General features: G+C 38.1%; 3 protein-coding genes and 1 long non-coding RNA gene across 4 annotated transcripts; all 4 read right to left on the bottom strand.

Annotated features, from left to right (window-relative positions):
* Window positions 1-25,431: 25,431 nt before the first annotated feature.
* On the bottom strand, window positions 25,432-54,994 carry CLIC2 (chloride intracellular channel 2). The gene is made up of 6 exons (XM_045817379.1): window positions 54,710-54,994; window positions 43,449-43,558; window positions 43,197-43,322; window positions 27,891-27,997; window positions 26,743-26,924; window positions 25,432-25,986 (listed from the first exon to the last, which is right to left on the bottom strand). The coding sequence occupies exons 1-6, from the start codon at window positions 54,764-54,766 to the stop codon at window positions 25,831-25,833; spliced, it is 738 nt and encodes a 245-aa protein (XP_045673335.1). The 5' UTR covers window positions 54,767-54,994; the 3' UTR covers window positions 25,432-25,830.
* Window positions 54,995-63,198: 8,204 nt separating this feature from the next.
* LOC123804942 (40-kDa huntingtin-associated protein-like) lies at window positions 63,199-65,288 on the bottom strand. Its single transcript, XM_045817378.1, has one exon. The coding sequence runs from the start codon at window positions 65,245-65,247 to the stop codon at window positions 64,138-64,140; it is 1,110 nt and encodes a 369-aa protein (XP_045673334.1). The 5' UTR covers window positions 65,248-65,288; the 3' UTR covers window positions 63,199-64,137.
* Window positions 65,289-66,123: 835 nt separating this feature from the next.
* Window positions 66,124-66,477, bottom strand: LOC123804952 (histone H2A-Bbd type 2/3-like). The gene has a single exon (XM_045817389.1). The coding sequence runs from the start codon at window positions 66,475-66,477 to the stop codon at window positions 66,124-66,126; it is 354 nt and encodes a 117-aa protein (XP_045673345.1).
* A 2,694-nt stretch (window positions 66,478-69,171) lies between these two features.
* On the bottom strand, window positions 69,172-92,848 carry LOC123804950. Its single transcript, XR_006783257.1, has 3 exons — window positions 92,715-92,848; window positions 72,888-73,081; window positions 69,172-69,937 (listed from the first exon to the last, which is right to left on the bottom strand). It is a non-coding gene; the product is annotated as an uncharacterized LOC123804950 (long non-coding RNA).
* Window positions 92,849-142,612: the final 49,764 nt, after the last annotated feature.

Here is a 142,612-nt window from a genome sequence, read left to right as displayed (position 1 = left end):
TGGAATTGCCAGGCCAAAAGGTAATTCTATGTTTAACGTACTGAGGAACCGGCCAGCTGATTTCCACAGTGGCAGTGCCATTTTGCACTCCCAACAACAGTGTATGAAGGTCTCACTTTCTCCACATCCTCACCAAAACTTATTTTCCTGTTGCCTTGCTGATAATAGTCATCCTAGGGGGGGTGGAAAGTGGATCTCATGGTTTTGATTTGCATTTCCCTAATGGCTAATAATGTCGATCATCTTTTCACGTGTCTCTTGGCCATTTGTACATCTGCCTTGGAGGAAACAGATGTACTTGCAAGTCCTTAGCCCATGTCCTAAAAACTGGGTTGCGGGTTGCTTGCCTTTCTGTCATGAGAGTTCTTTATGCATGCTGGTAAATAGGCCATTATCAGATATATGATTTGCAAATGTTTCTCCCATCCTATAGGTTGTCCTTTCACTTCCTAGATAGAGTCCTTTGATGCACCAAAGTGCTTAATTGGGATGGCATACAATTTCTCTTTTTTTTTGCTCTGTCTTTTGTGGCCATGCTTTTGCTCTCATGTTTTGTAACTGTTGCCCACTGCAAGGTCATGGGGACTTGCATCTATGTTTTTATTCCAAGAGTTTTATAGTTTCTGTCTTTACCTTTTGGTCTGTGATCCATCCGAGTTCATATCTGTACATGGTGTGAGATTGGGGTCCATACTCATCCTTATGTGTGTGGATATCCAGTCATCCTAACAGTTTTTGTGGAAGAGATTTTTCATTCAGCCACTGAACGGTGTTGGCAACCATATTGCAAATCAACTATTTATTGATATATGGGACTTATTTCTGACTCCAAATTCTAAAACATTGGCCTATACTCATTATTCCAGTGCCACACTTTTTTAGGATAGCTTTGCAGTAAGCATTGAAATTGGGAAGTGAGAATCCTCCAACTTTGTTCTTCATTTTTGAGATTGTTTTGGCTGTCTGCATCCCTTGCATTTCCATGTGAATTTCAGGTTTTTACAAAGACGCCAGGTTAGATTGTAACAGGCATGGCACTGAATCTGTATGTTGCCTTGGGGACTATGGTCATCTTAGCCATATTAAATGTTCAATCTACTAACATGGGATGACTTCCCATTTATCTCAGTCCTTTTTAATTTCCCTCTGCAATGTTTTGCAGCTTTCAGGGTACACGTCTTACATGTCTTTTGTTAAATTTATTCCTCAGTATTTTATTCTTTTGGATGATACTGTAAAAGCAATTATTTTCTTAACCTCATTTTTTGGATTGTTCCATGCTAGTGTATACAAATACAACCGATGGTTGCACATTGATCTGGGATCCTGCAACTCTGCTGAATGCTTACTGCATACTTGAATAGGTTGCTGTGTTTCTGGTGTGTTCTTTAGTGTTGTATATGTGTATACACACACCCATTTATATACACAAATATGTCATCTACAAACAGGGATAGTTTTACTTGTTCCTTTCCAATTGGGATGCCTTTTTATTTATTTGCCCTGCCTCTTTGGCCTGACTGGAATGTCGATTACAATGTTGCATAGGGTGTCAAGAACAACACTCTTTTTCAAAAAAAATAATTTTATTTTAATTATTGTTCAAGTACAATTTTCTTTTACTCCCATCCCAGCCCACCCCCCCCAGCCCTCCCCATCTCCCTCCCATTTCCACCCGCCCCTAGTTTTTGTCCATGCATCCTTTATACTTGTTCCTGTAAAACCTTCCCCTTTCCCCCTGAAATTCCCCTGAAATTCCCTCCCCTCTCCCCTCTGAACACTGTCAGCCTGTTCTCTATTTCAGTGTCTTTGGTTATATTTTGCTTGTTTCTTTGTTTTGTTGATTAGGGTCCTGTTAAAGGTGAGATCATAAAGAACAACATTCTTGTCTTCTTCTTGATGCTAGGGGTAAAGCACCCAGTCTTTCACTGTTATGAATGGTATTATCTGTGGGTTTTTCATAGATGCCCTTTATCAGGTTGAAGAAGTTCCCTTCTATTCCTATTTTGTTGAGTTTGTTTTCATGAAATGGTGTTGGATTTTCTCAGAAGCTTCCCTTTCCCCTACATCTATGAGTTGATCATGAGGTCCCCCATCTCCCTGCACTCTATTAATATAGTGTATTACATTATTTGATTTAAATATGTTACACTCATGGTCACAGTGTACAGTGAGTGGTCCATAAATTTTTTGTTGAAAGCATAGGTTGGGTCAGGGAAGCTGCTTGAGGGTAAGTGTGTGAGTGTGTGTGTGAGAGTGTGTGTGTGTGTGTGTGTGTGTGTGTAGGGATCTGTAGTCTGATGAAAGGCTAAGGCGTTGGGGGGAACGTGCAATTATTTTACTGAGGCTGGAGAGCAGGGTGCCGATGGGGGACTGGTGGTTGACGTGGCTGGAGGAGGGGCTGGCAGGATCCAAGACTTTGAGGTTTTTGGAAGCTATGCTCAGGTTTTGGAATACCTTGTAGGCTATTGTGAGCCCACTAAGGTCATTAAGCTCTGGAGTGGGATGGCCTGATTTGTTTCCATTGAGATTGTTCTGGCAGCTGTGTGGAGATAGAATAGAGGATTGAGATTGGAGTTTGAAAGTTGCTGCAGTATTTCAGTCAAGAAATGATTATGTTAAACTTCTTGAGTAACTATCAAACTCTTCGCCTACTCCTAGGGTTTTGGCTTATTTACCCAAGTTAGCACAATACATTGGAAAATGCAAAGGATTGGAAGCCTTCCTACTGCTGGTGAAATATAACCATTGCAATTTGGGGTTTTTGCTCACAAAGGTATTTAGTTGATTTTTTTTCTACATATTCCATCAGTCCATGTTTTCAAGTTAAAGAATATTAAATTTCATTCACAAAATTTAACTTATTCTTATTTTCCACCCTCAGGATTGCTTCTGGGGTATGAGGGTGGAACACAAAGTATAGTAAACAAATCATTCCCTCACAGGAATCTTTTTTTAAAAATTCCTTTGAAGACAATTTCCTTCCTTTCTCCCTCCTTTCCTTCCTCCATTGCTCCCTTTCCCCTTTCCTTTTCTTTTCCTGTTGCCCTTTACCATTTTTTATTCATCTGTTAAGTATGATGGGGGAAGGGAGATTCTTTGCTCTTTCTTCACTACACCATGTTTTACAAAGAAATTTCTTTTGGTTTTGAATAGTTATTTTGTACTGGGATTCATTCTGGTTTACTTTTAGTTAATTAATTTTAGACAAATTTTGGATTTCTAGTCTTTCATATGTGGGACACTAATGGATTGGAGATTATCAGGTTCCTTAATATTTTTATCATTTCATCAAGTATAAAGTTAACCATCATCTCCAGTTTCATCCCAAATACAAAGACTATGCTAAAAGTCAGTGTTGTCCAGCATTTAGTTATAATTTTGTCAGTTATACTGTTTTAAACAGTTTATTCTTTTTAGACTCATAACCATGGCTTCTAATTTCTTTGTTCACCATTCCTCTGTCACATCTTACTTCTTTATTCTATGTTCAATTTGCCTAAATGGAAGAACTTCTTTAAAGGTGTTCTTTTAGTGAGGGTTTGCATGTAGTCGACCTTCTCAATTGTTGTTTATAAGAATATTTGTACTTCACCTTCATCTTTGATGGGTAGTTTTGTTAGGTTTGACATTCCTTGCTATTTTTTTTCTCCTAGATGCTTTAGTAATATGAATTTTATTTTATTATGGCTGGTGAGAAATCTTTTGTCAATTTATTATCAATTAAATCATAATTTAAGAAAAAGTTTCTTTTCTTTCAAGTTTGCTTTTAAGATCTTTCCCCTTTTCTTTGTTTGCCTGTAATTTCCTCATGTTTTGTTTTTATTGTTTCTGTGTGTGGCTTGTGCTTTCAAAACATGAGGAATCCTGTCTTTTATCATATTGGTAAAATTTCCAGCCAGTATCCCTTTGAATATTGGTTTATACCTTCTCCCTATTCTCCTATTTGTCATTCCAGTTAGCTATCTTTGGACCTTAGCATCCCCCACCCATATTTCTTAATCTTTTATACATTTGCTATCTCTCCTAGTTGAGTCCTGAATAATTTCTTTAGCTCTATCTTCTAGTTCACCAAAGCAGATAAGTCTGCTTTTAAACCCCTTTCCTGAGCTTTTGATATTATTGGATATGTTTTGAATTTCTAGAAGTTCCATTTGGCCCTTTTAAGAAAAAACCCAGCCTCTTATTTTTTTTTCTTTTTTAAAAATATTTTATTTTTATTGTTTTTTCCCATTACCCTTTATCCTCTTTATACACTCTTCCACCTCCACCCACCCTTTCCCCGCTGCAATCACCACACTGTTGTCCATGTCTATGAGTCTTTTTTTCCTTTTTGCTTTATCCCCCCATCCCCTACCTATCCCCAAGAACTGTCACCCTGCTCTCTATCTAAGAGTCTGTCTCTATTTTCCTTGTTATTTCAGTTTTTTTCACTAGATTCCATATACAAGTAAAATCATATGGTATTTGTCTTTCTCTTGTTTACTTCTCCATGTCCATTTATGCTGCTATAAAGGGTAATTTTTCCTTCTTTATAGCTGAATAGTATTCCATTGAGTCTTTTCTTTTTTCCCACAGAATCTTGTTCTTTTCTTATTTTTTTTCCTAAGTATCTTAAACAAACTTATTTTATACTCTCTGTTAGTTCTGTTATCTGAAGTTCTTGGTGGTCTAATCATGCTCATGATTGCTAACAATCACAGAAGGTATTTTCCTTATGTGTTTTACAATTTTGATTGTGATTTTAGGGATTTCTCAGCAGAGCTTCATCTGTGGGATATCTGTGAGGTCTGAACTGAGGATGTGTCTCCCCAGAGAGGTGTGTTTGCTTCTGCCAGGAGACCTGGGGTATCTTTACATAGTATTTTTTTTGCATTAGTTGTTTGCAATGAAATGTTTGTGGTTTCTTTGAGTAAACAAGAGGTATTAATTTCAATCCTCAAACTGCATGAGAATAGCCCTAGAATTACAAATTATCAGTGGGAGCCTTTATTATCTTCCACCAGAACTCATCAAGAGACCAAACTCCCTTTTAATCTCCCCATGGTGATGGGCAATTTTTTTTTAGTGCATCCTTTAATTGACTGTGTGGCCTTTGTCAAGTGCCAAGGCTTTTCTCCTTTCCCTAGTGGTCATTAAGTCCTACCTGCCTAATGTAAATTCAAATGCCCATTGATCTGCTGTTTAAGTTTTTCTTTGTTTTCTGACACCTGAGAGTTACCTTCCATGACAAACTCATCTTTTGCATCAAAGGAGATATTTATTAAAACTTATCGAGCCTTTTAAGGCACTTTGTAGCAGGAGGACTTTTAGGTACCTAGTATGCAAGATTTCCAGAAATGGAAATTATGTTCCTCTTTATAACTCACACAGCACTGAGAAGCTCCCACTAAATTTCTGGAAGAGGACTGTGATAATGGACAACATTTTTCATGAATAGGCTTGATGTATGTACAAAATAAAAGAGGCAGCTTGTTGAGGCAGAAAAAGCCCCAGAGTTAAATGATCTGGGTTACAGGACTGGCTCTGTCACTTGCTAAGTCTCAGTTTCTACTCTGTAGAATTGGGGCAGTGGTACCACTTCATATTAATATAAATAACTTCTGCTGCAAAAGACTGGTTTAGGTACTCTTGTTCTGAACTCCCACAGATCCCTTGTAACTACCTGGTATTACAATTGTCTGTTAATAAGTATGTCTCCCATGGTAAAATGTGATCTCCTTCAGGGCAGAAATTGTACTTGTCTCACCTTACTGTGTACAGCAGAGTAGTCAGTGAATGAAAAACACTGGAAACTTGCATATTTTTATCTGTTCTCTTAAGTTGTTACATTTCTAAAAGAATAATTTCTGTTTTACAATTGTTGGTAGGCTACCAGGACAGTACAAATCTATTTTTATTGTCTATAAATTTTATGTGTAGAAGTTCCCAATTGATAGGAGTTTGTTGATTCATTCACCATGTTACATAAGGACTAATCTTGGAAACTTGTTAGACCCTTATAGCAGAGTATTTCAGTAATTTTTTCTCCTGTTGTTATTCAGTTGATGACACATTCCTAAAACAAGTGTTTCCTCAATAATAAGCCTTTACTTGTGTGCATCACAACTTTAAATATTTGTTAAAAGATGTTTTCATGTGCACTGACTCATATGCTTCTCACAACAACCCCAGGAGATAGGCAGCGAAGGTATTGTTGCTACCAGTTGACAGATGGAGAAACCAGTGTTCAGAGTCATTGAGTCACCACACACCATACCAAAAGCAAGTTTGTGGCAGAACTGGACCTAGAATGACACCAGGTTCCTCATTTCCCAGTCTAGTGTGTTTTGTTTTTTCACACAATCCATTAGTTTAACCTGGTTGCATTTTGTGATTTTGCCTCAATGACACTTTTGTATCTCATCTTATTCCTGTTTTCCAGGTGTCCCTCCCACTACTTCCCTTGGAATATTTTGTGCTTGACCAGGGCCTGTCTCTTTCTTCCCTGAACATGTCCTCTAGCAATTTCCTGACTCTGGATCTTTGCATTTGTTTCCACCTCCTGGTGGGCATACACAATCTCCCAACACCACAAGATGAAGCCTGTGTGGATCAGCCATGCTAGATGAGATTTCTCTGTCCTTGAACCCACAGAGTAGTCTATGCATTATTCTATAGGCATTTTCATACTTTTAAAATTCACTTTACTCCAATTCCTTTGTTCTGTGCTCCCACAGCATCCTGTGCTCAGTTTTCACAGTGGTTATTGCCTTCTGTTGTAGGTCTGCTTTCACCCCATGACTGTGAGCTCTCCTAGAGGACTGGCATCTTGTCTGGTTAATCGTGTCTTGAACAGCCTGGAACACAGTAGTTGCTCCAAAAAATGTTGGGTGAATGAGTGGGTGGATGAATGAATGGTACCTAGCAGAATGCATTAGATATACCAGTTGCCAAATAATAATGGTTGGATTGAATCTTCATCCAAATCTTATTTCTTCTCATCCTGTCACAGTGGGGGCTAAAAGTGTTCTTCATTCTGCTTCAAGCTATCACTTCTATTTATGCTTTTGATTCTATCCCATCCTGCCTCCCCAGGTACCTCACTCCATCAATTACCTTCTCTTCCAGAATCTCTAGTCACCACCTCTTTTTTGACTGGCTCAATTCCCTGCAGTAACAAACATGCTCAGGTCTCCCTTCCCATTCTAAAAATAAATATCTTCAACTAGATTGGTCTCTTTCTCGTCCTCCACCTTGCAGTATCAAACTATGAACCTCATTGTAGAGTAATCTAGCTGGATTCTTTTGGAAAATGCTTGAGTGTCAATATCCTTAATTACTTTTCTCTTGAGTTGGTCAGACGGCCCACAGAGGACTCTTGAAGTTGTCAGAATTTTAGGGTCAGAGTTGGAGAAGACTGGGAGTTTATAGCTTTCAGGATATATACCTCCACTTAAACCCTGTTTTCAATATGATGTTCTAGCCCTCCACTGGGTTTGGGAACTCCCAGTTCAGAGTCCCTTTGCTTTACTCTCTCCAGGGAATGATACTCCAGTCTTCTGTTAGGTCAGGAAAAGGCCAGACCCTCAGACCCTCAGCAAGGGGATTTGGAAATGCTTATACTTTTTAAACAATTTTCAAACAACCCTCATTATTTTGGTGCCGATCCCCTCATCTCCATTTCCAGAGTTAACTTTTGCAGACTTTGAAGATTTTTCTGGAGGCGTAAGGGTGGTAATAAATGAGGATGATTTTTGGCTTTTCCTACTTAGGGCTTAGGATTCCTAGTCTGTGGCCTCCTTGGGTCTGCTAAGTCAATTACTACTCATCCATCTGTTTTTAAGCATTGAAAATGTAGTTATCTTTCCTGCTTTTTCAATCTTTTCAAATATCAGTTAATGGTACTTTCAGTGGGTGTTAGGAGGTGGTAAAGTTATATGCAGAAGTATGTGTTCCACCTTAACTATACATCATGGTGAGCATTGAGGTCTGCCTGCCTGCCTCATTCACCCTATGCATCTTTGTTACCAAGCCACTCATCCTAAAGTACCCTGAACTCAGATTGTCTCATCAGGCTCTCTGATTCATTGTGTCCCATAACTAAAAGATTGTGGGTTTGATTCCCAGGCAGGGCACATACATATGTAGGTTGCAGGTTTGTTCATGGTCCAGGCATGGGCACATGCAAACCTGGTCTGAATGTGTACGATCCCCAGGCAATGATCCCCAGTCTGGGCATGTAAGTAAGGGAGGCTACCAATGTTGCTTCTCTCTCACATCAATGGTTCTCTCTCTTTCATTCTCCCCCCACCCCCGCCCGCCCTCTCAGCAATGGAAAAAATAAATGCCCTTGGGTGAGGATAAAACATTTTTGTAAAGATGTAATAAAAAAGGTAGACAAATAAAAGAAAAAGAATAGGCAATTTCTGCAGAGAGATAGTAATTATAAAAAATAATCACCATGGGATAAGGAGATCCAAGATGGCAGAAGAGTAACTTCCACCCAGGACGAATCTGTAATTACAACTAAATTGTAGAGAGGTCATCCAGCATGAATAACTGAACAACAGCAGGAAAGAAGCCTTATAACCATGGAAAGACAAATGAAACAGCTTCACTGCAATGTGATGGGTATGGAGTGCAGAGGAGGCATGAGAGGGCTGATTGGCCTTCCAGGGGTGGCAGTTGAAGTGCTGGAGGAATATTTTAGCAGCCAGGGGGGTTCCCCTGAGAAGTGTGGGGTCTAAACCTCAAGCCAGGCTCCCCAGTCCACAGCACCGAGTCTGTAAAGAACCCAGATAACATCCAGCTGTGAAAAGTGGCAGGGTTTCTCTCTGCTAGAGACAGATGGCTGGAGTCATAGAGAGCCTTTTAAAGGGCCAATGACTAACATTTCTTTGCAGCCACTTACCCTGGGCTCTGGCAAAGGGGGAGGGGCAGAGTGGACTAGAGACACTTGAAGAGAGATTGGGGATGGTGGCTTTGTAGAGAGAACTGAGGGAGCAGTCATGAGGATCCATGTGCTGAGTCACCCCCATACTGCAGGAACCATCTTGCTCAGGCAAACCACTCCCCTCTAAGTGGCATCAGTATGAAGGGAAGCAATAGCCCCAACCCCAGGAAAGATTATGTCCTTCCCTGTGGTGCTTAAGCCTGACTACTGAGTGCAGAGTGACTAGATTAACAACTGAAGGAGTCAGCCATAGGCTGTGGGTCCCTGGTAGTCTCGAACAGGCTCCCTAAGGCTAGAGGGGGTCACCATCTAACATCACCAGAGGCATATCCAGAAAGAAAATACAGTGGTAAATACTAGATGCTACCGAGACAAATTCCCCCATGCTCTTCATGATTTGTGATGTTTTCTCTCTTGCATAGCTTTTTAACATTCATTTCTTGTCCTTCAAGTTTGTGCATGTGAAGTCACTACATTTTATATTATAGAGTACTTCAAATCTCATATTTTGCTTCTCCCTTCTCTTACCCCATTATACTTTCTTCTTTCCTGTTGTTATTTTCATTTAAAATTTTGTTTTCTCTCTTGCTATCACTTGTTTCCATTTTGCACTCTTACTATTTCTCCCCACTCCAGCCTCTCAAAACCATTTTCTTTGCCATTGGTTACCTCATATTCTTTTTATCACTCTTAAAATGCCCTTGTTCTCTCTCCACCTTTATCATTCTTTGCTCATTGGTCATGGATAGGGTATCATTGTTGCATTTCTGCAATTTTATCTCTTGATTTTCACTATTTTGGTATTTCAAATCTCAAATTTTACCATTCTCTCATCTACTCCAACTGCCTTCCTCCTGCCTTTTTTTTTTCATATCAAATTTTAACTTTTCTCTGTCTTAGTGTGGTTTTCATTCCTCACTCTTAGTATCCCTCTCCGTCATTTCAAAATCACTTCCTTTTCCTTTAGACATCTCTTAAGCTTTTCTTTCTTTTTTTCCTTTTCATTCCCATCCCACCTATATGAATCTTAGCTCACTTGTTGTTAATAGTGCTGTGGTAGATCTTTTTCTTCAATTTGGTTCCTTTATTTATTTATTTATTTATTTATGTTCTTTTTCTTTTCTGCTCTCACTATACTTTTTAAAAATTTTAAACTTTATGCTTCCCTTCTCTTGCTCCATTACACCTTCTTCATTTTGTTTTTTATTTATGATGTAAATTTTACTTCCTTTTTTTCTTTGTCTTGCCCAGATTTCCTACTCTTATTATTGCTCCTCCCTATACATTGTCAAAATCATAGTTCTTTCATTAGTCACCTCATATTCATTTGTCCTTTCTTATAATAGTCTTAATATCTTTAAATGATTATTAATACTGGCTCATTTGCTGTCAATAGTGTGATTATGGATGGGGGTTAATTTTACAGGTATGGGGTGTTTCCTGGGCTGTATAGTTTTTTTCTGGCATTACCTTCACAATGACATACAATACATGGTAGGCAAAGTGGCTTTCCATCAGCCAGCCAGAGGGAAGGGCCCACAAAAGAATGACCAACAGCACTCAAAACCCGATTACATCCAGAGAGTCAACATAAATGGCATGAGAGGCATCCCAAGAGCATCAAGTTCAGGAGATCAAGGATACTGCTTCACTGAATCACACAGGGCTCCTACCATAGAAGTTCACACCGCAAACTCAGGGAGTCAAACCAGGTCAATGTAAGAAGCAGAAACAAACAAGAAGAATCTCCCCTAAAATGGGGAGACAATGAAACACCCCACAATAAAAATGAAATAGTAATCCCCAGAAACAGTGTTAAATGAAATATCAGACATTGAGTTCAAAATAATGGTTATTAGGAACATCAATGATAGGGACTTCTGGCCAAGATGGAGGTGATACACAAAGTTTAGGCACATACACATTGCTTACTTGCAAAACCAAAAGAAGGACAACAAATTTAAAAACAAAAAGTAACCAGAACTGCCCAAAAATTGAACTGTAAGGAAGTCCAACAACCAAGAAGTTAAAAAAGAAGCATTAATTGAGACTGGTAGGAGGGATGGAGACAGAAAGCTGGGGTGGAGAGGACTTGTGGCAAGGTGGCAGCTGGAGGGCTGGGTGGGGTGGCAGCTGGCAGACCAGGCAGTCTCACATTTGTGAGCAGATAAACTGGGAGGAACAACTGGGGAGTGAGACAAACTGTGTACCCAGCATTCCAGTTCAGGGAAATAAAACCTCAAAACTTGTGACCAAGAGAACCTCTGGGAGTTGTGGCAGTGGGAAAAACTCTCAGTCTCACAGGACAGGTTCTTGGAGAGACCCACATGGTTCTACAATGCACACAAACCCATGCATGAAGGAATTAGCACCAAAAAAGCCCAATTTCCTTGTGGATAGCAAAGGAAGTGACTGAAAGCTGGCTGAGAGCCAAGCAAGCAGCATTGTTCCCTCTCAGACCCCTCCCCCACAAACAGTGCCACAACACAGCAACTTGGTTTGCCCTGCCCTGGCAAATATCTAAGGCTCCATCCCATACTATGTAACAGGCACGCTGAGACAAAAAATATATAGAAAGCTCAAAAGAAAGAACAGATCAAAGCTTCAGAAAAAATACAACTAAGTGATGCAGAGATAGACAACCTATCAGAGGCAGAGTTCAAAACACTGGTAATCAGGATGCTCACAGAAATGGTTGAGCATGGTTGAAAATACAGGAAATAGTGAAGTCTATGCAATGTTAAATAAATAAAAATGGACAGGGAACCAACAGTGATGGGAAGGAAACTAGGACTCAAATCAATGGTTTACAACAGAAAGAAGAAATAAATAGTGAACTAGAACAGAATGAAGAAACAAGAATTCAGAAAAATGAGGAGAGGCTTAGGAACCTCTGGGATAATTTTAAATGTCCCAACATCTGAATCACAAGGGTGCCAAAAGGAGAAGATGAAGACCAAGAAATCAAAAAGTTATTTGAAAAAAGAATGATGGAGAGCTTCCCTAATCTGGCAAAGGAAATAGACTTCCAGGAAGACCAGGTAGCTCAGAGGGTCCCAAAGAAGTTGGACCCAAGGAAGCACACACCAAGACACATCATCATTAAGTTACCCAAGATTAAAGATAAGGAGAGAATCTTTTAAAAAAGATTTTATTTATTTATTTTTAGAGAGGGAAGGGAGGGAGAAAGAGAGAGAGAGAAACATCAATGTGTGGTTGCTGGGGGTCGTGGCCTATAACCCAGGCATGTACCCTGACTGGGAATCAAACCTGCAACACTTTGGTTCACAGCCTGCGCTCAATCCACTGAGCTATGCCAGCCAGGGCAGGAGAGAATCTTAAATGCAGCAAGAGAAAAAGAGACAGTTACCTACAAAGGAGTTACTATAAGATTATCAGCCGATTTCTCATAAGAAACCTTGCAAGCAAGAAGGGGCTGGAGAGAAGTATTCAAAGTCATGAAAGGCAAGGACCTACATCCAAGATTACTCTACCCACCAAAGCTATCATTTAGAATGGAAGGACAGATAAAGTGATTCCCAGTTAAGGTCAAGTTAAAGGAGTTCATCATCACCAAGCCCTTATTATATGAAATGTTAAAGGGACTTAGAAAAAGAAGACCAAAACTATTAACAGTAAAATGACAACCAACTCACAATTATCAACAACTGAACCTAAAACAAAACCACACAAACTAAACAAACAACTAGAACAGGAACAGAATCACAGAAATGGAGATCACATTGAGGGTTATCCATGGGGAGGAAGAGGAAAGAGAATGAGGAGAAAGGTACAGGGCATAAGAAGCATAACTGCTAGGTATAAAATTGACAGGGGAAGGGTAAGAATAATATGGGAAATTGAGAAGCCAAGGAACTTATATGTATGACCCATGGACATGAACTAGTTTTGGGGGATGCTAGTGGATGGGGGGTATAGAGCAGATGGGAATAAAGGAGAAGAAAATAATGAGACAACTGTAATAGCATAATCAATAAAATATATACAAAATTAATTTTTAAAAAAGGAAGCTCAATGAGTTCAGTGAGAACTACAAAGAACTCCAGGGAAGCTTCAAGGAACTTACAGTAGCATGAACTACAGTAGCATGAAAGAGACATAGAAACTATCAATAAGAACCAGAAACAAATGAAGAATACAATATCTGAGATGAAGAACACAGAAAGAATTAAAAGCAGGCTGGATGAAGCAGAGAATTAAATCAGAGAGCTGGAAGACAAGGTAGAAAAAAATCCCATACAGAGCAACAAAATACAAAAATACTGAAAAGTAATGTATATAGAGTTTAAGGGACCTGTAGGACAACATGAAACATAATAATATCTGTATCATAGGAATACCAGAAAGAGAAGAAAAGGAGCGAGGAATAGAAAACCCGTTTGAAAAAAAATAATGATGGAAAAATTCCCTAACTTGATGAGAGAAAAAGTCATGCAAATCCAGGAAGCACAGAGGGTCCCAATCAAGATGAACCCAAAGAGATCAACTCTAAGGCACATCGTAATAAAAATGGCAAAATTTAAAGACAAAGCATCTTAAAGGCAGCATGGGAGAAATAGTAAATACAAGGGCACCATGATAAGGCTAGCAGCTGACTTCTCAACAGAAACACTAAAATCTAGAAGGGAATGGCAAGAAATATTCCAAGTAATGAAAAACAAAGGTCTGCAACCAAGACAACTCTACCCAGCAATATTCTCATTTAAAATGGAAGGCAAAATAGAGAGCTTCCCATACAAAAAGCTAAAGAACATGTGTTCGCCAAACCAGATTGCAAGTGATGCTAATGGGACTGCTTTAAGAAGATGAGGGAAAAGAGAGAGAAAGGAACACAAGAACAAAGAGAAAAATGGCAATTAATCAGTACCTATCAAAAATAACCTTAAATGTAAATGGATTAAATGCTCCAATCAAAATACATAGGGTAACTGAATGGATAAGAAAACATGAACCCGGATATATGCTGCCTACAAGAGACCTACCTCAGAACAAAAGGTTTACACAGACTGAAAGTGAAAGGATAGAAAAAAATTTGTAAGTACACAGACATGAGAAAAAGCTGGGGTAACAATACTTATATCAGACAAAATAGATTTCAAAACAAAAGCTCTAAAAAGAAAAAAAGGAGGACACTATAAAATCCTTAAGGGAACAATCCATCAAGAAGCTATAACCCTTGTAAACATATATACACCAAACATAGGAGATATAGATATAGATATATAGATATAGATAGAATGCTATATAATGTCTAACTTATTTTATAAATAATATATAATTTATTATATATAATTTTTATATATATATAAAATCTTGGAGGACATTAAGAAAGGTATTGACACTGATACACTCATAGTAGGGTATTTTTACACCCCACTTTCAAAAATGGATAGGTCTTCCAAACAAAGATTCAGCAAGGATATTGTGGCATTGAACAAAACTATGGATAAAATGGACTTAATTGATAATTACAGAACATTTCACTCCAAAGAAGCAAAATATACATTCTTTTCAAATGCTCATGGAACATTTTCAAATATAAACCACATGACAAATCACAAAACAAGCCTCAACAAACTCAAAAAAAATTGAAATCATATCAAGCATCTTCTGGGATCACAGTGGCTTGAAACTAGAAACTAACCTCAAGGAAAAAACCCAAAAATATTCAAATTCATGGAGACTGAATAACATGCTATTAAATAATGAATGGATTAACAATGAGATCAAGGAAGATATAAAAACGTCTGGAAACAAGTGAAAATGAACATACAACATCCCAAAAGGTATGGGACGCAGCGAGGGCAGTCTTGAGAGGGAAGTTCATAGCAATAGTGGCCTACCTGAGAAGAACAGAAAATTTTCAAATAAATGACCTGACCCTACATCTACAAGAACAAGAGGAACAACAACAAAGCCCAGAGAGAGTAGAAGGAAGGAAATAATCAAGATCAGAGCAGAAGTAAATGATATAGAGAAAACCTCAAAGAATTAATAAATCTAGGAGATTGTTCTTTGAAAAGATTAACAAAATTGACAAGTCTTTAACTGAACACATCAAGATAAAAAGAGAGGACCCCAATAAACAAAATCAGAAATGCAAGAGGAGAAATTACAACTGATACCACAGAAATACAAAAGATTGTAAGAAATTACTGCAAACAACTATGTGCCAAGAAATTTGAAAACCTGGTTGAAATTAACAATTTCTAGAAACATATAATCTTCCAAAACTGAATCAAGAAGAATCAGAAAGCCTGAACAGACTGATAACAGCTAGTGAAACTGAAGCAGTAATAATAATAATAATAAAAACTCCTGCCTAGACCAGATGGCTTTAAAGGTGAATTTTACCAAACATTTAGATAAGAGCTAACTCCTATCTTTCTTAAATTATCCCCCAAAAATTCAAGAACAAAGAAGACTCCCAAACTCTTTTTATGAGGCCAGCATTATTCTAATTCCAAAACCAAATAAAGACACAACTGAGAAAGAAGACTACAGGCCAATATTGCTAATGAAGATAGATGCTAAAATTCTCAGCATGATATTGGCAAATTGCATACAGCAATACATTAAAAAGATCATACACCATGATCAAGTGGGATATATCCCAGGAATTCAAGGCTGATATATTTGCAAATCAATACATGGAATATACCACATAAAAACAAATGAAAGACAAAAATCACATGATCATATCAATAGATTCTGAAAAAGCATTTGATAAAGTACAGTATCCATTTATGATAAAAGCACTCCACCAAGGGAGACTAGAGGGAACATACCTCAGCATAATAAAGGCACATGTGAGAAACCTATAGTCAACATCATACCCAATGGGCAAAAAATAAAGCTTTCCCATTAAGACCAGGAACAAGACAAGGGTGTTCACTTTCACCACTCCTATTCAGCATAGTATTGGAAGTCCTAGCCACAGCGATCAGCCAAGAAAAAGAAATAAAAGACATCCAAATTGGAAAGGAGGAAATAAAACTGTCACTCTTTGCAGATGACATGATAGTGTACATAGAAAACCCTATAGACTCCACCAAAATCCACTTGACCTAATAAATGAATTGGCAAAACACCAGGATACAAAGTCAATTTTCAGCAATTGAAGGTATTTTGGTATACAATGAAACATCAGAAATAGAAAATAGGGGGAAAATCCCATTTACTATAGCAACAAGAAAAATAAAATACTTAAGAATAAACTTAACCAAAGAGGTAAAAGACCTGTAGCAAGAAAACTACACAATGCTGAAGAAAGAAATTAAAGAAAACACAAATAAATGGAAGTATATACCATGTTCATGGATTGGAAGAATTAACATCATTAACATGTCCATACTACCCAAAGCAATCTGTAGATTCAACACAATCTCTATCAAAATACCAATGACATACTTCAGATACAGAAAAATATTTCAAAAATTTATATGGAACCATAAATAACCCTGAGTATCCTCATCAATTTTGAGAAAGAAGAACAAAGTAGGAGGGATCACAATATCTGTTATCAAAGTATATTACAAGGCCACTGTAATCAGAAGTGTCTGCTACTGGTATAAGAATAGACACATAGACCAATGGAACAGAATAGAGAGCCCAGAAATAAACCCATGTCAGTATGGTCAATTACTATATGAAAAACTGTGCTGGAGAATAACATGGAGTAAAAATAGCCTCTTCAATAAAAGGTGTTGGGAGATCTGGACAAGTACATGTGAAAAAAAATGAAACTATACCACCAACTTACACCATACACCAAAATAAACTCAAGATAGATAAAATACTTAAATATAATTCACAGCACCATAAAAGGCCTAGAGGAGAACATAGGCAAGCAAATGTCCGATATCCCATGCAGCAATTTCTTCACCAATATATCTCTTAGACCAAGGAATATAAGAGAATATATAAACAGATAGGACTACATCAAATTAAAAAGCTTTTGCACAGCTAAAGAAAACATCAACAAAATGAAAAGGGAAAAAAAAAACAACCCTATGGTAAAACATATTAGCCACTGACACCTTGGACAAGGGTTTGATATCCAAAATATATAAAGAACTCACATGAATCCACACCAGGAAGACAAACAATCCAAATAAAAAATGGGTAAAGCACCTGAACAGACTCTTCTCCAAGGAGGACATACAGAGGGCCTATAGACACATGAAAAAATGCTCAACATCAGTAACCATCAGAGTGATGCAAATTAAAACCACAATGAGATACCACTTCACATGGGTCAGAATGGCCATCATAAACAAATCAACAAACAACAAGTGCTGGTGAGGTTGTAGAGAAAAGGGAACCCTAGAATTCAGACTGGTGCAGCCACTCTGGAAAACAGTATAGAATTTCCTCAGAAAACTAAAAATGGAATGCCTTTTGATCCAGTGATCCCATTGCTGTGCTTATATCCTGAGAATCCTTAAACAGCCACTCAAAAGAACTATGCACCCTAATGTTCATAGCAGTGTTATTTACAATAGCCAAGTGCTGGAAACAGCCTAAGTGCCCATCTGTATGAGTGGATCAAAAATGGTGGTACATTTACACAATGGAATACTATGCAGCAGAAAGAAAAAAGGAGGTCTTGCCCTTTGCAACAACAGGATGGAACTGTATAGCATTATGCTAAGTGAAATAAGCCAGGAGGCAAAAGATAAATACCATATGATCTCACCTATAAGTGGAACCTAATGACCACAACAAACAAATGAGGAAAATAGAACCAGAGACATTGAAATAAAGAACAAACTGACAGTGTCCAGATGAGCATTGGGAGGGGGATAATGGGCAAAGAAGGGGAAGGAGCAAGTCAAGGAACATGAATAGAGGACTCATATGCATGAACAATGAAGGGGAATTATTGTGGGAGTAGGGGGGATGGGGCAGAGGAGAGCAAGCAGGGGAAAAGGCAGGACAACTGTAACTGAACAAGAACAACAAATTTTTTTAAAAAATTTAAAAAGTATCCATTTCAGTCATGGCTAGTCACAGCCCTTGACTTCTCCCAGCTCCAGACGCAGCCAAATTCCCATCCCCACTCTCTGGCATTGTGCTGGCTGGTGACTGCTGCCCTAGCTGAGGTGGGCCACCAGCTACGTGTGTGTGTGCAGCCTGTTTTTCCCGGCGACTCTGTTCATTCATGTCGCTCCTCACACGGGTGTATGCATTTTCTGCCATGGAAGGGGACGGAGGCCCAAGGCTGCTTTCCCTGACTGGGCTCTCCTCTGATATTGTCTCTGCCACAGGTGCCATTTTTGGCGACATGCCCATGGACTTTTTCCTTGCATCTATAAAACCACCTTACCATACATTTTGAAGAGTCCTCTGCACACTTTGGTTTCCAAACCTCATATCAGCTAAGATTCTGTTGACTGTTCACTTTTTTTTTTTTGGAAGATCAGCTAACTGTCCCAGTGGGTGCATGAGCAAGTAGGCTCAGCTCCCAGCTACTTCATCACCATCTTCCTCCTCCCTAATATATTTTTATACTTGTGATGGACTTCTTTCTTTCAGTGATTTTAGATCAACCTTACACCCATTACTAGCTTCCTTATTCCCTACATTTTTTTCCAGCCTGCCCTTGCTCATTACAAATGTTTGTGGAGTAGCATGAGTGTGAGAGGCTACTTGCTGGGATTTGGTATTTTTTTTTAACTTAGAGCTATATTGAGTTTTGGGGATTTTTCTGTCTTCAAGTTATGTTTACTGCGTGTTTTTTTACTTTTTTAAAAGGGGAAGGGTTTGCAGGAACAAGTATAAAGGACACATGGACAATAACAAGGGGGGATGGAAATGGGAGGCAGGTGAGGAGGGCTGGGGGGTGGGTTGGGATGGGGGTAAAAGGCAGAAAACTGTACTTGAACAACAATTAAAATAATAATAAAAATTAAAAAATGTGTTTTGTTATTCTGTGTTGTTTTTGCAGGAAATATTGGGAGACACAGACCAAGGCAGCCACCATTGTCTTCTGTCATCTAGAGGTCTTCTTAAATAGTCTTTTTGACATTTCCTAACTTATAAACACCAGATGCACCATTCTGTATTCTGTTGAGTTCACAAGGTATCCTTTCCTTTACATGAATATCTCAAGGCCTTTCCATCCCTGTTTTTTTTTATTGTTGTTCAAGTACAGTTGTTTCCATTTTCACCCCACCATGACTACCTGCCCCACCCAACACTGCCTCCCACCCTTGAACCTACCACCTTTGGCTTTGTCCATGTGTCCTTTATACATATTCCTTGATGGCCCTTACCCTATTATCCCTCTCCCCTCTCCTCTCTGATGACTGTCTGTTCTTTATTTCAATGTCTCTGGTTATATTTTGCTTGCTTGTTTGCTTTGTTGATTAGGTCTCACTTATGGGTGAGATCATATGGTATTTGTCTTTCACTGACTGGCTTATTTCACTTAGCACAATGCTCTCCATATCCATCCAAGCTGTCACAAAGGGTAGGAGCTCCTTCTTTTTTCCTGCATGGTATTTCATTGTGTAAATGTACCACATTTTTTTGATCCATTCATTTGCTGGTGGGCATTTAGGTTGCTTCCAGCACTTGGCTGTTGTAAATTGTTCTGCTATGAACACTGGGGTACATAGGTTCTTTTGAATTGGTGTTTCATGGTTCTTAGGGTATAATCCCAGCAGTGGAATTGCTGGTCAAAAGGTAGTTCCATTTTTAGTTTTCTGAGGAACAAAGCAGATTTTATAACCTGTATAAAAGAAAGCCTATCCAAAAATACTGACTGTTATACATTTACTTTCTTCTTTCATATAGATATCAGTTTTTTTTAAAGTTGTGATTCTGTGGTGTATTTTCTTCCTACCACAATTTGGTATAGTTGGCAGAATCTGGGATAAAATGAGCCCTAGGAACAATAGAGGTAATCTATAAGATGTGGGACATGTGCACATTGCAGGACACCCTGATGTTTAACTCCATGAACAGAATTGTGTGCCCCTACCCACACATTTATGTTAAACACTAACCTCCAATGTGACTTTTTCTGGAGGTGGGGCCTTTGGGAGATAGTTAAGGTTAGATGGGGTCATAAAGGTGTAGTTCCCATGATAGGATTAGTGCCTTTATAAGAGGAGAGAACAAAGAGCTCTTTTGTTTTCTCTTTCTCTTCACCATGTGAGTACATAGAAAGAAGGAAGCTGCCTGTAAGCCAGAAAGCGAGTTCTTGTCAGAATTTGACCATGCTGGCACTCTGATCTCAGACTCCTGGCCTCCAGAACTATGAGGAATAAATGTCTGTTGTTTAAGCCACCCAATTTATGGTATTTCATTATGGCAGCCTGAGCACCCTAAGACAGAATTTGGTACTGAGAAATGGGGTGCTGCCATAACAAATATCTAAACACGTGGAAGAAATTTTTTTTAAGTGAGTAATGGATAGAGGCTAGAATGGTTTTAAGGAACAGACTAGAAATATCGCTGTTAGAGGCAATTCTAGTGAAGTCTCAGAGAAGAAAAAAAGAAAAGCTATAGAGAAAACTTTCATCTTCTTAGAGAATACAGAAATCATCATGAACTGGATGGTCCTAGAAATGTGAATGTTAATGACTGTTCTGATGAGAACGCAGCTGGAAATGAGAAACATGTTATTGGAAATTGGAATAAGGGACATTCTTGTTATAAAGTGGCAAAGAACTTGGCTGAATTGTGTTGTAGTGTTTCACCATTAATTATAAATGCACCTTATCAGGTAATGTTTTCATACATTTATCTATCTATGTTTGCAGTATCTATTTCACTACTGTCCATTTTTGTACCAATGTGTAAAGCTTTCCTAATAAGAAAAAATTCTTTTCTTTTAAAAAAATGTGACCCCTATGAGTAAAAATTCCATTTCCCATGTTGGGTAATTTACATCAGTAAACAAAGAGGTTGCTGGTGCTAGGCTCTTCTAGGACCCAAACTTGGAGTCACGTGTCTGCCCTGGTTGGAAAAACACACAGGTTAGGCCTATATTTACCTGCTCATGAAAGCACATCTTAGAATTTCCAGAGGTTGTGCTATGCAAAGGCTATATGACCAAGAGGAATTTATTTGAGGTCAGGCTAAGGGAACACATAGGAATAGCTAAGTGCTGGAAGCAACCTAAGTGTCCACCAGTAAATGAATGGATCAAAAAACTATGGTACATTTACATAATGGAATACTATGCAGCAAAAAAAAAAGTAGGATCTCCTACCCTTTGTGACAGCTTGGATGGATATAGAGAGCATTGTGCTAAGTGAAATAAGCCAGGCAGTGAAAGACAAATACCATATGATGTCACCTATAAGTGGAACCTAATCAACAAAACAAACAAGCAAGCAAAATATAACCAGAGGCATTGAAATTAAGAACAATCTGACAGTAACCAGAGGGGAGGTGGGGGGGATGGGAGGGAGGGAGGAAGGGTTTTCAGGAACAACCAGAAAGGACACATGACAAAAACAAGGGGGGTGAAATCAGGGGAGGAAAGTGGGGATGGCTGGGGTGGGGGGGAGTGGTGTGGGGTAAATGCAGACAACTGTACTTGAACAACAATAAAATAATTTTAAAAAGGATGTACTTCTATTATATAACCTTGTACTTACTCTTTTCATAATACATATGCATTCTAATTGCATGTCTAAGTGCCTGTCTCCATTGTTGAACTATGTGTTTTGTGAAAACAAGGACTCTTCTTCTGGCATGAGGCTGAATTGTGTTTCCACACACTTCATACAGTTGTTGTCAGGATTAAAAAAACTAAATAATTAATAACAGTATGTAGTCAAGAGGTTACTGAACTAAATTGTATTGAGGTATCTAAGGAGATAATAATCCTTCTGTCTACAAGGGTAATTCTGAGCTGTATCAGTACCTATGGAGTTGGATAACATTTGTCACAGCTGCCCATCTTGCTGTCTGCTGGAGCTTTGTGGTGACATACACAAACTTTAAGTATAGTGTAATCTATAAAAACTTCTATTAATGAATTTCAGGGTAAGAAGTTTTTTAAGAAGCCTTGTTCATTAAAATCATATATCTTTCCACCCTGGCTGGCATAGCTCAGTGGATTGAGCGTGGGCTGTGAACCAAAGTGTCACAGGTTCGATTCCCAGTCAGGGTACATGCCTGGGTTGCAGGCCATGATCCCCAGCAACCGCACATTGATGTTTCTCTCTCTCTCTCTCTTTCTTCCTCTCTTCCCTCTCTAAAAATAAATAAATAAAATCTTTTAAAAAATAATATCTTTCCAATTTTTCAGGTAGATACCCAGAAGAGAGATTGCTGGGTCATATGGTAATTCTATTTTTTATTTTTTGAGGAACCACCAGGCTGTTTTCCATAGTGGCTGAACCAGGGTACATTCCCACCAGCAGTGAAAGAGGGTTTTTTTTTTCTCCACAACCTCTCCAACACTTGTTATCACTTGTCTTGTTGGTAATAGCCATTCTAACAGATGTGAGGTACTATCTCATTGTAGTTTTGATTTGCATTTCCCAAATACATAGTGAAATTGAGAATATTTTCATATATCTGTTGGCCATTTGTATGTCTTCTTGGGAGAAATGTCTGTTGAGGTCCTCTGCCCATTTTTTAAATTGAATTGTTTGTTTGGCATTGGGTTATATGAATTATTTTATTTACAAGATATGTGCACCCCTATGTTCATTGCAACATTATTCATACTGGCCAAGACATAGAAACAAGCAAAGTGTCTTTTGATAGATGACTGGATAAAGAAGATGTGGTGCATATATATTATGGAATACTACTCAGCCATAGGAAAAGATGAAATACTGCCATTTGCAACAACATGGATGGACTTTGAGAATATCATGCTGAGCAAAATATATCAGAAAAACCTAAGAGCCATATGATTTCATTCATATGTGGGATATAAAGCTGAAACTCATAGACACAGATAATAGTATAGTGGTTACCAGAGGGAGGGGGGATAGGGCATAGTAAAAGGTAAAGAGGGACCAATATATTGTGACAAAAGATCACTTGAGCCCTGGTTGGTGTAGCTCAGTGGATTGAGTGCTAGCCTGAGAACCAAAGGGTCACTGGTTCGATTCCCATTCAGGGCACATGCCTGGATTGTGGGCCAGGTCCTCAGTAGGGATGTATAAGAGGCAACCACACATTGATGTTTCTCTCCCTCTTCTTCTCTCTCCCTTCCCCTCAGTCTAAAAATAAATAAATAAATATTTTTTAAAAAGAAGATGATTTGACTTTGGGAGGTGGGCACACAGTGCAATATACAGATCATGTATCAAAGAAATGTACACTTGAAACCTATATAATCTTATTAACCAATATCACCCCAATAAATTTAGTAAAGCAGAAATTATTTTAATGCAAAGATCAGAGCCATGGTATGGAGAATAAAATACAGCTTCAAGGTCAAAGTTCACTAAAATCATAGGTCTTAAAATATTACTCTTTAAAATTATATCAGTGAGAACAGAATGATCTGTGATATTCAGAGGAGACACAACCACACCATCTAGTTCAGGTGCAATTTCTCAGCTCAGGAGTCTTACAGCAAAGAGCAGATACCACATTATACATTTATCTTGACTCTATAGTTTCCAAGGACATGAGCTCTTCCTATGCCCAAGACTGTTTACATTTTATTCACTGCCTTACTTTTCTTTAAAACTATTAAACATTGCCACACTTAAATTTTATCTAAACTCTACCCTTCCCCTAAAACCTATAATAAGACTGTGCCTTACTTTTTTGAGACTGAACTTTGTTTCTCCTTTGAAGGACCAAGAGTTAAGTTCAGATTTTGTTTCCAGATCTGAGGGATTTGATTGTATTTTAACATGTAAACTTGAGTACATATAGTAATGGAACATTTTCAATTTCGTAGAAAGCTGTGTGATTATCCTCTGAGGACAGTGTGCCTTATCCTTTTAAAGGCAGCAACAAGACCTTTGGTAAGTCAGATTTCTTAGTTTACTTTTTATTTCTATTGAATAAAAGATCAGATTTACTTTGCAACTTTGCCATATATTTGCTTCCAATCTTTTAAAAATTATTATGCTTTATATAATGAATGCTTCTTCATTTAACAACAATATAATCTAGTCAGAAAGATTTATTCTCATCCCTATGAGGCAATTATACATTTAAAAATATATTTTATTGCTTATTCTATTACAGTTATCCCAATTCCCCCCCGCCCCCCCCCGCCTCTATCTGGTACCTTCCTTCCCTGTTCCCTTAGTTCATGTCCATGGGTTGTGCATGTAAGTTCTTTGGCTACTCCATTTCCTATACTGTTCTTAACATACCCCTGTTTATTCTGTACCTACTAATTTGCACTTCTTAATCCCTGCACCTTTTCCCCACTCCACCCCTTCCCCCACCCAGTTGATAACCCTCCAAATGATCTCCATTCTATGATTCTGTTCTTGTTCGGGTTGTTTTCTTTGTTCTTCTTCTTCTTCTTCTTCTTCTTCTTCTTCTTTTTTTTTTTAGGTTCCATTGTTGATAGTTGTGAATTTGTTTCCCTTTTAATATTCATAGTTTTGATTTTATTTTTCTTAAGTAAGACCCTTTAGCATTTCATGTAATAATGGCTTGGTGATGATGAATTTTAGCTTTACCTTGTCTGGGAAGCACTTTATCTGCCCTTCCATTCTAAATGGTAGCTTTGCTGGATAGAGCAATCTTGGCTGTAGGTCCCTGCTCTTCATGACTTTGAATATATCTTGCCAATCCCTTCTTGCCTGCAAAGCTTCCTTTGATAAATCAGCTGATAGTCTTATGGGAACTCCTTTGTAGGTAACTCCTTTTCTCTTGCTGCTTTTAAGATTCTCTTTATCTTTAGCCTTTGGCATTTTAATTATGATATGTGTTGGTGTGGTCTTTTTTGGGAGGTGGCAGTGGTGGTAGCAGTGGAACAGGCAGTCCCACATTAATGTATGGTGCATAAAAATCAGTAGAGTTACTTTGGGGGTGAGCAATTGCAACCCTAGGCCACTCCGCACAGCCCAGTGTTCCAGTGCCAAGGAGATAAATCCCCATAACTTCTAGCTATAAAAACCAGTAGACGGTTGGGGCAGTGGAAGAAACTGCTGGATTTTCAGAAGACTCTGCTTAAAGGGCCCACACAGACTTAGAATGTATGCAAACCACACACTCTGGGATTCAGAACAAGGGCAATAGCTGGAAGGGCACCAGTTGCATATGAGAAGTGGGTGAAGTGACTGGAAACAGGGCAAGAGCTGGGTAAACCTCCACAAGCCAGGCAGTGGCATTGGACCTTCTCCTATCCCTCCCCCCCACACAGAGGCAGTCATATTTCTAAGTGTTGAATGCCATTCTAAGACCAGTTGGTTTTGATCTCTTCCTAGAGCTGATTTAAAAAACTCATTCTTTCAAGATTTGCCTCTCTGATATGCTCTCTCTATGATTTCATTATTCATATCAGAAATGAACTCAGGCACATATTAAACTAACAAAATTTAAAATTGTTTTAATGATTTGGATGGAATTTTTTCTAAGCAGCAGTTTGAAATTGTGGCTCTACTTGTGTCCTTTGTAACTTTAGCCATCTGTTGAGCTTACACGTGATGCAGTCTAGGAATTAAATCAAATAGCAAAAGACCTTGGTAGTTTATATATCATTTAAGATTTCAGTGGCTATAGTTTCAGTGGTTATGCCATGGAAATAAGAAAATTAAGCAAAACTATGAGGATCTTTAAAGTACACAGGGGCCAGATACAGAACATACAGTTTGTTTTCTTTTGCATAAGAGAGTTGGAGAGATAAGACAGTATTTTCCATATTCTTATTTCCAAAAATCTTTCTAATATGAGAGCTTTTTCTACTGGAAGAATTGTCTTAACTACTGTTTAGCCACACTTGCATAGGTATTTTCAATTTCTTTGTCTTCAGGACACGTGTGGGTGAATTCTTCACGGGCATAAGCATTGTGGAGATAGCGCCAGACTCCTGAGAATTCTGCTGGAATGTCAAAGTCACGGTATTTCTTGGCAGCAACCTAGGGTTTTGGAAAAAGCAGTTGGTAGTAAAAGGCATCAGTAACATGCCTAGAGTGTAGAAACATATCTCAAAAGTCAAGATCATTGTGTACATGTTATCTACATAAAAGTACTACAAAAGAAACTTAAAGAATCTTGGAATTACTACTTCAATGTTTTGTGTACAAATGTAGACAAAGCTATATGTTTGCAACCATATTTATATTAAGCTGCATTTAGTTATGAATGTTCAGGAGAACAAAGCACAGAAAAAGAGCATATACTGTTAGACTAAGAGTGTGTTAGACTAAGAGTGTGTTTAGGGTCCCAAATTTGTCTTATTTCTTGATGTATTCTCTGTATGTGGTATAGGACCTGAGATAGAATAAATTCTATTCAATAAAAATTTGTTCATGATTACATTATCATAATAATATTAATAGCCCACATTATTTATCCACTGTTTTAAGCATTTTATATGTCCTAATTTATTTAAATTTTTCAACAATTCTTTGAAATGGTAATATTATTCTTGTTTTATAGACAAGACAGTGGAAACTGGTTACCTGATATAGGAAGAAAGAAACAAGAAGTTTTTATGCTTCCCAGAGGAGATCATAGATTTTTCCTCTGAGGAGAGAAAGGAAATATATGCTACGCATAATGATGATGAGAAAGTGGTTGTATAACAACCTCACACAGAATGGTCACCATGATTTATGCTGGTACCTCCCAAGCCCATCCCAAACCATTCAGGCTACCCTATAAAGACTTACTTTAATAATGTTCAGCTTGGGTAACAAGCTGCAGTCAGCCAGTGTCAGCTGATCCCCATCCAAGAACAATCTTCTGGAAACTGTGAGTTCCTCAGCACTGTCTGGATCAATTTCATCCAGAATTGGGGTGTTTAAGTAATCATCCAGACGCTTAAATTCTCTGAGCAGTGATTTTTCAAAATCTGAGGCAATGAAGTCATATGGTTACTTATAAATGTATTATGTTTATAATTAAATACATTTTCAATATGCTTTTTACACAATTAGATATCTCTATACACATTCCTACACTGGCTAGTAAAAGTCTAAATAGTTAACTACCTGCTGATAAGACAGTCAGATGTTTAATCAAATGATGAGTGGAAATATTTTTGGACTTTTCTTGAGGAGGTGCATTGGCAGGAAAGTTAAAAAAACTGATATGTTATCACTCAACACAGAAGAGTCACAAAGTGGAATCAGAGCCTAATAGCATGACTCAGAGGTTAGTAAACATCAAGAATGTTTGTAGGAAATTGTAGGTGCTATGGTTTAAGAAACCTTAAAGGCATGCCGGACTGGGAAAGTTGGAAGGGGGCATCTAACAAATCAAGTCCTGCAGTTAGTTCACACCTGACATGCCCATACTCTAATTGAGCTGAATTGGTAATTTTTATATTGAATCTTGAATTCTAAATCTAATAAAACTTTATGCAAAGGAAGTTCAGAAAAGAGAGCATAGAAGGAGAGGAAGGATATTACCCAACATATACTACATACCACATTTTGTCATGTATAATGCATATACTGTTAGGCCCAAACTGTCAGGAAAAAAATCTTTTGTTTTAATTTTTAATTCAATTTTTATTTATTTATATTTAAATACTTGTTTTTTTGTATTATAAAGGAATTTTAACATTTATTTTTGAACATATTATGGTACAAGAAACTTTATGTAACAAATAATTACTAAACACGAGAACAGATACAAGGTATTTCAGGTACTACCCATGTATAATGTGCATTTTTATTTTTCCCTAAAACATTTTTGCAAAAAAGTGTGCATATACATGGCAAAATATGGTATTCAGGAAAACCCTATTTTAGCTGAGTGAGAATGTGAGAGTGAGCAAGTGAGAAAAACAGGGATTTAAAGAAAGTTATCTTACGCTTATTTGCCTCCTTTTGTGTATTCTTTATGTATGCAGAAAACTTCGCAAAGAGGTTACAGCCCACATCAAAGGACTCCTTGTTCTTGGGACTCAAGCAAGGGTACCTTAAAAAGAAATATCACTGCACTGTCATTAACACATAAGGAGACAGAGACCAGGTGTCCTAGCTTGCATCATACTGAGAATGAAGGTTTTGGAAAATTGTGCTGGAAACTAAATGTTCCAAGAAATCTTTCATTGGGAATATGTATTTTCCTAATTTTAGAATAATTTAGTTTCTTAAGTTCAGTGGGAAACCAGCTGTTTAGAATTCAAAGCTCATTTACCTGTAGAAACAGTGATTATAATGGTACTTAGGTCCCCGTACTTGCTCCTAAAAGTCTGTTTGGGATAAGATGTGGTAATACATTTTCAAAGATAAGTAGTAGGAAAAAATATAGCTTCAAATTATAACTTACAAAACAAATGAAGGAATAAATAGAATGGAAATGATGGATGAATAGCCAAGATGTCCTCTTCTAAGTAATACAAAGTTCATTTAGCATTATTAAATAAAATAATGTAGCCCTGGCTAGTGTGGCTCAGTGGATTGAATGCGGCCTGTGAACCAAAGAGTCATTGGTTTGATTCCCACTCAGGAAACATGCCTAGGTTGTGCCCTGTGCCCTAGTTTGTGGGCCAGGTCCCCAGTAGGGATGTATAAGAGGCAACTACACATTGATGTTTCTCTCCCTCTCTTTCTCCCTCCCTTCCCCTCTGTCTAAAAATAAATAAGTCTTTAAAAATTAAAAAATATAATGTAATAATTTTATTATATTAACAAATTAAATAAGGAAAACTATATGATCATCAATAGATGCAAAAATGCATATTCAATGAAAATCAGTTCCTAATCATAAAACACCTCACTAGCAACTAGAAATGGTCAAGCCAAATAGTTATCTTCCTTGATTCCTCTCTTTCTCTCCATTCGCACCTTTGATCTATCAGCAACTCCAGCCACTTTACTTTTCATAATGTATCCAGAATCTGTCCATTTTAAACCACCTCCAACTGCCGCCTTTTGGGTCCAAAGCCTATATTACTGAAACAAGTTCATGACTATTTTCCCCATTCCTATGCTTGTCTCCCTCACTATCAGACTATTCTTCACATGCTGTGAGAACAATCATGTTAAAATATAAGCCATATGTGTCTCCCCTACTCAATATCCTGCAATGTCCCCATTTCATTCAGATTCAGAGCCCAAGTCCTCACAGAGGTCTACATGGACTAATGTGATTTTATCCCACCTTATCCCTCTGTTCTCATCTCCTTTTCTCTAACTCACACACTTCGCTCAGCACTGGCCACTTTGTTGTTTTTCAAACAAGCCTAACAAGCTCCCACCCCAGGGCACTTTCCCTTGGTTTTCCCTTAAAATGGAGTGCCTTCCTCTATAATATGCACATGATTTGCTTCCTCTCTTCTTTCAAGTCTTTTTCTTCTGATAGCTCCTCTTATGTGAGGTCTTTCTCTGGACACCCTATCTAACATTGGAACCTCCCTCCTGTCCTCTTCCCTTCCTTGCCTTATTTTTTTCTTAGTATTTATCATCTAAAATAGTTTATATTTTGCTTTTTATCTTGCTTATTTACTGTCTTCCCCAACTAGAATTTAAGGTCTACTAGGCCAGAGAATTTTTGCCTTTTTTATTCACTAATGTGTCCCAAGTGCCTTGAGTAGTACCTAATACTTAGTAAGTATTCAGTAAATATCTGTTGAATGATTAAATGACCTCATTAATTTTATTAACTTGATAGAAGTCATCCATCAAAAACTTCCAGCAAGCATCATATTAAATGGTGAAATGTTTTGAGAAAGGACAAATCAAAATCACAATGAGATTGTTACCTTACACTGTTAGAATGGCTATATCAATAAGACATGTAATAACAAGTGTTGGAGAAGTTGTGGAGAAAAGGAATCTTCATTCACTGCTGGTGGGAATGTAAATTGGTGTAGCCATTATGGCAAACAGTATGGAAGTTCCTTTAAAAAATTAAGAATAAGATTACCATATAACCCAGCAATCCCTCTTCTGGGTATCTAACCCCATAATTTGAAAACACTTATTCATAAAGATATATGTACCCCTATGTTCATTGTAGCATTATTCCCAACAGCCAAAACATGAAAACATGGATGACTGGATAAATAAGATGTGGTACATATATGGTGGGGCAAAAATAGGTTTACAATTGTTTGTCTGAAACTCATATAGTATTATTAGCCAGTATTACCTCAATAAACAAGAGCAAATATTTTTAAAAAGAAGGCAATCCATCCATGTTGTTGCAAATGGCAAGATTTCATTATTTTTATTCCTGCATAATATTTCATTGTATATATATCACATCTTCATCTATTCATCTATCTATGGGCATGTAGGTTGGTTTCATATCTTGACTACTGTAAATAATACTGTAATGAACATAGGGTGCATACAAGATGGGACAAAAGTAGGTTTGTAGTTGTTCATATAGAAAACTATACAATAATTACTAAATAATAATACAAGAATAAACTGTTTCCCATACTCACAGCTGTAAAACTACTTTTGTCCCACTCTGTATATCTTTTTGAATTAGTGTTTTGCCATTTGTGTCAACATGGGTGAATCTAAAGGGTATTATGTTAAGTTAAATAAGTCAGGCAGAGAAAAACAAAATACTGTATAGTTTCACTGATATGTGAAATCTAAAAAACCAAAGCAAACAATCAAACAAAAACATACCCATAGAAACAGAGATAGTTAGCAGAAGAGATGGGATGGAGGTATGGGTACAAAAAGGAAGGGCAATGTAGTGAATAATATTATGATAAGTTTACACAGTGAAAGATGATTACTAGAATTAGCAGAGTGGTCACTTGTAAAGTATAACAATGCCAAATAACTATATTGTAAACCTTAAAGTAATATAACAAATACAAGATTATATACCAACTATCCTTAAATTTAAAAAAAGTAAAAAGAAAAAATAAGGTGAAATGTTAGAACTATTTTCTTTTCTTTTTTAAAAATATTTTATTTATCTGTTTTTAGAGAGAGGGGAAGGGAAGGAGAAAGAGAGGGAGAGAAACATCAATGTGTGGTTGCTACTTGCATGCCCCCTACTGGGGACCTGGCCTGCAACCCAGGTATGTGCCCTGACTAGGAATTGAACCAGTGTCCCATTGGTTCGCAGGCCAGTGTTCAATCCACTGAGCCATACCAGCCAGGGCAGAACTATTTTCTTTAAAACCAGTAAAGCACAAGGATAATCATTATCACTAGTGTTCTTCAACCTTGTACTGAATGTAATAGCCACTATGACAAGAAAAAAATCATTCTAAATAATGATTCTAAAACCATTCACATTAAATTTAAGAACAAGACAGAAATGACTAAAATTGCTATTATAGCTGATATTGTTTTTGAGATTCTAGCAAGTGGAGGGAGATACTATTTTAAAACAATCAGTATAATTACTAGAAGAAAAGCAACAAGATAACTGTATACCTAGAAAACCCAAGAAACTATAGGAAAAAATTACTAGAATTAATGACCTATTTTGGTAAAGTGACTAACTATATACAAATCAAACATTTAAAAAAAATCTTTTCTATGCTAGTAATAACCAGATAGAGATGGACATTTGTAGTGTATCCCATTTACAATAGTGAGAAAAGTATAAAATATTTAGAAATAACAATATAAAAGGCATAGAACTAATATGAAAAAAACAAAACAAAAAATCTCATCAAAGAACAAAGACAGCCACTTAGGTTCCTAAGTGTCCAGCAGCAGATAGATGGACAAAAAAGATGTAATATAGATATAAAATTATTCAGCCACAAGAAAGAAGAAAATCCTGTCATTTGTGCCAACATAGATGGACCATGAAGGCATTATATTAGGTGACATAAGTCAGACAAAGAAAAATATTGTATGAGCTCACATATCTGTGGAATCTAGAAAAGCCAAACTTAAAAATACAGACAGTAGAATGGTAGTTAACAGAAGTTGTGGGGAAGGATTAGGGAGATTTGTTTAAGGGCAAAACTTGTAACCAGTAGATAAATAAGTCCTGGAAATCTAATCCACAGCATAGTAATTATAGTAAACAATACGGTATCATAAACTTCAAGCTGCTAAGAGACTAGATCTTAACTGTTCTCACCACACAAAAAAGTGATAATTATATGATGTGATAGAGGTGTCAGCTAATGCTATGGTGATAATCATATTGCAACATATAAATGTATCAAATCACCATGTTGTACACCTTAAACTTATACAATGTTATGTGACAAATATATCTTAACTTAAAAGAGAACATAAGATGGTACCCAAACAAATACACAAATCATGTTCTCTGATAAAAATGAAATTTCATCAAGCAGTAATATAACTTCAATGTAATTCTAATTAAAGGCCTAGTAGTTTGTTTCAAGATTTTATTTACTTATTTCTTAGGAAGAGGGGAAGGGAGGGAGAAAGAAAGGGAGAGAAACATCAATGTGTGGTTGCCTCTCATGCACCCACTATTGGGGACCTGACCCACAACCCAGGAATGTGTCCTGACTGGGAATCGAACCAGTGACCCTTTGGTTTGCAGGCTGGCACTCAATCCATGAACCACAGCAGCCAGGATAGTTTTTTAAATTGAGATAAAATTGACATAACATAAAATGGATCATTTAAACTATTTTAAAGTGTACAATTCAGTGGCTTTTAGTATAGCCACAATATTGTGCAAACATCACCTCTATTTAGTTCCAGGACTTTTCACCACACAAAAAGGAAACTGTATTTCCATTAATCTTTCTGTCTTGACTGAATTGTTTATTCTGGACATTTCATATAAATAGAATCATACAATATGCATTTTTTAAAGATTGTATTTATTTATTTTTAGGGAGGGAGAGAGAGAGAGAGAGAGAGAGAGAGAGAGAGAGAGAGAGAGAGAAAGAAAGAGAGGGGGAGATATATCAATGTGTGGTTGCTTTGCTGGGGGCCATGGCCTGCAACCTAGGCCATGGCCTGCAACCTAGGCATGTGCCCTGACTGGGAATTGAACCTGCAATGCCTGATTCGCAGCCTGAGCTCAATCCACTGAGCTACGCCAGCCAAGGCACAATATTCATTTTTTGTGTTTGGTTTCTTTCACTCATTCAAGGTTTATCCATATTCTAGTATGTATCAGTACTTTATCCTTTGGCTGAATAACATTTCATTATATGGATGTACCATATTTTGTTTATTCAAAAATCTAATAATCAAATTTAGCCAATAATTAGTTGTTGGGCATTTGTGTTGTTTTCACCTTTTGGAGAGTGTGAATAGTGCTGTTATGAATATTTATGTTCATGTTTTTTTTGTTTAAATACTTGTTTTCAGTTCTTTTCAGCATATCCACAGGAATGGAATTGCTGGGCCATATGGTAATTCTATGTTGAATATTTTGAGTAACTATCAAAATCTTTTCCACAGTGGCTGCATTCACACCAGCAGTGTATGAGAATTCTAATTCTCCACATCCTTGTCAGCACTTGTTATTTTCTGCCTTTTTTATGGTTATACATGTTATTTTTATTGTATTTTTTCCATTATTATTTATCTCCCTTACACCCTCTTCCAGCCCCCCAAACCCACAATCACCACACTGTTCTCCATGTCCATGAGTTCTTTTTCTTTTTTGCCTGATCCTTCTACCCACTAATCCCCCCAACTCAGAGCTGTCAGCCTGCTCTCTATCTATGAGTCTGTCTCTATTTGGCTTGTTAGTTGAGTTTGTTATTAGATTCCACATATGAGTGAAATCATACGGTATTTGTCTTTCCATGACTGGCTTATTTCACTTAGCATAATGTTCTCCAGGTCTATCCATGCTGTTGCAAAAGATAGGTAGAATTTTCTTCCTTATATGGCTGAGTAGTATTGCATTGTGTAAATGTACCATAGTTGTTTTACCTACCCATCTACTGATGATAGCAGTCTTAGTGGGTGTGAAGTAGTATTGCATTGTGGCTTTGATTTTCATTTCCCTAATGACTAATGACATTAAGCATCTTTACATATACTTACTAGCCATTTGTATATATTCTCTGGAGAAGTGTTTACTCAAGTCCTTTGCTTATTTTAAAATTACATTGTTTGCAGGTTCAATTCCCAGTCAGGGCACATGCCTGGGTTGCAGGCCATGGCCCCCAGCAACCACACACTGATATCTCTCTCCATCTCTCTCTCTCCCTTTCCTCTCTAAAAATAAATAAAATCTTTAAAAAATAAATAAAAATAAAATTACATTGTATTTCTGTTGAATTGTAAGAGGTCTTTGTGTATTATGGATACTGATTCCTTATCAGATACATGATTTACAAATATTGTCTCCTATGCTGTGTTTTTTTTTCATTTTTTGAAACATTATTTGATGCATAAAAGTTTTTAATGTGATGAAGTCTAATTTATTTATTTTTTCCTTTGTTGCTTGTGTTTTGGTGTCATATCTAAGAATCCATGGCCAAATACAAGGTTCTGAAGATTTACCCCTATATTTTCTTCTAAGAGTTTTATAGTTTTAGCTCATATATCTAAGTCTTTGATACACTTTGAGCTAATTTTTGTATGTGGTGTGAGGTAAGGGTCTAACTTTATTCTTTGGCATATGAATATCAAGTTGTCCCAACACTATTTTGGGGGGAGACTATTCATTTCTCATTGAATGGTTTTGGCATTCTTGTTGAAAATCAGTTGACCATAGATGCGTGAGTTTATTTCTGGATTCTAAATTCTATTTCATTGATCTGTAAGTCTCTTCTTATTCAAGAACTGCACTGTTTTGATTACTGTAGCTTTGTAATAAATTTTGAAATCAGGAAGTGTGAGTCTTTCAACTTTGCCTTTATCAAGACAGTTTGGCTATTTGTAGTTTCTTGCAATTCTATATACATCTGAAGATTGCCTTTTCCATTTCTGCTAAAGGACTCTCAGGTTTTGGGTTGGGATTGCATTAATAAGTAGCTTTCTTTAGAGGAGTATTCCTATCTTAATAATATTTTCTTCTAATCCGTGAACATAGGATATTTTTATGGGTTGAATTATGTCCTTCCAGAAAAGATATGTTGAATCAAAAACTCCCAGTACTTTATAATGACCTTACTTTAAAATAGGATTGTTACAGATATAATTAGTTAAGATGATGCCATACTGGAGTGTGGTAGGCCCATTAATCCAATATTACTGGTGTCCTTATAAAAAGAACACCTTAAGAGGAGACAGAGACAGAGGAGAATGCCATGTGAAGACAGAAGATTGGCATTCTGCATCTACAAGCCAAGGAACACTAATGATTGCTGGAAAACCACCAGAATCTAGAAAGCATGAAGGATCCTTTTCTTACAGGTTTCAGAGGGATCATGGCCCTGCTAATACCTTGACTTCAGACTTTTAGCCTCCAGAACTGTGAGGCAAATTTCTGTTGTTTTAAGCCACTTCATTTGTGGCACTTTATTGTGACAGCCCTAGAAACTAATATGAATATCTTTTCATTTATGTCTTCTTTAAATTATTTCAACAATGGTTTTCAGTGCACAAGTCTTTCTTTTCCTTGGTTAAATTTTTCCTAAGTATTGTATTATTTATGATACTATTAAAATGGAATTGTTTCTTACTTTATTTCTTGGATTATTTATTGATAGTGTACAGAAATACAACTGATTTTTGTATGTTGATCTATACCCTGCCACCGTGCTGAATTTGCTTATTAGTTCTAATAGTATTTTACTATGTTTTAAGTGGTTTCCAATCTTTTGAAGTCTCTGGGCCACACTGAAAGAAGAATTGTCTTGGGCCACACATTAAATTTACTGGGACATATAATCACAAACAAATCTGATAATGCCTTAAGTAAATTTACAAATTTGTGTTGAGCCACATTCATAGCCATTCTGGGCCACATGTGGCTCATGGGCCATGGGTTGGACATCCCTGTAAGGATTTTCTACATAAGCAATTATGGCATCTTCAAATACAGATAGTTTTATTCCCTCTTTTCTAATTTGGATGTTTTGGGGTTTTTCTGCACAATTGTTCTGGCTAGAACTTCCAGAACAATGTTGAATACAAGTGGGAAAAACAGCATTGTCTCGTCTTAGAGGAGAAGTTTTCAGTCCTTCACCATTAAGTATGATGTTATTTGTGAGTTTTTCATAGTTGTTGTTTGTTGTTGAAGGATGGTTTTGCCAGATAGGGAATTCTTAGTTGACTTCCTTCTTTCAGCACTTTAAATATGTCATCTCTCTGACTCAAGGTCTCCATGGTTCCTGATGAAAAAAATAATCTGTTAATCTTACTGTGGATTTCTTCTACACAATGAATCATTTTGCTCTTACTGCTTTCAAAATTCTATCTTTGGCTTTGGCTTTAGATAATTTGATTATAATGTATGTCTTAGAGATTATTCCACTTGGAGTTCATTAACCTTCTTGGATGTGTAGATTTATGTATTTCACTAAATTTAGGAAATTTTCAGCCATTATTTTTTCAAATATTCTTTCTGCCTTTCTGTCTCTTCTCTTTCTCAGACTCCCATTATATGTATCTTGGTACATTTAATGGTATTCCACAGTCATTTATGTTCTGTTCATTTTCTTTCTTTTCCTCAGACTGGATAATCACAATTGACTTATGCTTAGTTTTGTTTTCTTTCTTCAATCTGTTGAAACCCTCTAGTCAATTGTTCATTTTAGTTATTATACTTTTCAACTCCAGAATTCTATTTGGTTCCTCTTTAAAATTTTTTATCTTTTAATTAATAATCTCTCCTTGTCGAGACATTGTTTTCTTGGTTTCCTTTAGTACTTTGTCCATGGTTTTGTTTAGCTCTGAAACATATTTAAGACCATTGATTTAAAGTCTTTGTTTAATAAATCAAATGTCTGGGTTTCCTCAGACAGTTTCTATAAATTTCTTTTTCCCCTGTGAATAGGCCATACTTGGTGGTTTCTTGATATGTCCTGTATTTTTTCTCAAAAACCGGACACTTGATATTATAATGTGGAAACTCTGGAAATCAGATTCTTCCTTTCGCCAGATTTTATTGTTGCTGCTTGTTGTGGTTGTTGTTTACTTGTTTAGTAAATATTCTAAAGTAATTTTTCATGGTTTTAAAACTTTTTATTTGCATATTTGAAAATAGTTAGTTATTCCAATAATTACAATCATTTGAACAAAATGGCACTCTGGTTTAACTGCATTTTACAGCTCACAGGATTTTTGGACCACTTTGTTTTTTATTCTACATTTCACTTTCATCGCACCAAGTTTCTTCCTTCACCAACATACAAGTTCTTTTCCTTTCCTGCCATCCAGATGGGCAGATGGGAGAGGCTGGTGAGGCTTTCATTGTCAGTATTTCTCTGATATAAGAACAGTCATTTAAAATGATCCAACCTCTTTGCATCTTACAAAGACAAACATCTAAAATAAGTAAAATAAGAAGGCAATGCTTGTGGAATGTGCAGTGTATATTGACTGTGTATGCCTCATGACAATTCATCTGCTTTTTTTTACTTTAAATACTTTTTTATTTTTCAGTTATAGTTAGCATACAATACTAGTTTCATGTGCACAACCCAGTAATTAGACATTATGTAACTTACTAAGTGATAATCTCAATAAATCTAGTTCCCATCTGACACCATAGAGGGGGAAATCCTTCCAAAATGGAATTATCTTCTGGAGAGTGGGCTGGCCCCTCATAGTACAGGTTTCTCACACTGGGTAAGTGTTCTAGTAGCCCATCTGTATCAGTGTATCAGTTGGCATTGTTGTGAGAGGCTGCATTTGGCTTCGGCTTTGGTGAATTTTTTTTTGAAGATTTTTTTTTTCTGTCATGACTTTTATTTTATTTTATTTTATTTTATTTTATTTTATTTTATTTTATTTTATTTATTGTTATTCAATTATATTTGTTCTCATTTTCCCTCCTTGCTATCCCCCACTGTTAAGTGAAATAAGCCAGGCAGTGAAAGACAAATACTATATGATCTCACCTACAAGTGAAGATTCTTTCAATGTATTTGCCCATTTCATGATGGGTGACTTGCGAGCACACCTTGCACACACAATGCTGAGTGTTCAGCAGTTTTTGATAAAAAACAGCTTGACCTCCATGCCCCACCCTCCCTGTTCACCCAATGTCTTCCTGAGCAACTGTTTTTTGTTTCCTTGGACAAAAAAATTCCTCAAAGGGAAACATTTCGTGATGAGGAAGAGCTGAAACAAAAAGTGGCAGAAGCACTAAAGGCATCAAAATTGACGATACCAAAAACTGTTTTGAACAGTGGAAAAAATGTCTCCATGGGTGCATTGCATCAAATGGAGAGTGCTTTGAAGGTGACTGAAGTTTAAACATATAAGAATAAATACATAGTTTTTATAAATGAATTTTGTTTTTTGGTGAGGTCCCCCCTTGTACATAATTATCACAATATTATTGACTACATTCCCTATGCTGTACTTTACATTCCTGTGAGTATTTTGTAACTACCAATTTGTACTTCTTCATACCTTCACCTTTTACACCCAAACCCCAATCCTCCTCCCATGTGGCAACTGTCAAAAATGTTCTCTGTGTCTGTGAATCTTTCTTTTTTGCTTGTTCATTTATTTTGTTTTTTAGATTCCAAATATAAGTGAAATAATATGTTTATTGTTTTTTCTTTGTCTAACTTTTTCATTCAGCAAAATACTGTGCCCACCCATGTGATTGCAGATGACAAAATTTCATTTTTTTATGGATGAGTCATATTTCATTGTATATACGTACTACTTCTTACCTACTGATCTATTGATAAATACTTATGTTGCTTCTATACCTTGGGAATTGTAAATAATGCTGCCATGAACATACGGTTGTGTATGTCTTTTCAATTTAGTCTTTTGGGTTTCTTAGAATAAATACCCAGAAGTAGAATTGCTGGGTCTTGCTTTGTTTTTTATCATATAGTCTTTGTTTTAAAGTCTATTTTTTGGTAAAAGTACTGCTACCCTAGATTTTTGTGTTTGTTTTGATTTTCCTGAAATATCTTCTCCATCCTTTACTTTCACTTTGTGTGTCTTTGGATGTGCAGTGAGTCTCTTATAGACAGCTTATGTAAGGATTTGTTTTGTTGTCCATTCAGCCTCCATATGATTTGTGATTGGAGCATTTAATCAATTTACACTTAAAGTATTTGTTGGTAAATATGAATTTATTGCCACTCTATTATTCATATTTATACTTTTTCTTCTTCTCTTTAAAGAAGACCCTTTAACATATTTATAATATGGGTTTGGTGGTGATGAACATCTTCAGACTTTTCTTGTCTGGGAAGCTAGTTACCTGTCCTTCAATTCTAAATGATAGCTTTGCTGGGTAATCTTGGTTGTAGGCCCTTGCTTTTTATCACTTTGAATATTTCATGCCAGTCTCTGTGGCCTGCAAAGTTTCTGTTGAGAAATCAGCTTACAGTCTTATTGGAGCTCCCTTGTACATTAATCAACTGATTTTTTCTTGCTGCTTTTAAGATTTTCTCTTAGTGTTTAATGTTTCACACTTTAATTATGAGGTGTCTTGTAGGCCTCTTTGGGTTCATCTTGTTTGGGACTCTGTGCTTCCTGGACTTGTATGTCTATTGCCTTCATCAGGTTAGGGAAGTTTTCTGTTACATAGGTTTTCAATTCCTTGCTCACTTTCTCTCTTCATATTTTGGCCCCCCCCATGAGGAAAATATTGGATTTGTTACTCTGCCTTTGCCTTCACTTTCTGCTGCATGGTGCCTGAAGATTAGCCAGAATTGAGAGGTTAAGATCATATCAGGTATTTATTTTCTAAGCATAGGTCTAGACCTGGACATGTGCATGGACTTCTAGATTCCCTAGAATACATGAAGCTTTTTAAACCTGTATTCTCTTAAGTATCTTACAAGTATCCTAGACTTCTTCTTCCCAGGCTTTTCAGTTTGTCTATTGCTTTCCTGAATTGTTATTCTTTGCCCCATTTGGCAGTGGCTAATACATTTGCCTTTAAATGCCTTCCACGAATACTACCAGGGAAGCTGCCTCAGCCCCGGGGAAACTCCAAAGTAGGTAAAAAAGGCAAACCCTTGAGTTAGTCATTCAGGGTCCCACCACTTATTTGAGAATAAGGTCCATACAACCACAGTTATTTGAGAATAAGGTCCAGACCATGTCCTCTCTTTTCTTTTTCTTTCCTTTTCTCTCTTTCTCTTTCTTTCAACTGGAACTTGTTTTGCTAAGGGTAGCAATATGCCTTGATAAAAACATTTCTAAGCTCCCATTTGCATTAGATATGACCACATAAATTACTCTTGGATAATGAGATATAAATGAAAATTGTTGAATGTGACTTCTGTGAAAAGTCCTTAAAGTTGGCTTGCATCTTTTGTCTTATGCCCTTCTTCTTCTTCCTGTGTGAGAGTTAAATCTGTTACCTGGAATTGCAGCAGACATATTGTCACCATGAATTAACTTTGAGACTGTAAGCCTCACCTGAAGGATGGCAGAGCAGAAGATTAGAAAGAGCCTAGGTCCCCAGTATGGCAGTCATTAATTATGGAGGTCATTCCAGCCCTAAAATGCCTCATTCTTGGCTTCTTATTGAGAAAAATAAAATCTATATTTATTTAAGCCACTACTTTTTGGATCTCTAGTTGTTAGAATTAAATGCAGTGTTTTATATATAAGCCTATAGAAAAATCAGGAAGCTATAACAAGGTTATTCACAGAACAAAGCCAAAGATGTAAAGATGCTCAAACTCATCTATTATTCAGGGAAATGGCAAATTAAAGTATCAATGAGATATCAATACACCCATCAGAATGGTACAAATTTAAAAAGAGTGATAATACATAGTAATAGAGATATGTGGGAACAGTATACTCTCATACATTGATGAATAAAAGAGTAAAAAATTTAAAATATATATACCATTTAAACTTTTCTCCAGGGAATCTATTACTTTGGAATAAAAGCAACAGTACCTAAGGACATATGAATAAGGATGTTATTTATACCACTGTTTGTAATGGTAAAAAACTGTAAAAAAGGGGAATGTCCATCAGTAAAGGAGTAGTTTAGCAACTTGTATCACATCTGTGACATGCACTATTATGTATACATTAAAATGAAATTAATCTACACCAGTAGAGTTAAAGGATATTATAAAATTCTTTGAAGTGAGATAAGCAAGAGCAATATTTATAAAGTAAATTATACTTATTATGCATATTTGAACCTAGAAAAAGGTATGGAAAGATATGTATTAGATTTTTTCACTAGCTGCCTTTGGGAGCAAGAAAAGATTAAGGAACAGGTAATGTGAGGAGAGGAAGTAGTAGAGGAGAATAAGGGAGGGGGAAAAGAACAAAATAAGACTCAATGCTTATAGGACAAACTTGGAGCGGGTACTTAAAATCTAAGAAGCCACCAATAATGGATGAAAGAGACCTAATATAGTCACACAGAAGAGAATCTAGAATAGCATCCTTTGTTTCTTATGTAAGAATTATGGACTGATAGAACCTTTTGTTTACTACATATATATATTTATGATTAATTGATGCTTCATTTTTTAAGAGCAGCTTTAAGGTCATAGCCAGACTCTTACCAATGGAAACTGTGAGGTAATAAATGAGTGTCAGTTTAAGACAGTGAATTTGTGGTAATTTGTTATACAGCAATAAAAAAATAAGTATAGCAGACTTTGTTTCCAGACACTATCCTGTGTGAGCATTTTTATGTATAACTGTCATTCATGTATAGACAGTGCAGTTCTGGCCTCTGGCTAACTATGTGAGGCCTGTTTCCTGACCTCTAGCCTTGTATTGGGCATGTATGTTCTTCCCTCATGCCATCAGTGATGTGAAAGCCTAGTCATGATCAGTCTTCATGGGCTATACAGCATTATTACCACATGCCCTCACTCTTACTCCACAATAGGTTACTTTTCTATTTGTAAACCAAAGGGAATTTACTTTCTTATTTTAAGTATGCTATGCATTTAAAAATAAGTTAAAATGTTATATCTATCACCTTTGCATATTTAATGTTAAAGGGGGAAGTTTATGCATAATAGACATAATATTTTTCAACCTGTAGAGCTAAGAGATCAGACTGAATTAAAGAAAACCTTTTGCCCTGACAAGTGTGGGTAGTTGGTTGGGTGTCATCCTGCAAAATGAAAGGTCAGTTCAATTCCCAGTCAGATCTCATGCCTGGGTTGCCTGTTTAGTCCCTGGTCCGGGCACAGATGAGACACAGTCAAATGATGTTTCTCTCTTTCATTGATGTTTCTCACTCTTTTTCTCCCTCCCTTCTCCTCATTCTAAAAATAAATAAATAAAATATTTTTTTAAAAAAGATTGTTAGTTGAAGATCTTCTGAGGGCTCTACAACAAAAATGTCTGATTTTGCCCTGGCTGGTGTGGCTAAGTGGATTGAGGGCCAGCCTGTGAACCAAATGGTTACCTGGTCGATTCTCAGTCAGGGCACATGCCTGGGTTGCAGGCCAGGTCCCCAGTAGGGGGTGTGAGAGGCAACCACACATTGATGTATAATTCCCTCTCTTTCCCCCCTCCCTTCCCCCTCTCTAAAAATAAAATTAAAAAAATAAAAAATCTTAAAAGAAGTCTGATTTTTATCAGTATAAAGGCCCCATTATAGATGAGATAATGAGGCTGAAATTAAATGGGGCCCAAATTTACCTGCCTTTCCCAGGTTTCCAAGTCTGTCCTTTGTCCTTTCTTAATATACTACCTATATTTTATATAGTTTCAATGTTTTACATATACTAAATAAATAATTCTGTAGTGAAGTTTTCTAATCATATATGGAGTGATCAAGGGGCATTTTTGCAAATTTTTCTAGAAAGATTACAAAAGAAGCCCTGGCTGGCGTAGCTCAGTGGATTGAGCGCAGGCTGCAAACCAATGTGTTGCAGGTTTGATTCCCAGTAAGGGCACATGCCTGGGTTGCAGGCCACGGCCCCCAGCAACCACACATTGATGTTTCTCTCTCTCTCTCTCTCTCTCTCTCCCTCCCTCCCTTCCCTCTCTAAAAATAAATAAATAAAATCTTGAAAAAAAGAAAGATTACAAAAGAGAGGTCTGATATTGAAAAGGAACTAGATGTGTAGAAGTAAGAATCCTCAATGTGCAATAAATAGGCCAATAAAATAAATTGTATCAAGAACAATAATATCCTATAAAATGCATACCTTGGAGGAGCCAGTGTCTGCTCTAGAAATTCCTCAATTTTAATGAAGTCTGTTTTCAATTCCTTGTTATACAACAGGAAGGGAGGATTGGCACCTGGGGCTAAGTCCTTCAACTCTTCAGGCTTTCTATGATTTAAAAAAAATAAGCAGAGTTAGGCTTCTAGATAAGGCACACATCATACAAACACAAACATTGTATTGGTATCTATTGATTTCAATCCTTAGAATGAAATCTGTCCTGATTTCTCTTACCTGGTCATGTCAACAGTAGTCACATTGAATTTAACTCCTTTAAGCCAGAGGATCATGAAAAGGCGTTGGCAAAAAGGACAGTTTCCAATACTCTCCCCATCACTTCCAGCCTATTAAGATAAAGAAAGGCCTCATTCATTCCTTTTCTCAACAAGTATGTATTGAGTGCCTCCTAGGAAATGAGCTAGTTGCTAGACACAAAGTTAAAAGTCCTTAATCTCATGGATTCTATGATTTGCAGGAAGAGAGAGATAATGAATGGGATGGGAGTAAAAGACAGAAAACTGTACTTGAACAACAATTAAGATAAAATAAAAAAATAAAATTACAAGTGTGATGACTACATAATAATAATAAATTATATATATAGTATATAATTATATGAGATATACTAATATGATATATATCATGGCAATATATATTATATTATATTATATTGTATTATATTATATTATATTATAATCTTATATAAGTTCATATTACCAGGATATATATATATATATATATATAAAACCATTTCCTATGATGGCCATTTCAGATATTCCAAAATTTTTGCTACTCTATTTCAGTAACAAATATTTTTTGGTATATAAGTTGTTCTATCTCTCAGATTATATTTCTAGAGTTAATATTTAAAATGAGAATGCTGAGTAAAAAGTATGTGCATTTTCCATTTTGATAGATCCTGTCAAATTTCCTTCCTGAAAGGTATTTTCCATATATTCATTGGCTGTTTGATTTCCTTATTTTATGAGGTGTTTGTTCATGACAATTTTACATTTTCCTATTAAGGTGATGACTTTTCCCTTATTGATTGGAAAAATTATTTGTATACTAAAGATATTAACTCTTTTTGATACACATTAATATATAATTTTTAGGAAGCATGTCTCATGTAAATTTAAATTGTATATGAAAATACATTATTTTTTCCTCTGTGCAGTCTAGTTTTTCTGATATGCTTATATAACCATTATGTATCTATCAAGATTACAAAAAATTCCTTTGTTATTTGGTTTTTCTATAAAGAACTTCTCTCATGTTTTTTTCTACTACCTCTATGATTTAATTTTTGCATTTGTGTCACCTATTTGGAATTTATGTTGGTGTAAGAAGTGTATTGAGACTCCAGCTTTAATATTTTAAATATTGTTTTACAAGTAATTAATAGTTGTCTTAATATCATTCATTAAAAAACCCATCCTTCTCCCACTGATTGAAAACAACATGCTTTTTGGCTTTGAAATTTTATATATACTCAAGTTTATCTGTGGACTCTCTATTCTTCATCCATTCATTTAGTCTCCCAATAAATATCCACTGAACAAATAATTATGTGTTTAGCATAGACCAGACATTAATATGTAAAAAACAGATATTAAAATAAAAATAGTCCCCAAAATTAATGCTTAGATTTAAAAAAAATAAAGACTTTATCTATTTATTTTTAGAGAGAGGGAAAGAGAAGGAGAGAAATATCAATGTGTGTTTGCCTTTAATGCGCCCCCAATCAGGGACTTTGGCCCACAACCCAGGCATGAGCCCTGACTGGGAATCGAACAATCCTCTGGTTCATGGGCTGGCACTCAATCCACTTAGCCACACCAGCCAGAGTTAGATTTTTTATTTTATTATTTATTATTTTTTAAAATTTTTTTATTGTTGTTCAAGTACAGTTATCTCAATTTTCCTCCCACTACACACCCACCCCACCCATCCCTGCCCCCCACCCTCAAACCTACTCCCTTTGGCTCTGTCCATGTGTCCTTTATACACATTCCTTAATGGCCCTTCCTCTATTTTCCCCCATTAGCCCTCTCCCTCCTCCCCTCTGGTTACTGTCAGTTTTAAACTGAGATAAATTCTTTGAAGGAAGGACATGCATGTTATGAGAATGTGTGAGAGAGAAATGTAGTTTATATGGGATCTGTCAGGGAGGCCTTTCCTGGGAAAGTGGCATTTTAATTGATTTTAAAGGATAGGTAAATATTAAGTAGGTGAATGGTCATGAAGAGGATATTCTAAAAGAGGGATTTGTATGTCCAAAGACCTTGCAACAGTTTTGAGCAGGCATATATTAGGAAGTAAAAGAAGGTCAATGTCACTGGGATTAAGAGAGTAAAGGAGAGAAGAGAAAAATTCAATAAAGTAGGCTACGTCAAAGACAAAATCTTCTGTTTTTTAAAAGAACTGTTAAGAAAATGAAAACGTCTTGCCTTATAAATGTACAGAAATATATGAGTAAAGAAATTTTATAACTCAATAATGGGCTACTGAATTAAAAATGAGCAAGAGATTTAAACACTTTACAAAACGTATACAGATGGTAAATAAGGACATGAAAAGATGCTCAACATCATTAGTCATCAGGAAAATGCAAATTAAATACAAAATGAGTTAACATTACACACACATTAGAATAGCTGAAAATAAAAAGACTGATCATACCAAGTACTGGTGGGAATGTGGAGCAACTGGAATTAGCACTATGTTGTTGGGAGTGGGAAGTAGTCCAACTGCTTTATAAAGAGCTTATGAAAGTTAAAGATGTTATCTACCATATGATCCAACAATTCTAATCCTAGGTACTAACCCTAGAGAAATGAAAGCATATAGCCATAGAAAGACTTGTCCATGAATGTTTACAGCAAATTTATTCACAATAGCCCCAAACTGGAAACTACCCAAATGTCCTTCAGTGCATTAATGGATAAACATTTATGGTACATCCATACAAGGAAATACTTCAGCAATAAAACAAATGATCTACTGATACACACAATATGGGAAAATGTCAAAATAATTATGCTGAGTAAAAGAAGCCAGACAACAAAAAGAGTACATACTGTGTGATTCAATCTATAGAAAGTTTTAGAAAATACAAACCAATCTATCCTGACAGAAAGCAGATCAGTGATTGCCTAGCAGGGATGTAGTGGGATAGGATGAAGAAAATTGACTGCATTGATTGACTGCAAAGAGACATAAAGGAACTTTATGGGGCGATGGAAATATTCTGTATTTTAATTGGGGTGGTGGTTGTATGTGTGTATATATTTGTCAAAAGTCATTGGATGCACTTAAATGAGTGCACCTTATTTAATGCAAATTATACCTCAATAAAATGTATTTAAGTAGAAAAGTTCAAAAAGCAGAACCATAAAACCCTCAAATAAGTAACTGTGAAGGAGTTGCAGGCATTGCAAAGACAAAGGTAAGGGTATGAACATGGAAAGGGGTGCCTGGGAGATGGTGAAGAACCAAGATCATCAGAAGAGAGAAAGTTATGGATCTGACAGGACAGAGTATTGGAAGGGTCATTCGTGTAGATATTAAACTCACCAAGAATTAAGATAGGAATAATTTTGGAGAGAGCAAGAGTGATCCAAGAACTAAAATATTAAAAAAAAAGGGAGAGTGACCAGAGGTTTGGAAAACTACTATAACAAGGAGGGGAAGTGGAGGTAGCAGAATGGTCTGAAAATATGAGTAAGGAGCAAGGATTTTTAAAGAACACCTACCCCATGCCCAGGTTCAGTGGTAAGAGGAATGAGGAAGAAAAGGCAGCCACTTCTTCAGAGGGTTATAGCTGATGTAATGTCCTCATGGGAGATTTAGGTTTTAGACACCTCAATCTAAACATGTCCCACACTAAATTTCTTCCTGTTCTTCATACACTGACCTACTTTTTCTTTAGGGCTTCCAAGCCTGTGAAAGTCACTGTCATCTGGTATGGACTGAATTCCCTGCCCTCCTCTAATTCATATGTTGAAACTCTAACATCCAAGGTATTTGGAGGTGAGGACTTTGGGAACTAATTATGTTTAGATGAGGTCATGAGGATGGGGTTTTTATGATGAGATTATGTCTTAAGAAGAAGAGACCAGACTTCTGGCCAAGATGGAGACGTAGGTACACACACTGTGTCTCCTTATACAACCAAAAGAAAGGCAACAAATTTAAAAACAAAGAACAACCAGAACTGCCTGAAAATTGAACTGTATGGAAGTCTGATAACCATGGAGTTAAAGAAGAAACATTCATCCAGACTGGTAAGAGGGGCAGAAATGGGCAGCCGGGCAGAGAGGACTCATGGCAAGGCAGCGAAGAGAGGATCAGGGAGGGCAAGGTAGTGGCTGGTGGAGTGGGTAGTCCCACATTCACATGCAGTTAGACTGGGTGGAACAACTGGGGAGTGAGACAGACCGTTCAACCCAGGGTCCCAGTGCAGGGAAATAAAGCCTCAAAACCTCTGGCTGAAAAAAACCTGTGAGTGTTGAGGCAGTGGGAGAAACTCCCAGTCTCACAGGAGAGTCAATTGAAGAGACACACAGGGTCCTAGAATGTATACAAACCCACCCACCCACCCAGGAGTCAGTACCAAAAGGGCCCAATTTGCTTGTGGGTAGCCATGGAAGTGGCTGAAAGCCAACAGAGAGCTAAGCCAGTGTTGTTGTTCCCTCTTGGACCCCTCCCCAACATACAGCACCACAACAGCGTGACGTGGGTTGCTCCACCCTGGTGAATACCTAAGGCTCTACCCCTTGTACATAACAGGTGTGCCCAGACAAAAAAATAGTGGCCCAAATGAAAGAACAGATCAAAACTCCAGAAAAAAATACAACTAAGTGATGAAGAGATACCCTACCTATTAGATGCACAGTTCAAAACACTGGCAATCAGAATGCTGACAGAATTGGTTGAATATGGTCACAAAATAGAGGAAAGGGTGAAGGCTATGCAAAGCAAAATAAAGAAAAATGTATAGGGAACCAACAGTGAGGGGAAAGAAACTGGGACTCAAATCAATGGTTTGGACCAGAAGGAAGAAATAAACATTCACTCAGAACAGAATGAAGAAACAAGAATTTTTAAAAAATGCGGACAGACTTAGGAGCCTCCAGGACAACTTTAAACATTCCAACATCTGAATCATAGGGGTACCAGAAGAAGAGGAAGAGTAAGAAATGGATAACTTATTTGAAAAAATAATGAAGGAGAACTTACTCAATCTGGCAAAGGAAATAGACTTCCAGGAAGTCCAGGAAGCTTAGAGAGTCCCAAACAAGTTGGACCCAAGGAAGCACACACAAAGGCACATCATAATTACATTGCCCAAGATTAAAGATAAAGAGAGAATCTTAAAAGCAGCAAGAGAAAAAGAGACAATTCTTACAAAGGAGTTCCCATAAGACTAGCAGCTGATTTCTCAAAGAAACCTTACAGGGAAGGAGGGGCTAGGAAGAAGTATTCAAAATCATGAAAAGCAAGGACCTACATTCAAGATTCCTTTATCCAGCAAAGCTATCATTTAGAATGGAAGGGCAGATAAAGTACTTCTCAGATAAGCTCAAGTTAAAGGAGTTCATCATCACTAAGCCCTTACTATAGGAAATGTTAAAGGGACTCATCTAAGAAAAAGATTAAATATATGAACAGTAAAAAGACAGCAAACTCACAACTATCAACAACTGAACTTATAAAAAACAAAAACTAAGCAAACAACTAGAACAGGAACAGAAACACAGAAATGGAGATCGCATGAAGGGTTATCAGTAGGCGGGGGAAGGGGAGAGTGGGGGAAAAGGTGCAGGGAAGAAATAGCATAAATGGTAGATAGAAAATAGACAGGGGGAGGTTAAGAATAGTATAGGAAATGGAGAAGCCAAAGAACTTATAGTAAGACTCATGTACATGAACTAAAGTGGGGGAGGAATATGGGTGGGAGGAAGTGCGCCAGGCAGAGGGGAATAAAGTGGAGGGAGGGAAATGGGACAACTGTTATAGCATAATCAATAAAATATATTTTTAAAAAGAAGAGACCAAAACTCTCTCTTTCTCTCTCTCCTTTCCTCCCTCCCCCTTTGTTATTCAAGGATACAGCCAGAAGCCAGGCATCTATAAGCCAGGAAAAGAGTTCTTACCATAAACTGACTGTGTTGGTACCTTGATCTTGGACATACAGACTCTACAACTGTGACGAATGAATATTTCCTATTATAGCCACACAGTCTATGGTATTTTGTTATGGCAGCCTGAGCAGACTAGACACTATCCAACTGGTTAACCAAACTAAAAACTTGGGAATAATCCTTTTGCTTCACTCTGAATATTGAATCCAACTATTAATTCTTGTCAGTTTTACTAATAAATATCTCCAAGTAAGTTCAGGTTTCTCATTTGCCATGACTATTACATCATTCATTCATTCATTCAACATTGATTTGATGCTTACTCTCTGTCCAACACTGTTAGGTGCTAGTTTTTTAAGTCCAACCCATTAACATCTCTCATCTCTTGAATCTATTTTTCAACTTTTGCATAAGTTTTTAGAAGGAAATAAAAGGTACTTCACCTTACAGCTGTTTTGATTTGTCATTTCTACTGGTAATGTTATGGTCCAGGAACCCATGGTCATAATTCTAATTTTTAGGGAAATTTTCCTTTCCCTGGCACTGGGTACAACAAAGAAAATCATACTTATTACTGCTTTTTGTGATGTCATGGAGTGAAGAGGTATGTGAAATGTCAGCCAACCTTGGCAGCTGCATTTCTTTTGTAACAGAAATCAGACTAAGGATGCAATCAGAATTGGAGTTAGTGAGTGGAAAGAAACATGATTAGGGTGGGGGGACAGGAAGAAAAATGGACTCTGATAATAGATACAGCAGGAAGGGTGGATCACCTTTGGCAAAAAGAAAGGCAAAACAGTGAGGTATGGAGGAAATGCAGTAAAGTTTTACAGGAAAACTGTAGGGTTTTTTTTTTCCTATTTGTAATATGCTGATTTAAAGTGCCATCAGATTGCTCTGGCTGGTGTGGCTCAGTGGATTGAGGGCCAATCTGAGAACCAAAGGGTCACTGGTTCAATTCCCAGTTGGGACACATGCCTGGGTGGCAGGCTGGGTCCCCAGTATAGGGTATGCAAGAGGCAGCCACATGTTGATGTTTCTCTACCTGTCTTTCTCCCCCTTTCCCCTATGTCTAAAAATAAAATAAATAAAATCTTCAAAAAAAATAATAAGCTGCCATCACATAAAATTTTAGGATGTGAATTTCCCAGCCTGATTTATGAATTATCTCCCTCATAAGTGTCTATAGCTGGCAAAGACAGGATGTGGTCCTTTAGCAAAACATCTTATTTCTCTTTGTGTTTCTGATCTAAGTTTCTAAACATAAAAATAATAATAGCCACAATATTTGACATTTATTAAGTGTTAACTATGTTAACAACTTCTGTATTTTACATATTTGTTTCATTTAATCCTCACATTAAAGACGATTCTGTGAGGTAGGTTGTGTTATTACTTGTGTTTTACAGATGAGGAAATTGAGACTCACAGAAGCTGACTTGCTCAAGTACACTCATCTAGACAATTGATGACATTATGTACTTTTTTCATGTAGTAAATCCAGTACTGTCCATTCCAGAACCCACACACTTTAACACTGCTTTCTCTCATCTAATAGTTTTGTTGGATCTGTTGACTGTTCTGTAACAACCAATTTGTATTTCTTAATCCCTTCACCTTTTTCATCCATCCTCCAATCCCACCTCCCATCTGGTAACCATCAGAATGTTCTCTGTATCTGTGAGTCTGTTTCTCTTTGGTTTGTTTATTTTGATTTTTAAACACAATTGTTGTATTTTATTTTATATTTTATTTTATTTTGTTTTATTTTGTTTTATTTTATTTTATTTTATTTTATTTCATTATTCAATTACAGTTGTCCCACCTTTCTCCCCCTTGATTACCCCAACCCTGTCCCCTCAAATCCCACAGTCAATCCCCCCTCATTGTCTGTGACCATAATTCTTCTATTCCTGTTCTTTTGCTTGCTCCTTCCCCTTCTCTCCCCTGTTTCTCCCCTTACCCCTCCCCTCTGGTCACTGTCATTTTGTTCTTTATTTCTATGTGTCTGGTTCTATTTTGCTCACTTGTTTGTTTGTTGATTAGGGTCCACTTATAGGTGAGATCATATGGTATTTGTCTTTTACTACCTGGTTTATTTCATTTAGCATAATGCTCTCCAGTTCCAACCATGCTGCCACAAAGGGTAAGAGTTCCTTCTTGGAGCTCCTACCCTTTGCAACAGCATGGATGGAGCTGGAAAGCATTATGCTAAGCGAAACAAGCCAGGCTGTGAAAGACAAATACCACATGGTATCACCTTTAACAGGAACCTAAACAACAAAACAAAGAAAGAAGCAAAATATAACCAAAGACACTGAAATAGAGGGACAGACTGACAGTGACCAGAGGGGAGACAAGAGGGAATTTCAGGGTGGAATGGGTAGGGTTTACAGGAACAAATTTAAAGGACACATGGACAAAAACTAGGGATGGGTGGTAATGGGAGGGAAGTAGGGAGGGTTGGGTGGGTGGGCTGGAATGGGAGTAAAAGGGAGAAAACTGTACTTGAACAATGATTAAAATAAAATTTAAAAAAAAGATTAGCATTTTCCCACATGCCAAAAGTATAAAAGGGCTGGAAAATTAATAAACTGCTTTTATTTATCTTAAAAAAAAGAGTTCCTTCTTTCTTTCTGCTGCATAGTATTCCATTATGTAAATGTACCACAGTTTTTTGATCCACTCATTTACTGATGGGCACTTAGGCTGTTTCCAGCACTTGGCTATTGTAAATAATGCTGCTGTGAACATTGGAATTTTTTATTAATCAGTTGTAATATTTCTAAGAGAGTTTGAAAATGGTGTGGACATTCAGAGGAGAGTATCATTTCTTTCTTCTTTGCCACATAGACAAAATATTTTGACAAAATATTACATTCAGAATTTTGGCCCAAATATTAGATGCTATAATGTTATGTACAAACCTACTACAATTTAATTTTAGAGTGTTTGGTAGAAAACACAAAATCTTCATTTAACAACGAGCAGCAAACCAATAAGAAAAACTCCACATTCAGAGAAAATAAAATGTATTAGAAAAACTTTTGATTTTAGTGTTTTGAGGAAATTCCATATTGTTTTCAACAGTGGTTGCACCAGTCTGCAATCCCACCAACAGTGCACTAAGGTTCCCTTTTCTCCTAAACCTCTCCAACACTTGTTGTTTGTTGCTTTATTACATGGATATAAATCTTGCCTAAATCATACAGAGCTGAAAGGCAGTGTTTCACAGACTACATGGAACACATAGGTGGTGTGATATAACTTCTTAATTATGATAGGAAAGTGCTTAATATCTTATAGGAATGTCATCAGGGCATGGGGAAGAAGTTGTAATAGGGTTTTAAGCTATATCCAGAGGTGACTGGGGAAATCACAGACCCATTTAGAACAATACCACATTATTTATAAATGAGATACCATTGGTAAATAGCAGTGCTTTTAAGTTACTCATTAACATTTTTCATCTCTCTCAATTTCTGCATCTCTTTCACTATCTTTTATTAAACTTCTAGAGATCTGTGTAACACATCTTAAAGCAAATGAAAGCAAAACAAAGGCCTGGACAGGATAATACTCAAGATTCTTCCAGAAAATCTTTAATTTGTATCAGTATCATTATATAAGCTTACATTTAAAGATTGCATCTTATACAATTCTGAAAAGTTTTTCAAAAAAGCCTTCCAAATGTAAAACAATTGAATAAAATTTGACATAGCTATTTTAAAGTATTGGAATCTTAACTCTGTCATTCACTAGCTATGTGACCTTGGACAAAGTTACAGTTTATATGAAAGAAAAACTTTAGTTACCCCTAGTTGGGGTTTCTAGATATAAAAGGCCAGTTAGAAAGTTAAGGATTATTTATATCATGTCTGAGAAGTCACATGTTTTGCTAGAATCCAGAGATAGGAGAAGTAGTTCCTATGCCCCATGGTCCAGCAAACACTTATTTGAATTACTTTGCAATGCAAGAATTCAAGTCTCTGTCCTATAATTTTGAAAAGGCTGATTGATTATGTCCTTGGTGTAGATATGTGACCAATTGTGAAATATTTTAACAATTGTAAAAATATTACTTTGGCTAACTGAAGTTTAAGCTAACATTTGATAAGCATACATTATTTTATCTCTTTGTATGCCATCAAGAAGAGAAATAGTTTTAGAGGCAAGTTACTTAAAATCTGTTGTCTTAGCTTACTTACCTAGAGATGATGAGGACAACATTACTATAATGATGAGTACCACTAGCACTGTTACTGCTGATCTGCTATTACCACTACTATTATATCTTCTAAGTTGTTGTTAGCACTAAATGAGACAATATATGTAAATAGTTTAAAAAGCACCAGACATGATACAAGAGTTTGTTGTTATTAACAAACTATAGAAATGATCCCTGAAAGTACCCATGGACAAAGACAATGGGGAGGGGAGGATTAAATATGGGAGGTGAGGGTGGGTATGGAAGGGGGGAGTAATTGGGGTAAATGGGGACAACTGTAATTGAGCAACAATAAAAAGGAGTTTGTTGTTATTATCATCCTGAATACTTCTAATAGTTGATGAAAGTATAGAGAAAAAATAGTTAATATAAGCAGGGATTTAAGAAACTGTAATTTCTACTTGGAATATCCCCTACATAATTATTTTTCTTGATGAGCTAATTTAGAAACACATGTTTCTTTCTCCTGCTTTAGGGGTTTTCCAAAGGGCTTTTCTGAAAAGTTAAGACAAAAAAAAATACCAAGACAAACCATAAAGAGGAAGCATAGCATTCTAAAATGCCGTCTCCTCACATAACAGGCACACAGACTGTTGGCTTTTTCTCCTATAGTGTCTGTGTGGCCCTGTTGTGATGTTTGTCCATTTTGAGAGAATTTTAGAAAGCTCTGACTGGGCCATGTGTGGGAATGGGGCTCTCAGGCTATTGTTGGACTTCTCCATTTAGGCCTCTCAAAATCTATTTCATAAAATACAGATTGTGAGAGCTGGAAAACCCTTAAGGATCATCTATTCAACATCCTTCATTATATAGATGGAGAAACGAAAGTTGAGATGGGGAGAAGGATTTGTCCAGGTTAGCCACTAAGAAAACAATTTAGTTGCTCTATCAACTTGTCTAGTATTCTTTCCACCATTTCCTTGCTTTCTGCAGGTGAGATGTCTGCCTATCATTATCTAAGAACAACTAAACACCAAGGCATCATTCTAGGACTCAGAACAGAAATACAACTAAAAAATTATTTCTTATTGCTAGCACAAATGTTGACTTTTTTTGAAGGTGAAGTCCAGTGTCAAGAAATACTATATTCTGTATTTTATTATTATAGCTAGAAAACTTACCTTCACGAAAAGCTCAATTTCAGGGTCTGCTTGAATGTTGGACCTCAGGTCTGCCATCTTTCTATTTTCACTGCCAGTTGTCAGTCCCTGACTCCTGCACAGTCCACAATACTTGTGAATTCTTTTCTTCAAATTTTATCCAAAAGCTCAAATAAAGTTGGTGCTTTAAGAGCACAATCCAGTTTTTAATGGACTGAGTCAGGGCTGGGACTAACTTTTTCTTCTTAAGAGGTGGGAGGCAAAGAATTCTAGATGCTTGAGAGCAACTCTTGAATTCGGTTTCCTTCCTCCTCTTGAATTAAGGCGGAGCCAAAGGGGTGTGCACAAACTGGCTAGCTAAAAGGGTGGGGGTGTTTCCACAGAGGTTTCAATGCTATGAGTCAGCATAGAAGGAAACAAACACACACAAACACACACATGCAGTTCTGGCTTCTATATATCAAGTACACCAGATGTTCTCTAGCCTCCCTTCGAGTCCTGGGCTCCATGCCCAGAATATGGCCTCTTACTGCTGTTCCTGTAACCTGACAGCAACAAAAAGCTCTTCCAGGAAAAGGGCCAGAAATGACTTGGGTTTTATCATTAGAAAGGATGTTTATCTAACGGTATGACTAAAAGGGGTTTAAAAAAGTGTACTTCATCAAATGTCTACACCCCCAATTCTTCTGCTTACACAGTGGGATTTCCCTTCTGGGTTGCAAATTTCACTTCTCTTCTTAACCAGAGAATATTCCCTGGGTTGGTTGAGCCTGGGGGCATCTTTTGGGTGCCCTACCTCATTCTTTATTTCTGGGAAGTGTGGACTGGGATGGATCATATCATTTTTTTGGCATCTGTGTTAGGAATCACAAGCATTTGTCTATCTCTGTTTGTCAAACCTAAGAACAGCAGTAAAATATCCAAACTTCACTTGGTGACTTCAGTCTTTATGGAAGTTGTGTTTTCTCACTTCCAGGAAGGGGCAGGGTGGGGGGGGGGACTGATTTAATAAACTTCTTTGGTAGGAAGAGTCTCTCTGGTTGGAGCCAAAATGATCCACCAGTTGGGAACTTTTGTGACCCTCTTTCTGCAACACCAAACATCCCCCATGCTTGTACAGATTGTACATGCACCTGCCATTGACTTCATGTAAAGAATTTACAGACTAAGAGGCTTCTGGCAAAACCTCATCTGTGCCACACCTGCAGGTTCTAGACAAGGAATGGCTGACATGAAAGTGGGTGTCCTTCAGGGCATAGGATCTGACGATTTCTCAAATGGCTGATAAATGAGAGGGAAATTGTGATACAGGTCTGCTGGGCCAGTCTTGAGCGTGAGTTTAGGACTGGCTGTTTGGCAGGACCTGGGGAGCGCTTTGCCATATTTTACTCTGTTCATTCACTCTTTTACTCCAAAGACAACCAATGAATGCTTACTCCATGCCAGGATGCTGATCCACTCACTGAGATTGGCAGCACAGGGGACAGTACCTTTGGGAGGACAACAGGAATTCCACTTGAAGCGTGCTAAGTCTGAGGCATCCTCACTCTTGCCCATTCCCTGTATCTAATCAGTACAAAATGTTGTCACGTCTGCATCTTGCATATTTTTTAATTTTAATTGTTGTTCAAGTACAGTTTTCTGTCTTTTACTCCTATCCCAACCCATCCCCCCAGCCCTCCCCATGCATCCTGCATATTTTAAAACCCATCAACTTCTGTTTGCCCTCTCCTGCTATTCCAAATTTCAAGGCAAAATCATTCTTTAGTAATTTTTAAATTTTCATTTTAAAAGACCCAAAACATTGCTTGACCCTCAGCCCTCATGGGAAAACCACCACTCCTACCACACCACAGCAGCAGCAGCAGCAGCAGCAGCAGCAACATACAACAGCCTAATGAGCTTTGCATGATCCCTAATATGCTGTCTAAGAGAAGAGCTTTTCTTCTTTGCTTTCCAAGTTGCTTTAAAAATTTTATTTTGAGATACAATTTATATACCATAAAACTGACTTATTTTAAGTGTATACATCAAGGGTTTTTGGTAAATCTGTTGAGTGGTGCAACCATCACTGAAATTTTAGATATTTCCGTCACCTCAATTACATCTCTCTCTTAACCATGTGCAGTTAATCCCCATTACCAACCCCAGCCCTTGGCAACCAATAATCTGCTTTCTGTTCCTATTGATTTGCCTAGCCTGGACATTTCATATAAATTGAATCATACAGTATGTGGTCTTCTGTGACTTGCTTCTTTTATTCATGAAGCTTTCAAGGTTCATCCATGTTGTATAATGTATCAGTACTTTTTTATTGTTGTTCAAGTACAGTTGTCTCCAATTTTCCGCCACCACTTTCCCCTGCTCCAACCACCTCCACCTCCTACCCTCAAACATTTCTCCTTTTGGCTTTGTCCATGGGTCCTTTATACATGTTCCTTGATGACCCTTTCCCTTCTTCCCCTATTATCCCCCTCCTCCTTCTCTTCTGGTTACTGTTGATTTGTTTTTTATTTCAATATCTCTGGTTATATTTCACTTGCTGATTTGTTTTGTTGATTAAGTTCCACTTATAGGTGAGATCATATGGTATTTGTCTTTCACTGCCTGGCTTATTTCACTTACCTTAATGCTTTCCAGTTCCATCCATGCTGTTGCAAAGGGTAGGAGCTGCTTCATTGTTTCTACTACGTAGTATCCCATTTTGTAAATGTACCATAGTTTTGAGATCCACGCCTTTACTAGTGGCACCTAGGTTGCTTCCAGCACTTGGCTATTAAAAATTGTGCTGCTATGAACATTGGGTGCATAGATTCTTTTGAATTAGTGTTTCAGGATTCCTAGCATATAATTTCAGCAGTGGGATTGCTGGATGAAGGGCAGTTCCATCTTTAGTTTTTTCAGGAAATTTAATTCTGTTTTCCACAGTGGGTGCACCAGTCTGCATTCTCACCAACAACATGCCAGGGTTCCCTTTGCTCCAAACCTCTCTATTACTTGTTGATTTGTTTATGATGGCCATTCTGATAAGCATGAAGTGGTATCTTATTGTGGTTTTAACTTGTATCTCTCTGATGGCTAGTGATACTGAGCATCCTTTCATATGATTCTGGGCCCTCTGTATGTCCTCCTTGGAGAAGTGTCTTTTCAAGTAATTTGCCCATTTTTTTTTATTGGATTGGTGGTCTGCACTCTTCCTGGAGTGGAGTTGTGTGAATTCTTTATATATCTTGGAGATCAAAACTTTGTCTGACGTATCATTTGGAAACATATTTTCCCATATGGTCAGTTCCCTTTACATTTTGTTGATGTTTTCTTTAGCCATACAGAAGCTTTTAAATTTGATGTTAGTCCCATTTGTTTATTCTTTTCTTTATGTCCCTTGCTCTTGAGGACATATCGGTGAAAATATTGCTGCATGGAATATCTGAGATTTTCCTGCCTATGTTCTCCTCTATGACTTTTATGGTATCACAACTTATATTTAAGTCTTTTATCCACTTTGAATTTATTTTTGTGTATGGTGTGAGTTGGTGGTGGAATTTCTCTTTTTTGCATGTAGCTGTCCAGATCTCCCAACACCATTTGTTGAAGAGGCTATTTGTATTCTATTTTATGCTTCATCCCTGTTTGTTGAATATTAATTCCAATAAACTTGGGTTTATTTCTGGGCTCTCTATTCTGTTCCATTGATCTGTGTGTCTGTTTTTATGCCAGTGCCAGACTGTTTGATTACAATGGACTTGTAATATAGTTTGATGTCAGGTATTGTTACCCTTCCTACTTTGTTCTTCTTTCTCAAAATTGATGTGCCTATTTGGAGTTATTTATGGTTCCATATAAATTTTTGAAATCTTTTTGTATATCTGTGAAATATGTCATTGGCATTTTAATAAGGATTGCATTGAATCTATCAATTGCTTTGGGTAGTATGGACATTTTGATGATGTTAGTTCTTCCAGTCTATTAACACAGTATATGCTTCCATTTATTTGTGTCTTCCTTAATTTCTTTCTTCAGCATTGTGTAGTTTTCTGGGTACAGGTCTTTTACCTCCTTTTTTAACTTTATTCCCAGTACTTTATTTTTCTTGTTACTATAGTAAATGGTTTTACCTCTCATTTCTATTTCTGATATTTTGTTTTTGTTGTACAATTATGCCTTTGACATCTGAATATTGACTTTGTATCCCGCTGCTTTGCCAAATCCACTTGTTAGGTCAAATAGTTTTTTGGTAGAGTTATAAGGTTTTCTATGGACACTATCATGTCATGTGCAAACAATAACAATTTTACTTTCTCCTTTCTAATTTGGATGCCTTTTGTTTCTTTTTCTTGTCTGATTGCTGTGGCTAGGACTTCCAATACTATGTTGAATAGAAGTGGTGAAAGCAGACATCCTTATGTTGTTCCTGATCTTAGTGGGAAGGCTTTTAGTGTTTGCCCATTGAGTATGATGTTGGCTGTATGTTTCTCATATATGGCCTTTATTATATTGAGGTATGCTCCCTCTATTGCCAATTTGCTGAGTGTTTTTCATTGTAAGTGGGTTCTGTACTTTATGCAATCCATTTCAGCATCTGTTGATATGATCATGTGATTTTATCTTTCATTTTGACTTGCAAATATTGTACCATCCTTTCTTCCCTGTGATGAATCCCACTTGATCATGGAGTATGACCTTTTTAATGTATTGCTGGATTTGATTTGGCAATATTTTGTTGAGGATTTTAGCATGTATGTTCATCAGCAATATTGGCCTGAAGTTTTCTTTCTTTGTTGTGTCTTTATCTGGTTTTGGAATTAGGATAATAATGGCCTCATTAGAAGAGTTTGGGAACCTTCCCTGTTTTTGAATTTTTGAAATAGTTTAAGGAGGATAGGAGTTCTCTTCCCTAGATATTTTGTAAAATTCTCCTTTGAAGCCATCTTGTCCAGGGCTTTTGTGTGCCTGGAGTGTTTTGATTACTGATTCCGTTTCACTAGCTCTTATCAGTCTTTTCAGGCTTTCTGTTTCTTCTTGATTCAGTTTTGGAAGATTATATGCTTCTAGAAATTGTTCACTTCAACCAGGTTGTCAATTTTTTTTTGCCACATATTTGTTTGTAGGAATTTTTGACAGTTCTTTGTACTTCCTTGTCATCAGTTATAATTTCTCTTCTTTCATTTCTGATTTTATTCATTTAGGTCCCGTCTCCTTTTTTCTTAATAGTCTGATTAAAGGCTTGTCAATTTTGTTTATGTTTTCAAAGAATCAGCTCCTGGATTTATTGATCCTTTGGATTGTTCTTTTAGTCTCTGTGTCATTTAATTCTGCTCTGATCTTGGTTATTTCCTTCCTTCTACTTGCTCTGGGCTGTCTTTGTTGTTGTTCCTCGAGTTCTTGTAGGTGTAGGGTTAGGTTGATTATTTGAAATGTTTCTATCTTTTTAGGTAAGCCTTTATTGCTATGAATTTTGCTCTCAGACTGCCTTCACTGTGTCCCATAGGTTTGGGGCTGTTGTGTGTTCATCATTATTTTTTTATGTAAGCTTTACTTTTTTCCTCCTTGCTTTTCTTTGAAAAATATTGGGAAAACTCCAGATTAATTGTCTTTAGCTAGCAAGAGTTAACTCTCTTCAGTTCTACTCTATGTCTGTTTGTGTCTTAGTGTACTCTCTTTTTGATATCTGCAGTAATATTGTATTCTAGCCTGAATAGAATTCTACTGATATGGCTGCTTTTTCCTCTCCTCTCTGCCAGATTCTCTTGCATTACCAGATTCTCTGGCATTACTAGATTAGCCAGCTACCTGGTGACAGGTTGATTATATTGGACCACATCTTTCAGGTAAGGTGCAGTGTTTTCTCCTCACTGGAATAGATCCTAATTCTGAATATATATTTCTCTTCTCATCCCTGCATACAGTTCTTCGGTCCAAACTACCATTCATGGAGTTACGAAATACCTTATCCACTGTCATTGTATTCCACCAACACTGTTTCTTATGAAGGAACACTTAACAGCAAATGAAGTGCAGCAATGGGCCCACATTCATAGAATTTACTGATCTTACCATACTCTCCAACATCCTGAAGCAACTGGATTTCTAGAACAGTGGAATGGCCTTATGAAGACTCATTTACAGCATCAACTAGTTGGCAATACCTTGCAGGGCTAGAGAAAGTTTCTCCAGAATGACGTTTTTCCAATAGCCAGGATTCTTGGTCCAGGAATCAAAGGGTAAAAATGAGATTAGCACCACTCACTATTACTTTTAGTGACCCAGTAGCAAAGTTTTTGTTTCCTGTCCCTGAAACCTTATGCTCACCTGGCTTAAAAATAGTTGCTGAAGGATAAATATTTCAGTTAGTAGACACAGGAATGATTCCATTGAACTGGAAGTTAAGACTGACACTTGGCTACTCTGTGCTTCTCATGCCTATGAGTCTATAGGCAGAAAAGGGAGTTGCTATGCTGGCTGGGGTGATTAATCATGACTACCAAGGGGAATTTGTACTACTGGTCCACAGCAAGTAATGGAGGTAAGGACTGCCATGTCTGGAGTATGGAAGATCCCTTAGAGTATCTCATAGTATTACTTACCATTCTCTGTGGTTAAAGCCAATGGAAAACTATCATAACCAAATTCAGGCAGGGGTATTATACTAATGTTCCATAGTCTTGAGAAATGCAGCTTGGGTTACTCCACCAGCTAAAGGACCACAATCAGTTGAGGTACTTGCTGAGGTCAAATGTGATATAGGAAAGACAGTGAAAGAGGGTAATTATGAACATCATCTAGGACCACGTGACCAGTTATAGAAATAAGTAATGTAATTGTCATGAGCATTCCTTTGTTATCAATGTTTGTGAATGTTTCTGTGCATAAAATTTTTCTTCCCTCTTTTATCCTAGCACATAAAATCTATTGACTTTATATCATAGTATTTAAGTATTTATAACTTTAAATGATATTATTTAAGTTTCTGGATGTCAAGGAAAAGAGTAAACATTACCCAAGGACTTTAAATCTTCACCTAGGAAAAGGGTTATTGCAATTTTGTTTGTACACAGGGTAATTGTATCATATTAGGTCAAAGTAGGACCTTGTTATTTTCCTTTTGGGGAGTTTCAGTATGTTTTAAGATGTATCTGGGTGCCAAGTTGATAAAGGGTATACTTGTGATTATCACTTTTATGTGCAAACTTGGCTAGTCCACAGTATCCATATATTTGGTAAACATTGTAAATGTACTGTGAGGGTATTTTTTAGTTGAAATTAAAATTTAAATCAGTGGACTTTGAGAATGGCTGTGGGCCTCATTAAATCCATTAAAAGCCTTAATAGAAAAAGAATGGACAACTGTGTGGGGATTGACTGGGAGTGAGTGGTGGGTTGGGTGGAGGAGGGCAAATGGGAAAAATTGACACAACTATAACGGAATAAACAAGAATTAAAAAAAAAAAAGAAAGAGTGACTTCCTTGGAAAAAGAGGAAATTTCACCTGCAGATGCCTCTGGACTCCAACTGCACCTCTTTTTTTTGTCTCTAGCCTACTTTGTAGATGTAGGACTTTCCAAGCTTCCACTCACATGAGATTGGAAAGACAGACAGATACAGATATATACATATGTATTGTGTGTGTGTGTGTGTGTGTGTGTGTGTGTGTAGAGAGAGAGTGAGAGATTGATTATGTTTTTTTTTTGTTTTGTTGTTTTTTTTTGTTTTTGTATGTCTGGAGAACTCTGATCAATACTGCTCGTGTACTTAATACCTGGGTCTCTGGTAATTCCTCCCCCACCCCATCCACCTCCTCAATGCAAGGAATTTGGACCAGATCCCTAAGGGTATATTTCTTAAGTCCAAATCAAATACTGTCACCAGTCTCATTACATAATTCTTAAGTGTTCCTGTCATAAGACAGTAAGGCAGCAGGCCGGGCTTGCAGCCCAGGGTGAGAGGAGTGTACCAGAAAAAGCAAAAGCACATAGGAGCATGCACCCTTACCACTTTTTCAGTAAACTGGACTAGGTTCTTTGGGCCCCAATGAACCTTTCCTGGCAGCCAAGTGAGAACACAGGAATCATGGCTCAATCTGTCTGAAATAGGTGTGTCCTGTAGATCCTTACTTATTGCTTCCACACTGTTGAAACAGAAGCAGAAAAGAATACCCCAAAAGTCCCACCCATTTTAGGGCACTTAACTCATAGTGACAACTGTCCACATGCCCCCCAAAATGCAAAATAAAAATCTACCCCCAAACTGTGTCCTCAGATCTCATCCCAAAAGATTAGTACTGTATACAACTTTAGCCTAAATGGGTGCATTTTCCCAAAGCTGAATGATTGAGTCAGATACTCTGAAGAGTGATTGTTATCACTCTCAAAAGTGTGAAGAAAATAAAACTGAATTAGAAAATCAGCTAAATTGGTTTGCATGTAGCATTTTGACCAAAAAGCCTTGAAAATTTAGTATTTTTTAACAGAATGCCATCATGTTATCATATACACAATCACACAACACCAAAGAACTGTGATTTCACATTGTTGAGTTAAATAAGAGTTACAGAAAGATTCCTACTACAAATAAAAGGTTATGGGTACTCTCAGAATAGAATCAGACATGTGAATTCTAATGCATACCTGACACATTTGTGTTGGACCTCCATTTTCCTCCAACCACACTCTCAACCCAAGATTGCACCAGACACATTTGCATTGCAGCTATTTAAGTAAATGATCTCTGTGGACTCATTGTCTGGGATATTGTATACAAGTTACACTGTCAATTTTAAATAAATGAATACATCTTGGAATTGAAAGAGAACTATCTGTTCCTGCTTTCTGCATCCTGACAAGTATCTAAGTTATTCCCATGTTATAGATGAAGTAAATATAAACCACAATCAGGATTATTAGAATGGCTTTATCATGGATTCAGGGCTGTAGCAACGATGTATGGAATACCATGCATACGTATGAGATGGATAAAACAGAGGAGAAACTGGGTGATCACATAGATATAGAAACACTCCAAGAAATTAACCACGGTAAAAAAAATCACATAGCTTAAGTATTTAGACAGCTGTACAAAATAAAATCCTGAAAATGAAACAAAGATTTGGGGGTAGGGGCATGGGACAAGTCGACTTGGGTGGAAGAAGAAAGGGATAAAGCATTCTCATTTTTATGTTGCAGTTTTTGGGAAGAGGGCCATTTGCTCTATTCAGATCCTATTATATTATTTATTCTCCCACTATTATGGAAATAAGTCTCTGGGATACAGTAATTTTCAGTCAACTAAATTCCTGTGGTGGCAAGAGGACTAAGCTAAACAAAGGTAGAATCATTGGATCAATGTCTTTTATTTCCCTCCAAAGGCAAAGGTGGATGTGTGAGGTTGGTAACAGGTAAAGCTACTTGGTTAATACGATTAATCGGAACCCGTCCTGAGGGGGAGATGGTTTCTCACAGAACAAGGTGAAGGAGGTGGTTCTGCTCGGCACTCAACAGTGGCCACATCTCCACCTGCAGCGATTTGATAGCTTCTGTGTCCTTTTCGTGGGTAGCCATGACCAAGGACTGAAGCAGCAGAAAGAGCTCCTCTGGAAGCTGGCCACTGGTCTCCTGCCCGTGGCTGTCGAAAGCCTCCCAGGAGTACTTCTCCAAGGTGTGGGCATGCTCTGGGAGGAGTTTGGCGGGCGGGGGTTGCAGGAGCAGCAACAGTAACACGCGGGACACCTCGCAGCGTACCAGGATGTCTGAAAAGGCTCCCAGTACTGCGGGAGAGGGCGCGGCTGCAGAGCCCGCATTCGGAGGGAGCAGCGCGGCCTGCAGGGCTGGGGATGCGCCGAGTCCTTGCTGGAGGCCTAATGGCTGCGACTGTACCTGAGGCTGTGGCTGCGGCGGGACCGGCGGCAGCGGTTGCACCGGGTGGCTGCCGTGCTCCTGCGCCAGGCGTTGCAAGCGCGTGAAGAGCGCCAAGGCGCCATTGTAGTCGCGCGCCAACAGCTGGCAGGAGGCGGCGTCGCCGAGCGCGTGCAGCGCAGCCAAGGGCAGCTGGGGCAGCTGCAGGTGGGCGGCTCGCTGGAAGTGGACAGCGGCAGCGGCCGGCTGACCCAGGTCGCGCAGGGCGGCGGCCAGCTCCAGGCAGAGGGCGGCGGCGGCGGCCGGCTGGCCCAACTCAAGGTGCAGGCGCACAGCGGCACCCAGGGCGCTGGCAGCTGCCTGCAGTGGCTCCCCGTAGGCGGCGGGGCAGACGAGGCGCTGGCGCGCGTCGCGTTCCTGCCGCAAGAAGAGGCGGGCGGCCTCGGTGAGGGCCAGAGCTTCCCCGGGCCCGTGGAAGAGCGCCTGATGGCAGCGCGCAACCGCCAGCTGGCACCAGGCCGCATAAGGCAGGCACTCCTGGGCGCGCAGCTCTCGGCCCAGTTGTCCGAACTGCTCGCCGGCCTCCGCCACGTTAGGCTTCCGCAGGAACCGCTTTTTTAGCTTGTTCGACACCTGGCGATACCTGGCCAGGAAGTCCCCGGCATCCGGTCCCGGGGCCGCGCCGCCCAAGCCGCTCGCGGACGCCGCCATGTTCCCAGCCCCGGCGCTTCCGGGCGCGCCTACGCAGCTCGTGGACGTGCGAGTGCTGGCGGTTGGCCCTGACGTGCCCTGCGTCTGGCTTAGGCCAGCCTTGCTACCTCGCTGGCACCGAAGCCCGGAGCCCCCTCGTTGCCCTAGTGATATGCAAAATATCGGGTTCTTGAGGCGGGGCCTGGCCCTGCACCTCTGTTGCTAGGTAACAGCTTGTTTACCGGGGTTGCTAAGGGTGTTTCCTAGCCTCTGTAAGGGATCGAGAATCAAACTAAACTTGTGATCCCACGTCACCGTCATTCCGATTTTGCATCTGTCTTGATTGCCTTCCACCCCCACTCCTCAATCTTCCCTTCCATCCACTGCCCCACTGGAGTCCATGCCAACCCCTTTGTCCCCTCCTCCATCCAGCACCCGAGTTGGCATGACACAGTCACCTTATCCCGATGCCTTAGTCACGGTCTGGGTACTCCACCCCAATGAATACCATCCTTCGGGGGGCTTTGATGGGCTTTGACTTGCTCAGAGGCCGTGGGGGAGTCTTCCTCGCCCCATCCTCACAGCCATCTCAGGCAGCCTCTCCCACCCAGGGCCACGGCCTGCACCGTCAGCCCCAGAGGCCGCTCCTCTCGCCATCCCTGATTCCACCCTCACCCACCAGCAGACACCACCCCCCCCGATCCCTCCAAGGAGTTCAGGCCCTCAACCACCACGCAGACACAGTGACCGAAGCAGGCACATGGGTTTCTTTCAAGTGTAAGCAGTTTATTTTCAATGACTTTGCCCAAGGCACCAGGCAGGCACGGGCTACTTGGGCTGCGAACAGGCCTGACGCCCTGGGGCTGAGGCCCGGAGAAGCCATGTCCTGTTGGGCAGCTAGTGCCAGCCCGGGGCCACTTGGGAAATAGTGGTGTTCCCAAAGAAGACACTGAGCAGAGCGTTGTTGTGGATGGCCATGTCCACGAGCTGTGGGGTGATGCGCCTGCAGCCGCTTCTCTGGGCCTCGTTCCCGGCCAGCTGCAGGACCGTGGCGGTCAGGTACTGCACGATGGCCGCAAGGAACACGGGTGCAGATGGGGTCAGATGCTGGGCGTAGTGGCCTTCGCGCAGGAGGCGCTCCAGGTGGCTGACCGAGAAAAGCAGCTCAGCTCTGGCGGTGCGGGTGCGGGTCCGCCTCTGGCGACGGTGACCGGTACCGGACGACCCCCTACGGCTCCTTCGACCAGGCATGCTGGGCGTTGGGCGCTCTTGGTCCCACCGGCGTAGCTCTGCAGTGCGCTGCGGGGTGCTGCGGGGCACGGCAAGGTGCGGCAAGGTGCGGCAAGGTGCGGCAAGGTGCGGCAAGGTGCGGCAAGGTGAGATTGGGCAGTTGGTCCCAACCTCCCTAGATGGCTGGTACACAGGTTCCTACTGCGTATCCTAGCAACCACAGACCGGCCCCTGGTTGGTGGAGGCGCACGGTGTGTGACACAGGCGTTCCATGAGGTCACCGCTTTCCCATTGGCCCCGGAGGGCCTGGGCCTGCCAAGAGAGGGCGCTGGCGGCGCCCCGGGCACGCGGCCCACCGGGCCCTCCCTTCGACGGAGCCTCTCTTTCCACTGGACAGGAACGTTGTATGGAAAAAGCAACAGACGCGTATGGTCCCGTGGCACCGGGTAAACACTCGTGGTGTCGGACGGCCATCACAACTGTCTACTTCCACAACACTGGGGCCACCCAAAAAGAAACCCCTGTACCCATCAGGCAGTCGTTCCCCGCTGCCCGCCCCCTGCCCCGCTCCCCAGGCCAACAACCTCTCCTCTCCCCCAGAACCCAGGCTAATAGGAGCCTTCTTCCTGTACATAGAGGTGTGGCTACTCCAGAGACTTCCAGAGATGCCATCATACAATGAGTAGGTGGCCTTTTGTGTCTGGCTGCTTTCACTTAGCATAACGTTCTCGTCATGGTTCACTCACATGCCAGCACGCATCAGCACCTGAGTCTTCCATTGCGTGGGTGGACGACGCGTTGTGCACCCGCTCATCAGTTGACGGGCATTTGGGTGATTTTCACCTTCTGGCTGTTGTGACTAGCGCTGTGGTGAACATTCCTGTACAGGCTCCTGTTTGAACACCTGTTTTCAGTTCTTCTGGGTATATATCTAGCAGTGGAATTGCCAGGCCAAAAGGTAATTCTATGTTTAACGTACTGAGGAACCGGCCAGCTGATTTCCACAGTGGCAGTGCCATTTTGCACTCCCAACAACAGTGTATGAAGGTCTCACTTTCTCCACATCCTCACCAAAACTTATTTTCCTGTTGCCTTGCTGATAATAGTCATCCTAGGGGGTGGAAAGTGGATCTCATGGTTTTGATTTGCATTTCCCTAATGGCTAATAATGTCGATCATCTTTTCACGTGTCTCTTGGCCATTTGTACATCTGCCTTGGAGGAAACAGATGTACTTGCAAGTCCTTAGCCCATGTCCTAAAACTGGGTTGCGGGTTGCTTGCCTTTCTGTCATGAGAGTTCTTTATGCATGCTGGTAAATAGGCCATTATCAGATATATGATTTGCAAATGTTTCTCCCATCCTATAGGTTGTCCTTTCACTTCCTAGATAGAGTCCTTTGATGCACCAAAGTGCTTAATTGGGATGGCATACAATTTCTCTTTTTTTTTGCTCTGTCTTTTGTGGCCATGCTTTTGCTCTCATGTTTTGTAACTGTTGCCCACTGCAAGGTCATGGGGACTTGCATCTATGTTTTATTCCAAGAGTTTTATAGTTTCTGTCTTTACCTTTTGGTCTGTGATCCATCCGAGTTCATATCTGTACATGGTGTGAGATTGGGGTCCATACTCATCCTTATGTGTGTGGATATCCAGTCATCCTAACAGTTTTTGTGGAAGAGATTTTTCATTCAGCCACTGAACGGTGTTGGCAACCATATTGCAAATCAACTATTTATTGATATATGGGCTTATTTCTGACTCCAAATTCTAAAACATTGGCCTATACTCATTATTCCAGTGCCACACTTTTTAGGATAGCTTTGCAGTAAGCATTGAAATTGGGAAGTGAGAATCCTCCAACTTTGTTCTTCATTTTTGAGATTGTTTTGGCTGTCTGCATCCCTTGCATTTCCATGTGAATTTCAGGTTTTTACAAAGACGCCAGGTTAGATTGTAACAGGCATGGCACTGAATCTGTATGTTGCCTTGGGGACTATGGTCATCTTAGCCATATTAAATGTTCAATCTACTAACATGGGATGACTTCCCATTTATCTCAGTCCTTTTTAATTTCCCTCTGCAATGTTTTGCAGCTTTCAGGGTACACGTCTTACATGTCTTTTGTTAAATTTATTCCTCAGTATTTTATTCTTTTGGATGATACTGTAAAAGCAATTATTTTCTTAACCTCATTTTTTGGATTGTTCCATGCTAGTGTATACAAATACAACCGATGGTTGCACATTGATCTGGGATCCTGCAACTCTGCTGAATGCTTACTGCATACTTGAATAGGTTGCTGTGTTTCTGGTGTGTTCTTTAGTGTTGTATATGTGTATACACACACCCATTTATATACACAAATATGTCATCTACAAACAGGGATAGTTTTACTTGTTCCTTTCCAATTGGGATGCCTTTTATTTATTTGCCCTGCCTCTTTGGCCTGACTGGAATGTCGATTACAATGTTGCATAGGGTGTCAAGAACAACACTCTTTTTCAAAAAAATAATTTTATTTTAATTATTGTTCAAGTACAATTTTCTTTTACTCCCATCCCAGCCCACCCCCCAGCCCTCCCCATCTCCCTCCCATTTCCACCCGCCCCTAGTTTTTGTCCATGCATCCTTTATACTTGTTCCTGTAAAACCTTCCCCTTTCCCCCTGAAATTCCCCTGAAATTCCCTCCCCTCTCCCCCTCTGAACACTGTCAGCCTGTTCTCTATTTCAGTGTCTTTGGTTATATTTTGCTTGTTTCTTTGTTTTGTTGATTAGGGTCCTGTTAAAGGTGAGATCATAAAGAACAACATTCTTGTCTTCTTCTTGATGCTAGGGGTAAAGCACCCAGTCTTTCACTGTTATGAATGGTATTATCTGTGGGTTTTTCATAGATGCCCTTTATCAGGTTGAAGAAGTTCCCTTCTATTCCTATTTTGTTGAGTTTGTTTTCATGAAATGGTGTTGGATTTTCTCAGAAGCTTCCCTTTCCCCTACATCTATGAGTTGATCATGAGGTCCCCCATCTCCCTGCACTCTATTAATATAGTGTATTACATTATTTGATTTAAATATGTTACACTCATGGTCACAGTGTACAGTGAGTGGTCCATAAATTTTTTGTTGAAAGCATAGGTTGGGTCAGGGAAGCTGCTTGAGGGTAAGTGTGTGAGTGTGTGTGTGAGAGTGTGTGTGTGTGTGTGTGTGTGTGTGTGTGTGTGTGTAGGGATCTGTAGTCTGATGAAAGGCTAAGGCGTTGGGGGGAACGTGCAATTATTTTACTGAGGCTGGAGAGCAGGGTGCCGATGGGGGACTGGTGGTTGACGTGGCTGGAGGAGGGGCTGGCAGGATCCAAGACTTTGAGGTTTTTGGAAGCTATGCTCAGGTTTTGGAATACCTTGTAGGCTATTGTGAGCCCACTAAGGTCATTAAGCTCTGGAGTGGGATGGCCTGATTTGTTTCCATTGAGATTGTTCTGGCAGCTGTGTGGAGATAGAATAAGGAGGATTGAGACTGAAGTTAGAAATATGCTGCAGTAAAACAAATTATAGATATTTTCACTAATATAATGGCATTGGTAAATAATACCAGGGGACAAATTGAAAAGCAATTGCAGTCGTAATATGGCACACAATAGTTGTGTGGTACATATTTCTGATGCTGGTGACCCTTGCTCGAGATTTGGTGATTCAGTTATTCATTTCGTCAACAAATTATTTTTTAAGTTTATTTATTTTTAATTGTTGTTCTAGTACAGTTGTCTCCATTTTCATTCCATCACACCCCCCCCCCCCCCCCCTCGAACCCACCCCCTTTGGCTTTATCCATGTGTCCTTTATACATGTTCCTTGATGGCCTGTCCCCTATTATCCTTCTCCTCCCTCCTCTCTGGTTACTGTGTGTTTGTTCTCTATTTCAATGTCTCTGGTTGTATTTTGCTTGCTTGTTTGTTTTTTTCTTCAAGAAATTTTTATTGAGTGCCAAGTATATGTCTCAGACTGTGGTACACATTGATGAAATACCAATGAGCAATATAGATGAGGCTCCTATATGTGGTCTGATGGAAGATATAGGCAATGAACCTGAGAATGATTTCACTCATATTTGGAATCTAATGAACAAACTGAATTAATAAGCAAAATAGAGACAGACTCATAGAGAGCAGCCTGACAACTCTGCAGGGTGGGTCTGGGGGTGGTGAAGGGATTGATTAAAAAAAAGAAAAAAAAACAAGGAATCATGGACACGGACAACAGTGTGGTAATTGTGGGGTGGGGTTGGAGGTGGAAGCAGGTATGGGGGAATAAATGGTGATGGAAGAAAAATAAACTATTAAAAAACCACTATACTATGATAATTTCTATTAGAAGGAATGTTGAAGTTGCTATAGGAACATGTAGGAGTAACTTACACAAAGTTTTGTGTTTAGGACATATTCTTGGAGAAATTGGTATCCAAGTTGAAACCTGAAGAACAAATATAAGTTAGCCATCTGAAAAATTAGGGCATTAGTAGGGAAGGGTGAGGAAAGCTCTGGATCACTCCTTGAGTGCAGGGTGAGACAACTACTGAAGATATAGGCTGAAGGGGAAGGTTTAGGTACTGGTAGGGACATGAGTTCAGTTTGGAGTATGTGAGATTTGAGATGCCTGCAGGATATCCAGATGGAAATGAAGGACAAATGGTGTGGGAGTTCAAGAGTGAGGTCAGGGCTGGAGATAGAGATTTGGCAGTCATCAGGATAATTCTTGAGTACATGGATGTAGTGAGATCATCCAGGGAGAGTGTATAGAGAGAACAATGGAGACCAAGGACAACTTCTTTTAAGGGGCAGGCAAAAGAAGAAAATTCTTGGAAGAAAACTAGAGAAGTGTCTACAGTTCTAGTGCAGAGCATTGCAAGAGAATCATAGAGGGCATTGCAGAGAGAAAGTAAGAGAGCATTGCAAGATAATCAAACCAGAAAGAGAAAAGAGTGACGGGTGAGAAAAAGACAGATTTCCCTTTGATTCTTTCTTATATTTTCCATCTGGTTTTTCATTTTGTATAATCATAGTTAAGTTTTCTGACTGATAATTTTAACACCTGTGTCATATGTGAGTTCTGACGGTGCTTTGTCTGTTCAAGTTGTGTTATTTCTTGCCTTTTAGCATGTTTTTAAATTTTGCTGTTGTTGAAGGCCAGACATGTACAGAACTTTAAGGTGAATATTTGTATCAGTCTGGATAAGAGATGGGCTGTGTCTCATGTTTGTCTGTCTGTATGTGTCCTAGAGGCAGGGATTTTCTCTAGTGATCTTATTTTTGTCTGTCCTCTTGGTCTTGGACCTTCCCTTTGTGCTGCACCTCAGAGACAGTCTGCTTCTTGCAGCTCTCCCAGGTGTAATCGACTTTTATTTTAACTGAAGGCTTATTAGGTAGTTGTAATGTGGGGGGGAGGAGGGCATTCTCTAATTTTGGATTAAGTTTCAGTCTTTGGACTATACAGTGGGTCTATGCCTTGGGATGTGGCCTTCACAATTGTTTTTGTCCTTTTTTAGGGTGTTGTGGTTTGAACTATTTGTCCCAAAAAAGATATATTAAAATCCTAGCTCCTAGTACCTGTGAATAAGACCTTATTTTGAAATAGGGTTTTTGAAGGTAACCAAGATGAGATCATAATGAATTAGGGTAGCCCTAAATCCAATAATTGACATCCTTATAAGGAAAGAGAGATTTGGAGACACAGGGAAGAAGGCCATGTGATGATGGAGACAGAGTGGAGTGATGTTGCCATAGGCCAAGAAACACAAAGGATTGTCGGCAACCACCAGAATCTGGAAGAAGCAAGGAAGAGTTCTCTCCTAGAGCCTTTGGAGGGACCATGGCCCTGCCAATGCATTTATTTCAGACTTATTGCCTCCATAACTGTGAAATAAAAAATTTATGTATTTTTAAGCCAACTAGTTTGTGACAATTTTTATGGCAGCATTATAAAACTAATACACAGGTATAAAGCTTTTTTCTGCTCTGCCACCTAATACCTTTCCTGGCTGAAGTATTTTCAGTCTATGCCTTTGAAACCTTCTCCCTTGTACAATGAAGCTTTCTTTTCTTTTCTTTTCTTTTTTTTTTTTTTACATGAGGCATGGAGAGAGAGAGTGGGGCTGTAGCAGAGCAGTGTTCCTTTCCCTAGCTGGGATGACATTTTACTGTTGCCCTAATTATTTTCATCTTTCTTGCAACTTATAGGATAACCTTGGAAATAAATGACTAGAGGTCCTCACAACTCCATAGAAAGTATTTTTAGTCCACATAAATGTATTTGTTATTGCAAAACAATATGAATATATTTAATACTACTGAATTGTACATTTAAAATGGTTAAGATGTTAAATTTTATGTTGTTTGTTTATATCAATTAAAAATCAAGTATTTGTCTCCACACATCTTACCAAAATGATCTTCATGTTGTTGCCAAGCACAATTCAGAGAGTTTAACATTGTATGGTGTCAATGGATGGTTAATGGAAATAAACTTTTGAAGTTGGGCTGTTGAAGGGCCTCATGTATGACTCTTCCCCTCAGCAGACCCTGGATCTTGGTTTGTAGGTAGGACAATCTGTGGTGCATCCTAAGAAATTCAATACTAAGAAGAGACAGTTAGTAACAATATAAAACAACCTTTATAAGGCAAATGGAATAACACTACATAAAAATCTGTGTAAAAGAATATATTTAATTAACTGCATATGATTAAATAAAGAAGAAATTCTGGACAGCAAAGCACAAGTAGTCTATAACCATTGCTTCTTTTTTTTTATTGTTGGTGAGTTACAGTTGTTCTGCCTTTTCCCCCATTGCTCTCCCTTACCCTAGGCTCTCCCACTTCTACAGTCAATCCTCCCCATTGTCAGTGCTCATGAGCCCTCTATTCATGTTCCTTTGCTTGCCCCTTCCCCTTCTTTGCCCAGTTATCCCTCCCCCCGCTTTGGTCACTGTCAGTTTGTTCTTTATTTCCAAGTCTCTGGTTCTATTTTGCTCATTTTTTTGTTTTGTTGATTAGGTTCCTTATAGGTGCAATCATATGGTATTTGTCTGCCATGGTCTGGCTTATTTCATGTAGCATAATGCTCTCCAGATCCATCCATGATGTTATGAAGAGTAGTTCCTTATTTCTTTCAGCAGCATAGTATTCCATTGTGTAAATGTACTACCGTTTTTTGATCCACTCACTTACTGATGTACACTTAGGCTATTACAGCACTTGGCTATTGTAAATAATTCCGCTATGAGCATTGGGGTGCATAGGTAGGTCCCTTTGAATTGGTGAATCAGGATTTTTAAGGTGGACTCCCAGCAGTGAGATTGCTAGATAGAAAGACAGTTCCATCTTTAGTGTTTTGAGGAAATTCCAGTTTTCCACAATGGCTGCACCAGTCTGCATTCTTACCAACAGTGTGCTAGGGTTCCCTTTTCTCCACAACCTTGCAAGTACTTGTTGTTTGTTGATTTGTTTATGATGACCATTCTGACTGGTGTGAAGTGGTATCTCATTGTGGTTTTAATTTGCATTTCTCTGATAGCTAGTGATGCTGAACATCCTTTCATATGTCTCTGGGCCCTCTGTATGTCCTCGTTGGAGAAGTATCTATTCAGGTCCTTTGCCCATTTTTTTTGCTTATTTTTCAATTTTTAGTTGATTTTTTTATTGTTGTTCAAGTACAGTTGTCTCCATTTCCCCCACCCCCAACCATCCTTACCTCCCACCCTCAATCCTACCCTCCTTTGGCTTCGTCTATGTATCCTTTATACATGTTCCTAGATGACCTTTCCTTCCTTTCTCCCATTATACCCTCCTCCCTCCCTTCTGGTTACTGTCAGTTTGTTCTTAATTTCAATGTCTCTGGTTATATTTTGCTTGCTTGTTTGTTTTGTTGATTAGGTTCCACTTTTAGGTGACATCATATGGTAATTGTCTTTTACCTCTTGGCTTATTTCACTTAGCATAATGTTCTTTAGATCCATCCATTCTGTTGCAAAGGGTAGGAGCTCCTTTTTTGAAATGTGTAGTATTCCATTGTGTAAATGTATCATAGTTTTTTTATCCATGCATTTACTGGTGGGCACTTAGGTTGCTTCCAACACCTGGCTATGGTAATTGTGCTGCTATGAACATAGGGGCACATAGGCTCTTTTGGATTGGTGTTTCAGGGTTCTTAGGGTATAATCCCAGCAGTGGAATGGCCAGATCAAAAGGCAGTTCCAATTTTAGTTTTCTTTTTTTTTTTAAGATTTTATTTATTTATTTTTAGAGAGGGAAGGGAGGGAGTAAGAGAGAGAGAAACATCAATGTGCGGTTGCTGGGGGTCATGGCCTGCAACCCAGGTATGTACCCTGACTGGGAATCGAACCTGCGACACTTTGGTTCGCAGCCCGCGCTCAAACCACTGAGCTACGCCAGCCAGCAATTTTAGTTTTCTGAGGAAATTCCATACTGTTTTCCACAGTGGCTGCTCCAGTCTACATTCCCACCAACAGTGTACTAGGGTTCCCTTTTCTCTACAATCCCTCTAGCACTTGTTTGTTGATTTGTTTATGATGGCCATTCTGACTGGTGTGAAGTGGTATCCCATAGTGGTTTTTATTTGCATCTCTCTAATGGCTAGTGATTCTGAACATCTTTTCATACATCTCTAGGCTCTGTGTATGTCCTTTTTGGAGAAGTGTCTCATCTGGTCCTTTGCCCATTTTTTCATTGGGTTGTTTGTCTTCCTGGAGTGGAGTCATGTGAGTTCTTATATATTTTGAAGATCAAACCCTTGTCCAAAGTATCAGTGGCAAATATGTTTTCTCATACTATTGGTTCCCTTTTCATTTTGTTGATGTTTTCTTTAGCCATGCTGAAGCTTTTTAGTTTGGTATAGTCCCACTTGTTTATTCTTTCCTTTATATCCCTTGCCCTAGAGGATGAATCAGTGAAAATATTGCTCCATGGGATATCTGAAATTTTCCTTCCTATATTTTCCTCTAGGACTTCAATAGTGTCATGACTTATATTTAAGTCTTTTATCTATCTTGAGTTTATTTTTGTGTATGGTGTAAGTTTATAATCATTAATTCTATTATATTTAGAAGCCATTCTTATTTTATGCCTTACAATATTGCTTCTACCCCACTAACTGAAATGATTCTTTTAACTAATTAAATTTTAAATTTTTATTGAATTTATAAATATTTGGGTGAAATTTGTCAATAAAATTATATAGGTTTCAGGTGTACGATTGTAACACATCATCTGTATATTGTATTGTATGTTCACTACCCAATGTCAAGTCTTCTCCCATCAGCATATATATCCCCTTTACCTTCTTCTACCTGGCCCCATTCCCCTTTCCCTCTGATAATTACCATACTGTTGTCTGTGCCTATGAAGTAAACAAAGTAAATAAACAAACAAAGAAAACTGAAGTAGTTCTTTTAAAATTTACTAATTTTAACCTTTCTGCCAAATACAAGCATTGGTTTTCAGGTTTCATCCTTCAGTGACTCTTCACTTGGAACAATATCGATTGCCCTCACCCTGATTCCTTGGAACTTTCTTTTCCACTGATTATGTGTAATTGTGGGCAAAATATTTAAACTTCTAGTGACTCCATTTCCTGTTTTGTAAAATGAGGATAATAGTAATACTTATCTCATGGGTTTAATTCTAAAGTTCTTAGAAGTGTTTCTATCCCTTAGTCTTATATATGTCAGCTGCTATATTATCATTATCATAATTATCTGTTGGTAAAAGCATCTTGATAAACCTGCTTGGAGTTGGCAACTCTCTGAGAGTCATGGTTTCAGAAAAATTAATAAAACAATTTCATTCCTATAAAGCCTTAAAAGGAATTAATTTGTCCTGTGGGAAAAGAGATGAAAAGACATGCAATTGCAGAGAACCTGAATGGTGCTTGATGTGAACCTTCTCAATAAACCCTCAAGGTCACTAAACCCACAAAATGCTTCCTTTGAGCAGATGTGTGCATGTGTGTATGGTATAAACTAATGTGGGATGAAACCAATCACATACCAAAGGCCATAACTGCAGACAACAACATTTGCTGATGGGTAAAGGAAGGTTCTAAAATAACAGGGCAAATCAAGAGGTAAAGTCAAATTTAATGAGATTTTATGGGTAGTGGCAAGGAACATAGAGAGGCCTCTGCTGATATCTGGATTACAATTATTTTCTCCATAGACTCTTGTTTTCCAAACTTCTATCTGTAGGTATTATCTAAGACAGAAGCTATCAAACTATGGTCCATGCCTATTTTTATATGGTCCACAAGCTAACAGTGGATTTTTCTTTTTAAAGGGTTGGAAACAAAATAAAGAAAAATTTGAGACCAAGACCATATATAGCCTCCAAAGTCTACAATATTTGTTATCTGGCCATTTGAAGAAAAAAAATCCACCCTTGGTCTAATACTCAATTATTAATCAAATACTCTTCTCCCTTTATGTGAGATTACTCCCTCCACCCTGAAACCACTCTTAAGCAAGTATATTAATTTCTTCATTATTTCACTGAACAAATACTATGTGAGCATGTGTATAATAAGTACTTTCTTAAATACTGGGAATAGAGACACAAATAAGTCAGCAGTCCCAGCCACCATTCAAAGAGCTCACAATTTAATAGGGAAAAGAAAATATAGGGTGATAACCAATACTATCTATGATAGTTATAAGCACAGAGTGCAATGAAAAAGTGCAAGGGAAAAAGCAGTTTATTATGCCTGGGAAAACAGTGGACTCCATGCTGTTTTGGTGATGATGAACTCCTTTAGCTTTTTTTTTTTTTTGTCTAGGAAGCTCTTTATTTGCCCTTAAATTCTAAATGATAGCTTTGCTAGGTAATCTTGGTTATAGGTACTTGCTTTTCATCATTTGGAATATTTCTTGCCAATCCCTTCTGGCCTGCAACATTTCTGTTGAGAAATAAGCTGACAGTCTTATAGGAGCTCTCCTGTAGATAACTAACTGTCTTTCTCTTGCTGCTTTTAAGATCCCCACTCTGTCTTTAACCCTTTGCATTTTAATTATTTTGTGTCTTGGTGTGGCACTCTTTGGGTTGATGTTGTTTGTAACTCTTTGTGCTTCCTGGACTTGTATGTGTATTTCCTTCACCAGGTTAGGGAAGTTTTCCATCATTATTTTTTAAATTATTTTAAAAATATTTTATTTATTTATTTTTAGACAGAGGGGAAGGGAGGAAAAGATGGAGAGAAACATGAATTTGTGGTTGCCTCTAGCACACCCCTGACCAAAGACTTGGCCTGCAACTCAGGCATGTGCCCTGACTGGGAACTGAACCGGCAACCCTAAGGTTCTTCTCTTTTTTTTTTTTTTGTTTGAATTTTTATTTCTTCATTCTGTTCTGGTTAGATGTTTATTTCTTCCTTTGTTCCAAATCATTGATTTGATTCCTGGGTTACCTCCCTTCACTGTTGGTTCCCTGTATATTTTCCTTTATTTCAATTTGTATAGCCTTCATTTCGACTTTCATTTTGCAACTGAGCTCAATCAATTCTGTGAGCATCCTGATTACCAGTGTTTTGTACTCTGTATCAGATAGGTTGTCTATCTCCTTGTTGCTTAGGTCCTTTTCTGTAGTTTTAATCTGTTTTTTTCTTTTCATTTGTGCCATATTTCTGTCTCAGTACACCTGTTATGTTGTAAGGGGGCAGAGCCTTATGTATTCACCAGGGTGAGGCAACCCTCTTTGCTGCATTGTGGTACTGTCTGTGCGGGAGGGGTCAGAGGGAACAATGACACTTGATGGCTCTACTCTAGCTCCACTTTCAGACAAACTCTCCTGTGGGACTGGGAGTTTCTCCTACCTTCTCAACCCCTACAGTAGTTTACAGCTAGAGATTTTGAGTTTTTAGTTTCCCAGTCAGCCAGGCCTGCCTTGCCCACCCAGTTCAAAGCCTTGCTGTGGGTCCTCTCCACCTCACTGTCCATCTCTGCCCCTCCTACTGGTCTGGATGAATGTTTTTTTTTTTAAGTCCTTGGTCATTGGAGTTCCATGCAGTTTGATTTTCTGGCTGTTCTGGCTGATTATTGCTTTTAAATTGGTTGTTATCTTTCTTTTGGTTGTGCAAAGAAGCAAAATGTTTCTACCTACGCCTCCATGTTGGCCCGAACCTTCATAGCCTCTTTAAATCTGGTAAGATGTTTCTTCTGAATTTTTACTTCAGTAATAAAAATATTGACTAAGTCAAACTAAAGGTAAGGTTTGAAACAGCCATCAAAAATGTTCCCTTTGCCTGTGGTCTGTTAATCATCACTCTTTGAGTATGACAACTTAATTAATATATGCTTATATTATATAACCCATCAATATATGTTCATAATTCTTGTTCATAAGTGCGTCATATAAGACTTGTCAAATCTTGATGAAATTTCAGTCATTCATTCATTCCACATATATCTTATGTCTCCCATATTTCCATAAACTACCTCTAATGATCTTGTCAAAAATAAAAATTAGATTTGTGTGGAATGTCTTTGTTGATAGCTTTGTAAATTTTTAAGTACTCATTCAGAAACTCTTCATTCTTTTTCATTGTTATATGTAGTAATGTATTTACATGAATCCAGTCCTTTTTTTAGCTTTAAAACTTCTGTACCTTAGTTGTAATCATGCCAAACTATCAATCAAAGTAAGGATAAACTAAAGACATTTCTTTTTTATTATTGAGGTGACCTTGGTTTATAACATTAATGTTTCAAATGTACAATGTTATGATTTGATATGTGTATACCCTATAGTGTGCTCACTACCAGAAATATAGTTTCCGTCTATCATCATATATTTGACTCCCTTTACCCATTTTCCTTATTTACCCCTCTCCCCTTTGGTAACCACCAATCTGTTGTCCATATCTATGAGTTTGTTTATATTTTGTTTCAATTGTTTATTTTGTTGTTGTATATGCTGCATATCAGTGGAAACATCTGATTTTTGTCCTTTTCTGTCTGATTTATTTCACTTAGCACAATACCCTCAAGGTCCACCCTTGTTGTCCCAAATGACAATATTTCATCTTGTTAATTCCTTTGATCATTGAAATTAGTTTAACAATATCATGAGTTATAACTTATCCATGCCAGGACACATGTACTTTTTTCTTTCTGAGAAGAGAGTTAAAATATTGTTCTTAAAGATTTTATTTTTCTTTTATTTTTAGAGAGGGAGAAAGAGAGGGAGAGACACATCAGTGTGTGGATACTCCTGATGAACCCCCTACTGGGGACCTGGTCCACAACCCAGACATGTGCTCCCACTGGGAATTGAACCAGCAACCCTTTGGTTTGCAGGCTGGCACTGAATCCACTGAGCCATACCAGCCAGGGCCAAAATATTGTTCTTGTTGGCCTTGTATGTAAGTATCTATTTGAGGCAGAGGTAATTTGGGGCCTTACTTTTCCAAATACTAATCCTTTATGGACATGCCACCTGTTATAGCCATCCTCTTCCACATTTTATGTTATCCTTTTAAAGGGGGGAACTCTGAGCTCACTGTAAAACTTCCTATGTGGCTTCATGGTGTCCCTCATTTCTCCTTTAACAAAATAATTTGTTGGTTCATCGTCAAAATTATGTTTTTGAGAGCTTCCCAAACATGAGTCTAAAGCCCTCTTAATGCAAATTGAGGTCCAAACAAGTATCAATCACAATAACAAACTTTTGGAGGCCAGCCATAGCTAGAAATTCTAGTCAGTGTAGCCCATTACATAATAGGTCTATCTGAATCTTTTCATGGTTATTACCAAGGAAGAAGCATTACCTCTTGAAAGGCTTAAAGCCAAGAGTCCATTTAGCTCCTGTCATTTTTTCCTTCCAAATGTCTCTCAGATTTGTCCTTCTCTTTCCATTTCTATAGATGCCTTCATCACTTCACACCTGGACTACTGCCATAGACTAGATGGTTTCTTTGCCTCCAGCCCATCCATATTCTTATCCACTTTCCATACTATTGCCAGATTAATCTTCTTAAAACACTTTCATCATGTCACTCTCCTACCTGAGACCTAGCTCTAATGTCACCTTCTTTGTAAAATGCTTGTAACTCCCCTAAGAAGAGTTCATAGCTGCCTACTCAGTGTTTTCACAGCTCTGTGCATACTCTTATTAGTGGACTTACAACACATATAATAATTAGCAGTTCATTTTTCTCTCCCCACTTCATGAGTGTTTCTTGAGGGCAGGCAAAAGAATTAAGTCATTTCTTTACAATGGCACTCAAAGCTTTGCATAATTGAGCCTGATTGATCTTGCCCCACTGCATCAAGGCCTTCATATATGTGGTTTCCTCTGCCTACCATGTTATCCTTCTCATTCTTCCTATTCAGTTTTCAGGGCTCAGATTAAATATAAATTCATTGAAGAAACTTTCTTTGATAACCTTATTAACTACTTAGCTAGTTAATTGATTCACTTAAGAAATATTAATTAGGTGCCAACTTTCTGCCAGAGCAGTAATTTAGGCCTTTGGGATATATCAGTGAACAAAACAGACAATAATTCCTGTTTTCATGTTTATCTTCTAGTGGAAAAGAAGTAGGTAATTAAATATAAATGTAATAAAAATAAAATTATGTAGTATATTAGAAGGCAATAAGAGCTGTGAAAAATAAAAACAGCAAAATAAAGGGGTATGTTGTAAGTAGCAGGACTTTTAAACATGGTGGTCAGGGTAGACTTCATTGAGAAATATAACATTTGAATAAAGAGGTACTTAGTCATGAAGATATCTGGTGTAAAGTAAGCCAGTATAAAGGTGCTAGGCTGAGCTTGTATCTGTTGTGGAAAAGAATAGCATAAAAAGCAATGTGGCTGGAGCTGAGTAATCAAGGGGTAAACTAATAGGATATGATGTCAGAAGGGTGGGGGTAGGTAGAACAGATCACATGGGGTCTTCTATGCTAAAACAAACAAACAAAAAAAAACCTTAGGTTTTTACTCTACTAAAAATGACAAGCTGAGATCCAAGATGGCAATGGAGTGGGTGGAAGTTACTCTCACTACCTCTGAGGACCAAATTGAAATTAAAACTAATATCTCTAAGCCCTGGCTGGTGTAACTCAGTGGATTGAGCATGGGCTAGGAACCAATGTGTCCCAGGTTCGATTCCCAGTCAGGGTACATTCCTGGGTTGCAGGCCATAACCCCCAGCAACCGCACATTGATGTTTCTCTCTCTCTCTCTCTCTCTCTCTCTCTCTCTCTCTCTCTCTCTCTCTCTCTCTCCCCCTCCCTCCCTTCCCTCTCTAAAAATAAATAAATAAAATCTTAAAAAAAAAGAAATTAAAACTAATATATAGAACAATGAACCTGAAACTAAAATATAGAACAATCAAGCTGTATAACTGAAGACTAGCTGAACAGAAGTCTTATAACCAATAATTTAAAGAAGAAGCCACATTGAGACTGGCAGGAAGATGGAGATGTAAAAGGGGCTGGTCCTGTACCCACATGCAGTAGCTGAGAATCTGTAGGGATTTTCAGCTGCAAAGGTCCCTTTTGAGGAGCAGTGGGTCTCAACCCCACACTGGATTCCCCAGCCCAGAGTACCAGAACTGAGAAATGGAGTCTATGTAACATCTGGCTGTGAAAACCAGTGGGGAGTCTGTCCCCCAGGGAGAGATAGGAGTCTTCTGGAAGCCCAGGTGCCCTCTTAAAGGGCCAGCATACAAAATCTCATTCACAGCCACTCACCCTAGGCTTCAGCAGAGGGAAAGGGGCTCAGAGTGGAGGGGAGTTATGTGAGAAGAGGCTGCTTATGTGGCTTTGCGGGGAGCTGAAGGGCTAGCCACCAGGGTCACTTGGCTGAGTCCCTCACCCACACCAAAGATACCATCTTTCTTGGTCTAGCACTTCCCTGCAAATGGCATCAACATGAGGGAACATGACCCCACCTTTCTGACTCACTGTGGATCCACTCTGCGGAGCACACCGTGGAAAGGAGTTAGCTACCTGGGCCCAGGGTGTGGAGGTCTGGATTGACTCAGGGAGTGTCAGACACTGAGTTATGTGGCTATGGGAAGGGAACCATGCCCCCAACCTTCCACAAGCCTAACCAGCACTACTCTTTTATAGGACATCTACTATCCCTACCCTACCAACTTCTGGTAGCCCTGTCCTTCCAAGCTCCAACTCTCCAGGAGTTCTGGGCAGAATCTTAGAAAAACTGACTTGTGTGGTTCCAGGACAGGGGCCATTTTTCCTTTGCATCCTCGACCAAATCTTGGTCTATTTGGGCCTGATAAATGCTACTGGCCCCATCCTGATAACTCCCTGAAACCCCACCCCATCACAAACAACTATGTTCACCAGTGGGTAGCAGCTAGCATTTGTGTACCTGGGGACTTTTCCTGACTGGCCTCAGACCCAGCACTGGCACCAAGTTTGAATGTGTATCAGTCTGGTGAACACCACTTGCTCCTACCTGGTGACTAACTGAGAACATACCTTACACAACTCGAGTACCCAGAGAGGCTCTTTCAGTGAATGAGCCTAACAGGCAGCTGGCAGGTAGAAGCAAGTAAAGGAAGATCTTGGGGTGCCTTAGGCCTTTTTCTGACCTGCCCCGGGGCTCTGGGCTGGTGCAAACTGGACTTGGTATGGCACAGGCCCTTCCTATGTACATCAAGGACCATCAGAGGCAGCCAGAAACTGTTGATCACTTTGTAGCTCCAAATCGGTTGCCCAGGGCCAGTCACAAACAGTACATGGCTTGCACTGTAGTACCTCCCAAGAGGCCCCAGAACCAACACACACAGTGGTGAACTTCAGATATCAGAGCAGGATCCAATTAGCTCCAAAAGCACCAAATCCAAAATGAGATCTTGGTAGGCACCAGACCCTGCTGAGGTGAATTCTTCTTCATGTGGTCAGCACCTGCCAGCAGATTGTACACTGCAGTTGAATTCAGTTTTCAGTCAGCCAGCCTGAACGTTGACTCAATACATAAATGGGTCAATAGCAATCAAGATTCAACTACAACAGAAGAGCTCACATAACCAAATACAAGGGACATTCCTGGAGTACCCAGCTCACCTTTCAAGGAGACTATGCCCCTTAGTCTCACAGGACACCTACTACATAAGGCCACCCTACCAAGACTGGGAGACATAGAAGATCTACCTAATACACAGAAACAAATGCAGAGAGGCCACCAAAATAGGGAGGCAAAGAAACATGCCCTAAATGAAAGAACAAGAGAAATCTTTAAAAACAAACAAACAAACAAACAAACAAACAAAAAACAAACCCTAAATAAAATGGAGGCAAGCAAACTACTAGATACAGGGTTCAAAACAATGATAATAAGGATGCTCAAGAAACTTCATGAGAAATTTTACAGCATAAAAAGGACATATAAACCATAAAAAGAAACATTCAGAAATGAAGAATATCCAAAATGAAAAATATACCAGAAGGAATAAACACTAGGTTAGATGAAACTGAGGACTGAATCAGTGATTCGAAGATAAGATACCAGAAAATACACAATAAGAGCAGGAAAAAGAAAAAACAAAAAATGGGGGTAGTTTAAGGTATCTTTGGGACAATATGAAACATAACAACATCTGCATCACATGGGTACCAGAAAGAAAAGAGTAAGATAAAGGGATTTAGAACCTATTTGAAGAAATAATGACCAAAAAACTTCTCTAACCTGGTGAAGGAAAAAGACACACAAGTCCAAGAAGTGCAAAATCCCACACAGGATGAACCAAAAGAGGCCCACACCAAGATACATTATAACTAAAATGGCAAAGTTTAAAGCCAAAGAGATAATACTAAAAGAAGCAAGAGAAAGAGAGTCAGTTACCTACTAGGGAGCTCCCATAAGACTGTCAACTGATTTCTCTATGTTGGAAGTGATTGGCACACAATATTCAAAGTAATGAAAACAAGGACATACATTCAAGAGTACTTTACCCAGCATGGCTATCTTTTAAAACTGAAGGACAAATAAAGAGCTTCCCAGACAAGACAAAGATAAAGGAATACATTACCACAAAGCCAGTATTTCAAGAAATGTTAAAGGGTCTTCTTTAAGAAGAAGAAAGAAAGAGGAACATAGTTATAAAGAATAAAATTACAATAAATATATACTCATCAAAAATCATTTTAGGCCCTGGCTGGCGTAGCTCAGTGGATTGAGTGCAGGCTGCGAACCAAAGTGTTGCAGGTTCGATTCCCAGCCAGGGTACATGCCTGGGTTGCAGGCCATAACCCCCAGCAACCGCACATTGATGTTTCTCTCTCGCTCTATCTCCCTCCCTTCCCTCTCTAAAAATAAATAAATAAAATCTTTTAAAAAATCATTTTAAATATAAATGGCCTAAATGCTGTAATCAAAAGACATAAGGTAGCCGAATGGATAAGAAAACAAGACCCATATATATTCTGTCTACAAGAGATCCAATTCAGAAAGAAAGACACACAGAAACTAAAAGTGAAAGGGATAGAAAAATATTTCATGTAAATGGAAAAGAAAAAAAAGCTGGGGTAGCAATACTTACACAAAATAGACTTTAAAACAAAGGCTACAATAATAGAAAAAGGACACTACCTAATGATAAAGGGATCAATCCAACAAGTGGATACAACTCTTGTAAACATTTATGCACCCAACATAGAAGCACCATAAAAGCACCATAGAAGCATCATAGATGAACATAAATGGAGAGATTGAGAGTAATACAGTCATAGTAGGGAATTTTAACACCCCATTGACATCAATGGGCAGATCTTACAGACCGAAAATCAACAAGGAAACAGCAGCCTTATATTACACACTATATCAGATGTATTTAATTGATATCTTCAGAGCATTTCACCCCAAAGTAGCAGAATGCACATTCTTTTCAAGTGCACATGGAACATTTTCTAGGATAGACTACATGTTAGAACACTAAACAAGTCTCAATATGTTTAGATTAAAATTATATCAAGCATCTTTGACCACAATGGTATGAAACTAGAAGGCAGTTATAAAAAAGTGAAAATTATGCAAACACATGAAGGGTATTAATATACTCCTAAACAATAAATGGATTATGCCAAAAAATTGGACAATCTGGAAAAAATGGATACATTCCTAGAAGCACACAATCTCCCAAAACTGAATTAAGAAGAAACAGAAAATCTTAAAGATTGATTACAACAGGTGATTTTTATGATATGTTCAAAGGAGAACTAACACCTATTTCTCAAACTATTCAAAAAATTCAAGAGGAGAGATGACTCCCAAGCTCATTTTATGAGGTCAGCATTATCTTAATTGAAATACTAAATAAAGATACATTAAATTGATTATACACTATGATCAAGTGGGATTAATTCCTGGGATGCAAGGTTAATACAATATTCACAAATCAATTAATGTGATACATCACATAAACAAAATGAAGGATAAAAATCACATGATCATATCAATAGGTGCAGAAATAGCAGTTGACAAATTCCATCATCCGTTATGATAATAACCATCAGCAAAGTGGGAATAGAGATAAGATATCTCAACATAATAAAGGCCATAGGACAGACCCAACGCTAACCTCATACTTGATGGGGAAAAACTAAAAGCATTTCCCTTAAGATCAGGAACAAGACAGGGATGCCCAATTTCAGATCTCTTATTCCACATAGTACTGGAAGTCCTAGCACAGCAATTAGACAAGGAGAAGAAATAAAAGGCATCCAAATTGGGAAGGAAGAAGTAAAACTGTCATTACTTGTAGATGATATGATACTGCATATAGAGAACCCTAAAGATTCTACCATAAAACTACTAGAACTGATAAATGAATTAAGAACAGCATCAGAATACAAAATAAATATTCAGAAATTGGTTGCATCTTATACACCAATAATGAACTATCAGAAAGAGAAACTAAGAAAACAATCCGATTTACAATTTCATAAAAAAAAATATCTAGGACTACATTTAACCAAGGAGGTAAAAGACCTGTACTCATAAAATTATAAGACACTGAAGAAAGAAACTGAAGAAGATACAAATAAATGGAAGCATATACCATGCTTATGGATAGGAAGAATTAACATGGTTAAAATGTCCATACTACCCAAAGCAATGTATAGTTTGAAGGCAATTACTATCAAAATACCAATGGCATATTTCACAGAGCTAGAACAAATAATCCAAAAATTTATATAGAACCACACAATACCCTGAATAACCACAGCATTCTTAAACTAGAAGAACAAAGTTGCAGGAGTCATGCCACCTGATGTCAAACTATACCAGAAGACCATAATAGCCAAAACAGCATGGTACTGGTATAAAAACAGACACAGAGAACAATGGAGCAGAAGAGAGAGCCCAGAATGAATCCATTGCTTTATACACAATTCATATTTGACAGAGAAAACAAGAACATACAATGGGATAAAGGCAGTCTATTTAATAAATGATGTTGGGGAAATTGGACAAACATATGCAAAAAACGAAACTAGACCACCTTACACCTTTACAATATAAACTCAAAATGGATTAAAGACTTAAATGTAAGAGTCAAAAGCATAAAACTCCTAGAAAAAAACATAGCCAGTAAGAAAACATAGGCAGAAATTTCTCCTAATAATATTTTTTTTCTGATATATCTCCTTGGGAAAGAGAGACAAAAGAAAAAATAAAGAAGTGGGACTACATCAAACTAAAATGTTTTTGCACAGTAAAGGAAATTATCAACAAAATGAAAAGACAGCCAACTAAATGGGAGAACATTTTTGCCACTTATATGTTTGATAAGGGATTAATATCAAAAATTTATAAAGAACTCATACAACTCGACACCAACCCACCCAAACAATACAAATAAAAAACAGGCAAAGGGTCTCAATGCATACCTCTAAAGAGGACATAAAGCCCTGGCTGGTATGGCTCAGGGGACTGAGCGCTGGCCTGCGAACCAAAGGGTCACTGGTTCAATTCCCACACCCATGCCTGGGTTGCAGGCCAAGTCCCCAATAGAGGGTGCACAAGAGGCAACCACACATTGATGTTTCTCTCCCTCTTTCCCTCCCTTCCCCTCTCTAACAAGTAAATGAATAAAATCTTAAAAAAAAAAGAAGTTCAAATTCGTAGTTACAAAATTTTCATGGTGAGGTAAAGTACAGCATAAGAAATATAGTTAATAATATTGTAATAACTATGTATGGTGCCAGGTGGGTACTGGAAATATTGGGACATACTTTATAAAGTATATGATTATCTAATCACCATGCTGTCCACCTGAAACTGATACAAAATACTGAATGTAAACAATAATTTAAAAAATAAAATAAAAGCAGAAGTAAAAATTGTTGGTTATAAAAACAGTCATGGGTATGGGAATTATAGTCAATGACATTGTAAAACTATGTATGATGTTAGATAGGTGCTTGTCTTATTGGGATTACCTTGTACATTATATGTGCCTAACCACTATGCTGTACATGTGAACTAATATAATCTTGCATCTCAATTGTAATTTTAAAATTAAAAAATAAAAATGTGTCATTAGGAAATTTCATTGTTGTGTGATCATCTTAGAATGTATTTATAAAAATCTAGATGTATAGCTTACTATACACCTAAGTTAAATGTTATAGTCGATTGCTCCTAAGCTACAACCCTGTACAGTATATTATTGTACAAAATAAGACAAGATTAAATCAAGCACAAAACAAAATGATGCAATCCAGAGGTGCAGTAAACACAAGATATATGAGGCTGCTGCCAGATTAACATGGTATACCAACTTACAGCAAACTTTCTTTATAAGTAGAAAAAGTATATTCTAAAATAATGATAAAAGGTATAATACTGTAAATACATAAACCAGTTACACAGTTTTTTATTATCAATATTATGTCCTATACATAATTCCAGATGCTATAATTTTATATGACTAGCAGTATAGTAGGTTTCTTCACACCAGCATCACCATAAACATGTGAGTAATGCATTGCATTACAACATTACAATGGCTACAATATCACTAGGAATTTTCAGCTCAATTATAAAATCATGGGACCACCTTTGAATATGCAGTAGTTCATTGTTGACCAAAATGTTGTTGCGTAGTACATGACTGGAATTGGAAAATATATATTCACCCCTATGTTCACTGCAGCATTATTTACAATAGCCAAGATATGGAAACAACTTATGTGTCCATTTACTGATGAATGGATAATGAATACGTGGTATATATTTATACAATAGAATACTACTCAGCCATAAAAGACGAAATATTGCCATTTGCAACAACATGAATGGACCCTGATGGTATTATGCTAAGTGAAATAAGTCAGACAGAAATAGAGAAAAATCATATAATTTCATTCACATGTGGACTATTAAAGAGAAAGAAACAAACAAAACAAAATCATAGTTACAGACAACAGATTGGTAGTCGCTAGTGGGAAAGAGACATGGGGGCAGAGTGAAATGGGTAAAAGGGTTCAAATGTATGGTGATGGATGGAAACTAGACTTTGGTGTTGACCGTGCAATAGTGCATACAGATATCAAATCACAATGTTGTACATCTGAAACTTAGATAATATTATTATTTTTAAAGATTTTATTCATTTATTAACAGAGGGAAAGGGAGGGAGAGAGATAGGGAGAGAAACATTAATGTGGTTGCCTCTTGTGTAACCCTTACTGGGGACCTGGCCTGCAACCCAGGCATGTGCCCTGACTGGGAATTGAACCAGTGACCCTTTGATTTGTAAGCTGGCATCAGCCAGGGTAAAACTTAGATAGTATTATAAATCAATGTTACTTAAATAAAAACCTCACAAATTAAAAGACAAGCCGCAGGCTGGGAGAAATATTTTTAAATCATATACCTGATAAAGAACTGTATCCAAAGTATATTAAAGAACTCTTACATTTCAATAAAAAAGGGTAACAACCTAATTGAAAATGTATAAAATATTTGTCATTTCTTCAAAAAAACATAAAAATGACCAAAAAGCAGATGAGATGTTCAATATCATTAATGATTAGAGAAATCAAATCTAAAGCACAATGAGATATTACTTTACACCTACATGGGTAGTTATAATTTTTTTTAAAAAAGAAAATTATTGGTGAGGATGTGGAGAGATGAGCACTTTCATATATTGCTGGTGGCTCATGTAAATATATAAATGTTAAATGGTGCAGGCCTTTTGGAAAACAATTTGGGAAAAGATTAAACATATAGTTACAATATGACCCAGCAATTCAACTCCTGGCTATATATTCAGAAGAACTGAAAATGGGTGTTAAAAAAGAAGTACTTCAACACAAATGCTCATAACAGCACTTATTCACAGTAACCAAAAGACTGGAAAAAAAAACCCCAATAGCCATCAACTGATGAATGGAAAAACAAAATGTGATATGTACATATAGTGGAACATTATTCAGTCATTGAAATAATTAGGTGCTGATACATACTGCAGTATGAACCTTGAAAACCTCATGAGTAAAAGAAGAAAGTCACAGAAGACCACATACTGTATGATTCAATTTATATGAAATGTCCAGGCTAGGCAAATCAATAGGAACAGAAAGCAGATTATTGGTTGCCAAGGGCTGGGGTTGGTAATGGGGATTAACTGCACATGGTTAAGAGAGAGATGTTAATTGAGGTGACAGAAATATCTAAAATTGTGGTGATTAGGTTGCACGACTCAACAGATTTACTAAAAGCCCTTGATGTGTACACTTAAAATAAGTCAGTTTTATGGTATGTAAATTATGTCTCAAAATAAAATTGTTAAAGCAACTTGGAAAGCAGAGAAGAAAAGCTCATCTCTTAGACAGCATATTAGGGATCATGCAAAGCTCATTAGGCTGTTGTATGTTGCTGCTGCTGCTGCTGCTGCTGCTGCTGTGGTGTGGTAGGAGTGGTGGTTTTCCCATGAGGGCTGAGGGTCAAGCAATGTTTTGGGTCTTTTAAAATGAAAATTTAAAAATTACTAAAGAAGAATGGTTTTGTCTTGAAATTTGGAATAGCAGGGGAGGACAAACAGAAGTTGATGAGTTTTAAAAATATGCAGGATGCATGGGGAGGGCTGGGGGGATGGGTTGGGATAGAAGTAAAAGACAGAAAACTGTACTTGAACAACAATTAAAATTAAAAAATATGCAAGATGCAGACGTGACAACATTTTGTACTGATTAGATACAGGGAATGGGCAAGAGTGAGGATGCCTCAGACTTAGCATGCTTCAAGTGGAATTCCTGTTGTCCTCCCAAAGGTACTGTCCCCTGTGCTGCCAATCTCAGTGAGTGGATCAGCATCCTGGCATGGAGTAAGCGTTCATTGGTTGTCTTTGGAGTAAAAGAGTGAATGAACAGAGTAAAATATGACCAAAGCGCTCCCCAGGTCCTGCCAAACAGCCAGTCCTAAACTCACCTTCAAGACTAGCCCAGCAGACATCTATCACAATTTCCCTCTCATTTATCAGCCATTTGGGAAATCGTCAGATCCTATGTCCTGAAGGACACCCACTTTTATGTCAGCCATTCCTTGTCTAGAACCTGCAGGTGTGGCACAGATGAGGTTTTGCCAGAAGCCTCTTAGTCTGTAAATTCTTTACATGAAGTCAATGGCAGGTGCATGTACAATCTGTACAAGCATGGGGGATGTTTGGTGTTGCAGAAAGAGGGTCACAAAAGTTCCCAACTGGTGGATCATTTTGGCTCCAACCAGAGAGACTCTTCCTACCAAAGAAGTTTATTAAATCAGTCCCCCCACCCTGCCCCTTCCTGGAAGTGAGAAAACACAACTTCCATAAAGACTGAAGTCACCAAGTGAAGTTTGGATATTTTACTGCTGTTCTTAGGTTTGACAAACAGAGATAGACAAATGCTTGTGATTCCTAACACAGATGCCAAAAAAATGATATGATCCATCCCAGTCCACACTTCCCAGAAATAAAGAATGAGGTAGGGCACCCAAAAGATGCCCCCAGGCTCAACCAACCCAGCAAACATTCTCTTCATCACACTGGTTATGAAATAAATGATAAACTGTTCATGTATGGTGATAAATAAAACACATTCACCTCTCATTTTGAAGATTACAGTGTTTTGCATAATATAGGTTACTATTATCATTATCACCAGTTCCTTAATACAGAGGAATCAAAATGGCAGCACAATGTTGGGTCATGGTGTTAATACTTTTTCTTTGCCATTATAGTTAAGTTCATGTAAAATAAGTTGTATGACTTTTACTACAGTGTTTCCTGAAAGGGCAATAGCCATTAAGAAGTAAGTCTAAAAACTGCTGCATGGGAATGAATTATGGACGTATTCCTACCTGTGAGAGCTGAAGTATTTCTTTCAACATTTGGGTGTACACACTTAAGTCACCCATCTTTTATGATGAGACCTGCTAAGCAGTGTTATTATGTTCATTTGACATAGAACATCTTGGTCAAACAATCATCTGGTTAAAATCTTTAATAGGAAAGCATTCACAAAGAGCATTCTTCAGAGTTGACACTCAACTAAGCATTGAATGGATGTTGTTTCCAGTTTTCAGGGCAGTCAGTAATATGAAAAAGGCTTTTCAGATTTGTTTTAGACAGAAAACTTTCTTGCTTAGCTTCTGCAATGCCCTGTTCTGCCACTCCTGACTCTTGCCAGGCATCCTTGCCCAGGAGGGGCAGACAAAGGGTAAAATCTGGGCAGAGAACATTAGTGGATATTAGAACAAAAGAAAAATCAGTGCTGCAAGGTCTTGAGGCAGCCGAGTTCCACCTTCCACTCCAATGCCAAGCAAAATGAAGCAAGGAGAAGGTAGGGACTGGCTGAAAGCTAGACACCAAGTCAGTGACAGATCTAGGACTGGGAAGTCCAATCGGGTTTGAAACAATGTATAGTGGGCGAAAGTCCCAAGGAGAGCTTGCTCCAGATCTTCCAGCTTTTTTCCAGCGGTAGGCCATTCTGGCCCACGCTGATTTCAGGGCGGACTCTTTGTCGCGCAACTGGCACAAACCATGACGACAGCCCTGCATCAAGGCACGAGTGGCCTTTTCCTCTGCCAGGGTTAAGGTGAGTACCACCGCTGAAGGCCCAAGCACCCAGGGTAGGAGCCGCTGCCCCACCCTGCGCCGGGCCTTCCTGCAAGCGCCTGGGCAAACTCCACCCATCACACCCACCCAGGACTCCCCTTCCCTGATCCACGGAGCAGGACCCACCTGTGCTGGAGGAGGTCGAGACTCCCAATTCAGTAAAACGGAAGGAATTGCAAGTAAGGAGAGCCTCAGGAGGCAGCCTTGCACCCGCCCTTTGCTTTGGCCTAGAAACTGTCGGCCCCACGATCACTTCCCCCAGTCTGTTCAGGCCTTGCAGCAAGCCTGGAGGCCCCGCCCCGCTCCTTCCGGCCCTGCTGGGTGGGCTCCTCACGTGTCTGGGACCTCGCCCCTGTGGAGGCGTGCCTCTGATCCAGAAGGATGGGAATGGGGCACACTATTCTATTTAAAAGATTTTGGAGCCACAGGCGCAGAGAGCATAGGCAGACCTGTAAAACTACACTGCATGGAAAACAGTGGTCTCCTTGCTTGCCTTTTCAATGCTCCTCCTGAGTCTCCCCACTACGCTCCTATTTATGGTGTCTTAAGTTTTGCTGGAATTAAAAATCACTATCCTTCCACCACTTTCTTGAATTTAACATACCACTCAGTACGGGACTCCCACTGCTGAATTCAGGGTACAGGTACAGTGTTAAATACAGTGAGCACTAGAAGGGAAGTAACTACTAAGAATGCACATCTTATGCTTGTAAAAATTAACGAACAATCCAAAGAAGAACCAAAAAGTGCACTGAATTAGCTTGTGCAATGAAAATCCAGGGTAGAGGAAAAAATTCAGAGCAAGAACAAATTCTCTTTCTCTCTCATACTTATATATGTGTATATACATACATATATGTGTGTATATATGAAAAACTGAGCAGCATTGTAGTTATTAGAGGTGAAAAAATAGTACTCTAATGTTGAAAGGGTAACTAAGGAAACAATTTGTAAAAGTTAGGATCAACAAAAGAAGAAAACGCTTTCACACTTTACCCTTATTTGTCTATTTGGAAAACTGTTGGTCTTTATTTTTTAAAACACTTTATTTATTTTATTTTTAGAGAGAGGGGAAAAGAGAGAGAAAGAGAGAGGAGAGTGTGAATGTGTGGTTGCCTCTCACATGCCTCCAACAGGGTCCTGGTCCACAACCCAGGCATGTACCCTGACTGGGAATTGAACTGGTGACTCTTTGGTTTGCAGACTGGCACTCAATCCACTGAGCCACACCAGCCAGGGATCTTAGTCTTTATTTTTGACTCAATTTACCTGTTGCTTAATCTGTGAATCCTTTCCTATACTTTCCAAATAAATTTATATTCTCATTTTCCATGAGTCTGTTACGCACAATGAATCTAGTATAGGCCTCAAGTATACCACATCATTCTGTATTATAACTTCTCTCTTTGAATGCTTGTGTCCTCTAATGAACAAGTAGCTTCTTGAAAGCAGAAAATTTGTATTTTTAAAATTTATTTTCAAAGACCCTATCACAGAACCTAACATATGTTGTTTATTTATTGAATATTTGGTGAAAATTGTTTAGAGCCAGTGATAGAAAAAAGCTGTAGCTAGGATGTGAATTAATGCACAGAAGAATAGCTGCATATGGCAAGATACTAGGTTCAGGTTGGTATTCATGCAACAAACATTAATGAGTGCCTTCTGTACACCAAGTGCCATATTAAGCTCTGGGTGAGGATGGTAAAACAAACAAACAAACAAACAAACAAAAACAAACAGATAGACTCCTAACCTTTATGGAGTTTAAAACAAATAGGAATTGGCCAGGCAAATAGGAAAAGGAAAACTCCAGACAGAGTGAACAGCATAATCAAAGTTTGTGTAATAGGAAGGAGCATGACAGTAGCAATTAGAGTGAAAAAGATCAATAACAGTAAGGTGAAATTAACAGATAGAAAGTACCCAGAAATAGGCAAGAGGTTAATAGATAAAGCCTGTTTAACAGTTGGTAAAAGCAGCCAGTTTTCTTAGTAATAACACTGGGCTAAGTGTTTTATAACAAACACTTAAGGTAGATAATATTATTATTCCTGCTTTATGGATAGGGAAACTGGGGAATGAAGAAGTTAAACAATTTCGCCTGGATCACTTAGCACTTAAATTTCAGGGCTAAGATTCAAACCTAGGTAATCTGGCACCAGACCCGAGGGTAGGAACTGTAATAAAAGCACAGGTAAAAACTACAAAGAACTCTTTCACAAAATATGTTCATTGTTTCCAGATATTTAGCATCTATGATAAATAATACCCCTAATTTGAACATTAATGCTGTAGACATAAGACTTTGGTATACACATTGTTTGGTATTGGCGCCTTTGGTATGTGATACCATCAAGCAACAATGACCTTAACATTAGGCATCAGCAGCAAATCAGAGCAGATGAAGAAGAAAATAGTAGATGACCTGAGTGTTATCTTTGTGGAGCACATATGAGGACTTCAGCAAAGGACTTCACTTCTCTGACCTTTAATTTCCTATTTCACAAATGGGCATAATAATATTTATATCACAGGACTGTGATGATTACATGAGACAAGATGTGTAAAGTACCTGGCTCTATCTTGCACACAGTAAAGGCTCAGTGGGTATTAGCTGCTGTGATGACGGTTTTTACTGTTAAAATGATGCATTTTAGTGACTAAAGGAGGGGAGGTATGACCAAACAGGGAAGATACGGTTCAATTTGAGAAGGTTACATGGAATATCAGATACTTATTGAATAGGTGGTGAAACAAAAGTTTATTACGTCCTCTTTACATCAATTGCATCCTCTCCCCTTCATTTTCAGTTAGCACTTACTATTTTGTGTTATAATTGTTTACTTGTTGGTTTCCCTTATGATTTGTGTGTGTTTGTGTGTGAGAAGCAGCTAATGGTGTCTGACACACAGTGGGAACTTAAAGAATATTCATTGAAGGAGTGAGTTAATGTCCAAATAAAAATCAATAGGTACAAATGTGCTATGAAATAATGGGGGAAGCCCTGGCTGGCGTAGCTCAGTGGACTGAGCGCAGGCTGTGAACCAAAGTGTTGCGGGTTCGATTCCCAGTCAGGGCACATGCCTGGGTTGCAGGCCACGGCCCCCAGCAACCGCACATTAATATTTCTCTCTCTCTCTTTCTCTTTCTCCCTCCCTTCCCTCTCTAAAAATAAATAAATAAAATATTAAAAAAAGAAATAATGGGGGGAATGATAGTATCTGGGTCTATTTATGGCCTTCCTGTGTTTCTAGAACACACCAGGCTTATTCCTGCTCTGCTTCCCATAATATAATCTGCAAATCTATTTGCCTGCACCTGCCCTAATAACACTAGGGGCCAAGGGTAGGCAACTTTAAAAATTTTTTTTATTGCTGCTCAATTACAGTTCTCCCCATTTTTACCCCATTGATCTCCCTTGCCTTGCCAATTCCCCACATTCAATCCCTCCAAAAGGTGTCCTTGTTTATGGGACCTTGATATTCATGTTCCTTGACTTAACTCTCCCCTTCTTTCCCCTGTTATTGCCCTCCCTCTCCCCTCTGGTCACTGTCAGGTGTTTTTTTTAATTGTTGTTCAAGTACAGTTGTCTTCATTTTCACCTCACCATGCCCCCCACCCCACCCATCCCTGCTTCCCACTCTTGAACCAACCCCCTTTGGTTTTGTCCATATGTCCTTTATACATATTCCTTGATAGCCCTTCCCCTATTATCCCCAATTATCCCTCTCTTCCCTCCTCTCTGGTTACTGTCAGTTTCATCTCTATTTCCATGTCTCTGATTATATTTTGCTTGCTTGTTTGTTTTGTTGATTAGGTTCCACTGATAGGTGAGATCATATGGTATTCGATTTTCACATCCTGGCTTATTTCACTTAGCATAATATTCTCTAGATCCATCCATGCTGCCATGAAGGGTAGAAGTTCCTTCTTCCTTTATGCTCTGTAGTATTCCATTGTGTAAATGTACCACAGTTTTTTGATTCTCTCATTTACTGATGGGCACTTAGTCTGTTTCCAACACTTGGCTATTGTGAATAACGCTGCTATGAATATTGGGGTACATAGGTTTTTTTGAATTGGTATTTCACAATTTTTAGGGTATAATCCAACCAATGGAATTGCCAGGTCAAAAGGCAGTTCCATTTTTAGTTTTTTGAGAAAATTCCTTACTGTTTTCCACAGAGGCTGCACCAGTCTGCATTCCCACCAATAGTGTACTAGGGTTCCCTTTCTCCACATTCTTACCAGCACTTGTTTGTTGATTTTTTTTTTATGATGGCCATTCTGACCAGTGTGAAGTGGTATCTCATTGTAGTTTTAATTTGCATCTCTCTGATGGCCAGTGATGCTGAACATCCTTTCATATGCCTCTGGGCCCTCTGTATGTCCTCCTTGGAGAAGTGTCTGTTTGGGTCCTTTGACCATTTTTTAATTGGATTGTTTGTCTTCCTGGTGTGGAGTTGTATGACTTTTTTATATATTTTGGAGATCAAACCCTTATCCGAGGTATCATTTGCAGTTACATTTTCCCATACAGTTGGTTATCTTTTCATTTCCCCTAATATTTTCTTTAGCTGTCCTGAAGCTTTTTAACTTGATGTAGTCCCATTTGTTTATTTTTACTCTATGTCCCTTGCTCTAGATGACATATTGGTGAAAATATTGCTGTGTGGGATATCTGAAATTTTCCTACCTATGTTCTCCTCTAGTACTCTCATGATTCCATGACTTATATTTAAGTGTTTTATCCATCTTGAGTTTATTTTGCTGTGTGGTGTAAATTGGTGGTCAAGTTAATTTTTTTTGCATGTAGCTGTCCAGATCTCCCAACACCATTTGTTGAAGAGGTTATTTCTACTCCATTTTATGCTCCTTCCACATTTGTTGAATATTAATTTACCATGGAGACGTGTGGGCTCTCTATTCTGTTCCATTGGTCTATGTGTCAGTTCTTACATCAGTAGCAGACTGTTTTGGTTACCATGGCCTTGTAATATAGTTCGATACCTGGTATTGTGATCCCTCCTACTTTGTTCTTCTTTCTCAAAATTGATGTGCCTATTTGGAGTTATTTATGGTTCCATATAAATTTTTGAAATCTTTTTGTATATCTGTGAAATATGTCATTGGCATTTTAATAAGGATTGCATTGAATATATCAATTGCTTTGGGTAGTGTGGACATTTTAATGATGTTAATTTTTCCAGCCCATGAACATAGTACATGTTTCCATTTGTTTGCATCTTCCTTAATTTCTTTCTTCAGTGTTGTGTGGTTTTCTGGGTACAGGTCTTTACCTCTTTGGTTAAGTTTATTCCTAGGTACTTTATCTTTCTTGTTGCTATATTAAATGGGATTTCCCCCCTAATTTATGTTTCTGATATTTCATTGTTAGTGTACAAAAATGCCCTCAATTTGTGAATATTGACTTTGTATCCTGCCATTTTGCCAAATTAACTTACTAGGTAGAGTAGTTTTTTTTTGGTGGAATCTATAGGTTTCTATGTATACTATCACGTCATCTGCAAACAATGACAGTTTTACTTCCTCTTTTCCAATTTGGATGCCTTTCATTTCTTTTTATTGTCTGATCACTGTGGCTAGAACTTCCAGCACTATGTTGAATAGGAGAGGTGAAAGCAGACACATTTGTCTTGCTCCTGGTCTTAGGGGGAAAGTTTTTTGTTTTTGCTCATTTGAGTATGATGTTGCCTGTAGGTTTCTCAAATGTGGCCTTTATTATGTTGAAGTATGCTCCTTCTTCTCTCACTTTACTGAGTGTTTTTATCATAAATGGGTGCTGTACTTTGTCAAATGCTTTTTCAGCGTCTAGTGCCCTCAACCTTGTTTTATCCGGCCTGGCACCTTGTTTCTGCCTGGCGGTGGCACCAAGCTCTTGCTTAACTGTTGAGAAGTTGTTACATTTATACTGTCCTGAAATTTCATTCAGCCCTTTGAAGGCAACTGCGATGCTGATGTGGCTCCTGGTGACAGTGAGTTTGACACCCCTGGTCTAGTGATATGATCATGTGATTTTTGTCTTTCCTTTTGTTTATGTTATGTATTACATTTATTGATTTGCAAATATTGTACCATCCTTGCATCCCTGTAATAAATCCCACTTGATCATGGTATATGATCTTTTTAATGTATTGCTGGATGTGGTTTGCCAATATTTTGTTCAGGATTTTAGCATCTATGTTCATCAGCATATTGGCCTGTAGTTTTCTTTCTTTCTTGTGTCTTTATCTGGTTTTGAGATTAGGATGCTTCTGGCTTCATAAAAAGGGTTTGGGAGTCTTCCCTCTTCTTGGATTTTTTGGAATAGTTTGAGAAGGATAGGGGTTAACTCTTCTGTAAATGTTTTGTAAAATTCTCCTGTGAAACCGTTTGGTCCAGGGCTTTTGTGTGCCTGGATTTTTTTGATAACTGCTTTGATTTCACTAGCTGTTATTGGTCTGTTCAGGCTTTCTGGTTCTTGATTCAGATTTGGAAGTACATTTCCAGAAATTTGTCTGTTTCATGCAGGGTTTCAAATTTCTTGGCTATATATTGCTCATAGTAATTTTTTTACAATCCTTTGTATTTCTGTGGCACCAGTTGTAATTTTCCTCTTTCATTTCTGATTTTATTTATTTTGTTCCTCTCTCTTTTTTTCTTGATGAGAAAAGAAAGAGCTGTCTGGTTAAAAGCTTGTCAATAATGTTTATCTTTTCAAAGAACCAGATCCTGGATTTTGATCCTTTAAATTGTTCTTTTATTCTCGATGCCATTTAATTCTGCTATGATCTTGACTATTTCCTTTCTACTTGCTCTGGGCTTTGTTTGTTGTTGTTCTTCTGTTTTTGTAGCTGTAAGGTTAGGTTGTTTATTTGAAATGTTTCTATCTTAGGTAAGACTGTATTGCTACAAACTTCCCTCTCATGACTTGCCTTCACTGTGTACCATAGGTTTTGGGTGTTTGTGTGTTCATTTTCATTCATTTCCAGAAACTTTTTTATTTCTTCTTTGATTTTTCTTATTGTTAACCCATTCATTGTTTATGAACATGTTTTTCAGTCTCCATGAATTTGACTCTTTTTGAGGTTTTTCCTTAAGGTTGGTTTCAGACTCAAGCCATTTTGGTCCAAGAAAATGCTTGATATGATGTCAATTTTCTTGAATTTGTTGAGTCTTTTCTTATTTTTTAAAGTATTTTCTATTGATTATGCTATTATAGTTTTTCCCCTTTATCCTCCCTCTGCCTTGCACATCCTATCCTTCAGCATTCCCCCCACCTTAGTTCATGTCCATGGGTCATACATATGAATTCTTTGAGCCCTTTGTTTCCTATACCATTTTTATCTCTCCCTGTCTATTTTATGCCTACTAATTATGCTTCTTCTTCCCTGTACCTTTTCCCCCATCCCTCCCTTCCCCCTACCTACTGAAATTACTCCATATGATGTCCATTTCTCTGATTCTGTTCCTGTTCTAGTTGTTTGCTTAGTTTTTGTTTTCATTGTTTTTCTTTTCTTTAGGTTCATTTGTTGATAGTTGTGAGTTTGTTGTCATTTTACTGTTTATATTTTTTATCTTATTTTTCTTAGATAAGTCCCTTTAATGTTTCGTATAATAAGGGCTTGGTGATGATGAACTCCTTTAACTTGACCTTATCTGAGAAGGACTTTATCTGCCCTTCCATTCTAAATGAAAGCTTTGCTGGATAGAATAATCTTGAATGTAGGTCCTTGTCTTTCATGACTTTGAATTCTTCTTTCCAGCCCCTTCTTGCCTGTAAGGTTTCTTTTGAGAAATCAGCTGATCACCTAATGGGCACTCTTTTGCAGGTAACTCTCTCCTTTCCCCTTGCTTCTTTTGGGACTTTCTCTTTATCTGTAATCTTGGGTAACTTAATGATGATGTGCCTTGCTGTGTTCCTCTTTGGGTCCAACTTCTTTGGAACTCTCTGGGCTTCCTGGAGTTCCTAGAAGTCTATTTCCTTTGCCAGATTGGGGAAGTTTTCCTTCATTATTTGTTCAAATAAGTTTTCAATTTATTGCTGTTGTTCTTCTCCTTCTGGCACACCTATAATTCGGATATTGGAATGTTTCAGGTTGTACCAGAAGTTTGTAAGTCTCTCTTCACTTTTTGAATTCTTGTGTCTTCATTCTGTTCCAGTTGGATGTTTATTTTTCCCTTTTGTTCGAAATTGTTGCTTTGATCCTTGGTTTCCTTCCTGTCACTGTTGGTTCCCTGAATATTTTGTTTTATTTCATTTTGGGTATCTTTTTTTGTTCCCATTTTTTGACCAAGCTCAATCAGTTCTGTGAGCATTTTGATTACCAGGGCTTTAAATTCTCTGTCAGATAAGTTGGCTATCTCCTCATCTCTTAGCTCTCTTTCTGAAGTTTTGCTCTGTTCTTTCATTTGGGCCATATTTCTTTGTCTTTGCTTACCTGTTAAGTTGTAGGGGGTGGGGCCTTAGGTATTCACCAGGGCAGGGAAACCCTGTTTGTTGTGCTGTGGTGCTGCCTGTGGGGGAGGGGCCAGGAGGGAACAATGCAGCTTGCCTGTTCGTCTCTAGCACACTTTCCAATGAACTCTCCTGTGAAACTGGGAGTTTCTCTCACCACAGCAACCACCTTAGTCCACAGTCAACTCTGAGTCTCAGTTTCGCTTTCAGCCAGCTCTGCCCATTCAGTCTGCCGCCTCACCCACAGTTTTTTCCAGGTGCCCCCACCCACATGGTCTGCCCCTCACCATGGGTTCTTAGTGGTCTGGTTGTTCTGGTTGACTTTTTCTTAATTCCTTGGTTGTTGGAGTTCCATGCAGTTTGATTTTCTGGCACTTCTGGTTGGTTATTGATTCATTGTTATCCTCCTTTTGGTTGCACAAGGAAGTGAAGGGTTTCTACCTATGCCTCCATCTTGGCTGAATGGATATGTTGAGTCTTATTTTTGTTTTATTATGTGGTCTGTCTTTGAAAATGTTCTATGTGCATTTGAAAAGAATGTGTATTTTGCTTCTTTGGGGTAAAAGGTTCTATATATATCAGTTAAGTCCATTTGATCTAGGTTGTCGTTCAGTGCCACAATATCCTTTTGATTCTTTGTTTGGAAAACTTATCAATTATTGATAGTGGGGTATTAAAATCCCCTACTATAAGTGTGTTGTTGTCTATATCTTTCTTGTAGTCTTCCAAGATTTTCCTTATATATTTGGGTGCTCCTATGTTGGGTGCATACATGTTTGCTATTTTTATGTCTTGTTGATGGATTCTTCCCTTGAGTATTATGAAGTGTCCTTCTGTGTCTCTTTTTATGGCTGTTTTTTTACATTTTTTATTGTTGTTCAAGTACGGTTGTCTCCATTTTCCCCCCACAACTGCCCCCAACCCAACCATCCCCACCTTCCACCCTCGATCCTACCCCCCTTCAGTTTGTCCACATATCCTTTATACATGTTCCTGAAAACACCTCCCTCTGTTTGAAAATATATTTTGTCTGATATAAGAATTGCAACCCCATTTTTTCCTGTGTATTTTTTTGGAATATTTTCTTCCAACCCTTCACTTTCAGTCTGTGTAGGTGTTTTGTTCTCACGTGGGTCTCAAGTCAGCATATGTGTGGGCCATGTTTTCTTATCCATTCAGCCACCTTATGTCTTTTGATTAGAGCATTTAATCCATTCACATTTAAGGTCATTATTGATAGGTACTTATTACCTGTATTCCTCTGTCTTTTTCACTCCTTTTCTTTATCTTCTTATAGCAGTACCTTTAGCATCTCTTGCAGTGCTGGTTTGGTGGAGGTGTATTCTTTTAGCCTTCTTTTCTCTGGGAACTTCCTTATTTCACCTTCCATTTTAAATGAGAGTCTTGCTGACTAGAGTAGTCTTGGTTACAGGCCTTTGCTTTTCACTACTTGGAACATTTCTTGTCATTCCTTTCTGGCTTGTAGTGTTTCTGTTGAGAAGTCAGTTGCTAGCCTTATTGGGGCTCCCTTGTATGTTACTTCCTGTTCCTCCCTAGGGGCCTTTAAGATTCTCTCTTTGTCTTGGAATTTTGTCATTTTAATTATGATGTTTCTTGGAGTGGGCCTCTTTTGGTTCCTCTTGATTGGGACTCTCTATGCTTCCTGGATTTGTGTGACTTTTTCTGTCATCAGATTAAGGAAGTTTTCCATCATTACCTTTTCAAACAGGTTTTCTATTCCTCACTTCTTTTCTCCTTTTGGTATCCCTATTATATGGATATTATTATGTTTCATGTTATGCTGGAGCTCCCTTAACCCCTCTTTATTTCTTTTGAGTCTTTTTTTCTTTTCTTGCTCTTTCTGGGAATTTTTTTCTACCTTGTCTCTGCTTCACCTAGCCTGCTTTTAATTCCTTCTACTGTGTTTTTCAATTCAGAAATTGTATTCCTCATTTCATCTTGTCTCTTATTGATAGTTTTTATGTCCATTTTCATGATGATGTAGTCCACAGTAAGTTCCCTGTAGTTTTTGGTAATTTGCATTGAGCTCATTGAGCTTCCTTATGACCATTATTTTAAACTAAATGTCTGATAGTTTACTTGCCTGTATTTCATTTAGTACTCTTTCTGGGGATTCCTCCATTCCTTTTGATTGGGGGTTGTTTCTTTGTCTCCTCATTTTATGGGGGACTATACTTGTTTGTTTCTGCCTCTCAAATTGATCCACTTTGACTTACTGTCTTTGTGTTGTGAATTTCTATGGTAGGAGACCTGTGGGATTCTGTGGTGCAGTCTCCTTGATTTCCTGAATTTGCTGCTCTTGGGATGCCCTTTATGTTGGCTCTCTGGATGTAATTATGTTTCAACTGTTGTTGGGTCATTCTTTGGTGTGTCATTCCCTGCAGCTGGCTGAATGAGGTTCTATCCACCCACCGCATCTTGTATGCTATTGTGCAGCTACTGTCAGAACAAAACCACACAGCCCAGGACACAAACCCACAGCCACAAAAATGACTCCCACTGGCAATCCCACTATCAACAGCAAATGGACCAGTATTAATAAGAGTGTAAAGAGATTAAGAGAATTATAGAAAAGAGAAATGAATATGAGATAACTAATTGAAAGAAAAATGATTTTGAGAGGGTTGTGGGAGGTGCACTAATAAGAGTAGGAATTGGAGCAATGGGAAGAGAGAAAGTAAAATTTACATCATAAATAAACAATGGAATGAAGAAGGCAGAATAGAGTAAGAAAAGGAATGTGTATGGTATTAGACTTAAACAGAAAATTAAAAAAATAAAATGAGAGAGAGAAAGAAAGGGAAAAAGTAGATAATAAAAAAATAGGAAACAAATTGGAGAAAAAGATCCACCATAGCAGTATCAACAACAAATGAGCTAAGATAGGTGGGGTTGGAATAACCAGAAAAAAAGAAAGGAATAAAAGCTTAAGAGATGTGTAGAGGACAGGGAAGTGATTTTCAGATGATAGAGGGAGAAGGAATACTAAGTGAGGAATGAAAACCAGGCTAAGAAGGGGAAAAATAAAATTTGAGATGAAAAAATGAAAGGGCAGGATGAAAAGAAAAAATAGAAGAAAAACAGGCTAAGACAGAGAAAAGTTAAAATTTGAGATACAAAAATAAAGGGCAGGATGAAGGCAGAATTAAGTAGGAGAAGGGAGAAGTAGAATCTGAGGTTTGAAATACAGGAATAGTGAAGATTTAGAGATAAAATTGAAAAATGCAACAATTACCTTACCAACAACGAACGAGCAAAGATTGCTAAAGGTGGAGAGAGAAGATGGGCATTTTAAGAGTGGGAAAAATAATGTGAGATGACCATTGACAAGAAAATTGGTTTTGAGAGGCTAGATGAGGAGAAATATTAAGAATGAGGAATAGAAACAATTTGTAGCAAGGTAGAAAACAAAATTTAAGATGAAAATAGTAAAAAGAAGGTAAAATGGGATAAGAAAAGGGAGGAACAAAATATGAGATTTGTAATAAACTATAAAATGTAGTGACAATATGCACAAACTTGAAGGACAAGAAATGAATGTTAAAAAATTATGCAGGAAAGAATATATTGCAAATCATGGGGAAGACCACAGTGGAGTTCATCTCCGTAGCATCTAGTATTTACCACTGTTTTGTTGTTGTTGTTGTTGTTTCTGGATCTTCCTTTGGTGATGTCAGGTGATGTTCCAGTCTGGTCTTAGGCAGCCTGTTTGAGACTACCAGAGATCTACTGTCTATGGCTGACTCCTTCAGTTGTTAATCTACTAACTCTGAACTCAGCAGTCAGGCTTAAGCACCACAGGGCATGGCAGAGTCCCACGTGGGATCTGGGCTATTGTTTTCTCTTAGGCTGCGGCTTCTCAGAGGGGAGTGGTCTGCCTCAGTGGGATGGCTGCTGCTATATGGGGGTTGACTCAGTACCAGGATCCTGGTGGCTCCTTTCTCAGTTCTCTCCCCAAAGCCACCATTCCCAGTCTCTCTTCAAGTATCTCCAGTCCATTTTGCCCCCATCTTTGCCAGAGCTGTGGGTAAGTGGGTACAAATGAAAGTTTGGGCGTTGGCCCTTTAAACACCTCTGTGTCTCCAGCCATCAGTCTGTGGCAGAGAGAAACCCTGCTGCTTTTCACAGCTGGATGTTATCTGTGTACTTTTTTGGCTCTGGTGCTCTAGGCTGGGTATTTCAGCTTGGGTTTAGACCCTCCACTTCTCAGGGGGATCCTTCCAGCCCCTGAGATATCTCTCCAGCTCTTCAGCTGCCAGCCATGGGGACCCAGTGAGCCCTCTCGTGGGTTCCTCTCCATACTCCCTATCAGTCACATTGTGCTGAACCTGTTTCTTCTGTCTGTCCATGGTTATAAGGCTTCTCTCCTGATATTGTTCAGTTTTTTATTTCAGATGATTTCTCCACAATTTAATTGAAATTCCAGCTTGGTTCTGGGAGGAGGTTAGTGTAGCTTCCACTCACTCCTCTGCTATCTTAGATCCTCTGGGGTGGCGATCTTTTTCTGTAAAGGGTCAGATAATAAATACTTCAGGCTTTCTGGAGCACATACTTTCTGTGTCTGCTACTACTCAATTCTACCTTTACTAAGGAAAAGCAGCTACAAGTCAATACTTAAATGAGAGTGTGGATATGTTTCAATAAAACTTTATTTACAAAAACAGACACAGGCAGAATTTGGTCTGTGTGCCTATAATTTGATAACCCCTGCTCTAGACCAAATTACCACCATCTCTTGCATAGACTATTTTATAAGAATGATGTGTGGCAACTGTCATCTTTGACCTCATCTACATCTTGGTTTGATCAGCATCTTAATGAAGATTGTATGCTCTCTAATCCTTTTCATAACCTGAAGAGTTGTTGAAAGGTGACTAAAACTATGTGTTGTAATTTTGAATTTTGATTTGCCAAATTGGTCCTTTAAAGAACCAAGTACAATCAATCTTTAAAAAGGTTAAAAGTGAAAGAAGGAAAGAAAAAAATGATGATTTATAATAATTTAAACTTTGATTATGTAACTAAAATTGAGTCTTAGCCAGAAAAATAAATATTCTGGACATGGTACAATGTTGAATTTGGTGGAGGGTTTGGTCTACAGCCATTCTACTACATACTTTATACAAAAACAAATAAATGCTGAAATTAAAAAAAAATCGTCTAGGCCATGCACAATTTTCCTCATTTACTGATGGATAAAAATGTTAAAATATGAAGGTATGTTAATTTTTGTCTGAGGATATGAGCAGGATGTGAACATTTTTTATTCTCAACAGTAACATGATTCACCACAAACTCAGTAGCCTTCAGTATGATGATAATCTGTCTTGATTGTGATGTTGGCTACTCAGTGTATACATTTTCCAAAAGTCATTGACTTGTACAATTAAGATTTGTACATTAACTGTATAAAATATACTTTTATTAAAATTAAGCTGGAAGAAAGATATTTGGTAGCTATCACAGTCATCAGGAGGCATCAAAAACTAGGCATGGGGTTGTTTCCAGGTTCAACAACCAAAAATTCACTGCACAACTGGTGTGGTAAGAAAACCTCTTTTGATATTACAAAACAGTAGATACCACTATTTATACCACTGCAACAGAAACTTTACTGTAATCGGTAATGTTGATGGCTGCCACTTCTATACTGGAAACTCAATCTAGCAACTACTATGGCTGCTCACAGAGAAAGCATGAATGTAAGAGCATGTATGAACAACTAAATTTTGTGATCAAACTCTGTCACAGTAATTCTTGTCAGTTTAGTTATTCTCCTTACATTATGTGATTCTAAATAGTTGTTAACCTTTATTTTATAAGATTTATTCCATGCATGTCCTTTATTATAAATGGCTTTAAATCTATTTTGTATTTGAGTCAAGAAATGCATAAGACAATGAGAAAGTATATTCTGGTCACCAAATCATATTATTTTTTTCTCTTATTACTTGTTACTTTTTTTCCAGTCTTACTCCTGGTAAGGCAAAGACTCTGGAGTCAGACAAACCTAGATTTCTATCCTGGTCTCCTTTCATTGCCCGCCTAATCCTTCTTGGATTTCCCTTGATTTTACCACTCCCTGACTTCCATGAGTCTTGCCTAGATTAAACTTTTCATGTCACTTCAACTGTTTCTCATAAAATGAGTTGGACTGCCATCACATGCCAACAGGAAAAATTGTCTTCAAGAGTGTGGAGGTCAAGTTCCTGTTCACTCAGGGAGTCATTGACTTGTACATTGACTTGATGTCAGCCAAGGTCCCCTTCTTCCAGTATAGTCAAATATTCATTTTTTTCTTTTTAAATTAAATTTATTGGTGTGACATTTGTTAATAGGGTTATAGAGGTTTCAAGTGTAGATTACTGTGATACATGATCTGTATATTGCATTGTTTACCCACCACCCACAGTCAAATTATCTTCCATCACCATATATTTGGTCTCCTTTACTACCCCACACCTTTCCCTCTGGTAACCACCATACTGTTGTCTGTCTGTGTCTCTGGATTTCAGTTTTATGTCCCATATATAAGTGAAATCATATGGTTCTTAGTTTTTTCTGACTGACTTATTTCACTTAGCATAATATTCTCAAAGTCCATCCATGTTGTCACAAATGACAGTATTTCATCTTTTCTTATGGCTTTGTAGTATTCCATTATATGTATGTACCACATCTTCTTTATTCAATCATCTATTGAAGGACACTTTGGCTGTCTGGATGTCTTGGTCACTGTGAATAATGCTGCAATGAACATAGGGGTGAATATATCTTTGTGAATAAATGTTTTTGAATTTTTCATGTATGTACCCAGAAGAAAGATTGCTAGGTCATATGGTAACTCTATTTTTAGTTTTTTTGAGGAACTGCCATACTGGTTTCCATAGGGGTTAAACCAGTTTACATTCATGGGCTTCATTAGGGTATTATCAGTAGTGCCGGGCCCAACTTCTCCAGTATGAGTGACTTCTGGGCAAGAGACTTAGGGTCTCTGGAACTCCAGAGAAGCCCAAGCATTCAGGATGCTCTCTAGTTATACCCCATCTTAGCCCACAACATCTATACACCTAAGAAAGTGTCCTCTCCTACAGAGCTGTGCAAGTGACCCCTGTTCTGCCCATACTTTTACTACAAACTCTCAGCAGCCAAAGGCTATTCCCAAAGTGCAGGTGGCTGATCCCCACTATAAAGCCAGCCTCTATGGGGTATAGGTTCACCACATCCAATGTTGAAGAGTTTTTTTTTTAAATTATTATTAAGGGAAATTTTCAAATCTATATCAAAGTACAAAGAATGTTATAATGATTCCCATATACTTTTCCCCCAGCTTCAATGATTTAATTCATGGCAAGTTTTGTTTCATCTAGATATTTTGAAGCAAGTCTCTTATATTTTATCATTTCATCTGTAAATTTTTCCATATGTGTCTATAAAGTATAAGGACTTTTTTATTTGACATGACCACAATACCATTATCTTACCAAACAATATCTTTATTAATATATTTTATTGATTATGCTATTACAGTTGTCCCATTTTCCCCTCTTTATTCCCCTCCACCATGCACACTGCCTTCCACCCACATTCCCCCTTTTAGTTCATGTCCATGGGTGATACGCATAAGTTCTTTGGCTTCTACATTTCCTATACTATTCTTGCCCTCCCCGTCTATTTTCTACCTACCATTTATGCTGCTTATTCCCTGTACCTAATCCCCCTCTCTCCCCATCCCACACCCCGCTGATAACCCTCCATGTGATCTCCATTTCTATGATTCTGTTCCTGTTCTAGTTGTTTGCTTAGTTTGTTTTTTTTTTTTTTTAGGTTTGGTTGTTAATTGTTGTGTTTGTTGTCCTTTTTGGTTTTTAGTTCTCAAACCTGTGAAGGGTTTGAGGTTTTTTTAAAAAAATATATTTTTATTTATTTATTCTTAGAGATGGAAGGGAGGGAGAAAGAGAGAGAGAGTGTGCAGTTGCTGGGGGTCATGGCCTGCAACCCAGGCATGTGCCCTGACTGGGAATTGAACCTGTGACACTTTGGTTCGCAGCCTGCGCTCAATCCACTGAGCTATGCCAGCCAGGGCTGTTTGTTGTCATTTTACTGTTCATATTTTTAATCTTCTTTTTCTTAGATAAGTCCCTTTAACATTTCATATAATAAGGGCTTGGTGATGATGAGCTCCTTTAACTTCACCTTATCTAGGAAGCACTTTATATGCCCTTCCATTCTAAATTATGGCTTTGCTGGAGAGAGGAATCTTGGATGTAGGTCCTTGCCTTTCATGACTTTGAATACTTCTTCCCAGCCCCTTCATGCCTGTAAGGTTTCTTTAGAGAAATCAGCTGATAGTCTTATGGGAACTCCTTTGTAGGTACTATCTACTTTTCTCTTGCTGCTTTTAATATTCTCTCCTTATCTTTAATCTTGGATGATGTAATTATGATGTGCCTTGGTGTGTTCTTCCTTGAGTCCAACTACTTTGGGACTCTTTGAGCTTCCTGGACTTCCTGGAAGTTTATTTCCTTTGCTAGATTGGGGAAGTTCTCAGTTATTTTTTTCAAATAAGTTTTCAATTTCTTGCTCTTCATCTTCTCCTTCTGTCACCACTATGATTCGAATGTTGGAATGGTTAAAGTTGTCCTGGAGGTTGTGTTGTCTGTCTCACTCTCCAGTTGTTCCTCCTGTTTATCTGCATGTGAATGTGGGAGTGCCCAGTCCGCCAGCTGCCACTTTATTTGGCCCAGTCTATGGCCTTTCTATGCATCGTCTCTGTCCCTGCTGCCTGTCTCTTCCTCTGCTACCAGTCTGGATGAATGTCTCTTCTTTAACAGTTTGGTTGTCAGAGTTCCATACAGTTCAATTTTCTGGCAGTTCTGTTTGTTTTTGGTTTTTATATTGGTGGTTGTCCTTCTTTTGGTTGTGCGAGGAAGCAAAGTATATCTACCTACACCTCCATCTTGGCTGGAAGTTCTCCACGTTCTTTATTTCTGACTGATCCTTTTTTATGGTTTCTATGTCTTTCTTTCATGCTGTTGAGTATCATAATCATTAGTCTCAACTCTCTGTCTGATAAATTGCTTACTTCCATTTCACATAGTTCTTGAAAATTCTCTTTATTCATTTGGGGTCTATTTCTTTGTCTTCCCATTTTGGCTGCTTGTTTGTATTTTCTGCCTTAGATGTTAAAGTAATCAGCAGCTAAACTGATCTGTTTTTAATCTAATCAATCTTAGATCAGAAGTCTGGCTTAAGCACCACAGGGTGGGGCAGTGTAATTCCTGTGGGTGGGGCTATCACTCCCCCTCAGGATGATGCCATGCGGTGAGGCATGCTCTGCCTGAGAGAGATGGCTCTTGCAGTATAGGGGATGGCTCAACACATGGATCATAGTGGCTTTTCCCTTAGTTCTCCTCCCGGAGCCACCAACCCCAGACTTTCTTCATGTGTCTGTAATTCACTCTGCCCTTCCTTTGCCAGCAGCCAGGGAAAGTGGCTGCAAATGAAATGTGTGCTTTGGCCCTTTAAAAGGCTCTCTGCAACTCCAACCATCTCTCCCTGGCCACACAACCCCTGCCATATTTCTTTTTTAAAAAAAGATTGTATTTATTTTTAGATATAGGGGGAGGGTGAAAGAGAGGGAGAGAAGCATCAATGTGTGGTTGCCTCTCATGCACCCCCTACTGGGGACCTGGCCCGCAACCAAGGCATGTGCCCTGATTGGGAATCGAACCAGTGACCCTTTGGTTTGCAGGCTGGCACTCAATTCACTGAGCACACCAGCCAGGGCAACTTCTGCTGCTTTTCAAAGCTGGATGTTATCTGGGTTCCTTTCTAGTTCAGATACTGTAGGCTGGTGATCCCGGCTTAGAGTTTAGACTCCACACTTCTCCAGGGAACCCCCGTGGCCACTGAACTATTCCTCTGGTACTTCAGCTGCCACTCGTAGGAGCCCAGCCAGCCCTCTTGTGTTTCATCTACACTCCCTGCCAGCAACATTGTGCTGAAGCATTTTCTTCTGTCTGTAGTTGTAAGGCTTCTCTCCAGCTATTGTTCAGTTGGTTATTCAAGAGGATTTTTCTACAAATTAGTTGTAATTCCAGATTGGTTTTGTGAGGAGGTTAGTGTAGCTTTCACTTACTTCTCTGCCTTCTTGGATCCCCAGCCATTGTTAATATAATGTGAGTGGTTTGTACAACATTGATGTAACCTGGCAGCCAAGGAGGGTGGACTGGAATGTGCATGTGTGAACAATGACAACTTCACTCTACTAGTCAGTGGTAGCAGAAGACACCGTTGAGTGAACATGTATACTGTGTGGCTGTTGCATTCAGACTGAGCAAGTAGAGCAACAAATCTGCATCACATTTGGTGGTAAGCTTGAACATTCCTCCATGGAAACTATTCAGGTGATTCAGAAGGTTGTAGCTATGGGAAACTGGTGATTGGCAGCTTCATCACAACAATGCACCTACTCAGGCATCACATCTCCTGCAGAATTTTATGGCAAAACATGAAATCACCCAGGTGACTCAGCCCCTATAGAGCCCAAATTTGGTGCCCTGTGACTTCTGGCTTTTCCCAAAACTAAAATAATCTTTGAAAGGGAAGAGATTTCAGATTTCAATGAGATTCAGGAAAATATGACGGGGCAGCTGATGGCAACTGGGAGAACAATGTGAAGTCCCAAGGTGCCTATTTTGAAGGAGACTGAGGTATCATTGTCCTATGTCCAATGTTTCTTATATCTTCTTCAATAAATGTCTCTATTTTTCATATTTCATGGCTGGATACCTTCTGGACAGACTGTATAATTTATATATACATATATACTTATATAAGTATACTTATATGTACTTATAAGTATATGCATTTATATATAAATATACAAAAAGAAAGACCCAGAATCATTGCCAGAAATACTGTAAATTTTATTTCAAACCCTCTCCAAAGGGACTTTTTACCAGTCACTATGATGGCAACACTGGGGAAAAAATATTCACACATTTTAGGGTATAATAGACATTCTCTGAATTGATGTTAATTTCTGAAGAACCAAATTATCATTCTGACCTATAAGTGTAAATATGGACTTATGGTGATAATATGGTAAATGGAGTTTTCACCTGTATTTGAATCACAGTGGCTAAATAGGTAGGATAATCCATTTTATGGTCATTATTCCCGGTTCTTGAGTGCATATTTGGAGTAGATACAGTCAGATAGTGGTAGAATCTCCACATTTCCTCTCTGATGCATGAACTGAGAGCTATTATTGTAGGAGGAACCCAAATATAAGCCTCAGGAACTTCCCCTTCATAAAGATAGTAAGCCAAAAGCAAAACTTAATCTTTGTGGAAAATGAAGGAATTAGTGACACTATCACTAACTTAAAATAAGAAAAGATGTATATATCTATCACATCCTCATTTAACTTCCCAGTTTGGGCTGTGCATATATAGAATGGATCTTGGAAAAGGACTGTGAACTCTTGTAAATTTTATCACATGGTTACAGCGGCTTTCCAGATGTGCTGTATTTACTAGGGCAAATTAACACACCCCCTGACACCCATTGACCTGGAAAATTATTTTTCTTTACATGTTTTCAAGGATCACAAGAATCAGTTTAGTCTTACCTGACAGGGGAAGAAATACACCTCCACAATCTGGCCTTATGGCTACATCAACTCTCCCATTCTCTGCCATAATATAAAAGTATGTCAACTATCTTGATTTACAAAATAGTATGCATTACAGTGATTGTTCCTAATGAAAGAGGAGTAGCAAGGACTTTAGATGCCTTAGTAAGACATTAAAGCCAGGTAATGGGAAACAAACCCTATACAAATTCAGAACATACCATGTCAGTGAAGTTTATGGGGTCCACTGGTCAGGAAGAAATTTAAATATCTTCTCATAAGGCTTACTTGGATATTGTTACTGCTGAGTGCCTAAACTGTCAAGAGAATAGAGAAACATTTAGTTCTATTCCCTTGGAGGGGAAAAGCCATCCACCTGGTGGCAGGTTGACTATATAGGATTGCTTCTATCAAGGAGGGGAAAGCAATTTTTCCTCACTGGAATAGACGCTTGCCTTGGGTATGAATTTACCCTAATGCTAGCTCTACCATGTGTGCATTTGTGGAATGCCTTATTCACTATCATGGTATCCTAATTACTAATTCTGATTAAGGAAATCATTTCATAGCAAAAGAAGTATATAAATGGGCTCATGTCATGGAATTCATTTGTCTTATCTTATGCCACATCACCTAAAAATAGCTGGACTGATTGAACAGTGGTTATGCTGCTGAAGACTCAGTTGTGGCACAGGTTGGGAGACAATACCCTTAGTGCACATGCCTAGGAACCAAGGGCTAGAAGTGGAAGTGACTCTCTGATAACCTACTTGCAGAATTTTTGTTTCTTTACTGATTACTTTGAGCTCTGATGGCTTAGAGGTCTTATTTACTAATGAAGGAATGCTTTCAGTAGGGGATACAACAATGGTTCCATTGAATAAGTTTAGACTGCCACCATTATTGAATATTTGGAGATCTTTGTTCCACTGAACCAACAGTCAGCAAAGGGGGTTTCTCTACTAACTGGAGTGATTGATCCTGACCTCCAGGAGAAATTGTGTTGCTGCCACACAATGGGGTCAAGGAAGATTATGGTTTGCACCTGGTAGATTTCCTGGGTCACCTCTATAGTACTTCTGTGCCCAACAGGAAAAGTTAATAACTACATCAAACAGAAAATAAACAAGACCATTAAAGATTTAAACCTTTGAAGAATAAAACTGTGGGTCTCTACACCAGGGAACACAGACTGAGGCAGAGGCTATATGAATCGGTAGTGAAAGAAGAATGCTTTAGATATTAACTATAGCCTCAGAACCAGAAGGTGTATATATAAGAAAGAGACATAGTTTCTTTCTTGTTTGTTATGTATGTATTACATATGTTATATATAAATATTTGTCTGATTTATTTTCCCCTATCCTCTTTGTCATTTTATATAAAGATTGTTGGTGGAGGTTAATTTTACAATTTTGTCTTTAGTTAACACAATTTGCAGATGGGACTGTAATTGAATTTTTAAAGAAATCAACATAGTCCAGAGATGTATACAATGACTATTGGGACTTTGTCAGTCCTCATTTTGGGGAGACTGTGACAGTGCTTTTTTTTGTTTTTTGGTATGAAGGATAGTTAGTTATGTGTTGTTAATCAAATACAAAGAGTTGTTTTGTTGGTGTATAAAATAGAAAATACATGTAGAAGGGTATGATGGATGATTCCTGGTGAAATGGGTTGACTATATTGGTTATTAAGAAATTGTCTCTGAGGTTCAAGCTCACAATATGTATTCTGCTTTGTGATATTGGGGCTCATATTGTGCAAACTACGTTTATGTTTTGCCTGTTGGCACCCTGGTATGCTTTGCCAATAAGGAGTGCTAGAGAAGCATTAATTACTTTCTGTAGCAGCAGCTGAGTTCAGTATGTAGTTTTCTCTGTTATTCCAGAGCCAGCCTCATTGTAGACCATCATATACTCCAACACCAGCTGGAAGTAACCTCTCCTCAGAAGTCTTCCATTGATGACCCTCCTCTGCACTCAGACACATGAGCATTGGCAGGCCTTGCTTCTCCTTTAGAGGTCTGAGTTTCATATCTGCACAACATCTTTAAGTTTCTACTATTTCATAATTCCAAACTCTTCTCTTTGTTCCCCAGCCCTACGGGTGGTAGCTGCTTCCTGTCATTATATCCGTGACACATTATTGTTCTCTTTTTGCCTTTTTACTTGTCCAGTGCTTGGTTATCAATTCTTTATTTTTCTTTGCCTGATAAAAGTTAAAAAATTGGTGTGTTTTTTTTGTTTCCTAAGAGGACCTTGACTGATATAAGCAATTTATAGGCATACCAACGGGGTAAAAAAGAGTAAGCCTGATAATAGAATTGTTAGTAATTATCAGGTAAAAAAAAATCTTGGCCTTTTCTTGTCAATGTGTAAAGTATCTCATTGGTTTTTTAAAAAAATACTAGAACAAATATTTTATTTTATTTAACTTTATTTTTATTGTTGGCACTGTTGTAGATGTCCCTATTTTTCCCCTTTGCCCACCTCCACCCAATCCCCACCCCCTTCCCTCTGGCCATCATCACACTGTTGTCTTTGTTCATGGGTTGTACATACATTTTCTTTAGCTATTCCCTTCAAAATTTAAATTTTCAGATGATTTATAAGATCAAGACTCTTTTTATATTTTTAGTGGCCATTTGAATATCCTTTTTAGTAGCGTGTCTGGATTTCTTATTGAGCTGACTTATTTACTTTTTTTTATTATAGTCCCTTATATGTTGTAGGTATGAACACTTTTCTATTGCATATGCAGCAAAACTCTTCCTTCATTTTGTGACTTGGATTCATTCTCTTAAAGGAATTTTTTTTTTGCCAATATGAAATTAATTTTATTTTTATTATTTTTTAAATGGAAACTTTTTAAAATTGTTGTTCAATTACAGTTGTACCCATTTCCCCCATTACTGCCCCCTGCCCTACCCATCCCCACCTCCCACATTCAATCCTCTCCTACTGTTATCTTTGTCCATATATCCTTTATATGTGTTCCTTGATGACCCTTCCCCTTCTCTCCCCCATAATCCCATTTGCCCTTCCCCTCTGGTTACTGTCAGTTCTTTATTTCCATGTCTCTGGTTCTATTTTTCTCACTTGTTTGTTTTTTTTATTAGGTTTCACTTTTTTTTTTGTAATACATATGGTATTTTTGAATGGATAGATATTTTTTGTTAAATTTAGTGTAATCCAAATTAACAATCTTATCCTTAATGGACAGTTATTTTTATGTTCTGTTGAAGAACTTCTGGTCATGACAGTCCTCCCTTATATTCTATAAACTTTATTGTTTTCTTTCACTTTTAGATATACAATTCACCTATAATTATTTGTTTCTTTGTTTACTTACTTGGTATGTAACTGGTAGGGCCTCATTTCATTTTGTTCCATGTGGATAACCCATTGATCCAGTACCATTTATTGAAAAGACTCTCTTTTCCTTGGTACTCTGTAATAAATCCAGTATGGGTCTGTTTTGGGACTCTCCATTCCATTCTAATGGCTTGTCTATTTTTGCACCAATACCTTAAATTCTAGCTTTATAATTTCTCTTGCTAACACATATCCCACTTTGTTCTTATTCAAGGACGGGTTGGCCATGTGCATTTCAATGCAAACAATAAGCTTGTCAAATCTCACAAAATAATCCCTTGGAGATTTTGGTTGGTAATGAATTATATCTACTGTATAAATTTGGAGATAAATAACAGTTTTGTCATATTGTTTTATAGCCCATCATTATGATAGTGCTGGATATATTCTAGTTGTTCAACCAGACCCATTATTATTTTTTACTCTACCCAATATTTTAGTAATATGTACTATGTTAATGAGATTTCTTGCCCTTTGTCTTTTGTTTAGTTTTGGCCTATGGGGTACCCCAGAAGGAGATCACAATGAGAGAAGAGTGTGAGGCCAGAATATTAAATTCTCTGAGTCTCTCCTTGAAAGGTCATCTTAGGATGGCCTTAACTGAAGCTTACTGCTTATTTTAAAGCATCTATTTCTATAGGACTCACTCCTTTTGGGTTCTGATAACTGCTTCCTCTGTTTGTCCCTACTGGACTAAACTTGGTAACTGTAACTCCACTGTTATTAGCCCTAAGTCTTATAGTATCCTTGTGCTTCCCCTAAAATATACCTATACCTTTGTAAATAGTTATATTGTAAATAGTTATTTTGTAAATAGCCCCTCCTAGATTAATGTAATTTAATAATCTCTTTCTCATGGGAATCTTGTCCAGTATAGTCTTCTATTTATTCAGATCATCTTGAATTTCTCTCAATAATATTTTAGGTTTCCATGTGGAATTCTTGCATATCCTTCATTTGACTTATTCCTATATATTTGATAACCTTTGATTCTACTGTAAATGATATGTTTTTTAAATTACATTTTTATTTCTTTTCTGCTAGTATTCAAAAAAACAAAGCTCATGTTGATTTTTTTATCTTCACCTGAGGACATTTTTTCATTGCTTTTAGAGAAAGGAAGGGGTGGGAGAGAGACAGAGAGAGACTGAGGTGAGAGAAACATTGATGTGAGAAAGAAACATCGATTGGTTGCCTTCTCATATGTGCCCCAACAGGTATTGAACCCACAGTCTCAGGATGTACCCTAATCAGAATCAAACCCATGACCTTCTGGTCTGTGGGACGATGTTGCAACCAACTGAGCCACACAGGCCAGGGCTCATATTGATTTTAATAATTACCTTTTTATTCTAAGAATCAGTAAATTAATTTGGGTTGCCTATGTATACAACCATATTGTCACAAATGATGGCACTTATTTCTTAATATTCAATTCTTACATATTCTTTTACAATTTCTTACTTTATTTAACTGACTGAGGCTCCCAATAGAATATTGAATAGGAGGGATGATAGCATGCATCTTGATTCACTTTAAACCTTTAATGCTTCCAATATTTCACCATTAAGTATAATACACACTACAGGTTTTTGTGATTATACTTTCTAAGTTTAAGGCAGTTTCCTCATATTCCTAATTTGGCAAGGTTTTTAAAAATTATAAAGCATAGACTCTTAAATGGAGGTGTTAGCCCTCACTTCCAATCTTTCTAGCACATCAGAAGTATTTTTGTCTTTGCATAATAGGAAAGTAATCTTCTCCCAAAGATGAATCAGAAAACTGCTGGCAGGTTGGAAATAGCAACCCATCTCTACTAAGATGTTAAGGTTAAAAAATGTTAGGGACAGTCTCAGCCAAGGGATTTCTCCTTACTGGGACAGCATGAAGAAAGACAGAGACATGAAGAAGTGAGTGGAAAGGAACAAGATGGGAAAAACTATGAATATAATAAGAAGCAGATCACCTCACTTTTGTTTTGTGTGACAAGAAGCTTAGTGTTTAGCATTTTCCTTCAGCCCTTCCTGTCCTAAAGAGAACCCTTATCCAAAAGATAATATTCACTGTATTGAAATCATTCTTAAATGAAAAAGGCCTTGAAAAATATGCTTACATCTCAAGAGCTGAAACTAGATATTTTTTTTTGTATTGATGAGAAAATCAAGGCCATGTACAGTCAAGGCAAGAAGGACATAGTGCTATGGCTACACACCAGCAGCAGAGTGCAGACTCCTACCCTGCCCCTGCAATTCTCACTTGCATGCTTAGTTCCCTTTCCCTGCTTTGTCCTCTATCTGAAATCCCCTTGTTGTGGTGCCAGGATGGTGTTGGCCAGATATAATTAGCAGAGGCACCAGCCTCCCTCTTCTACCTACCAGTCCCAGCACAGTACCAGGTCAACAGTGTGTGTCCTCCAGGTGAATTGTTTCTCAGAGATTCATCTCTTCTTTTTGCCCTACCTCCATTTATCCATCCAACATGTTCCAACACCCTGCTGATAGGTGCAGTAGGCTAAATAAGCCCCCTCCTTTCTGGCAAAGACATTCATTTCCCAATCCCCGGCATCTATGATTATGTTATCTTACGTGGTAAAAGAAACTTTGCAGATGTGATTAAACTAAGAATCTTGAGGTGGGAAAAATTATTATGAAATAATATCTCCCATTTTTGCTAACTTTTACATTTGTTACATTTCTTCATTGTTTTTTTCTCATATTTTATGCCTTCCTTGTTTTTTTAAAGTATTTTTATTGATTATGCTATTACAGTTTTTCCAATTTTCCCCCCTTTAGTCCCCCCTCTGTCCTGCCCCCCCAACCCTCTAGCATTCCCTCCCCCTTAGTTCATGTCCATGGGTTGTACATATAAGTTCTTTGAGTCCTCTGTTTCCTATACCATTTTTATCTCTCCCTGTCTATTTTGTGCCTACTAATTATGCTTTTTCTTCCCTGTACCTTTTCCCCCTGTCCCTCTTCCCCCTGTCCCTCCCTTCCCCCTCCCCACTGAAATCCCTCCATGTGATGTACATTTCTCTGATTCTGTTCCTGTTCTGGTTGTTTGCTTAGTTTTTGTTTTCATTGTTTTTCTTTCCTTTAGGTTCATTTGTTGATAGTTGTGAGTTTGTTGTCATTTTACTGTTTATATTTTTTATCTTATTTTTCTTAGATAAGTCCCTTTAATGTTTTGTATAATAAGGGCTTGTTGATGATGAACTCCTTTAACTTGACCTTATCTGGGAAGCACTTTATCTGCTCTTCCATTCTAAATGATAGCTTTGGTGGATAGAGTAATCTTGGATGTAGGTCCTCGTCTTTCATGACTTTGAATACTTCTTTCCTGCCCTTTCTTGCCTGTAAGGTTTCTTTTGAGAAATCAGCTGATCACCTAATGGGCACTCTTTTGCAGGTAACTCTCTCCTTTCCCCTTGCTTCTTTTAGGACTTTCTATCTGTAATCTTGGGTAACTTAATGATGATGTGCCTTGCTGTGTTCCTCTTTGGGTCCAACTTCTTTGGAACTCTCTGGGCTTCCTGGAGTTCCTAGAAGTCTATTTCCTTTGCCAGATTGGGGAAGTTTTCCTTCATTATTTGTTTAAATAAATTTTCAATTTATTGCTGTTGTTGTTCTCCTTCTGGCATGCCTATAATTTGGATATTAGGATGTTTCAGGTTGTCCCAGAGGTTCGTAAGTCTTTCTTCACTTTTTTAAATTATTGTTTCTTCATTTTGTTCTGGATGGATGTTTATTTTTCCCTTTTGTTCCAATTGTTGTTTTGAGTCCTGGTTTCCTTCCTGTCACTCTTGGTTCCCTGAATATCTTGCTTTATTTTATTTTGGGTGTCTTTCATTTGTTTTTTTCATTTTTTGACCAAGCTCAATCAGATCTGTGAGCATTTTGATTACCAGGGCTTAAAATTCTCCATCAGATAAGTTGGCTATCTCCTCCTTGGTAAGTTCTCTTTGTGAGGCTTTGCTCTCTTCTTTCATTTGGGCCATACTTATTTATCTTGGTGCACCTCATAATTTGTAAGGGGGTGGGGACTTAGGTATTCACCCCAGCAGGGCAACCCTCTTTGCTGTGCTGTGGTGCTGCCTGTGGGGGAGGGACCAGAAAGGGAACAGTGCAGCTCAACAGCTGGTCTCTAGCCCACTTTTCAATGAACTCTCATGTGAGACTGGGATTTCTCCACTGCAGCAACCTCAGGCATAGCCCACAGTCAGCTCTGAGTCTCAGTTTTCCCCTTCAGTCAGTCACTTCCTGGCGGCCAGCGGAGCTCAGCAGCCAGACCCACCCCCACAATCTGCCACCTTGCTTTATTTTTTCTGAGTCAGCCTGCATAGTCCACTGCCTGGTTGTTCTGGTTGATTTTTCTTTAATTCCTTGGATGTCGGAGTTCCATGCAGTTTGATTTTTCTGGTGCTTTTGGTTGTTTATTGATTTTAGATTGATTGTTATCCTCCTTTTGGTTGTGTGAGGAAGCAAAGGGTTTCTACCTACACCTCCATCTTCCCAGGAACTCTGCCTTCCCTGGTTTTGACTGAACATTTTATGTGACTCTATTTTGTCTCCTTTCATGGCATTTTAATTATACCTCTTTTTAAATTTTCCTTAATGATTGTCCTAGGGTTTGTGGAACACATCTTTAACTAGACTATCTCCAAATAACTCTATACTGCTTCAATGTAGTGCATAAACTTTATAATAGAGTATTCCCAATTCTTTCCTATGATTTTTCTTCCACTCATTAAACCTTCTAAATGCTTTAGCCACCAACACACAGTTACTTTTATTCAAATAATCATCTTTTAGAACAATTACTACAAAACCATAATAATCAAAACAGTGTAGCATTATGACATAAATAGACAAATAAATGATGGACAAAAATATATATCATCTGTATAGTGGACTGAAAACTTTTAAAAATTATTTTGCCTTTATTTATTCCTTTTTGATATTCTTCTGAATGGAGACACAAGTTTTTGTTGTATATTATTTTCCTTCTCCCTGAAGAACTTCTTTTAATATTTATTGCAGAGTACATCTGCTGATGATGAATTCCCTCAGTTTTTGTTTGTGTAAGAAAGTATTTATTTCTTCTTTACTTTGGAAGGATAGTTTTACTAGAATTCTAGGTGGTGTTTTTTTTTCAATAAATGTTTCAATTCACCCTCTTCTTGCTTTCATGATGACTGATGAGTAGTCCTCTGTAATTCATTTCCTTATTCTACTGAAAATAATGTGAGAGTAATGTATTTTTTCCCTTCTGGCTTCTTGAAAAAATAAAAATAAATATAAGTATAAAATAAATATAAATGTCAGTGTAAATATATATTATCCTCCTTGGTGTTCTCTGAGCTTGGTTTGGTGTTCATCCATAGTTTTTGAAAATTCTCAGCCATTGTTACCTCAAATATTTCTTCACATCCTCTTTCTTTATTTTCTGTTAATCAATTAAGTGTGTGTTACATCTCTTGAAATTGCTACATAGTTCATATGCATTCAATTCTGAGTTTTTTTTTGCCCTGGCTGGCGTAGCTCAGTGGATTGAGCGTGGGCTGCGAACCAAAGTGTCGCAGGTTCGATTTCCAGTCAGGGTACATGCCTGGGTTGCAGGCCATGAGCCCCAGCAACTGCACATTGATGTTTCTCTCTCTTTCTCTCTCTCTGTCTCCCTCCCTTCCCCCTCTAAATAAAAATAAATAAAATCTTTAAAAAAATTCTGAGTTTTCAATTTTTTTCTCTTTGCATTTCAGTTTGGAAGGTTTCTCTCAACCTATCTTTCTTTCTTTCTTTTTTAGATTTATTTATTTATTATTAGACAGAGGAGAAGGGAGGGAAGAAGAGAGGCAGAGAAACATCAATGTGTGGTTGCCTCTCATGTGCCCTGCACTGGGGATCTGGCTGCAATCCAGGCATGTGCTCTGACTGGCTATTAAACCAATGACTCTTTGGTTCACAGGCTGGTGCTCAATCCAGTGAGCCACACCAGCCAGGACTCAACCTATCTTATATTCACTGATTCTTTTTTTTGGCAATGCTCAGTCTACTGATAAGGCCATCAGAGGTATTCTTTATTTTTGTTACAGTGTTCTTGATCTCTGAAATTTTCTTTTAATGCTTTCGTAAAGTTTCCACTTCTTTACTTACATTACCCATCTATTCAAGAGAATATTGTCTACTTTTTCCATTAGGGCCCTTAACATATTAACCATGTCTATTAATTCCAATTTTTTTTCATATTTAAGTCTGGCTCTCATGCTTGCCTTATATTTTCAGATTTTTTCCTTGCCTTTTAGCATGCCTAATAAATTTTTCTGTTGAACATCGGGAATGATATATTAGCTAGTAATACTAGGTAATAAATAGTCTTTAGTATGAAGTTTGTTTTAACCTGGCTATGAGTTGGATTGTGTTTAATGCTTATGGTAGCTGTAGATGTCAAAGGCTTGAAATTCCTCTGGTATCCTTGATTTTTCCTTCCCCTTTATCTTTGGTATACCCTAAGAACTGCTCATTAGATAAAGTCTGCTAATTATGATATTATTTTTGCAAAACTTGGCATGCTGATACTCAAATTCATATTATAAATTATATAGAAGGGAAATAGATAATAGTAATTATGATACTTTTGAAGAATAAGTATAAAGAACTTGTACTACTAGATAGCAAAATTTACTACAAAACCTTAATAATCAAAACAGTATAGCATTATGACCAACAAATAAATTATAGACAAAAATAATGAACTTATAAACAGAACCATGTATAAATGTAATCTTAATATATGACACATAGAGTAGTTGTAGCTCTGGAGCCTGAAGAGCAGGAGCTGCCACCACTGCTGATACAGACTGCCAGAAAATATTTATAACTTGATATCCAACAAAATTTTAAAATTATGAGTACATAAAGAATTTCTACAAATGAAAAGGACAAATAACCAAACCAAAAATATGGGTAAAGTATTAGCCAGCAACTACTAGAAGAAGAATACTGAATGGCTAGTAAATGTATTAAAAGAAAATATACCCGCTAATATACAGGGAGACACATCATAATGAGCTATTAGTTCATACTTGCTGGGCTGACAAAATCAGTCTGATAACACCAAGCATTGACAATGAGGAAAATTAGGAACTTTTATTTATTTATTTATTTTTTTAAATAATCTTTTCCTCCTACTTCTTTTTAAAAATATTTTATTTATTTATTTTTAGAGAGGGATGGTAGAGAGATAGAGAGAGAGAGAGAAACATCAATGTGTGGTTGCTGGGGGTTATGGCCTGCAACTCAGGCATGTACCCTGGCTGGGAATCGAGCCTGACACTTTGGTTCGCAGCCCGCGCTCAATCCACTGAGCTACGCCAGCCAGGGCTGAGAATTAGGAACTTTTAAATTGCTGGTAATTTTAAATTGGTAAAAGTGCTTTGGAATGAATTTGGCAATATCTAGTAAATGTTGAAGATGTACAGACCCACTTCTAGTCATATACTCTGTAGAAAATTGTACATACATATGAATCAAGAAACATTATGGTAAAGGAAGTTAATTGCAAAGTATTTGTATAGGAAAGCATTGGACTGTACTTAACGTTTCCTTATTAGAGAAATGTATAAATAAACAATGGTTCATTTATTCAAAGAATACTTTGAAGAAGTTAAAGTGAATGAAATAGATTTTTGTGTACTAATATAGGTAAGAAATAGGGGATGGGTTTTATTTGTTGTTTTCTTCAAAAGGGAAAGAAGTGAGAATGCTTAAATATTGATGAGAAGTCAATTCAAGGTAGAGTTTGAAGGTAGAGGAGAAATGGACAAATATGGGCCAATTGATAATGTCTAGTTCCTGAAATGGTAAGATTGGATGGGATCCAAAGAGTAGAGGATGAGATTGGCCTTAGCTAGGAGGAAGAACAACTTCTCTATTATAATTAGTTGAAAAGAAGATAGAATAAAGTACAGAAGTAGGAAGTGTAGGGTTTGTGGTAAGAGAAGGATGGAACTCCTACCTGGTGCTTTTTGTTATCCCTGTAAAGTAGGAAGTTTTTCTGCTGGAGAGATGGTAGTGGTGATGGTGGTGGGTATATGTATTAATTGTATTCATTAAATGATACCATTAGTAGAGGGAGAAGGAAAGCCACAGAAGATAATTGCAATACATATATATGACAAAGGGCTTATGTTCGGAATATATGAAGAATTCTTATAACTCAATTACAAAGGACAATAGCTCAAAAATCAGCAAACAGAAAGACAAATACTATATGATTTCACTTATATGTGGAATTTAATGAACAAAATAAACAAATAAAACAGATACAGACTCATAAATACAGAGGAAAGACTGACAGTTGTCAGAGGGGAGGGTGGTTGGGGGTCTGGGTGAAAAAGATGAAGGAATTAAGCAGTACAAATTGGTAGTTACGGAATAGTCACAGAGATGTAGATTATAGCATAGGGAACACAGTCAACAATATTGTGATGACTACGTATGCAGCCAGATGGGTACCTGCAGCAGCAAGAAGACCACTCTGCAAAGTACATGACTTTCTAACTACTTTGCTGTACATCTGAAACTAATACAGAATAATATTGAATGTAACCTATAATTGAAAAATAAAAACAATAAATTTTAAAAATGGGCAAAAGACCTGACAAAACACATCACAAAAGAGAATATCCAAATGACCATATAAGCATATGAAAATATGTTTAACATTAATTACCCATCAGGGAATACATATTAAACCAACAAAAGTCTACTGCTCATCCACCTGAATGAGTTAAACAGTAGACAATGCCAAGTATTGCCATGATCGTTGAACAATTGAAGTCTTTTTTTAATTTTATTTTTATCATTGACACTAATATAGATGTCCCCATTTTGTCCTCCCTTTGCCCACCTCCACCCAGCTCCCACCACCCCTTCCTTCTGGCCATCACACTGTTATGCATCTATGCATCACACTATTATGCATCTATGAGTTACACATCTATGTTCTTTGGCTAATCCCTTCACTTTGTCTCATCTAGTCTCTCCCTACTCCTTCTCCTCTGATAGCTATCAGTCTGTTTTATGTGTCCATGCTTCTATTTCTATTTTACTTATCAGTTTATTTTGTTCATTAGATTCCACATATAAGTGAGATCATATGGTATTTGTCTTTCTCTGACTGGCTTATTTCACATACATTGCTGGTGGGAGTATAAAGTAGAGCAACTTACTTTTAAAAATTTACAGTATCTACTAAAGATGAAAGTATGAGTACCTAACCTAGTAATTTCACCCCTAAATATATATTCAATAGAAAAAATGTGCATGTTCATTCAAAGACATGTATGTAACTTATCAGAAAAGCATCATTTGTAATAGCTGCAAACTGGAAACAACCCAAAAGTCCATCAATAAATAAAACTTTTATTTGAATACCATTATAAACTACTGACATATATAACAATGTGAATGAATCTCAAAAACAGCTTGCTGAGCAAAATAGCCATACACAAAAGAGTACATACTGTATCTTCCCATTTATATCAACTTTTAGAAAAGGCACGTATAATCTATGAGAAGAAGTCAAAATAGGGGTTACTTCCTGGGAAGGGACAGGTGGAATACAAAATCAGAAAGGACCAGTGGGAACTTTCTCATATGTTATCTGTGTTCTACATCTTTATCTCCATAGAGGTTACACTGGCATATACACATATGTGCAGTTTTATTTAGCTGCACACATAAGGTTATTGTTCTTTATGCATTTTATATCCTAATAAAAATCTAAGCTCTTGAGGTAACTCATATTATATCTCTCCTCACTCCTTTTTTTTGAGCCTCTTTAAACCATGAAACTGAACACTATCTTGGGGTTTCTAGGGTAACTACCTTTCCTTGTGGCCCATATTTTCTCTGTGACTTCTCTGTCCTAGTGCTGGTGCTCTTTCTCCTTTCTCTTCTGCTTAGGCCATACTTATAGAATATTCCAGTTGCTATGTCCCAATCCACAAGTATCATCTCTAGGATAGTCTATTTCTGCCCTCTTCTCTGTTCCATAATTTAGGATTGTTCATGTTATAAAAGTCCAAGGGCTCAGGGGAACTTAAGGAAGATTTTCTCTTGAAGTGTCTTTCAAATAAAAAAGTAGACCATCATAGACACTGAGCCATTAGTAACCCTAATGCAATACTGGCTCCATTCCAATGATTTGCTTTTGGAGATAAACAACCTAGATCAGACAAGTAATAAAGGGATTCTTTCTTGGCTTTAAGTACCCACTGAATAATTTCTGATGTGTCTCTAAATAATCGTCAATGGCTTTTACAGAGTTATCTTTAAGCTAAGCCTTTGCCTTCTTTTCTCCTCTTTCCTCTATCCTTATGTTTTTATTCCTTCACATCATGCTATCCATTTTAAATACTTATACCATTGCATTCCTCAGTGCTCTTCTACAAAGCTTTTTAAAATTTATCTTTGAACCTCTCCTCCCCTGCCATGATCTAAAAATTGAACCACTTAAGGTATACAATATGTATAAGTCAAATTAATCTCCCACATTATCACCTGTATCTCTAAGAAACTGACCTTAAACACAAAATCTCATACTTTCCAGAAAGATGAATCATAAGCATATTATCATCCCAATGCTGATACATTACTGGCCAATCATAACACAGACCACAGTACTGTTTCAATTAATGGCTAGATATACTTATTATTATCAATATTTTTCTAAATTAAAATCCACAGAAAATACCTAAATCTACAGCGATAATATTTAGATATTCTTTGAGAAGTCCCATCAAAGTATAGATGCATACATGTAGATTATTATCCTAAATGAATTAGAAACCCCATGCTTGCATGCTCAGTCACTTGGAGTCTCACTTATACCAGATTAGTGAAGAAGATAAAATAGTGAAGTGGAGAAAGCACCTGACTAGGAGTCAGGAGAATGAGTCCTTGTTTTGGCTCTGCTACTAAGTAGCTATATATTTTTGAGCAACTACTGTATCTCTTGACTTTAGACTTGTCTGTTCTGTAAAATGAAGAGCTTAGAGTAGAACATTTTTTAATTTGTATTTCGCTTTATAGTTTTAAAAATTTTATAAGAACTTTCTTATCTGACCTCATAACAAACTATGAATTATGCAAAATAGGTATTATTTTTTTTCTATTTTACAAATTAGGCCCAGGATAGCAAAAGGATTTCTTTAGGTTTACATGGGGCAGAACCAGAGCTAGAATCTTTCTACTGTAATGTTCTTTCCATACTACCATACTGGCCTTTTAAAGCCTGTTAGGGGCTAGAACCGCTTATCACTGTCAGAGTTTCTTGAGGAAAGCCATACCAATTACTAATCCATGATATTTGCTTTTCCTCAGATATGAGCTCATGGTAACCTTTTCCTTTCATATAGCATACTTAGTACATTCTGTGCCATTTAACTTTATCTCCTGCTGAATCACTGTACTCCCACATTCTGAGGCTTTGGAAGGTGCTGAAGCAATTTGCTAGGGTGAGATACTTTAGCAGTAATGAGGAAGCTGGGGGCCTGAGGATGTAGAACTAGTAAACATAGGGTAATGATGAGCTAAAAAGAGGAATACAATTACTTATTTTAAATTGTTTTTCTTCTAGACTGCTTATGTTTAAACCGTAATCTTTTAGCCTAACATTTTTGTTAATCACTTTCTCTTTCCCCTGAGTCATTCTGATCTTTGAGGCAAGAAGCCAGTTTTCTTCTGCAGGAAGGTTATTGCTTATCCTACTGTCTGGGGGATGGGGATATCTTAAGGGTTGGTATTTGAAATGCTTGATGAGGAAACAGGAAGGGCATGCCAAGGGCTAGGACAAATCAGTCTCCATCTTCTTATAGATGCCATACCAAGTCTTAATTATCCAACTATTTCATTCAAACATTTGTTTTGAGCAGTTATTCATAGTCTGTCTATCTATCTATCTATCTATCTATCTATCTATCATCATCATCCACCTATCATCTCTATCTATGACATATTCTGTTAAGCACCAGAATACAAATACAAAAGATCAAAAGCAGTTTCTGCCTTTAAAGACCTTATGTCATGAGCACAACATATGATTGAATACGATATGCTTTCAAAATACTATATGTATATAACACTTTTTTTCTTCTTGGTTCACTAAATATGAAGTAAATTTGAAAATATGTTGGTATTTCTCCTATGAAAAGCATTTGTTCATTTTAGTAAATCCTTCTTGGTATTCTGAAAGGGGGACATTACAGTGGGCCAGGTTTCTAGCCAAAGTTTGTCAGAAATGCTGCCAACATGTGAAATCAGCCAAGGTTTCTCTGGTGCCCTTCCAACCTCCCTGACTATTGGCTCTCAAATCTCTAATGCCTTCAAACTATGCCTCAGCTTTCCAAGCCCTCTTCTCATTGCAGCTTACCCAGTTCTTCCTTACTTGGGCAGTTCATGCTTAGAGTTTTTCCATTCAATCTTCTGCTGGGTAAAATGCATCTATACTCTTTTTCAAATGGCCATGGACTTGGAGAGACTAACCTTATGGAGAGAGATACTGATTCAGGATATATTTAAATAGAGGGCAGTCCTAGTTGTCTCTTGTCAATTCTACTATCGATTCACCAATGAAGGGATTTCTCCTCCTTTACCAGGCTGTTAGAATTGTAGCTTATCCCATTTGTCTTCTTTATCATCTTTTTAAAGTTGAATTCCATAACAGTTATCTTTATTTCGTTTCAATTCAAGATTCTATAGGTGTTTTACTATTATGGGTGCTGTATTTTACAAAGAACCCTAGACTAATTTTTAATTACAACTGTAACACTAACTTGGACAATTCAGTCACCATAGTTGAAGGGAACCCAGAATTCATTTTGGATAGTGGTTCCTAATCTTTTTCTCATCATGACACAAATAGAAGATAGTGTTTGTCTATCTAACTGGGACAAACAGAAAGGCTGCTTGCAGCCAGAAGCAACTGGCCTGGAAGTTCAGCCATCCAATGCCCTATCTGGTCACCACGAAGGCTGAAGGAATCAATATCTTATTGCTTACCTGTAGTCCATTTGTGGTGAACCAGTGTGCCAAAGACAACACACCAGTTGGGAGATTCTAAAAATTTTTTCAGCATCTTTTCATATTGAAGATAAATATCTTGTATGAAGTCTTTTCCAGTGTATTTCCATTGTCTGCTTGAAAACTTTCAGTGTTGAAAAACTCACTGCCTCTCAAGAAAGGAAGTTTGTTCCATTATTGCCTAAAACTGATAGTTACACAGTTCTACTTTCATCAAAGTAAAATTTGCCTCTCAGAACAAAGCACATTCCTTTAGGTGGGATTTGGTCAGATCAAATTTAAGTAGAATTTTTATTTATTTTTTTATTTATTTATTTTTAAAGATTTTATTTTTATTTTTATTTATTTTTAGGGAGGGAAGGGAGGGAGGGAGGGAGAGAGAGAGAGAGAGAGAGAGAGAGAGAGAGAGAGAGAGAGAGGGGGAGAGAGAAACATCAGTGTGCGGTTGCTGGGGTTATGACCTGCAACCCAGGAATGTACCCTGGCTGGGAATCGAACCTGGGACACTTTGGTTCCCAGCCCGTGCTCAATCCACTGAGCTACGCCAGCCAGGGCTAAGTAGAATTTTTATAACTTCCTTCCTCTGTATACTATATTTTTTAATTAATACTGAGACTTTTTATTAAATTTATTGGGGTGTCATTGGTTTAAAAAACCATACAGGTTTCAAGTATACAACTCAATAAAACTTCATCTACACACTGCATCATGCTCCTATCACCCCAAGCAAAGTCTCTTTTCATCCCCATTTGCCTCCCTTTGTTTACCTCCACTTACCCCTCTCTCCCTTAAAAATATACACACATTATATATATATATATATATATATATACAGTTACACAGACAACAGTGTGGTAATAACTAGAAGACTGAGATTTTACTTTATTTTTTAGTAATTACACATTGTTAACTCATAGGCTGTCAATTAAGTCCCCTAAATCTCTTTTCACGTATGAAGCTTTTAAGCCAAGTCTCATTCCTATGTATTTGAAGAATTTTTCTATTAATCATCAGCACATTTTATTTTTTAAAAATATTAAGACCATTTCGGCTCTCTTCATCCATAAGTCATCAGCAAAAAGTATTGAGCTGGTTTTTAGTTTAATTGTTCAATTTGTTCTGAGCCCACAACTAATTAATTGTGTTGTCACTCTTCTATTGTTTTCTTAAGTATATCATACAAAATTTGCTCAAATGCCTGCATTGTTCAATCCAGGTACATTATGTATACAGCATAAGAAGGAAGTGTAATATGTCTGTAAATAGACATGAAATTATAAGTTGGAAATTAGCTGTCACTTGCCAATAAGAACACAAGAAGAATTTATGTGGATATGTCTCTGGCTTACTTGAGGAGAAAGTCTACAAGGGAAACCAGAAATATGTCTCTCCATAGAAAAATAAGAAGAAAATTTGGAGAGTCATGGAATGGGAAGGGAAATGTATTAGAGTAACTGAGAGTGACCTACACATAACTTAAAGATATGCAAGTATCTCTAAAAGTAAGAAGTAGTTGAGGACCAGCAGGATGGAAGGGACAAGATTTTAGGTATTAGGAGACACACGACAAAGATGGTGGTCCCTAAACAGGAATATTTCCACAATTTTGGCCATTATGAGTGAAACAAAAGACATCCAAAAGACTATGAATTAGGCAGTGTGGGGAAGGTGTGGCTGTCCAGCTATATCTGCCAGCTACTGACAATGTTGCTATGAATTCTTTTCTGTTAATTGAGCTTCTTAATGTAACACTGTGCCAAGGATGTAAAATATGCAAAATATGTTAGGGGGAAAGAGAAAGCTGCTTGCTTCAGTACAACAGGTATTTCCAGCTGTACCATATACTAAAATAGAGTACTCATGGTGGTAACTTAATTTGGGCCTTTTGTTCTATCAGCAATCAGCATGGAGTTTTCAGTAGGAAATTAGAATATTCTGTCAAAACTATTGGTCATACAGGTTAGTTCCTGTGATCATCACTTTTTTTCTTCTCATCAATAATTCTTGTTTGGTAATTAGTTCTAAAGTTCTGACTAAACTTTACTTTGAGATCACATTTTATAAACTCTTAAATTTCCCTTTATTCTTTTGAAACTAAGGACTATATTTTTCAGCCTCTATTTTAAAGACTATATTTTTAGAGCAGTTTTATATTCACAGCAAAATTGAACAGAAAGCACAGAGATTTCCATATACCACCTGCCCCTGCACATCCATAGCTTTCCCCACTATCAAAATCCCCCACCAAGATATGTGTTACAATCAATGACACATCATTATCACCCAAAGTTTACAGTTTACCTTAGGATTCTCTCTTGGGTTGTACATTCTATGGGTTTGAACAAATATATAAGGCCATATATCCACCATTATAGTATCATACACAATAGTTTCACTGCCCTAAAAATCTTCTGTGCTCTGCCTCTTTATTCCCCGCTGCCCCCCAAATCCCTGGCAACTAGTAATCTTTTTTATTGCCTCCATAATTTGCCTTTTCGAAGAATGTCATAAAGTTGGACTTGTACAATTTATAGCTTTTTCAGATTCTCTTCTTTCACTTTATAATACACAGTTCAATACCTCCATATCTTTTACAGTTCCTCCATAATGCATTTCTTTTTAGTACTAATAATATTTCATTGTTTGGATGTACCACAGTTTATTTATCTATCCATCCAGTGAAGAACACCTTGATTACTTCCAAATTTTGGAAACAATGAATAAAGGTGTTATAAACATTCATCTATAAGTTTCTAAGTTTCTTTTTTCTTGTGCAATTATTTTATGTTTTATTTAATCTTTTAAATTTACATTTACATATTTTAATTGTTTTTCAACTTTTCCATTTTTTAAATTTTAACAGTAATTACATATTATAGCAACAATATTTACTTTTTTGGCTAAGATTTTTCTCTTGTTCTTTTTTATTTTATTTTATTTTAATCATTGTTCAAGTACATTTTTCTGTCCTTTACTCCCATTCCAGCCCACCCACCCATCTCTCCCCACCTCCCTCCCATTTCTACCCCACCCTAGTTTTTGTCCATGTGTCCTTTATATTTGTTCCTGTAAACCCTTCCCATTCTCCCCTGAAATTCCCTCCCTTCTCCCCTCTGGTCACTGTCAGCCTGTCCTCTATTACAGTGTCTTTGACTATATTTTGCTTGTTTCTTTCTTTTGTTAATTAGGTTCCTGTGAAAGATAAGATCATATGGTATTTGTCTTTCAATGCCTGGCTTGTTTCACTTAGCATAATGCTTTCCAGCTCTATCCATGCTGTTGCAAAGGGTAGGAGCTTCTTCTTTCTTTATGCTGCATAGAATTCCATTGTATAAATGAACCATAGTTTTTTGATCCATTCATTTACTGCTGGGCACCTAGGTTGCTTCCAGCACTTAGCTATTGTAAATTGTGCTGCTATGAACATTGGGGTGCATAGGTTCTTTTGAATTGGTGTTTCAGGGTTCTTAGGATATAGTCCCAGGAGTAGAGTTGCTGGGTCAGAAGGCATTTCCATTTTTAGTTTTCTGAGGAAGTTCCATACTGCTTTCCATAGTGGTTGTACCAGTCTGCAATCCCACTAACAATGCACTAGGGTTTCCTTTTCTCCACAACCTCTCCAACACTTGTTGTTTGTTGCTTTGTTTATGATGGACATTCTGATTGGTGTGAAGTGGTATCTCATTGTGGTTTTAATTTGCATCTCTCTGATGGATAGTGATGCTGAGCATCCTTTCATATGTCTCTGGGACCTCTGTATGTCCTCCTTGGAGAAGTGTCTGTTCAAGTCCTTTGCCCATTTTTTAATTGGGTTGCTTGTGTTCTTAGACTGGAGTTGTGTAAGTTCTTTATATATTTTGGAGATTAAACCCTTGTCTGAAGTATTATTGGCAAAAATGTTTCCCATACAGTTGGTTATCTTTTTATTTTAATACTGTTTTCTTTAGCTGTGCAGAAGCTTTTTATTTTGATGAGATCCCATTTGTTTATTCTTTCCTTTATGTCCCTTGCTCTAGGGGACATGTCAGTAAAAATGTTTCTACATGAAATATCTGAGATTTTCCTGCCTATGTTCTCCTCTAGGACTTTTATGGTGTCACAATTTATATTTAAATCTTTTATCCACCTTGCATTTATTTTTGTGCAAGGTGTAAGTTGGTGCTCGAGTTTCATTTTTTTGCACATAGCTGTCCATTTCTCCCAACACCATTTGTTGAAGAGGCTATTTTTACTCCATTTTATGTTGCTGCCCCCTTTGTCAAATATTAATTGACCATAGAGCCTTGGGTTTCCTTCTGGGCACTCTGTTCTGTTCCATTGGTCCATGTGCCTGTTTTTATAACAGTACCAGGCTGTTTTGATTACAGTGGCCTTGTAGTATAGTTTAGTGTCGGGTATTGTGATCCCTCCTACCTTGCTCTTCTTTCTCAGAATTGCAGCAGCAATTCAGGGTCATTTATGGTTCCATATAAATTTTTGAAGTGTTTGTTCTATGTCTATGAAATACGCCATTGGTACTTTAATAGGAATTGCATTGAATGTGTACATTGCTTTGGGTAGTATGGACATTTTGATGATGTTAATTCATCCAATCCATGAACACGGTATATGTTTCCATTTGTTTGTGTTTTCCTTGATTTTTTTATTCAGTGTTATGTAGTTTTCTGAATACAGGTATTTTACCTCTTTGGTTAGGTTTATTCCTAGATATTTTATTTTTCTTTTTGCTATATCAAATGGGATTTTTTTTCTTGATTTATGCTTCTGCTGTTTCACTGTTGGTGTACAGAAATTCTTTTGATTTCTGGATATTGACTATGTATCCCATTGTTTTGCCAAACTTATTTATTAGGTCAAGCAGTTTTTTGGCCGAGTCTATAGGATAATCTATGTACAGCATCACGTCACCTGCAAAGTGACAGTTTTGTTTCCTCCTTTCTGATTTGGATGCCTTTTATTTCTTTTTCTTTTCTGATCACTGTGGCTAAAACTTCCAGTACTATATTGAATAGAAGTGGTGAAAGTGGACAGCCTTGTCTTGTTCCTGATCTTAGTGGAAAAGATTTTAGTTTTTTCCCATTGAGTATGTTTGCTGTAGGTCTCTCATATGTGGCCTTTATCATGTTAAGGAATGCTCCCTCTATTCCCACTTTGCTGAGTGTTTTTATCATAAATGGGTGCTGTACCTTATCAAATGCTTTTTGCATCTATTGATATGATCATGTGATTTTTGTCTTTGTTTTTGTTTATGTGATGTATTACATTTACTGATTTACAAATATTGTACCATCTTTGCATCCCTGGGATGAATCCCACTTGGTCATGGTGTATGATCTTTTTAATGTATTGTTGGATGCAGTTTGCCGATATTTTGTTGAGGATTTTAGCATCTATGTTCATCAGCAATATTGGCCTGAAGTTTTCTTTCTGTGTTGTGTCTTTATCTGGTTTTGGGATTAGGATGATGCTGGCCTCATAAAAAGAGTTTGGGAGTCTTCCATCTTTTTGAATTTTTTGAAATAGTCTGTGAAAGATAGGGGTTAGCTTTCCTTAAAGGCTTTGTAGAATTCTCCTGTGAAACCATCTGGCCCAGGTGTTTTGTGTGTTGGAAGTTTTTTGATTACTGCTTCAATTTCATTTGCTGTTATTGGTCTGTTCAGGCTTTCTGCTTCTTTTTCATTGAGTTTTGGAAGATTATATTTTTCTAGAAATTTGTCCATTTCACCTAGGCTTTCAAATTTCTTGGCATACAGTTCTTCATAGTAATTTCTTACAATCCTTTGCATTTTTGTGGTGTCAGTTGTAATCACTCCTCTTTTATTTCTGATTGTGTTTATTTGGGTCTTCTCTCTTTTTATCTTGATGAGTCTGCTTAAAGGCTTGTCAATTTTGTTTATCTTTTCAAAGAATCAGCTCCTGGATTCATTGATCCTTAGAATTGTGCTTTTAGTCTCTATGTCATTTAATTCTGCTCTGATCTTGGTTATTTCCTTCCTTCTACTTGCTCTGGGCTATCTTTGTTGTTGTTCCTCAAGTTCTTATAGATGTTGGGTTAGGTTGTTTGTTTGAAATGCTTCTATCTTTTTTAGGTAGGCCTGTATCACTATAAACTTCCCTCTCAGAACTGCTTTCACTGTGTCCCATAACTTGTGGGTTATTGTGAGTTCATTTTCATTTGTTTCCAGATACTTTTTGATTTCTTCCCTAATTTCATTCTTGACCCATTCATTGTTTAATAGCATGCTATTTAATCTCCATGATTTTGAGTGTTTGGGTTTTTTTTCCTTGGGGTTGGTTTCTAGTTCAGCCCCTTGTGGTCAAAGAAAATGCTTGGTATGATTTCAATTTTCTTGAATTTTTTGAGGCTTGTTTTGTGTCCTATCATGTGTTCTATCTTTGAAAATGTTCCATGTGCATTTGAAAAGTATGTGTATTTAGCTTCTTTGGGATGGAGGGCTCTATATATATCAGTTAAGTCCATTTCATCTAGGGCCTTGTTCAACACCACAATATCTTTGTTGATATTTTGTTTGGAAGATCAGTCCATTTTTGATAGTGGGGTGTTAAAGTCCCCCACTATAATTGTGTTGCTGTCAGTATCTTTCTTGAAGTCCTCTAAGATTTTCTTTATGTATTTGGGTGCTCCTATGTTGGGTGCATATATATTTACAATGTTTATGTCTTCTTGGTGCATTCTTTCCTTGAGTATTATGAAGTGACCTTCTGGGTCTCTCTTTATGGCCCCTTTTTGGATGTCTGTTTTGTCTCATGTGAGTATTGCTACCCCAGCTTTTTTTTCCTGTCTTTTTGCTTGGAAGATTTGTTTCCAGCCCTTCACTTTCAGCCTGTGTAGGTCTTTTATCCTGAGGTGGGTCTCTTGTAGGCAGCATATGTATGGGTCATGCTTTCTTATCCATTCAGCTATTCTATGTCTTTTGATTGTAGCATTTAATCCATTTATGTTTAAGGTTATTATTAATAGGTACTTATTCATTGCCATTTATGTGCCTGTGTTCCTCTCTTTCTCTCTCTTTTCCTTCCTTTCCTTAAAGCAGTTTCTTTAGTATCTCTTGCAAGGTTGGTTTGGTGGAGGTGTATTCTTTTAGACTTCTTTTGTCTTGGAAGCTTCTTATTTGGCCTTCTGTCTTGATTGAGAGCCTTGTTGAGTAAAGTAGCCTTGGTTGCAGACATCTGGTTCTCATTACTTGGAATATTTCTTGCCATTCTCTTCTGGCTTGGAGTGTTTCCATTGAGAAGTCAGCTGTTAGCCTTATTGGGGCTCCCTTGTATGTTACTTCCTATTTCTCCCTTGCTGCCTTTAAGATTCTCTCTGTCTTGGAATTTTGCCATTTTAATTATGATGTGTCCTGAAGTGGGCCTCTTTGGGTTCCTCTTGATTGGGAGTCTCTGTGTTTCCTGGATTTGTGTGACTTTTTCTCTCATCAAATTAGGGAAGTTTCCATCATTACTTTTTCAAATAGGTTTTCTATTCCTTGCTCTTCTTCTTCTCCTTCTGGTATCCTTATTATACGGATATTATTATGTTTCATATTGTCTTGCATTTCTCTTAATCCCTTTTCATTCTTTCTGAGTCTCTTTTCCTTTTCTTGCTCTTTCTGGGTGTTTGTTTCTACTTTTCTCTCCAATTCACTGATCTGATCTTCTGCTTCATCAATCCTGCTTTTCATTCCTTCCACTGTGTTCTTCAGGTCAGAAATTGTATTCTTCATTTCCTCTTGGCCCTTGTTGATAGTTTCTATTTCTTTTTTCATGTTGATATAGTTTGCAGTGAGTTCACTGTAGTTTCCCTGTAATTTCTGGTAGCTCATTGTGAGCTCATTGAGCTTCCTGATAATCATTGCTTTGAACTCAATATCTGATAGTTGAATTGCTTCTATTTCATTTAGCATTCTTTCTGAGGCTTCCTCCTTTCCCTTCATTTGGGGATTGTTTCTTTGTCTTCTCATTGTTCGTGAGACTCTTCTTGTTAGCCTCTGTTTCTTAAATTGATCTGTTCTGGCTCCCTGGGTTTATGGTGTGAACTTCTGTGGTAGAATACCTGTGAGATTCACTGGTGCAGTCTCCTTCGGGTATCCTGGTGTTCACAGCTTCCCCCTACACTTTTTTTGTGATCAGTTGGAGGGGTAAGGCAAAATGGTTTAGGACAGCAAGAGAGTATTCTATGATATTTACAGTAGCAGCCAGTGGAGAAGAGATAGGAGATCCTTTGGCTATGTATAGTGTTAATCATGATCTTCCACCCCACTAGCCACTTTTTAGAAAGGATGGAAAGAAGAAAAAACTCTTGTTGGGGAGGAAAGGATTGTGAGTTGGATCGAGAAAGCAGTGAGGCTGTGGGAGGTCAGATTTTGAGGTAGAGTGAGAGTAAAGAATAGTAAATAGGTGTAGTGTGTGAGAGAATAGAGTTAACCACTATAGTAATAGAGTTCGGGAAACCAAGAAGTGAGCTGAGATCTGGGAGGGGTGTTGTGTAGTATTTACAATCATATGGAATAGGTCTTATTTACAGTAATATTAGAGCAACAATCATATGACAGAATCTATGAGATCCAGATAACAAGAATAGGGAGTATAGAACCTTGAGTAGTGTACTAATGGAACACAAATGAAGGACAGTAAATTAGCAATACCCTATGAATGAGATAACAAGGGAAACCTATCAAATGATACAGTATAACCAGCCAAGCAAAGAAGACTATACATAAAGTAAAGGAATGCCAAAATACTATTAAAATAAAAAATGTAAGAATAATGAAAAAAGGTAATACAAATATACAATAACTTGCAGGTTCAAACAAAAAAAAAGGAAAAAAAAGTAGAAGATGGAATGAAGAAGAGATAAATTTGCAAAGGAAGGAATAACACTAGAGTGAAAGAAAGAGAAGCATAAGGAATTGAGAGATATAAAAATAATAAGAATTAAAAAATAAAAAGTTACTTAAAAAAAGATAAAATTAAACAATCAAACAAACAAACACAAAAAAACCACTTGTTGGTTTCTAACTGGCCAAACCAGTTTTTCTGGTCTTGCCGGCTTCAGCAGGCTGAGGGGCGATTGGAATCACTTTTCACCCTTCCCAGTCAGAACTCAGTCAGTCTCTCCAGTACTGTCCCCAGGGCTAGCTGCACGTTCCCCCCAGAGCAGGTCTGGTGCCTCTCCGAAGGGCCTTGTGTGTGGGTCTGGGTGCTCCTAAGCACACTCTTTGGAGCTCACCGCCACAGGCTCCGGGATCCCGGGGAGCACCCGTGCCTTTTCCAGGTTCACAATGTAAGCTCTGTAGGCTCCTGGGATACAGAGGGGCGTGAACTTCCCCCCTGAGTTCACGGCCTGGGCACTGGGGACCCCATGGAGCACCGTGCCTTTTCCATTTTCAGGGCTGTGGGATCTGGGTCTTCCACAAAACCACACTATCTCCAGGTTGGGGGCTCTGGTGCACAGCCCGGTGGCCCTTGGTCCCACAGGCTGGGGCACCCACTCTTCCCAGGGCTATGTGTGGGTGCTCACAGCCCCTGTGTGATTGTCTCTCAGTCCTCACTCCCCTCTCTGTGCCTTCAAGCAACGAGGCCTCCCCCGGTGCTGCTCAATCCTTGTTTGGCTGGGGAGAGAGAGGTTGACCCAGCTCTCTCCCGAGTGCCCTGAGGCACACCCGGGAGCATTGGGCCTGGGGGCTGCAACCTCCCTGATCCCCGTGCTGATCCCTGGGCCCTTATTATCCTGAAGCAGTCTCCTTACCATCTGGTTTTTCAATGTCCGCTATAATTTTTGATCTCCAATTTTCATTAAGGTTGTGTTACTGTTGGCTTTTTGCTCTGTTCCTCTGTAGATCGGTTATTTTTTCTCCTGTGTGTAGAGGGAAGTAGGATCTGCTGCCTCCTACTAGACCGCCATCTTCCAAGTCCAATATTTACTTTTGTTTATTTTGAAGTTTAAGAAGAAAAGCCAAAATTTCAATAAAAATATTATGTCATGATTAGTAAAAAATATGCAGCCAATGTGGAATTACATATTTGTTATGCAAAAGTTCTAATACTTATTTAATCTCTATTGTATTTTCCCATTACCATTTAGTATCCTTACAGCACCCTCCCCCACCAGGAATCACTGCACTGTTGTCCATGTCAATGAGTCCTTTCCTCTTTTGCAAATCCCTCCACCCCCTAACCTTCCTCCTCACTAGCTGTCATATGCTCTCCATCTATGAGTCTGTCTGTTTTGCTTGTTAATTCAGTTTGTTCATTTGATTCTGCATATGACTAAAATCCCATGATATTTATCTTTCTCTGACTGGCTTAATTCACTTAGCAAAATATTTTCCAGGTCCATCCATACTGTGACAAAGGATAAAATTTTCTTCTTTTATATGGCTGAGTAGTATTCCACTGTGTAAATGTCCCATAGTTTTTTTCCCCACTCATCTATTGATGGACACTTGGGCAGCTTCCATATCTTGCAGGTTGTAAATAACACAACAATGAATATAGGGGTGCTTATTTCCTTTCAAATTAGTGTTTTGGGTTCCTTTGGATATATTCCCAGAAGTGGGATTGCTGGATCAAAAGGCAGATCCATTTTTAGTTTTTTGAGATCTCCATACTGCTTTCCACAGTGGCTGCATCAGCCTGCATTCCCACCAACAGTGCGAATGGGTTCCCCTTTCACCACATTCTTGCCAGCACTTGCTGTTTGTTGATTTGTTAATGATAGCCGTTATGACAGATAAGAGATGGTATCTCATTGTAGTTTTAATTTGCATTTCTGACAATTAATGACATTCAGCATCATATATCTATTGGCCATCTGCTTGTCCTCTTTGGAGAAGTGTCTATTCATGTCCTTTTCCAATTTTTAAATAGGGTTGTTTGTTTTTTTGATGTTTAGTTTTGTAAGTACCTCATAAATTTTGGATATCAACCCCTTATCAGGTGTATCAGTGAATATATTCTCCCATTCTGTGGGTTGTCTTATTTTGTTGATGATTTCCTTTGCTGTGCAGAAAATTTTTAGTATGATTTAGTCCCATTTGTTATTTTTTCTGCTGTTTCCCTTGCTTGGAAAGATATATCTGATAAAAAATGGCTACCAGCAACATCTAAGATTTCGCTGCCTATGATTTCTTTTATAATTTTATGGTTTTGTTCTAACATTTAAGCCTTTAATCCATTTTAAATGTATTCTTTTTTAAAGAGTATTTCATTTTTAAAAGATTTTATTTTATTTTTAATATATTTTATTGATTATGCTATTACAGTTGTCCCATTTCCCCCTTCACTCCCCTTTCCCCCTGCACAACCCCTCCCACCCACATTCCCCCCCTTTAGTTCATGTCCATGTGTCATAAGTTCTTTAGCTTCTAAATTTCCCATACTATTATTGCCCTCCGCCGTCTATTTTCTCCCTACCATCTATACTACTTATTCTCTATACCTTTCCCCCCTCTCCTCCTCCCACTCCCCTGTTGCGAACCCTCCATGTGATCTCCATTTCTGTGGTTCTGTTCCTGTTCTAGTTGTTTGCTTAGTTTGCGTTTGTTTTAGGTCTGGTTGTTAATAACTGTTGAGTTTGCTGTCTTTTTACCATTCATAGTTTTTTATCTTCTTCAATTTCTTAAATAAGTCCCTTTAACATTTCATATAATAAGGGTTTGGTGATGATGAACTCCTTTAACTTGACCTTTTCTGAGAAGCACTTGATCTTCCCTTCCATTCTAAATGAAAGCTTTGCTGAATACAGTGATCTTGGATGGAGGCCCTTGCCTTTCATGACTTGGAATACTTCTTTCCAGTCCCTTCTTGCCCGTAAGGTCTCTTTTGAGAAATCAGCTGACAGTCTGATGGGAACTCCTTTGTAGGTGACTGTCCCCTTATCTCTTGCTGCTTCTAGAATTCTCTCCTTCATTTTAATCTTGGGTAATGTAATTATGATGTGCCTTGGTGTGTTCCTCCTTAGGTCCAACTTCTTTGGGACTCTCTGAGCTTCCTGGACTTCCTGGAAGTCTATTTCCTTTGCCAGATTGGGGAAGTTCTCCTTTATTATTTGTTCAAATAACTTTTCCACTTGTTTCTCTTCCTCTTCTCCTTCTGGTACCCCCTAGAATTTGGATGTTGGAATGTTTCAAGATGTCCTGGAGGTTCCTAAGCCTCTCTTCATTTTTTTTTTTGAATTCTTGTTTCTTCATTTTTTTTCTGACTGTATGATTTTTTCTTCCTTTTGGTCCACTGTATTGATTTGAGACCCAGTTTTCTTTCCATCACTATTGGTTTCCTGTGCATTTTTCTTCATTTCACTTAGTGTACCCTTCATTTTTCATCTAGTTTGTGACCAAAATCAACCAATTCTGTGAGCATCCTGATCACCAGTGCTTTGAACTGTGCATCTGATAGGTTGCTATCTCTTGGTCACTTAAAAGTATTGGCTCTGAGGCTTTGATTTGTTCTTCCATTTGAGCCATTTTTTTGTGGGGGGAGGTCTGGTCACGCCTGTTATGTATGAGAGGTGGAGCCTTAGGTGTTCACCAGGGTGGGGCAGCCCAGTTGCTGGATATGTGGGGGTGGGGTCAGAGAGGGAACAATGGCGCTTGTTCCACTTTCTGTTGGATTTCAGTCCCCTCTGCTACTTCCCACAAGCAAGTTGGGCCCTTCTGGTGCTGGTTCCCAGGTGGGTGGGCTTGTGAACATTGTAGTACCCCTTGGGTCTCTCTAATAAACTCTCCTGTGAGGCTGGGAGCCTCTCCCAGCACCTCAACCTCCACAAGTGTTTTCAATCAGTGCTTTTAGGCTTTATTTCCTGGCACTGGGGCCCTGGGTTGCGTGGTCTGTCTCACTGCCCGTTTTCACTCTTAACTGCCCGTTATCTGCACGCAAATGTGTGACTGAGGACAGCCAGCTGCCTTGTGTGTCTCACTGGGTCTGTTCATTGCCTCCGCATGCCTGTGCTTGCACCCACACCCACGCCCACACCCGGGGTCTGGCACCGGGGTCTGCTAGCTGCTGCCTTCACCCTGAGCACCTGGGTGTGCCAGCCACTGCTTTGTCCTGCTGTGACCCCTCTCCCCCTGGCTGCTGATTCCACCCCTCTTACCGGTCTGGATGATGGTTGTCAGGACTTCCGTACAGTTCCATTTTCTGTCTGTTCTGCGGTTTTTTGTTGTTGTTGTTTCTAAATTTTTGTTGTCCTTAATTTTGGTTGTGTGAGGAGGCACAGTGTGTCCACCTTTGCCTCCATCTTGACCGGCAGTCCTAAAAGATTTTATTTATTTATTTTTAGAGAGGGGGAGGGAGGGAGAAAGAGAAGGACAGAAATGTCAATGTGTAATTGTCTCTCATGTGCCCCTTACTGGGGACCTGGCCCATAACCCACACATGTGCCCTAGGCTGGGAATCGAACCATCAACCCTTTGGTTTCCAGGCCAACACTTAATCCACTG

The sequence above is a fragment of the Phyllostomus hastatus genome, unplaced genomic scaffold (assembly GCF_019186645.2).
Source record: "Phyllostomus hastatus isolate PE091 unplaced genomic scaffold, TTU_PhHast_1.1 phas_scaffold_255, whole genome shotgun sequence".
Taxonomy (NCBI): domain Eukaryota; kingdom Metazoa; phylum Chordata; class Mammalia; order Chiroptera; family Phyllostomidae; genus Phyllostomus; species Phyllostomus hastatus.
The sequence above is the reverse complement of the archived record's forward strand: the minus strand, read 5'-3'. Positions and strand labels throughout refer to the sequence as shown.

Bases quoted from the DNA above. Each gene is read 5' to 3' on its own strand.
- LOC123804942 (XM_045817378.1), bottom strand. From the start codon at position 65,247: ATGGCGGCGTCCGCGAGCGGCTTGGGCGGCGCGGCCCCGGGACCGGAT.
- CLIC2 (XM_045817379.1), bottom strand. From the start codon at position 54,766: ATGGCAGACCTGAGGTCCAACATTCAAGCAGACCCTGAAATTGAGCTT. The intron at 43,323-43,448 runs GTAAGAGAAATC...TTTAAATCATAG, and splicing joins ACTACTGTTGACATGACCAG to AAAGCCTGAAGAGTTGAAGG. The intron at 25,987-26,742 runs GTAAGTCTTTAT...CCAAAACCCTAG, and splicing joins CCAAGCTGAACATTATTAAA to GTTGCTGCCAAGAAATACCG.
- LOC123804952 (XM_045817389.1), bottom strand. From the start codon at position 66,477: ATGCCTGGTCGAAGGAGCCGTAGGGGGTCGTCCGGTACCGGTCACCGT.